We start from the raw sequence: 133753 nt of genomic DNA on the forward strand, positions 1-133753 counted from the left end.
CTCACTGTCTGAGGGCAGACAAGAGGGAGCAACTGGTAGACGGACCTGGACGCAAAAGCGTCTGCCCAGAAGCCGGTTAGGCTATTCAGCCCGTCCATGTGTCAGGACATTTGCCGATGGATAACAAGACCCCTAATAGCGGGGAGTTATTAACCATCGCCCAGGGTGCACCAGCCCAGTGTCTTGTCAGCCCGCCGCTATCACCGGATCAAAGATCAAGCAACAGAAGCAAAGCTTTCAAGGTACTGAGCCAACGTGGAGGTTTCCTGACCGTAGCACCCCAACCTAACCTAACCTAACCTAACCAGTCTGCTTCGAGCGCTCGTCGAGTACAGACGTGCTCCGGTGCGCTCTGCAAAATAAATTTGCAAAAAATAAAAAATTATTGTGAAAATCAAATAAATTTGTGTAGCAAAGTGTTCTGTGTTGTGGCAAGTGTACCAAGATACCGGGAACCCTCAAAATCTGGACAGGATCGAGCGGATTTTCCGGATTTGCGACGAACCAGACCAAAATTCAGGACAGACCCTTGCGCAAGGTGAGCGCGTGGATTTCCTTAACGCCTAAGTCAGGCCCTCGTATCATTATAAGAACCCATCGGTTTAAGGAATTTTAATTATACACTGTTTTAAATTTTTGACTCCTACCTCCATCTTTCTAACTTTATACAATATATTGTATATTCTCAATATCTTTACAACTTTTACAAATTTACGTTTTAAATCATGACAAACCCAAGACCAAAGACCGTCACCTTTAATAAAACCCTCAATTACAATGAGGATGACACCCCCTCACCCACTCAGATTCAGAGTGACTCGTCCTTGTCGGATTCCCCCTCAAGGGAACCTGCCGTGGAATGGGCCACCCCCATAACAAGAAGTAAATATATTCAGCATTATCCCAGAACGCCGCTTTTAAGAGAGGAGAATCGACGGAAGATACTGACTGACGATGATAGGGACAGGTTGGGTCGCAACATCCGAGATCTCCTGGAGGCAGCTATCAACGAGGTGGAAACTGCGCTGAGACTGAAGCGTACGACGAAGGATTCAGTCATACTAAAATTAAGAGAGGCGGATGACCTGGTGTGTGACTTAGCAGTCTATCAGGATTTGCAGAATCTCACGCCGGGCCAAAACCCAAGCGTACGCACACAAACTTCCCCTGCTCCTCAGGAAGAGGAAAAACAAGAAAAACAGGAGGACATGACGAAGTTCCTAAACATGTTGGTCGATCGACTCGACGAAAACTCCAGGAGCATAAAGGAGCTTAAGGAGTCGATCGACAACCGGAACGAAGCAGGAACAGGCGCAGCCACACATGCTCCAACCTACGCACAGATTGCAGCTACAACGAAGGAATTGCCCGTCACCCTACACTCCGTGATTGTCACCGACAAGAAAGGAGTGGAGACGGGTGACGAGGTGTTGGATAGAATACGGGACATAGCGGGAGAAGGCGGGGAATGGATACGAATTGAGAAAGTTAGGAAAACCCGAGACAGAAAATTAATAGTTAGTTGTAAAACAAAAGAGGGTAAGGAAAAATTAAAGGCAAGAATAAAAAACATCGATAAATTAGAAGTCAAGGACGTTGATAACAAGAACCCCCTCCTTATTTTTAAACATATAATAAAGTGCAACACAAATAAAGAGATTATTGAAAAAATAGTAGAACAAAATAGTAAAATTATTCGAGAATTGGAGGTGGACGAGAAAAACATAATAATCAAATTTCGCAAAAAGTCCAGGAACCCGCTGTTGGAGCATGTTGTGGCAAGCGTCCCCCCCAGGATGTGGCGTGCCGTGGTCGATGCCGGCTCAGTGCGCATCGATATGCAGCGGATCCATGTGGAGGACTATTCTCCACTGGTCCAATGCTCGATGTGCCTGGGCTACGGCCACGGCAGGCGCCATTGCAGGGAGACGGTCGAGAGGTGCAGCCACTGCGGTGGGGAGCACCAGAGGGCGGCGTGTCAAAGCTGGATGGCGGGAGCCGTCCCATCGTGCCTGAACTGCCGGGCAGACCGGAGCGCGGTAAGTGATAATCACAACGCCTTCAGCTCTGCGTGTCAGGTCAGGCAAAGGTGGGAGGCTCTCGCCAGGTCCAGAATTGCATACGCGTGAGTCTGGTTTTGTGGTATCTCGGGCGTGCCGCGGCACACCGATTGCAAAGTTGATGAAATATAGGTCATTAAATGATGCAATAATGACAGGCATGCTGCGACACGTGCGAGAAAACCGGAAAACAAGACTCGGCTCACATGATAATGCACAGGTGGCTCCGCATCAGAAAATAATTTATATTTGCTGACGCGTAAACACATAAAGTGCAATAGTATGTTAGAATAGTATAATTATATATAAGGGATTTTAATTGGGTGATTTAGTATCTAAGTAGTTATAAGTATACATATACCTGTTTTAAAAGTTTTTGACTCGATAATTTTTTATCCAAATAATGATAATCAATGACGGTAGAATTTTAATAAAAGACGGCTGTAAGATAAATATTTGACAAGTACCCTGTATATATTAAGCCGATGACTAAGAAATTGCAAATCATGCTCATTAATAATAAAAGAGTATAAACGAAGTTGATTAACGAATATTTAGCAGTAACCACAAAATTAGGTAAAATAAAATAACAAAGACGTGACAGAATGTGAATACATAGAAATAATTGTTATAAATAGATAAAAATGACTCAAGTAAGAAAATAATGTTTGTAAATGTTGCAAATAGGAACTAAGATAATTGATAAAAAATATGTTATGTATAAAGTTATGTTTTATAAGTAAATGACTAATAAATCACTATTGTATTACAAAGAAGCAGACTAAGTGATGTATTAAGTTAAGTTTTAGTTTATCGCATATTCTGTAAATAATAGCGTCTTACAATGTCTCTGTACCCTTATAGAGTGTTACTGCAATAAACTCCCCCTGGGTGTGGTGTAACACCCGGGGGAAAACTAAAAAAAAAAAAAAAAAAAAAAAAAAACCTAACCTAACCTAACCTAACCTAACCTAACCAGCGCTCATACGTTTCACAGCAGGAGTTCTTTAGGCACTTCCACCTAAACTCCTATGACGTTGCTCTTCTCTCTGAACCGTATGTTGGTGCTTCCTTGGAGGTAAAACCCCCTCCGGGCATCACAATCCATCAGTTCCCGAAAGGATCACGTGTCAAAGCGTGTATCGCCACCACATCAAAAGTGGCCGCGCTGGGACTTACGCAGCTATCCACCGCAAACTTGGTCGTCATTAGAGTCAGTCTGGGACTCAACAATTTGGAAATTGCATCTTTCTACGTCGAACCTAACGTGGATAACGATGACACCTTAGGTAAATTGGACCGGTTCCTTAGTACAGCAGGCTCCGCCTGGAGACTGGTCGGCGGCGATGCCAATGGCAGTCACCAGGAGTGGGGCGAAAGATCAGCGAACTCTCGCGGGGAGGATCTCGTTGCGGTAATGGCATCGTACAACATGTCCGTTTGCAACGTGGGTCACGACCCTACTTTTGAGGCCATCCGGCACGGCGCTCACTGCTCCTCGATAGTCGACGTTACCTACGCGTCTCAAAGCCTGGCAGACGCGGTACACAATTGGGGAGTCAATCGAGACGCTTGCCCGTCCTCGGACCACAATGCAGTTGACTATGAACTGTTCACTCTGTCCAGACCTGATAAGCCGAAAAGTAGCACCACCTTCAGATTCTCTACATATCGAGCCGACTGGAGCAGGTTCCACGAAAAACTCAATGAGAGATTGGAGCCGCTGGTCGATTCGACTGATTTCGGCTCCCTCACTGACACCGGCCTGGATCGTGTGGTAGACCGTCTTACCGCAATTGTTCAGGATGTCTGCTACAGCGTGCTTCCCCGCAAACCGGGCCCCAAGTTTTATAACCCGTGGTGGTCCGACGCATTAGAACAGCAAAAGAAAGAGTGCATACGACTCCACCACCGTCTCCATGACCTCAAGAAAGCAAAGAAACCTCTAGATGATGCTATTAAAGTATACCGGGAAGCAAAGCAGGAATATGCACGGACTTTGTCCAAAACATCTACGGAGCATTTCCGAAAGTTTTGTGAGTCTCAGGGCAAGGAAGACGTTTGGGCCGTCACGAACAGAATTATCAAGGAGTCCCCGTTGAGAAGACCTCCACAAACTCTTAAATGCGACGGGAGTTTCACTGATAGCGGCCTTAACACAGCCGCCGCACTCCTACGACACTTCTATCCCGACGACACCTTGGATAGGTCGGATCAACATAAAGAAATGCGCGCTACTATGAACAAACTACCTAGCGCAGAGGACGACTTACCATTCTCTGTAGCGGAAATCAGGGAGTGCTTCTCTCACATCAGTCCGAAAAAGGCTCCTGGAGCCGATCACTTGACGGCGGACATTTGCTGCGCAGCATTTGAAGCACAACCTGAGTTCGTTACAGCTCTCTACAATAGGTGTTTGCAGACTGGTCACTTCCCGAAGTCCTGGAAGAGAGCCGTGGTCAAAATTCTGCCTAAACCCGGTAAAACAGACATGGATTCGCTAAGTTCTTATAGACCCATTGGTTTGATTTGTGTGTTTGGAAAAATATTGGAGAAGCTAATCGTGAAAAGGATAATATATAAGGCTGAATGTGAAAACTCTCTAAGCGACAGACAGTACGGCTTCAGAGAGCAGGTCTCTACGACGGACGCTCTTGATAAGGCCTTAGAAGTCGTAAAGAGAGCAAAATCGAAGGGTCTACAAGTAGTCGCCGTCTCGCTCGACATAAAAGCAGCTTTCGATAACGCTTGGTGGCCGGCTCTATTCGCTCGCCTCAAACATATAAAATGTCCCGACAATATTTACCGCCTCGTGCTGGACTACGTTTCAGACAGGATCGTCACGCTGGACTACGCCAACAGTACAGCATCTAAAAAGATGACTAAAGGTTGCGTCCAAGGCTCTGCTTGCGGCCCGGTGTTCTGGAACCTAATCCTGGACGAGTTGCTCACCATGCCACTGCCACAGGGCACCCACATACAGGCCTTCGCAGATGACGTGTTGCTGATAGTGGAGGGCGCGACGCGGGAATACGTGGAAGCGGCCGCCTCCACCAGCCTCGACCTCATCAGCTCTTGGGGGGAACGGGTCAAACTCAAGTTCGGTCCGGACAAAACCCAATGCATTTCGTTTTCATTAAAAACCAATTCGGCTACCATTAAAATGCGCAATAGTGTAATACCTTTAACTGATCACATAAAAATCCTGGGCGTAATTATAGATTCTAAGCTAAACTTTATCCAACATGTTAACTACGCTATTAATAAAGCCAGTAAAATATTCAAAAACCTATGTAAGTTTGTCCGACCAACTTGGGGCGTTCACCCCGAGAATGTCGAGTGCATATATCGGCAAGTCATCGTCCCTATCATCACATATGCTGCAGGTATCTGGGGTACGGCCACTAGATTTTACTCTGTGCGCCGAGCCCTCAGATCTTTCCAACGGAGCTTTGCCATCAGAGCAATTCGCGGCTTTCATACTATCTCGGCAGTTGCGGCACTTGCGTTAGCTCAATTTGCTCCCCTCCACCTAATAATAAACGAAACATTCCACATCCACAACATCAAACGGACCGGAACATGCAAAGAACTGCCTGACGATATAATACTATATCCAAAATCCAAAGTCAGAGAACTCTTACATCCGGCTAACCGGGTCACCATAAATTACGATGAAGCTACCACGCAGGAAGAAACCACTGCTCTAATAAATCCTGATGCTCCAAATATTTTCACGGACGGTAGCAAGAAAGAAGACGGAAAAGCGGGGGCTTCGTTCGTGGTGATGCGGGAAGGACAGCAACCTGTAATCAAGAAATTCAAATTGTGCCGCACTGCCACAGTTTTTATGTGCGAGCTATTCGCCATTGCCGAAGCTCTCAAGTGGCTCACAAATGTAAACGCTAACTTTACTGAAGCTCTCATCTTCTCGGACTCCCAATCATCCCTCAAGGCCATTCAAGACCGTAGCAACACCGACCCATTAGTGAACCAAATTCACCACCTCATCTCTTTCCTCTCCTCCATCCGTATAATAGTCAAATTCGTCTGGTCTAAGGCTCATGTTGGCATAGTGGGGAACGAGATAGCAGACGCTGCGGCTAAGGAGGCCGCCGAGAAGAAAACCGCAACTCTGCTAAATCATTTCCCACTCTCACACGCCAAGCGTCTTCTGCGCCAGCACACTTTAGACGCCTGGCAGTGCGAATATGAGTCGGCCCCGCAAGGGTCCGTAACAAGGTCCTTCTTTCCATCTATCTTTGCAATAGCCCAATTCCGACAGTACATTAAACCTTCGTTCTCCGTCACTCAAATCTTATCAGGTCATGGATATCATAAGACATACCTACACAAGTATAAAATCACTGAGGACGATCGTTGTCCTTGTGACGACGTGACTCCTCAGGACGTCCACCACCTGCTTAAATCCTGCCCAATATTCCGAAAGCACCGAGAAACATATATAATGACATGCCTCAATAAGAACTTAGAACCATTTAACATGAACACTGTACATAAATCTGAAGACGCCGTAAAATATTTAGTAGAACACATAAACCAAATAGTAAACCATTTAAAACGGATCAACGGCACCTAGAAATACAAACAACATAGCTCAAAATTGTTTATAGCGACGATGTGGCATCTGTATCAAATAGCAGATGCCCATCAACGCTACTCTCTCGATACAAACATATAGTATACCCAATCTTACAAATTTGTTCTTAACAGATAAAATTTTAGTGTATAAAAAAAAAAAAAAAAAAAAAAAAAAAAAAAAAAAAAAAAAAAAAAAAAAAAACCTAACCTAACCTAACCTAACCTAACCTAACCCGCCGGTAACCTAACCCGCCGGTAACCTAACCCGCCGGTAACCTAACCCGCCGGTAACCTAACCCGCCGGTAACCTAACCCGCCGGTAACCTAACCCGCCGGTAACCTAACCCGCCGGTAACCTAACCCGCCGGTAACCTAACCCGCCGGTAACCTAACCCGCCGGTAACCTAACCCGCCGGTAACCTAACCCGCCGGTAACCTAACCCGCCGGTAACCTAACCCGCCGGTAACCTAACCCGCCGGTAACCTAACCCGCCGGTAACCTAACCCGCCGGTAACCTAACCCGCCGGTAACCTAACCCGCCGGTAACCTAACCCGCCGGTAACCTAACCCGCCGGTAACCTAACCCGCCGGTAACCTAACCCGCCGGTAACCTAACCCGCCGGTAACCTAACCCGCCGGTAACCTAACCCGCCGGTAACCTAACCCGCCGGTAACCTAACCCGCCGGTAACCTAACCCGCCGGTAACCTAACCCGCCGGTAACCTAACCCGCCGGTAACCTAACCCGCCGGTAACCTAACCCGCCGGTAACCTAACCCGCCGGTAACCTAACCCGCCGGTAACCTAACCCGCCGGTAACCTAACCCGCCGGTAACCTAACCCGCCGGTAACCTAACCCGCCGGTAACCTAACCCGCCGGTAACCTAACCCGCCGGTAACCTAACCCGCCGGTAACCTAACCCGCCGGTAACCTAACCCGCCGGTAACCTAACCCGCCGGTAACCTAACCCGCCGGTAACCTAACCCGCCGGTAACCTAACCCGCCGGTAACCTAACCCGCCGGTAACCTAACCCGCCGGTAACCTAACCCGCCGGTAACCTAACCCGCCGGTAACCTAACCCGCCGGTAACCTAACCCGCCGGTAACCTAACCCGCCGGTAACCTAACCCGCCCTCCCGGGAAAATTCATTGCTTTAGATCCTTTTCAACGTGAAACCACACCGTGTGCTACTTTGGTTACAATGCCATCTAGCAACTAATTGTCGTAAACTTTTTCACAGAATATTTCAATTCATATGAATCAACAACACAACACTTTGACAAGGCTAGCGATGATATATGTCAACACGTTTAAATCAAATCAAATTAATTTATCAATATCATCATTCAATACATATAATAAAACAGTAAAAATATTTTGAACTACTTACACTTGTAAGTATATTAAAAAAAATATTAGGATTAAGAAATAGTAACAGAGCAGGAATTAGAAAAAAAAACTGTCTGTTTGTACACGCAAGCTCCGAAATACTGAACGGATTTGCCGTTGAATCTGATAATGTGCCTAAAATGCTGGCTACATTGCCATTTTGAATTGCAACACTGTTTTGGGCAAAGTACAGGCCAGCATTTTGGTCACGTGTAGACTCTTTTAGTGTCTGCGAACTGATGATACAAAAAAAGAAAATGACACAGCTCACCAACAAGCAGGAACAAAAGAAACCAAGATGCAGGTGTAAAGCTGAGGTGTAGCTGTGCTTGCAGTGCGTTCTTTGACCTTAAGGCTAATTGACAAAGATCTGTGTCCAGCAGTCCCAAAGCCATAACTTTTCACCAACAACGTTAAGCGTCACGTTGCAACTTGTCCGGTTATGTAGTTAAAAGTATTTTTTTAACAAACAAAAAGTAAAGTTATAAGAAACAACACCAAGACAGTTTTAAAACGATAAATCACACAGAAAGCATCCATACGTGGAGTAACAAGCATAAAATTATGACTTTTCACCTTCGATCAACTATAAGTACGTCAATGCTTTTCACCGAAGAAAGTAGGTACGTAAGCTTCACACTTTTGAGTTATGTTTAAAACACCAAACCACCAAAACATGCGAGTTATCGTCTGTGATCGTGAATTATAATCTCACTTCTGAAATGTGAGTGGAAAATTATTATTTAAAACCATTTTAATCGTCAACAAACAATATAAAGTCCACTCCACTTGAAAAATAGCGCCCAAGCGCGCTCACAATCCAACGTTAAAGTGAAAAATAGTGACGTGACGCTGAGTCGATAAAAGTAGTGGTGTTCTGAACCAGTCGGTTGATTTCTTGTGGATGACTTATCCATGCCCATCGTTTGCCCAACTCGAATCAAAACAAGTCTGACTAATCCTACAAACATCTCGTGTTGTTTACCTGCAAGCAGTAGCAGAAACAAACAAACAACTAGGTACTACTTACTGGACTAATAAAAATTATACCTACCACTATCTATATCTAGCCAAAATTTAGCTTTCAACATAACACGTCGTAATTTTTGCAAAGTACGTAATTTGTTAGTCAATATTTTGTTGTTTAGGTATGTTTGTAATGTACCTATGTTTTTCTACTTCATGCTGTGGTCTACTCAAATCTTAGTATGTACCTACCTATGTTTATCTACTGACCGAGGCCTTTCAGTCTTTTCAAGACTGTTGGCTCTGTCTACCCCGCAAGGGATATAGACGTGATTACATATATGTATGTATTTATGCATGTAATTCATATAGATATAACGGGATAAGTTTTCACCAGCCTTTACATACAACGCGTGCCTAAATGCAGTTTGTCCTTAAAAAGATTCTGGGTACCTATGTATAGTTTAGGTAAGTTGGTAAAAATTTTAAGTGGGTGGAGTGAAAGAAAATGTGATGACCTACATTGAAAAGGATATGTTGAGATGGTATAAGGTCAGATTGAAGAAAAAATGTAAGAAATAAAGCAGCACTGACTGAAGAGTGGGACAGGGCCGGCTTTGTCGAATTTTAAAGAACCAACATTTTTATGATTTTAAAAAAAGGGAGATAGAATGTCTTTAAGAAAAGGGATAAGGGTACCTTTAATCGTCATAAGCTGAATGTCTTCAAAAGACTGATAGGCCACATTCAGTTTTTGACTGGCTGCCACTCACAATCAGCTTTTTGGCTTCATGATAGAAATTGAGATTTAAAGAGTGACAGGTTATTAGCCCATTGCCTAAAAGAAGAATCCCATGTTTTACGACAACCATGGGAATTAAGAAGGAGTGGTCCTATTCTTTTTTGAACCACGCATAAAGTCTGAATCTGTATGTATGTGTTTTTGTGCATGTACGAGGTTAGTCACCTCAACCTCACTACGATCTATTAAAATTGGAAGTGTTTCAAAACAAAATCATACGATGTTTGTTTACAATTGTAACGCGTTCTCATTGAGCGACGCGAAAGGTGTGGCGCCCCGCGGCCACGTCACCTGGCCTCGACTCACGTTCACGTATCGTCAGATTATTTTGTACGCGCCATCGCCATAATGCTTCGACGCAAAAATTATTACCGCAAACATGTTTTGTTAGTCGTATAAAGCTCTTGGAGCGTGAGTTAGGAGTTTAGTCTTCAAGAATCGGTCAACCTAGGACTTACAGCCATTGTAAGTGTTAAACGTGACAAGTTGTAAGTTTGTGAAGGTGAAATTACTTTGAGTTGTGTTTACAAACGGACGACAGTGAGTGAAGTTATCGCTTTTAATTTTTAGTTGGTAGCCCCGCCAATCATCCGATTTGACGTCAGAGTCAGAGAACTGTCATCGATCGATTTATTTTGGTTGGTGCGATTTGCCAAAACAAAGTTGAGGAAACGTAATTTCAAAGTATTATTTTAAGCTGTAGTTGGGTGCGATAGTGAAACATCTTGTTCGTGCCGCCGTTGCTGCGCCGTGATTAGTGGTAGAGTTTTCTCGAAAGATAATTGACTTTCCTGTGCTAATAAAGACAATTTTGACTTGGTGCTTCGTATTATTGAATTACGAAATAGGCCAGAACTTATAGGCCTCATTACGTACCTAGTGTGAGTGAACATAGTGCCCTCGTCAAGATGTCCTCTCTGGGCAGTCAGTGGCGCATTCTCCGGCACTACCTTTCCATGACAAACCTCAATGCTGAAGTGGAGAAAATCATCCAGAAAGTAAAGCCCGCCACCCCGGAGCAATGGGAGAGTATGTGCATTTTTGTGGTCCACTTAAAGTTAATCATAAATATACGCCAGCTAACAGTCTAAACATACCTTATTAAATTAAATTGACCTGGATGCTTGTATCAAATGATAACACAGTTCAGCTATCACCTCGCAACAATTGTTTTATAACTAGTAAGCAGCTGTGTGTTCCTTCGAGGCATCAAAGACATGATTTATTGATGGTGTTGAAGCCATTTACTTACTATCCCTCAACATTCTGACATCAGTGCTAAAATTATTCCTCATTTATTTTTATTACATTTTGGTTACAATGGTAAGCAAGTGGGTAGGTTTTTACCTTGTACATGTGTTCTCCATGTTCCAGATTTTATAAACAAATTGGAAAAGGCTCTTGCTGCCAGACCGGTCAGCAAGGTAGCTGCGATAGAGCAGACAGAAACAGACAAACAACAAAATGTTGTGCATGCATCAACTGTTGAGGAAACAGCAGAGAAGGCAATTACAAAAGAAGAGAGAAAACCAGAAGAAAAGTTAAAACGGGAGGAGAAGATGAGCGATGACGGGCTGGTGGTGGGGTCAGAAGCCAAGGACATCACGCTGGAGTCGCTGTGGCAGGGGCTCAAGCTGAAGAAAGACTTGCACTTTGGCAACATCTCGCAGCCAAGCTGGAAGTCCAGCAGACCTGTCGTCACTAAGGTTTTGACCCCTTATCATTTTAAATTAAATTTCTCATTAACAAAAAATAGAAATTATTTTATTTCATTTGTTTTATTTGAAAAAACAATTTATAAAACATTTTTATTGAAAAAAACATTTAATAACAGGGATACACTTATAAACTTGGGATTCTTCTTTTAGAGGATGGGCTAGTGACCTGAGATTTATTTCTCAATTCTATCATTAACCCAACTGGCTGAACATGGCCAAAGTCTTCAAGACTGTTGGCTCTGTCTACCACGCAAGGGATATAGAGATGATTATATGTATGTATGTTATAATAGTCAAAATAAACTTTGATTAATAATATTTCTAACTTATGGGGAATCATATTGTACTTTTTATTATTTTACTCTTAATCTTCAAGCAAGTTTATTTATTTAATTAGGTACAAGCAAAGACTACAGAATACAGCATTTACTGTTCTTATGAGTGTTGAGGGTGATAGTGTTACTTTAATTTGTTCTTCAAGAAATATTGTAACATTTACACAAAGAGCCAAGAAATTTTTAGATAACATTCTGATATCTTCTTTGAACCCAGAAAAAATGAGGTAGACACAATTTGCATAGTTAGATAAAGATGTTTTTTGTGTTATCTACTGAACTATCAGTTCTGATAGTGCGCCGTGCGTGGAGGGAGAGTGCTATGACAGTTCACGGTCGTGTTATGCAGACTAGTGTTGACATAAGAGTGAATTTTATTTGATGTTATCTCAATAAATTTTTGCAAAGAAAGATAGGGCGTCAGCAGAGCATCTCTCGAGAGAGAGTAGGAGATATTAATTTTGTTATTCTTTTATTTCATTGGAAAAATGAATAAAACCCAACTTATATTATAAATAGGATAGTAAGTTTTTTTGTTTGTTTATGACCTCTTCTAAATTCGTCGCTCTTGGTAGGTGGGGTTTAATTTGTTGCTTTTTCAAGTGCTGATAATGCCGTTTTTTTGTAGATGACGTTAAATTCGTCGCTTCTTGTAGATAGCACTAAATTCACGCGGGCAAAGTTGCGGGTAATGCTAGTTGGGTTATGAAAGAGAGAGTTCGAAAAAATGCAAGGGCATAAATTTGTTTTTTTATATTTTTATTTATTTGTCTTATACAATGATGCATAAATCAATAAAGTTTAACCAATTTTACATTAAAGACATAATAAAAAGATTAGGAACAGTAACACTAAATTAACTGTTGGTTAGGAATTATGATTTTTCACGTTCAATGCATTGTATCACAAAGTATCTGATCTGTTTGTGAAAATGATGTACCAATGTGCACCACATGGCCCCCACTGCGCCTCAGTATGTGGCCATGCCATCTGAGTCGTCCTTCTCGGGCCTTTTCTGCAATTGGTGCGACATTAAAGCTTCCGCGGATTTATTCGTTGCGAATCCTATCTAATCTGAGTTTTCTTCTTCCTCCTGGCTATAGTCCCGGTTACATCTTCACCTCTCTCGAGAGTAGCCCGTGATACGCCTCTGACCATGGATCCTCGATTGGGTGGGTCAGGTTTTTACACGAAGTGAATCCCATCTGACCTCCGGAACCCTTGCAGGTAAATCTAACCCGTATTGGATCAATAGTTACACATCCAGTTGCCTGAATGTGCTGGTTTCCTAAAGATGTTTTTCCTCACCAAGAGCATCGGTTAGTATTCAAACTTATGTACATAACTTTGAAGAGTCATTCGTTCGTGGGCGCGGTGAGGATTGGATTGTGCCTTTCTGCGCATCACGCATTTTAACGGGCACTCTACCGATTCGACCACCGGCGCTCTAAATCCTATATAGCCCTATCTACTGCAGGAAATAAGTTGACTAAATACCTTTGTTATTTACTAGCTATTACTCGTATGTACATAGAAGTTACCGCTTTCAGACGTCGATCCACTCCCGCACGGCGTACGTGATCTCCGCGCTGGTGGCGGCGCGCGACGCCGACGCCGCGCTGCGCCGCGCCGACCACTTCATAGCGCACCTCAAACAGTTCCCCGAGGCCAGGGACCACGCCATCAAGGTAATCTGATGGCTGTATTCAGGTCAGGAGTGATGATAAGGCGATCCCCAATTCTTGGGCTATTCTAATAACGCATTGTCGTCGTCACGTAACGTTAATTGCACGAAACATATGTTCCTTATATCATTGTTTCCATGGAAGTTTGGTACCATGGATAGATAAACCGATAGTAGATGCCGTGTGGTACCCAAGTTTCGAACGTACTTCGAGGCTTCGAACTCAATCTGTGTAATTTGTCCCGTACCTATATATACCTATAGGTAAATATTATTGATTTGTTTTTTTTTCTTTATTTCTTTGTTAATTTATTTATTTTGAAGAGACTGTTGGCTCTGTTTACCCCGCAAAGCATTAAGACGTGATTATGTATGTGTATTTGTATTTAGGAGGGCGCGGTGCGCGCGCTGCTGCGAGTCGAGCACCGGCTGGCGGACGAGTGCGCGGAGCTGGGCGGCGCGGTCAACGAGGTCAGTCTACTGTTATACATACATATAATATTGTTTGTATTTTATTTATTGTAATTAAATTAGTTTTTTAGAAAGCTTTAAAACTGAAGAAGAGTGAAGAACTTTAAAAATTATATGATTTTTCTGTATTTGGTCTGTTGATGGGAAATAGACGCGTAATTTCCATAGGCGCTGTCTCTGCTGGGCCACTGCCCCCCGCCGCCAGCGCCCGGGCCGCGCGTGCTGTCGCTGGACGGCGGCGGCGTCCGCGGGCTGATCGCGCTGGACGTGCTGCGCGCGCTCGAGCTGCTGAGCGGCCGCCGCGTGCACCAGCTGTTCGACTTCATCACCGGCGTCAGCACCGGCGCCATCATCGCCGCCGTCATCGGTCAGTCGCTGCGTTACTGTGTCGCGCCATGGCAGTCACTGCGTTACTGTGTCGCGCCATGGCAGTCACTGCGTTACTGTGTCGCGCCATGGCAGTCACTGTATTACAGTGTCACGCCGCGCTCAAGGCGCTGAGCGCCGCGTGCATCAGCTGTTTAACACACGTATAATATAATAATTTTTTAAATGATAAAATGATCTTTGTCCAAGGACACTTTTCTCTTTATTTTTACTCTGTTCTTGCCAGTTCGGCCACACATCTCATCAATATAGGTTAAAAATAATAATAATGTTCCAGGCAGCGGCATCGGCAACCTGGACACGGCTCGCGAGATGTACCGCACGCTCTCCAAGCAGATGTTCGGCAACACCTCGCTCATCGGAGGTAATGTTGATAAACCTCACATACTAAAAAAAAAAAAAAAAAAAAAAAAAAAAAAAAAAAAAAAAAAAAAAAAAAAATACACAAGATACAGTACAGACAGAAAATTTAGAAAAATCATCAAAAAACATAAATAAAATTTGCATGATTAGTAGTAATAATAGCAATAAGATGTTATCAATTGCAGAGAGCACTTTCGGCAATTGTAAAATTTGTCACTACATAAAACCTAATTGTGGAATTCAAAAGTTATTAGAAAACTTACATTTAAAACTTGAAGAGTACTCTCTAAGGGACTTTTGTATTATTTTTATTGGTCAAGATGATTTCAAGAAAACTGACAATTACTTTGACTTAGTATTAAATATAAGAGAGATACTGCAATCAATTACTCACACAAATATTGTTTTATGCTTGCCGACATTTTTATGTAACAATTTTTCAACAATTTTTAATTGGAGATTAGAATTATTTAATAATTTACTATACTTGGACAATCATACACATAAATATGCTTATTTATTGGATTCAAATTTAAATTTATCCTATGACAATAAAATGTTTTCTTTTCATTTAGGTTCTATTAATAATGTAGGCATGAGACAAATATTTTTGGATTTAGAACAATTATTTATAGATATTTTAAGTTATGACAATAGTGATGTAACAGGCGAGATAAATATTGGTACGCATTCAGATTTTTTTCGACTTTACTAACAATGATGACATCTTAACTATCTTACACCAAAACATTGCAGGGCTTTTAAATAAGTCAAACTTGTTAGCTGTTCATTTAGAAGAATTAATTGATAAAAAAATCGATGTAGATATTGTTTGTGTGACTGAACATTTTATGGAGTCAGGCTTTGAAGATATTTTGAACATCTCAAACTTTCGTCTTGCGGCACACTATTGTAGGAATGGTATAAAACGTGGTGGTTCATGTATTTTGGTAAAAAATTGTATTCATTTTAAAGAGTTAAAATGGGTATCAGAACATTCGGTAATTGGTGTTGTTGAATATTGCGCAATAGAATTAACTCAGTATCGATTAATTCTATTATGTGTTTATAGACCAGCAACTTCAAAAGATTATAATACTTTTTACGCTCAATTAGATCTAATATTAAAGACATTAAGTATGAATTCGAATAAACAAATAGTAATGTGTGGGGATTTTAACATTAACATTTTAATAAAATCCGACTTATCTCAAGATTTTGAAAATTTCCTTAGTTGTTACAATCTTAAGTTACAAATACGTGAAATCACTAGACCAATGACAAAAACCTGTCTGGATAATTATGCACACAATTTAAATTTGTCATGTAGAACTAAAGTAATTGAGCTAGCATTATCTGATCATACAGCTCAAATTATTCATATCCCGGTTAGTAAAATTAATAAATTAAGTTATTGGTACGTTAAAAAACGAGTTTTATCTCTGGAACACTTATGTATTTTTAAAAAATACATTAATGACTTCCCATTTTCAGGCATTTATAACACCGATGATCCAAATATTGCTTTTGATTTTTTTCTAGAAAATTTCCAAATGTTGTATAATCTCTGTTTTCCTTTTAAACGTATTACTTTAGGAAATAAAAAGAAATTAAAGTGGATCTCTAAAGGTATAAAAACTTGTTGTAGGAAAAAAAGACTACTTTTGTGGAAATATAGAAAATCGCCATCAGTAGAAACTAAACAGACACTATCAAATTATTCTAAAAAATTGAATAAAATTATAAATTTAACTCAAAAATCTCAAAATTCACATTATATCACCAAATCACAAAATAAATCAAAAGCAGCTTGGCAAATTATAAACGATAGAAATAAAAATAATGAATATATTACAAAAATTGAAAAAAATGGAGAAGTAATTTCAGACCCAAAAACAATTGCAAATGCTTTTAATACACATTTTATTGATAAAATAGAAAAATCATCAAACATGTTATGTGACAGAGTGGATTTACCGTTACAGCCACAAACTATGTTTCTGATGCCTATACTGACTGAGGATGTTGTTAAAATTATACAATCACTTAAAAATAAAACTAGCACAGGTTATGATAATATTTCTACAAAAGTTATAAAATTTGTTTCTGATGATATATCGGGCCATTTATGTCATTTAATAAATTTGTGCATCACTGCTGGAATCTACCCAAATAGCTTGAAAACTACGGTTATAAAACCACTACATAAAAAAGGAGACAAAAAAGACATGTCTAATTTTAGACCAATAGCTTTGGGTTCAATTTTCACAAAAATTTTTGAAAAGTATTTATTTGAATGTATTTTTAATTACTTGACAAAATATAACATTTTATGTGACGAACAACAGGGATTTAGGAAAAATAGAACAATTAATATGGCAATTTATGATTTATTTGACATTGTTATGAGAAACGTAGATAATAAGACACCCGTGTGTGCACTATATACAGATATGACACAAGCATTTGATTATGTCAATCACAAAAGATTATTGAATAAAATGAGTATTTATGGTATTAGAGGAAATGTTTTAAATTTAATTGAATCATACCTTCTAAATAGGAGTCAATATGTAGAAGTAAAAAGTTTATGTTTAAAATCAAAGAATGAAGAGGTTCACAGATCTGAATCAAGAATAAATAGATTCGGAGTACCTCAAGGAAGCGTACTGGGGCCACTGCTGTTTCTAATTTATATCAATGATCTTCCAAAATATATACGACATAAAATGGTTTTATTTGCTGACGACAGTACGGCCATAATCAAATGTGACGATACGAATGAATACGAATGTGACATAAATACAGTTTTAAATGATATTATAATGTGGTTAGACTCAAACAATCTGAAAATTAATTTGCAAAAAACTAAATTAATGCAGTTTCATCAAAGAAAATTACCACCTAATCTGAATATAAATTATAATGGCTACAGGCTGGAGGAGGTACAATCAACAAAATTTCTAGGACTTTCGATTGACAGCAAATTAACATGGTCCTCTCACACTGAGCAAGTATGCAAAAAACTTTATAAAGCAGTATATGCTTTGTTCAAATTGTCAAAAAAAGTTAACATTGAAGTGGTATTAACTGCTTACCATGGTTTAGTTACACCTCATTTACGATACGGCGTTATTTTTTGGGGTAACTCGAGTGGTAATGACAAAGTTTTTAAGGCACAAAAAAGGTGTTTAAGATCGATGTACAATTTGCAAAGTACAGTCAGTTGTGTACCGATATTTAAATCACTGAAATTATTGACACTTCCATGTATTTTTATATTAGAATTATGTATATTTGTGAAATTGAATTCGAATTTATTCAAAAAACTTTCCGACATTAGGATGAGGGTAGATCACATCAGACCCCAACACAAATATAAGTTGGTAACTGGTGGATTTAAAACTGCCATGATGAATAAAAATGTTATCGGAATGGCTCCCATAATTTTTAATAAAATACCCGACAACATTAAAATTCTCGATTTTGTGACATTTAAAAATAAATTGAAATCATTTTTGACAGACAGATGCTATTATAATATAAATGACTTTCTAAATGACGATTTAAAGGACTGGAATTAGCCACTTTGACGTATTGCTTTGGGATATATTTGTATGTGTTTTTTTTTTCTTTCTTTTTTAATGGTTTGGAAGCAATTGGTATTTTTTTGTTCTTTTTTTAATTTTGCGACTAAGTACCTTAATTATTGTACGTCTATTATAGACAGGCCACAGTGACACCTTACATGTTTATCATTTTTATATCTTTTATACCTGTGTACCACAATAAATATTTTTGAATTTGAATTTGAATACTATGTACATACTTTAATTACACATTTTTCCCCTTTTTTTTCAGATTTTTCTGTTTGCGTATTTCAGTTTACAAAATAAAAACTTGAAATATCGCGTTATTTACGAGTACGAGTTCCGCCGCGGCACATATACTCGTAGCATAGTGAGTGAACTATTTAATAAAAGCAGTGCGGTTGCAGGCACGTCGCGGCTGGTGTGGTCGCAGTCGTACTACGACACGGAGGCGTGGGAGCGGCTGCTGCGAGACAGCCTGCGCGAGCTGCAGCTGTCCGAGTGCGCGCGCCGCAACACGCCCAAGGTTTCTATCTATTTCTTCTCGTATAATAATACGAGTGTTCTAATTCAACATTTTATTCATTATTATGGGACTTTTCAACATCACTTAATAATTTTATTGTAATATCGATTGACTTAGATATACTGCCCCCTCCAAAGTGTCAGTGCAGAAGAAGCGGTAACAAACTGCACTGCAGTATTCTGTACACTGTTTAATTTACCGACCGTGTTTTTTAAATGTATGTTACCGCAGAACTCCGGATGTATATTCCAATTTGAAAAATTGGTATGTTAGGTACCAACTCGCTAATTGCTTGGGAAAAACTAATGTTTATTATATTTTCAATTATTTTTAGCTTTTAAATGTTCATTTTATGTAATTTTTGTATAACTTATATTTATTCAACGTACATTGCATAGAATAAATTAGACAGACAGTGTCTGGCAACAGACGTAATTTGTGAGACATCGTGATGATTCACACTTCATCGGCGTGACAGTCGGCCATGAAGACTGCGTGCCAATTTTATGAAACGTAGAGCTATTGATTAATGTGTAACAAGAATACGGTGGATAGTGGTGTTGCACTGGTGATGTAATGTTAGGCATAACCTGCTATGTGTGAGGTTGAGTTGATGGTGAGGAAAGAATGTGTGTAATTTAGTTTTATTTTATTGGAACCAATTAGTATTGAATATTATAATCATAGATGAAGAAAAGTAAGTAAACGGAGTTTATACCTATACACGAGTATGCGCGTGAGCACACACTCACCAATAGCGTGACAGTCGGCCGTCATGACGTGGCGTGCGTTGCAGATGGCGCTGGTGTCGTGCGTGGTGAACGCGGGCGCGCGCCTGTCGCCGTTCGTGTTCCGCACGTACGAGTGCGGGTTCCGCACGCGCTCCGCCTTCCCCGGCACCAGCCGCGCGCGCGTGTGGCACGCCGTGCGCGCGTCCGCCGCCGCGCCCACCTACTTCAACGAGTTCAGGTTCGTCTATATCTCGCAGGGCACCTCGCTCGGACGAGTGGAGTTAGTTGGTTGTACTGATAGTGTTTGTTTAGTTAGCGCACTGGCAGCTTATAAAAAAAGTTAATTTTTAAGAGATGAGTGTCAATTGTTTTTTTTTTTTTCACATTACCCACACAAAAGTTAGACAAGATAGAAGTCACGTTTTATTTTATGTTTATTTCAATGTTTTAAGTTTTATTTTACAATATATTACCTTTACAAATAATAGTGAGTTTTTAATTAACCATTTGGTCCTTCGAGCCGGATGAACTGTGAGTAAAAGTGCAAAGTGTTAGTTACAGACTTAGCGGAATTCGTGAGTAAAAACACTTATTTTCTAGTTGAAAGACTGCAAATATTGTTTCAATCTTACAATTAACAAGGACCTTTTCAGTAAAATCAATTATAAAAATCAAAGTGAGAAAGAACTTAGTACAATATTGAACTGTTTTAACTTAATTTCTAGAAGTGATATTGGACTTGTATTTTGTTTATTCCCGAACTTTGACGCCGTGTAGTGAACATTTTTGCTGTCTTCTTTTCATACCTGCCTACTTAATTTGTGAAATCTATACAACATGGCTAATAAGAACATTAAACAATATGTTACACAGATTATTCAAAATTCAATTAAGATTGAAAAGTTACTTACGAATTCGAAAAAATGTGCTATAGACAAACGAACGAGAGGGTTTTTAGATTCACGTATGGAGGCGTTACAGGATTATTGGACTAATTATACAAGGATTTATGATACTCTTTCTGGACTTGTAGACGTTGAAATTTTAGAATCGGAACATGGCTTAGACTTGGAGAAAAACTTCGAGCAAACTGAAGAATGTTATTTGGAGTTATTATCTTGGCTTAAGGATAAGTCATATGAATTTAAACTTGATCAATGTGAAACCTCGAATTCTCACACTCACTCTGAAAGTCCTAAGATGAGGCCAAAGCTCCCACCGATTTCAATACCTCTATTTTCAGGCGATTATAACCAGTGGATGAGTTTTAGAGACTTATTTCGCTCACTGATTCATGATAACAATCGTTTGACTAAAATCGAAAAACATCATTATCTTAAGTCTAGTCTATCCGGAGAAGCCGAACAACTGCTGAAAAACTACTCGCTTACTGAAGCTAACTACGATGATGCTTGGAAAAAATTGAATGATCGATATGAAAACAAAAGAATGATTGTCAACAATATCCTCACTCGATTTTTGAGTCAAAGGACATTGACCTCAGAGTCCGCAAAGGGTATAAAAGATCTTTTGGATACCTCAAGTCAATGTCTCACGTCCCTCACAAACTTGAATGTCGATTCCTGGAATGCAATAATCGTGCACATATTAGTCTCAAAGTTAGACCTTGAATCTCACAAGCTTTGGGAACAATCTTTAGAAAATTCCACAAGCATTCCAACATATGAGGATTTAATCAGTTTTCTCGAAAAACGATTCCGAGCTATGGAAATGGTGAATATAGCACAACCTCCACTAAGAAGCACTCCAAAACCCGTTCAACATAAAGTAACTAACGTCAAAAGCTTTGCCACTGAAATTGATACTACTTGTACTTACTGCTCACAGAACCATTATATTTGCCACTGTAAAGATTTTGCCTCTCTTTCTGTTACTGAACGTCAAGATTTTATAAAGAAAAACAACTTATGTTTTAACTGCCTAGTAAAAGGACATTCAGTATTTAACTGCAGACAGAGTACAGTTTGCAAAAGGTGCAGACGACGTCATCATACCTTACTTCATCTCACCGCACCTAAGGATGAGAATTCAGCTGAACCTGATAAAGAGAAAGATACCCCAAGCTGCACCTCAGAAAACAGCACTACGCAGAAAACCTCCTGCAATATAAGTGTGAACCTGAAAGCTGAAGCAAACGATTCCCCGGTTATTCTACCTACAGCTATAATAAATGTTGAGTCACAGAACAGCGGTACTTACCCGTTAAGAGCTATGATTGATCAGGGGTCTCAAGGTTCATTTATCTCCGAAGCAGCTGTGAAGTTGTTGAAACTTAACCGTACTCCAACTACAGGCAAAATCTCAGGAATCTCTAATACATCAGTGGTAACTTCAAAGTCTATGGTCTCACTTACAGTCCATTCAACAAAAGATCACACATCAACCTTTAAGGTTAATGCCTATGTTTTAAAGAAACTCACTTCATTGTTGCCTTCACGGGAATTGCCACAAGATACTTGGCCTTCATCTATGCAGTTGGATCTCGCTGATCCAAACTTTCACAAGCCAGGGTCTATAGATGTTCTTCTCGGTGCCGACGTGCATGCACACATTCTCCTAGAAGGCTTACACAAGTGTAATTCTCTTATTGCACTCAACTCTCGCCTTGGTTGGTTAATATCAGGCAGAGTTTCACAAACTGATTCAACAGCATACGAACATATAGTCGCTATGCATACTAAAGTTGAGAAGGATCAGTTACTCAAAAGATCCTGGGAGATAGAAGAGAAATTACCTCACAAAAACCCGACGACTAAATTAGAAAAACAATGTGAAGAACCCTTCAAATATACTCACACTCGACATGATGTCGAGCGACACGTCGTGCGGTTACCACCAATCCAAATGGAGAATGATCCACCCACAAGCCTTGGTGTTATCAAACCTCTTGCTTTCAGTCGCTTACAACAGAAGTATAAACGTTTTACACATAAACCTGATTTCAAGAAAGAATACAACAAATTCTTCAAACAGTTTGAATCACAAGGTCATATGATGATGGTTCCTGAAAAGGAATTAGATGCACATAAGGTATACAACTTACCTCACCATACTGTCTTTAGGCCGACGAGTCTAAGTACCAAGCTATAGCAAGTCTTAATATCTATTCCAAGTAGTATTAGACGGAAATGCTGTAACTGAAAAAGGAAAATCACTAAACGATGAAGTTACTTTTGGATGTTCTCTTCAAAAAGACACTTTTGGCTCGTGGTGGATTTCCATTAGAAAATGGTCATCGAACACTAAAGTGGTGTTATATCAAATCCCAAAATATCACAAAAGTGACTTCCAAAGTGCCGTTAATATTAAGGTTTAATACACTATCAAAACTCTGGGCATCACCTGGAAATTATCTTCTCGAGCTATTAATTAGAGCGCATTGAAAACATACAGTTCCCACGATGGTTCCAAGTTTCAGATGACACATGTAGACGGGAGCTGCATGGTTTCAGTGATGCATCTTGTGCTGCAGTGTTGTATCTCAGAGTCTTGGCAGATGATTGTCAAGTAAGAGTCCGCCTTGTGACTACAAAATCTTAAGTTTGCCCCGGTAAAACAAATTTCTTTTCCACGCCTAAAACTCTGTGGTGCATTACTCTTAGCTGAACTTGCCAACATGTATAAACCTGTCATACAGACACATACACCATAGGCTGCCACCATAGTTTTGTAATGGTTGCGTAAAACTCTAAACCAGTGGACTATGTTCGTTGTAAACCGCATATCTAAAGTTTTGTCACTCACTCACTATAATATCGCTCATATCACATCACATGGACTATATTCCAGTGAATTTCAACAGTCAAGATTATGGTGGAATGGCCCGCAAATTTAATACGATGAAAATGAAATTAAATATATTTTTGTCGACATTCCTTTATTAGATTTAGAAGTATAACACTAAAATCTTATCCAATGTTAATTGTATAGAAAATAATGTAACTTATTATTTAAATAGATTCTCAACCTACTCTTAACGTTTACAAGTTACTGCATATTGTTGTCGATTTTTTTATATTAATATATAGGATTATATAAATGTATAATTAATAAATTAAACATTTGCTGAACCTGTTTATTTGACTACGAATGAACTTTATGATGGTTTTAATCGTTGTATCAAAATGTCACAATCCATTTTCTTTGGAAATGAGATCTTTAAGTTGTTATCAGCTAACAGGTTGAAAAACTTAGTATTAATATTTACGCTTAATCAATTTATTGTCGAAAGTATTGTTCGTATAGAAGTTCATCTCCTTTATGTATTATATTCTAAAGCATATGAAAATCCGTATACCCTTAAGTAATTATTGCACTTGTTTTTGAACTTATTGTTACAAATGCTTATTTGAAATGTCTGCAAATGGGACATCAACGAACTTTCAATTATACGATAGTACACGACTGCCACTAGGAAAATTGCTTTTGGGACATCTTTCAAAAGCACTCAGGGTTAGATGGCATAACAAATGTTGTAACATTAAAGTACAAAGATAGTTTTCACGAGACCAATCGTAAAATTATGCCCTTTGCCCTAAGATGAGCCTAAAAGTCAGTAGTTTTATATTTTCTTTGTTAATTTCACGTTAGATTTTTATTTTCTTTGTTTACACAATTTTAAGGACTTAAGTCGTCCTTGGCCGCCGGAATGTTTGTTTAGTTAGCGCACTGGCAGCTTATAAAAAAAGTTAATTTTTAAGAGATGAGTGTCAATTGTTTTTTTTTTTTTCACATTACCCACACAAAAGTTAGACAAGATAGAAGTCACGTTTTATTTTATGTTTATTTCAATGTTTTAAGTTTTATTTTACAATATATTACCTTTACAAATAATAGTGAGTTTTTAATTAACCAGATAGTGATCCGCCCGCAGGCTGGACGGGCTGCTGCACCAGGACGGCGGCATCATGGTCAACAACCCGGCCGCCGTGGCGCTGCACGAGGCGCGCCTGCTGTACGGGCCGCGCAGCATGGCGCGGGGCACCATCATCTCCGTCGGTATGGGACAAACAATATATGCTACCTCCGACAAAATAACGCTTGTCGCGCTACAATTATTCTATTTATCCTACTAACTGAATTGAAATAAAAATAGAAAAATATTGTCATTTCTCTTAACATGATTAGTCGGTGACAGGCATGGTGTAATAGGAAAGATGCAAGTATGATATTAACGAAAGTTATATGTTTAAAATGTTAAAAAAATATAAAAGGACTACTTCAACATTTTTATTTTAAATTATGTTGATTTTTAACAATAATAACGAATTAAAATTACGTAAAACGAAACTCATTTCAAAACACCAATCAGCGTTCAGTGGCGTCACTCCCGCCATGTCAACTTTTGAGGTTAACTTTGCGTGTGAAATTTATTATTAGCAGTGTTTGTTATTTACATTTTTAATAAAAATGGAAGTTGGATTTATTAAAGCAAACTCCAGGAATTCACCAAAAGTTAGTGTCGACATGGTAGTAACTTTTTTGTCGTGAGTCCGTTTTCAAGTGTAGAAATTAAAGGGACTAGATTACTACGATAGGCATAAATCATAGTTTTTAAACGTTGTTTGCATTTTATTCAGCAATTTCGTCATATGCTATTGGAAGAAGTCTAAATTATCTACATGTGCTTCTGGAAAATCTTTTATAAAAGCCAAAACAATGGGTCAAGTTTCAGTCATTAACAGTTTCTCTCAAGTAAGCAGTTTTTTAATTTAAAGAGATTGAAAAGAAGTTAAATGTGTGTCACAATAATAACTGCATATTTTTAGGTGGATATTTTAAAAGAATATGTAGATTCTCTGTCAATAAAAAAAACTGTCGGGCAAGTATTCTTCGCTACTTTCAAAATACAACTGCAAATGTTTTTCAGCAAAAGGAAAATAGCACTTTTCTGTATAGCACACTCAAATTTTGAAATATCAGAAGAAGTAGATACCTATGTACCATGTGCCATATGATAACAGCATTGTATCTGTTATGAATATTGCAAAGAAATTCCGGATAGATGCTGTATTTTCGAAATTAAAAGATATACAATAATATTTAAGCACATTTTTTTGTCCAAAACTTGCATAAATTTATTGAATAAAACTATGCTTCGAAAATACTTATACTTCGTATAAGTATTTTCGAAGCAGTAATTAATACTTATACATAAACGAAGGCAAGCACGACCAGCGACTGACTGGAGTGACGTCATCGGAAGTGTAGGTCCGTTTTGGCGCGAAAATTTAAACATTCCGTTTAAAGCCGCATTTTTTTACGATAAATTAGATTGTTTTAATTTTTTTATTATGTTAAGACCTATTTTACATGGAATTCTTTTAAATGAAATCAGAACTAAAATTATTGCATGTTCCCTATTGTTTTTGATGAAATCTATCCAAATTAGCGGGCGCTATAAAATGTCATAAAATTTTGATCATGACTCGCTAACGAGCTAATGCTCTTAATGATGAGTAACAAATAAAAGGGTCAAATTTATTAGGAATTTAAATGCATCGGCCTGATGGTGGTGCACGCAAACGAAGCTCCCATAAAAACCATTGTTTCGGTTTCAAGTGATTTTGATAAAATTTTGTATGATCTAATCAAATATATGTAGGTTGCTTGCCCTTGCAATAGTTACGTAAGTCAGTAATCACTTCGTGGATAAACTAGACACACCAGATCCAGAATAATTGTAAGCGCAGGCGGCCCCCGGGCTCCTCACCACGCCGTGATAATGATCGTAAAGTAATATGCAGTTGTTTAAATATTATACCTGTTGTAGGTACCGGCAAGCCTTTGCAAGCCCAACACGACTACAGCCGCCTCGCCGCCGCCGAGCCAGCCTCCACGTCGTGGAGAGAAAAATTCAACAAAATTCTGGACTCCGCCACAGACACGGAAGGCGTCCACCAAACATTAAACGATCTGCTGCCGGGGGACAGCTACTTCAGATTCAACCCGCCCCTGATGGCGCCGTGCGCCATGGACGAGATCGACGACGCGAAGCTAGCTTCCCTCAGGGCGGACACGGAGGCGTATATCAGGAGAAACCAACACAAGTTCGAACGCGCGGCCGCCAGATTGATGCGGCCGCGCCCGTTGCACATGAAGATCGCGGATTCTATCAAACACAGGGCGGTCCTGCTCGGCATGACTGACTGACGAAGACTTCCCCGCCGGCCGCCGTCTGGTGACTCTGATGTCGAAACGTGTTAAAGACTTTGATAGAAAATTATGTGTTTACGAACCTACTATACCGTAAAGTTAGTGGTAACTTTTAACTATAGAAAATGTTCCTTTGAAGGATAAAAAATACAGTGTTTGAACTCTAGCAATATAATTGCAATAGTGACTAGTGATTAGTGTAGTGACATACAGGTATAGCTAGCTTTTACAAGATTTATACGAAGTTTATGTTATTTCTGTTTATCTCGAATGTAGGTCATATCGTTCTAGTCAGATTTTAGGTCTTACTCAAAATAGTATGTCAAACATATAGCTTCGAGTGACACACATTATATAAAAATCGTTGCTAGTAAATGTTATATTTTTATAGTTTTTTTTTCTTTAAATGTTATAAAATTCACGTTTTATAAAAAGTAAGTTATGCAATTGTGATATGTAAATAAGTTAGATTATAATGACAATAAAAATTTTAAAATCAAAGATTGTTGTATTTTCATACTAGCGAAAATAATCTTTTTTGTGATTGCCACGAATATATTCAAAACCTACTGAACCGATTTCAACGAAATTCAGGACAATTGTTTTACTAGGAGAGAGTAAAACAAAAAGCAAATCACAGATTATGAAAATGCGATTATGAATATAGGTAGGTGTAACCGACGCAGATTCCAATTCAATGGGGCAAGATAAAAAATCGAATATCAAAAACTAATAATAAATAATTTATTGATCATTCTACATAACGAATCTCTTTTTTCGGTTAACCTCAACAGAGAAAGAAATCCAAGAAGGGATCTTCGCCTTGCCATTACCTATTTATGAACAGCGATTTACCTCATTATACTTTGTAGATAGCCCTGCGCTTCGGTCTTTCACTTCGAGGCTAACCGAAGTGATAAATAGTTGTAACATTATTCCTTAGCAACATGTTCGTCAAAATCAAAAATAATAAAATTAACTAAGTATTTAACATTAAATGCATCTTATTGACTAACTTCTTAGTTCACTTATCACCCAGCACCCTCCGACAGTACTCCCCTATATGTAGCAGTCCGAACCGCGAGGCGACCCTAGTGTTGCGCGCACATACATTAGTGTTGATGCTAGCGGAGTGGAGCTCGGCAACTTGCGTGCTGCACGCCGCGGCCGGGTCGCCCGATGTGGCGAGCTTGCCTAACCTTTAAAAAAGCATACATATTTTTAGAGGGTAGACAGCGAACATATTATACAGGTGACTTTTAATTCAACTGCATTAATTTAACCGTTAAGTGTACTCATCTAAAGGATATTTAAAAACATTAAAAGAAAAATACCGGTTCATATTTCAGAAAGTACGAAAAAAAATAAAAGTATCAAAATCCACGATCCTAAATATCTACCTACGTCATCACCCCGGCAGGCGGAAAAGCGACGCGTTAGATTCAGAGGTCAACGACACAATTCATTCAGCTGAGCGATCTCGACAACTCTGTACTTTAGTTAGTAACTTCGTACAATTACCATGTTGGTAGATAGGACACCTTACACTTACATACAATTTGGGATATCGTCAAATAATACTCGCAATACCTTTTAAATTATTGTTTCAAACTTTTCCTTGATACTTCGCCGGCTTAGGTCGGTCAAAACTACTTACGGCTAATGTAAATTGTCATTTCTACAACAAGAAAAGAAAGGTTTTTATTGTTTTATTGAAGTAAACATTTGTTTTTTAACTTCAAGACATTAATGGTTAGTAGTTTTAGCCTATTTAAAAAGTTGGAATCACATTATTTACATTAATTGTTTTAAAATCAAATTATTTACAAATTAATTACTCACGACTTTAGTTCTTGCACATACACTACATATACTTCAACAATTGTTCAAAATTCAGATCTAGGTATTGCCGATTCGTGTATCGGCCTCGTGGGTTACTCGGTCGCGGCATGTTTACTAACACACACTAGACAAGAGTATATCGAGCCAAGGCAGCTTGAATGAAACTCAGACTCCCGGAACGAAGACATATATTCAGATATCACCTTTCTATTTATGTTTGTATCAAAACAAAACCATATCGCGTTTCAAAACGGGATAACGCCATCTATTATTATAAAATTAAACTAAACTTATACATATATTAAAACCAAAATTAGACATATCGCCCACCAAGGACCTTTAGTCCTTCACAAACTGAAAAACATAAATCAAACTTAACTTGCACAACACGTGTTCCCTTTAACAAACTAAAGGTATGTGCATCTATCATCAGATAATATAAAGTATGTTAATAGCAAACAAATAAACCATCAAAAAGTATCATTTAACTAGTGGACTGTAAACACTATGTACCTAGCACTTGGCAAAAAAGTAATAATCATGTTAACGTACTTGAGAAAGGAAACAAAACAATATACTTCATAAAATGTGAAAATACAAATTTCTAAAAACTAGATTTACAAATCATGTTCATCATTAACTGGTAAGGGGCAAAGTTTTGAAATTGGACGTTGAATAAGAGAATTTTTATAACGCCATGTAACTACTCTTGTTAAATTATCTTTACCAGGATGCACATCTTCGATCTTGCCGTATAACCATTTGGTAGGTGGCAATTTATCTTCACACACTAATACTATGTCACCTGACCTCAGTTGTAGAGATCTAGTTTTCCATTTATATATTTGTAGAAATCATACATATACTCTTTAGATCAATACTTAGTACGAATATGGTTACAGATTAACTGTTGTCTTTCATGAAATGGTTTATGATGGGCATCGGCTACTAAGAGTTTAGCCAAATGTGATTCGCCTGATACTATAAACGGGTGTTTGCTACAATCAGGTAAGTCGGATTTTTCTTTTCTTCTTCCAACCCTTATTAATCCATTCTTATCTATATACGGATTAAGTGTAGACAATTTACTTTTCTTACTAACATTTTTATTTTTCAGAAGCATGCTGATTTCATCGGCAAACCAACGACGTTGATGCTGAAGTATGCAACAGGTAAGTGATTCCTGGATCTCCTTGGCGGTAAGATAAAGTAAGTGTTTAGATTCTTCAGAAGTGGTATTTTTTAGATGTAGAAATCTCCTGCAATAAGCTATTACCCTTATTAGTTTCCGTAAGCTTGAAAATCTAGAATAAATATCCTCTATTTCTTCAAAGTTTTTGACACAAGTAGTATGTACTTTAACTTGACGCTTCTCTAACTCTGTCTTAGTGCAAATAGAACGTGGTTTGACATAATCAATTTTGCTATTTTGTAACCAGCTTGGACCATTCTTCCATAACGAGTTCTGTAGAAACTCTGACGGTGACATACCACGTGACGCACAATCGGCAGGATTTTCCTTTGTCGAAACATACGACCACTGCGTAGCATTAATTATTATTAAGGTAAGTATTTCTGAAGTCCTGTTGGCGACAAAAGTCTTCCAACGACTTGGATGGTCGGACAACCAAGCTAACACGATCGTAGAGTCCGTCCAAGCATGTATATCTGACTTATTGATGTTCAGTGTTTCAGATACTTCCAGAAGTAGTTTAGTAACTAGAACAGCAGCGCACAACTCAAGTCGCGGGATGGATATCTGCTTGATGGGTGCTACTTTCGTCTTAGCGGTTACCAGGTGAGTATAAACTTCATTTCCCATAGTAACGCAACAAATATAAACCATAGCAGCATAGCCTGCATTAGAAGCTTCACTAAACCCGTGTAACTCTACTTTGATATCACTTTTTTTCTTGCATCTCGGAATATGAAATAATTCTAGCTTCGGTAATTCATTGCGATATTGTGACCACTCTTGTATCAGCTCCTTTGACAATTTGTCATACCAGCCCAGTCTAGCAATCCAAAGCTTCTGGATGAACATCTTTGCTGTAATAACATATGTACCCTGTATGATACCCTCTTCAGATCGCCAGACAATCCGCTGAAAATCGGTATGCTTTGCAGCTACTTTCACTTGTCGATAAATTTTTATTATATCAGCAGTGAGACATATAGGGTGAGAACGCCAAAGCATTATCAAGTGGCGTAATTCCATTTGTACGGTTGGACCAACCATTAATGTATCATTTAAGGATAATCCATTAGCGCTTCTATCAGCAGCATTAAAAACCACTCTGGTTTTTGTTGTTGTTCTATCCATACGAACAACCGCATGATGTGGTAACCATACCTTACCCTCCATATTTGATGACTCATCATCAAAAATCTCCATATGACCAAGTTTCATATATTCATCTATGACCTCAGAATAATTGTTCTTTAATGTGCTATTCTTATCCAATCTCCTTTCTAGACCAAACAAACGTTTCACAGCGACGGACCTTGTATCACCGTAGTCTCGACGAACATTTGGACGAAACGGTAACTCCACCACACAACGACCAGTCTCATCTCTGCAAGTTGTAGCTTTGAAATGATCTTCACAATCCTGTTCTTCTTGAGTTAATATCTTTTTGTTTGAACTAGGTTCAGATTCGATTTCCCAAAATTTCTTAATTAGTTCATTCTCTTCTAACTGGATATGAAAGCTCATTATAATGTTGTGACATGTAGATTCTTCATTATCATAGCCGTCAACCTGACCCGACAACACCCATCCAAGGTAAGTATCCTGTGCAATAATCAAATCATTAGGACTTTTAATCAATCCCCTTTTCAGGATAGCGCAATACACCTCGGAGCCTAAGAGAACATCAATTCTATTAGGCGAATTATACTGCGGATCAGCCAAACTGATGCGGCCAAGTTCAGTCCATCTGGGTGGAGTGAACTTCCTTTGTGGTAACACTGTAGTCACCGTTTGAAGGACGTGAGCCTTCACTTGCAACTTAAAGGTTGGGTCACAGAGTGACTGAATCTTGACCTTAACCACATATTTTGAGGTTAAGCCACTCTGACCACCACCTAATCCTGAAATACTAGTTTTCTCAGCAACTTTATTCAACCGTAATAACTGTACGGCTGCTTCCGATATAAAAGATGCTTGTGATCCTTGATCCAGCAGAGCTCTTAATATCAGAGGAGAACCATTTCTTGACTCAGCCTTTACCAAGGCTGTGGCTAATAAGGTTTGGCTTGAAACCTTTCCTGTCACAAAATGGCTTGTAATGCTTGTGGTCTGGTTCATGTCAATAGACGGTTCCGGTAGACTTTGTTCAGTCTCTGCCTGCTCGGTAGCTACCGCTACTGTTGGTGAGTTGTTTCCATGAAGAAGTGTGTGGTGCTTTCTCTTGCAGATCCGACATCTCGTAGAACCACGACAGGTTTTCGCTGAGTGGCCACTGCCGAGACAATTGAAACAAAGTTGAAGATTTTTAACAATATTCTGACGGCTAGGGATTTCTTCGCTAATAAACTTACTACATGAATAAATCTTATGATTATCATTACAATGAGGGCAGGTAGACATTGAAGTAGTGTGCAAGACTTTCGGTTGTGTATGATTGGGACATGACTTAGACTTACTTTTAGTGGGCTCAACAAACTCTAACGCGCGGTAACGTGATTCTATGAAATCTTTGAATAAACAATAGGATGGCAAATCTATACTACAATTATTAATATGAATTTCCCATTGTTTTCTAGTATCAGCGTCCAATTTCTGACTTACAATATAAATTATAATTACATCCCATGTATCGACTTTAATATCTAAGTTAGTCAGCTCATGAATACAATCGGAAGTTGTATCTAACAAATCTTTCAACCCTTGAGCCGACTCGCAACTCATGGACTTTTGGTTAAACAAACGCTTTAGAATACAATTAGATAAATACCTCTTATTATCATATCTACTTTGTAACAAATCCCAACACTTTTTGTAGTTATCATGCGTAATTGGAATGTGTTTAATTAACTGTTCAGCTTCACCTCTTACTTGCGTCTTCAGATAATGTAGTCGCTGAACGTCGTCGAGTGCAGAGTTGTTATGGATGAGTGACGTAAACAAATCCTTGAAAGACGACCATTCGGTATACTTGCCACTGAAAATTGGTATAGTTATCTTCGGTAATCTTACAAGTGATTCTTTATTTTTGTCTGAATTCTCTTTCAAACTCGATGACGCAGTAGACACATTCGGTGATATGGCTTTCAGTGCAGATTTCAACTCGGTTTTATAACTCAAATACATTTCATAGCCTATATTGTATATGTCACTTTCTATATAACCTTCAGTATCTTCATATGTAGCTATAATGTATTCATGCTTGTCAGAGAATTTATCTATAATTGTTTCCAAACTTTCTAATCGCGTCAAAACATAAGATTCAGTAATTCTTTCTTTCGGAGCCTTCTTAAAATTACTTCTTCCCTTTTCTATTTGACTGAATAATTGTTTCATTACTCTTATACAGCCCTCCATGATTGACAGATGTAATTATAAATGTCACCAATTATTTTTTCAAAATTTGTCTATGTGTTGTTTTTTATTGATCAAAATTTTCTAAGTGTTTGGACTTATTTGTCACCGCTATGAAATCGGGCATAGATTCCTCGTCTCGTCACTTTTTACCGAATTATTCTAAGTCCCAGAATCTACACAATGAAATTTTACAAGTCCCACTACTTCTATCTTGAAATTTTTCTAAGTCTTTACACAGTTAAAAGTACTTACAGTTTTTCTTGCTCACTTACTGCACTTCACTGTACTAGCCGACAGATGGCGCTTCATGCACCTGATCTTCTTTGGATTGGTTCCACACCACTAGCTTTACTCTATACTTAGGAAACTGCCAAATGCTTCACATTCTTCAAAATGTATCCGACTCGTTAGGACCCTTAGACAAGAGTATATCGAGCCAAGGCAGCTTGAATGAAACTCAGACTCCCGGAACGAAGACATATATTCAGATATCACCTTTCTATTTATGTTTGTATCAAAACAAAACCATATCGCGTTTCAAAACGGGATAACGCCATCTATTATTATAAAATTAAACTAAACTTATACATATATTAAAACCAAAATTAGACACACACACTGCAATCCAAAACTTCGCGGATTCGGAAACAAAAGCAAGTGATTTTTTCGGGAGCGACAAACGCGTGTACGCATCTCGATTGTTATCGGGTCACTAGGCCAACGCGTGTCAGGTGCCGGCGGGATCGGGGTTGCGGTTGGGGGTCGGGGGTGAGACTTTACGTGCAATTCGATAGGATTTTAATCTCAATGTAATGGTATTTAGGTTGAATATCGCAATGCGCTATGGCCATGCGGAGTTCAGGAGTTCAGGTAGATAGCGTAAACGGTTAGTAACCATTTCGCACTGTGAATCTTGACTTGATCTTGATACTAGAAAAATAATTTATTTTTCAGACATTTATTTACATGTTTAGTTTTAATTTCTTTTTGTAGTATTGGTCTTTAATAAAGCGTGTAACGTAGTTTTTGAGGGTTTTTTAAATGTGAAAATGATGACTGCTGCTGCTGTTTAATTTAAATAAAAATAGGCTTGAACGGCTCAGAAGCATGGGTATAGTCTATGTTTAAAAGGATGTAGTTGTTTTAAATGTCACCCTGTGTGGCGACATCTCTACGCCACTCGTAACAACATCCAATCAAACAACTACTGTCAATCATCGCGAAGAAATTGACGCGCTCAGCCAATAGCAGCGAAGAATCCAAATCGCGATTTCAGAGATTTCATGGATTGGAGCTATATATACAACCTCCGACACAACATCGTCGGAGCCACGGTTCCCCAGGCATAACACCTAGCCTGGCGGAAGATCTTCCCTTTGGTGGCGGTCGAGCCGAATCATCGCTCCTGCTACACCCTGTATTTTTAGAGGGTAGACAGAGAATATATTATACAGGGTGACTTTTAATTCAACTGCATAAATTTAACTGTTAAGTGTACTCATCTAAAGGATATTTAAAAACGTTAAAATAAAAATATCGGTTCATATTTCGGAAATTAAAAGTATCAAAATCTACGATCCTAAATACGTCATATCACCCCGCCGGCGGAAAAGCGACGCGTAAGATTCATAGGTCAACGACACAATTCATTCAGCTGAGTGATCTCGACAACTCTGTACTTTACTTGATCTTGATACTAGAAAAATAATTTATTTTTCAGACATTTATTTACATGTTTAGTTTTAATTTCTTTTTGTAGTATTGGTCTTTAATAAAGCGTGTGACGTAGTTTTTGAGGGTTTTTTAATGTGAAAATGATGACGTTTGTTGTGATGATGATGTTTTTTTTTTTTATAATACAGAAACCTCCAACATAATTGGAGCCTATAGCTACTAGCCTGATTCATACAATTTCTCGCGTTTATGCCTCTCGTACTTTCATTCCTCATACTACTCATTCATTCATCTTCTTTTATCGCTTATACGGGTGGGATTCCCGTCTTATGTCTGTTAGTCTATCTTACTTTAATATTTTTATTCCTCTTTTGCGCTGTATAGTCTATGTTTAAAAGGATGCAGTTGTTTTAAATGTCACCCTGTAGTTATTATGTTGACGTAATTAAGTGATACCTACCTTATATCCTATTTCGAAGTCAATATATTCATACATGAAATTTAGATTCTTCTAGGACATAACAACGACAAACACTGTTTTACTTAGCTTTCAGAGCAGCATGCAAGTTATAACGAATCGACCTTTGAATCTTTTAACTATTGGTTCTGCCTACCCCACAACGAATAAAGACTCGAGAAGTATATTCTAACTTTATTTTATTCTGTTCTTCGTTATTCTATTCTACTCTATTGTTTCCTATTCTACTCTTTACTTCTCTATTACTATTCTGCATTCTACCCCATTCTGCTCTACTCTGTATGTATTTGTACGTATGAAGTAATCTCGTTACCAGAACTCGTTCCCGGGATGCGCGTTGCCGTCCCACGCGTACGTGAGCGCGGCGAGCGCGCCCCGCCGGCGCCCGCGCAGCGCCGCGGCCGGCTCGCGGGACCACAGCCATATAGATATACCCCCTGTGAATAATTTGCAGTATAATCATTTTGGTCGAACCGTTAAGAATTTTACAAATGGATATCCGTAAGTTTATAAATTAACCACGAGAGGTATTAAATTGATTAATTTGCGAAAACGTGGATGTAAAATATTACAATTTGTTAAGTATAATTTAAAATGAATATTGGTTAAAACTCTTTTACTTCGTTACAATAGTTGCCACTGGCCACTTACAAAAAATAAAAATAAAATTTTTGAGTTCTCTTGGAATTCTATTAAGTTATAAAATTAGATCATTCTGTTGTCTTTAGTACAAATATTATCCGTAATTGAAGTTCAAGTTTTCTAAGTGTAAAGTGCAGTTTCAATTCATCAAGAGTTAAATTTAACTATTTTTCAACAAGTGCTTGAACACACTTCATCTCTTGTTTAAAATCCAACGAAAGTTTATAAACGCTTGTATGTAGGTATTATACAATAAATACAAGAATACTATCTCACCGTTGGGATGCGACTCTTGTTTGAAAAATAACTTGTACTTCTCCAAATTGTCTTCAGAGTCTTCATATTTCTGGAACAATTCTGAAACATTTCAATGTTTTATGAATATTTTTAACAGTTATTTAATTATTAATTTCTATTTACACCAGCAAGAAAGAACGTGGTAAATCAAGTATGCATGCATCTAAGAACCATTAACAACAAGTTATAAAATAAACAATACCTAATAATTAAATATAGGAATCGGTAGATTGAATTGGGGTCAATGAACTGAAACGTATATATTAATATGGCCATGCCTCCGTCCGGGATTGCGGGATTTGTAAATTATTAAGATTTTTTCCGGAATTTTTACAAGTGGGATGAAGAATATATTAGTGGTAGCTGTTTTCCCCCGACTTCGCTCACGTAAATTGTAGTCCTATGTTACCCGTGGCCAATGTAGTTTACTGTAAGTGTAAGTACTGAAATGGAATCCCGGAAAAGAGGCTTATCTATGTTATGCTTTCTATGGTAATTCATGATGCAAGTACATAAAATCAATCCACCTATTCCGATCTCTGCTAATAATATAGAAAAACATCAACAAAAATCCGCGAGTTGACTGTAGACAATAAGAAATAATTTTGTTATTTATTAACATAGATTTAGTCATTAAGGATCTGAAAAATAATAAAGATTTTTATTAAAATTATTACATTAATTAAAAGATTTTTATTTATGCGTCACGTGACTACAAACACGAATCAAAGAACATGACGTCATTGTTCAAATGACAGCGAGCGCAGTGACATTTAGTGACAACTGACAAATCATGTTTGAGGTTATGCAGTGGTGAATCTTACACGCGCTTACACAAATTTACGGTTATTTCTATTTAAAACAGCTAAGAATGGAGAAAGATTATGTTAAAGCAGATAACACAAATATGCCGAGAGTGGATTCACTTAGGTTAGAAACGTGTTTGTCATTTGAAAAGTTTTTGTGCAAAATTTAAATTACAATTTTGAAGTTGTTATTTTGGATTATACAGTCGAAATTAAAAAGAAATATGAGGAGCAGAAGTTTATTTAAACCCTGCTGATTAATTTAAGACAAGACTAGTCAACTCCCCGATTGTTTTGAACAATATCGATCATAACTCGTTTGCGGTCTAGAATAAATTACGAAGGCCTCCGTGACAAACTACTATAAATGATGCAATACTGCTGCAGTGTAGTTTGTTCCGCCGCTGCTGCTACACATGCGCTTTCGAAGCGGTAGTAGATATAATTAGACGTCAATGAGTGATACCTTGTTTCCAATTTTGAAAATAAATGAGGAACTCACTGAGCACCGCGGGCGCGGGCTTGATGTAAGCGAAGTTGACGTCGGCCACGTGGCGCAGCCGGCCGCCGCGCAGCAGCCGCTCCGCCGATATCAGCATCGACAGCACGAACAACTCCTGCTGGTGAGGCGAGATCTTCCACACGCCCAGGCCTGGAATAATGACAATACATATTAAAGAAGACTATTACTAGTTTAATTTAATCTATATGTTACAGCCATAGTGATTAAATAGCTATTACACTATACATAATGACTGGTCATTATATATAAAAGCCAAATTCACTAGACAATGTAATAAATTAATCACTTTATCTGGACATTATTTATAATAGTACAGTATAGTAGTACAGTGAACCGTCGATGAAAAGCAGCAGCTTCCAGTTCAATAATATGGCCAAGGCCAAACCAAATCTTCTTGCCTGAAGAAAAGTTGAGCGAATTTTTCTACCGCGATGTGTAAATTACTAGATAAAAGTTGAGCGAATTTTTCTACCGCGATGTGTAAATTACTAGATTAGATGCACGCCATCTGTTGGCTGAAATTCGCAACATACCTGCTCCGATGATATTGACGAACGCCATCCTCCCGTCCTCTTGCGCCCGGCTGTCGGCCTCCAGCAGAATGACGTCGGCGAGTACAGTGAGCCGCCGATGAACCGCGGCGGCGTCGAGAATGATGGTCGCGGCGCCCGGACGCCGACTGTACCGCGCCGAGAACACGCGCCCGTCGCGCGGAGACACCGGCGGTTTCAGGGAACTCACTGAGGTGAATGTGGCGCTGGGGAGCTGGAGAATCACAAAATATACAAGCCAAATAAATCTCTTTCCCGTAGATGTCGTAAAAGGCGACTAAGGGATATGCTAATAAACTTGGGATTCTTCTTGTAGGCGATGGGCTAGCAACCAATAGTGAACTATTTGAATCTCAATTCCATCATCAAGCTATACAGCAAAACGTGGCCGTTTGGTCTTTACGAGACTGTTGGCTCTGTCTACTCTGTAAAGACGTGATTTTAAAAAAATCCACACGAAAAAATACGCATTCTAGTAAAAATTTCAAAATAACATTTGGAATTCCCGCTTATTAAAAAAGTTAAAATTAAGTAGTGATGCATGCAACCAAATGCATAAACAACTTTTCTGAAAAAAAATTACGCATTCATTCATTATCAAACGAATCATGTTGCAGATAAGATTTATATTTCGATAAAGCTACCTCAAGATAAATAAAAATAAAACATTGACCAACATCACATTACCTGATAGAACCTCTCCCACACTGGTCTCATAGTACCCTCCTTTTTCCCGTCGGCTCCGTATCCGTTTTGCTCTGTGTTGTGCTGCTCTGTGATCAGCAGGTCCTCGCACTCCATGCGGCCCGGACGTTGAAATCGAGGGCCTATGATACCTGTACCAATAAACCAGCCTATCAGCACTGAAACACCTACAGCTACATACATACATCCATATAATATCGTCAATATCTCTTGCAGGGTGCGCCTTTGGCCTTCATTCCGATTGGGTAAGATATGTTTTTAGATGAAACGACCACAGAACACAGGCAGCGATCGTCCATCCCGTCTGACTTCCGCAACTTTTGAAAGGAAACCTTTTGTTATTTAACCCATTTTGGCGAAGCTTGACAAGGCAATATGTTCTAATGTCTACTCTCATTTTTATATCTTTGGTTATCTGAAGTGATAGAAAACTGGAGAAAAAAAGACAGCAATGTGTTGTCAATCAATGTTATCGACAATGTAAGTGGATAAAGGCAGGGTAATTTTACTTACCCATTATAACGGCGTCAGTCTCAATCCCCTCGGTCATGACAATGCCCTTATTCTTCCTGTGACCGTCGTTGATGCAGACGGTGCGGCCGCTGACGGCCAGCAAGGCGGACAGCTTGAGCTCGTCGTAACTCAGGCACTGCGACAGAACTAACGGCGGCGTCTCGCGGTCTGTACCGATGTCCTCCCAGCCGCCCGTGCTGGGGAAAACAAATATTGTTATTTGGCTGGAAGAGATTGCTTAGCGATAAGTCCAGCTTTGCTCAATATATTTTTTATGTATGTTTCGACTAGGTTTATATTGTATTTTTTACATATTATAACGACATTTTTCCATGAATAATAAATTTTCGGAACCGTAAATTGAAAAAGAATGAAAGAGATAGATAGAAATTTGAGTGAGAGAAGGACAGCCATATACTAGATGCGCACCCCACCACCACCCACGGCTCTACCGACCTTCCGGTGATCGTCGCCGAGTCATGTCGGAGTGCGCTGCTAGAGCGTTTGCCTAACAGCGCACCCTTTCTTGACTCCCTACAAAATCTTATTAGTGCCATTTAGTTGTGTGTTAGTCACCGCCTATTCTAAGAGCGGCTGACGTGACGATACACGTTCCGCCTTGCGTAGCCGAGAATCGTGGGCATCAGCTGACAGACATCATGTTTCTGCATTATGGCTGATAATTTGAAATCGCCAGATGAAATTAAATTTTTGTCTCACCTTTATCACACCGTGAGGAAACCTGCACATTCAGGATGATGACTGATTGATCCAATATGGGTTAGGCAAAGGTTGCGGAGGTCAGACGGTAGTCGCTTCGTGTAAAAACCTGACTCACCCAATCCAGGATCCATGGTTAAAGGCATACCCTGGTCTCCTCTCCCGAGTGGTGAGGCTGCAACCGGTACAAGGCAGGAGGAAGAAGAAAAAAGTCACCCTCTCTCCCCGGAGAGCAGCACCCACACGTCCTGCTTCTTCATGAAGACGAGTGCGCGCCGCGCCAGCAGCCGGTCGAGCAGGCCCGCCAGCGACAGGGCGCCGTACAGGGCGCGCTCCACCGATGACCCGTGCTTCCTACAGAGTCATACACAAAAACATATATATAGTCAGGGCAATATCCCTTGCGGGGTAGACAGAGCCAACAGTCTTGATAAAACTGAAATGCAACGTTCAGCTGTATTGAATTGAGTTTCAAATTGTGACAGGTCACTAGCCCATCTTCTACTCGGAAGTGTCAAATTTAAGGGTTCAACTTATATCCCGGGTACCTTATTACCCTTTACCCGAGGGTTTTCTTTCGTGGGAATCCAGAAAAAAAAGTAACCTGTGTTTCACAGACAAGATTTCGTATTTATAATGTGCCTAGGATGACTTCCATACTTCAAAAGTTTATTCAAAGATTATTTTCTATCCTCCACTTGAACTCAAATGTGTTAATTATTACGGATAACACACACATTAAAGTTTTCGGAGAGGAAATCCTTTCTACGGTCTGCCTGCCGGATCTTCGGGAGAGTGTGGGGCTCCTGCATCTGGTGTGCCAGCCTACCCACTGAGACCCCGGTGCGCCCTTCTTGCCATTTTGAAGACATTGAGGGAGCGCGAGGTCTTACCGCTTGTGCAAGAGAAATTCCGCCATTAAGAACAGGGTCCGCTCGTGCAGCACGGGGTAGGTGGAGCGGATGTTGCAAGTCAGATGCTCCTCGGGCACGCGGGTGCGAAGTTGACAGCATCTGAAAGCAAAATTATATCAATAAATAAAATGAGTGTTCGATAAATATAAGATAGGCTCGTCAGCGCCAAATATTCACAATGTAAAGGTGACGTTTATCCAAAATGCTTCTTTTTTACCTGACGGAGTCAATCGGGAAGCGCGCCGGGAAATCCTTGCTCCTGGCGATGACGTCATTCACGTCGCCTTGAGGCTGCGGCGGGGACAGCGCTGCGCACTCCCGCAGGAGCGCCTCCACGCCGTCCTCGGCGTCGGTAACGGAGGGCAGCTCCCATCGCAAGCCCTTGTGCCTGAAAGCACGCAGTTGTTTGCATTAAATAACTCCTTCGGCGTTGGGTATGGGGTCGATAAAAAACTATAGGTTTTTAGAAACTTATTTATTTAAACTTGTAAAATTTCGCGAATAATATTATTATGAGTCTGGAGAAGAACATAACATAAGGTACCGTTCAGCCCGGTAAAAAAATATAGTTCCCGTGGGATTTGCGAAAAACCTATATTCTGTAGTAAAAGGTAAAAGCAAATTATGTTTATAAAAAACGCAAGATTTTAATTTCATCTGATTGTATTTATAGGTACTTACTTATGTTATCAAAATGAAAAATCTAACTTACCAAGTGCCGTGAGGTGAGCGTTACCGATATAAGAATAGGACCACTCCATCTCTTCCCACAGATGTCGTAAAGGCGACTACGGGATAGGATTATAAACTTGGGATTCTTCTTTCAGGTGCTGAGCTAGCAAACAGTCACTATTTGAATCTCAATTCTATCATTAAGTCTATCAGCTGAACGTGGCCTATCAGTTTTTCAAGACTGCTGGCTCTGTCTACACCGCAAGAAATATAGACGTGATCATATGAATGAATGAATGAACTTACCAAGCAATATTTTTGAGCTTGGAGATAACATCATCGCTTCTGTCTGCCATATTTATAATTTAGTAGATGTTTGTTTTTATTATTTCTCAGTCGTATGCGTGTCCAGACACCTTACACAAATTTTGTCCTTTTGTGCGCGTTCTCGGCCGGGCAGTTCCCTAGAACTGGAGATACATATTCTAAGAAACCTTATACATTATAATAGATTTGAGTAAGCAAGATGAGGCCTATGGTGGTGAACGCAAGCTCAAATAATGCCTCCTCACTCTTGCCTTGGAAATCCCCAAGTTGTATGTATCGCGGAAGAGATGCAGCGAGGGAATTCTAAATGTGCAGAAACAGGCCTATGGCCCAACTTATTTACTCGATGCCTGTTAGCATGCCTCCGTTGTCTGTCCTTATCAGCAGAGATCGGAATAGGTAGATTGATTTTATGTACTTGCATCATGAATTACCATAGAAAGCATAACATGGATAAGCCTCTTTTCCGGGATTCCATTTCAGTACTTACACTTACAGTAAACTACATTGTCCGCGGGTAACATAGGACTACAATTTACGTGAACGAAGTCGGGGGAAAACAGCTACCACTAATATATTCTTCATCCCGCTTGTAAAAATTCCGGAAAAAATCTTATTAATTTACAAATCCCGCAATCCCGGAGGCATGTCCAAGTCCATATTAATATATACGTTTCAGTTCATTGACCCCAATTCAATCATTCAATCTACCTATTCCGATCTCTGCTTATCAGTGTTTGCCTATAAAAGGTCACTATGTCAAAAGCTCTGTTCCTTATTTTAAAGCCAAAATACCTACCTAAGTACTTAGACCGCAAATAAATGAATAAGCAAGTTCTCACTCGAGTTATTCTTAGAAGAAATGTTATTTATGTAATTTTCATGTTACTATTGTGTAATTACTTGTACACGATAGTAATTTGTATTCCATATGAAATTGTAAATCGTGTGTAGCAACTCAAATAAATGAATTAACTATCTATCTATCTAATTACAAATGTATTTTATGAATCAAATTAATTTGTGGTTTAACTTGCCGTTATTTATATTTTACTTTGTTACATACATATAATCACGTCTATATATATACGTCATATTGTTGCGAGGTAGACAGAGCCAAAAGTCTTGAAAAGACTGATAGGCCACGTTCAGCTAATTTAATCTTGAAGCCGGATCGGCTTTAACTTGGGAATTCCAAGACTCTTTCCCTTTATTTACGTCATTGTACTCGAAGCAATCGGTAGATACACCGAAATGTGGAGTCGGTCGCCCGATGACTACGTAGGTACCTACCTATAACATTACACGTTATTATTTTTACGTATTATAACAAAATGTAAGTATGTCAATAAAAAAAATAATAAATATTATTTATTGACATAGGTACTTACATTTTATCATTTTATAAAGCACTAGCGACCCGCCCCGGCTTCGCACGGATGCACAGCCGATACCAAATATATCTCTATTAGAACTAATTAAAGGACTGCCCGCAAAGCGGCTAACTAAGTCTTGCTCCCGGCAAAAGTGTCACTTCTGCCTGCAGTCCCGGGCCCTGCAGCAGAAATCGTAATATTTTAATTTCACCACAACTTCAAAACCAAACGTCCAATTTTAATCATTCAAAGACCAAATATTATCTACATAAACTGTACTTATTGATGAAATTATTTATTTTGATAAGGATTAATAGCATGAGTAAAAAAAACGCGTTTAAATGTACTTAGACCAAAAAAAGTTCAAGATTTTTAAATAAAAATGTGGTTGTTGTGCCTCACTCGACATAGATAGGTATAGTGTGTCGCGGACTTTTTTGTAGATATTTCTCTATCTACAATAATTAATTAAAACATTTTATGATTCTATCTATAAGTAACGTTTTGGTTGATTTTTTTCAGTTTGTGTCCGAAAAATCCAAATATATTACGGAACCCTATTTTTTTCCAAAATAAAATATAGTCTATGTTACTCGTGGATAATGTAGCTTTCGAATGGTGAAAGAATTTTTAAAATCGTTCCCGTAGTTTTTGAGCCTATTCATTACAACCAAACAAACAAAGTTTTCCTCTTTATAATATTAGTGTAGATTAAATATATTTTAACATATCTTACGACCACTCCATCTGTACCATGGATGTCAAAAAGGGCGACTAAGGGATAGGCTAATAAACTGGGGATTCTTGTAGGCGATGGGCTGGCAAACTATCACTATTTGATTTTAAACAGCTAAACGTGGCCTTTCAGTCTTTTCAAGACTGTTGGCTCTGTCTACCCCGCAAGGGATATATGTAGAAATCATAATATCTAATCTTCCGAATTATTAGTATAAATTAAATGCAGCACTGCGTGATCAAAATCCCGTATTCTCAATACCTATTTGATGAAAAAATTTGACATCCTCTCTGCACCTGCCTACGTACCTATCTTACGTCATACATTGGCAGTTGAATTGGAACTGGATAAAACAGAAATATGAACACAGAGTTACCCATTCATTCGCAACTAAACGATAAGATAATTTGAGATACCTTATAGTAAATAACACACGCGAATCCGATAAAACCTGCTTGACGTCCGCACTGTAGCGGTTATAGAAACTAACTGACTCATCGTTTTCGCAAAGCAAAACCTATCAGTTTTGCATTTACACGGAATTGACGATAATACGTCAACAACATAAGTAGCATGGCGCTATCTCTCGGTCTTGTTTCGACTTGTTAGGTTTTAAACAATGGTTTATGTAAATAGAATAAATGTTCAGCCGAGTCGAGAGCAATAGCCTAATGTTTTTGATACTAACGCAGAAACAGTATATTACAGCCGTCCAGTTGGTAGCGGTCTTTTAGTCCGGCCGAAGCTGCTGGCTCTGTCTTTCCCATAAAAGACAAAGACATGATATACATATATGTATTATTAATTGCCGTGTGGTTAACGGCACTTTAGATAACGACCACTATATATTTCCAATGGATGTCGTAAAAAGGGACTAAGAAAAGACCCATTAGCTTGGGATTCATCTTGTAGGCGATGGGCTAGCAACCTGTCACTATTTGAATCTCAATTCCATCAGTTAGCCATACAGCTAAACGTGGCCTTTCAGTCTTTTCAAGATTGTTGGCTCTGTCTACTCTGCATAGGGTACACACATGATTATATCTATGTATGAATCTATATATCTAGTAGGTATGCAGACGTCGCTTACGGATTGACTGATCTGATTTCACTAGAGCCTGAAAAAGAAACTGAAATTTCAGTACCTAATAATTTTTGGCATCCCGTCCAATTAAAAGGTCTACCTAGTGATGTGTCAATGTGCGAACTAGTGCGGAGTCACACTTTAATCTTTTTATCGCTTGCGTATTTCAACAGCGGACGATAAGCAAACTTTTCGTTAATCAAATCGGGATAATTATCTTCATGGTTACAGTAAAGGTTTACATACACACCTGTTCCCCACAGAGTGAGGTAGGCTATGAAGTACCACTTGCTATGATACTAAGAGATGTTTATTGTGTCCTGTTCCTAGGCAGGTACACACCGAAGAACACATATTTTTCTTTCATAGGTACATTTCAGAACAAGCTCATAGCTACAAATTATTTAAAAAAATCGCATTAAGATTGATTACCTTTTTTAAAATATCTAATCATATAGACAGACAGATCATCTGTTTATCCGTTTTCCGGAGAGTAAGAACGAGCTGGTGTCGCAACAATTAAGTTGGTAAGTTACAATACTATTCAAGTATCGCTAAGTTAGTATTTCATAAACTAACACAAGTTTATGTTACTCAATCTGTGTATTTAGTCTGGGATAAATTTATTCAACGATATTTTATTAGTTACTGTGTCGCAACTCTCAGGATACATCTATATTTAGAGGATCTGTTGAAGCAACACAGATATATCCTACGAGTTGCGACAAGGTAACTAACAAATGATACAGCATGTTAATGAGGTTTTGACGTAACAGCAGACAACAGGTCCGGGCCTCCCCACGCGCACTAACTCGCTTTCACCGCAGTCGTTCGGAACCCTCAGCGGAGCCCTACCGTTTGCTAAACCGCTCAATATGAAGAGCTTCATAATTTTGCTCGTTGCGGTAAGATTTTTTAACTAATCGTAATTCTAATGAATTAAAAATTTAGATAAAATGTTTTAGTGAACGTTATTGTAAAGCAGTGTGTGTTAGGGTCTAGTTTCTGGTTGAGTTATGAAGTGTGTTATTTGTGTTGTTTTAAAATAAGTGGATTTAAGTTTGTGGAATTAATTATGCGTCAAGATTGTTGTACTTATTTGATTTTATTATAAGTTCTCGCACAAAAGTAGAAAGATAATTTCATTACTTAATTCATGATGGAGATCACGTATAAATCTGTGACGACATCTTTAGGCCACAAGTGACAACAATGAATCATGTAATAGTATCAGTCAAAAACAGCGAATAGTCTAAATCCCGCAAGCAACGATTACTCGGATTGGAGTATACCTATACAACCTCCGACACATCATCGTCGGAGCATCCCAGGCATAACATCTAGCCTGGCGGAAGATATTCCCTTTCGAGCGGTCGAGCCCGAACTATCGCTCCTGCTACAAATCATTAATATTAGAATTGTTAGGCCACTCATCGCAAGATGGCGCTACTGATTAAAATGTCCAGTCTGTTGAACTAGAAATCCTTTATTAATCGGAGTGGAAGATTGACAAGAGTCTTAAAAATACTAGGCAAAGCTAAGTTATCAAGCTACCCGATGGTCCTTACTCGAATGTTGTTTCTTCTTTTATTTCGATTCTTTAAGATCTTGTGGAAATCTGATTGTGATCAATTTGCTTTCCGATGCATCAGAATTTTATCGATAATACTAAATATGATTTTGTACTGTCAAAGTTAACTGTTGAAGGCATTATCTATTTATTTGGTGGTCTTTGGACCAACATTATGTCGTGAAGCAGTAAAGTTATACACCAGAGGATGAGTGACCTGAAAAAATGTTTGTGGTTCAAGGAAAATGGATGATGATGCCAATTACATTTTATCGCTATTTCATAAAGAAGATGCTGAACTAAACTTTATCTCGTTTTCAGATGCTGGTTTTCCTGGCGACTGTCGGCGTGACACAGAGCACAGTAGCCCAGCCCAGAGCACCCAACTTTCAGTATTTCGAGAGGCATGTGTACATACTTATTCCACCGCAACCTTAGAAATTGGAATAATTGGACTAAAAGTATTTCTATGATAGAAAGAAACCTATGCATATTCCCAAAAAAAAATCTTGCTCTTATCAATCTTTGCTTGTTTAACAAGTGTCAGATCACCTGATGCTGCACACGTTGGGAGCCAGATTCTTGTCTAAATCGCTTACCTGTCGTCAGACCTTCAAACTTTGATTTTTTAATGTCATAAAATACTTATCAAATACTATTTTAAAGCCTATTCACGGCTTTAGGCTATATAACATCACACTGCAACTATAAGGAGCAAAGAAATAATGGAATATGTGAAAAAACCGGGGTAAATTATTCATCCTTGAGGGATTCAATGATGCCCAAAATAACTATTCCACCCGGACGAAGTTGCGGGAAGAGCTATTTGTAATAATTTGTCTTGACTTTTACGATTTCTAACTTGAGTCATTAGGTTGAACGCATTTAAAATATATTTTGATAATGTTCTTAGCACATAGCATTTCGATGATTTTTTGGATGAATGTAGTTAATTAAAAAAACTATGTGCCGCATGGTTCCCGACCAATAGAAAAAGAAGAGGTTCATTTCATCTCTTTCCCATGGATGTCGTAAAAGGCGACTAGAAGGGATAGGCTTATAAATTTGCCAATATTCTCTTTGAAGATGGGCTAGCAACCTGTGTATATGTATGTATGTAGTTAATAATCCGAGCTCAAACATAGTTTTGTCTCTAAAAATTCCGACGGGAATTAGGAAATCTAGAATTTTAATTATTAAACGCGGGCAGAGCTGCAGTCAAATCTTGTATAAGTACAAACATTGTTGATGGTTGATGTTGCTTGTTCCACCTTCCTCGTCTTACAAACTAATAACAATTTATATTTACAGGCCAAACTACCGCTACCCGTACTACGACGAGAACGGCCGCGGGAAGCTGCTGTACGGCTACGGGGGAGCCGAGCTGTATCAATACAAGTCCTACTCGCCGCTCGAGGGCATACATTGACACGAACTCTCGACGCGAACCAATGTATAACATGGATGCTACTCGTCGCTAGAGGGCGCTACTTTAAAATTTGTTTCTACTACTCGTTGCTAGAGGTCTCTGTTTAATAGTTCTGAAAAAAATATTTTAAATACTTGGTAATTATTGATTGCAAGCAAAAATAGATATTTTTATTGTCATTAACAATGTGGAACTGTTTTCGGTACTTATTTCTTGAATAAACAGTGATGGATCTTGAAGATTTTTTATCACAGGTTTTTTAAAATAATTAGCATACTTTAGTTTTGTTGTGCAAAAAGCTAATTTGTAAGTAGGTAGTATAATTATTTGTTTCGAATTATTATGTGTTACGTTTCATTATAATTTGGCAGAGAGTGTATCTATCGTGGCATCTCTCTAGTTTGAATATTTTAGTTTGCGGCAACCAAATAGGTATTTTAGGGGAAAATTGTGGGTGTTGTGATATATAAACATAATACTAAGTTATATTTTTTTAATACATTTTATTATTTAATAATTAACACCTTTATTTTTATTTTCTAATAATCATCACACCTCCGTAACCATACCAAGCAAAGGGGTAGGCAGTTAAGTCCAGTAACTGCCTGCCTACATCTTTCCACGATCCCTGCAACGGCACCTAATCCATATTCAGCTTGTCGGTTTAGGGTACTCTTGACCTGACCAGAATATTTCTGATTTGATCCAGCAAGTTCTTGTAGGCTTTCCACTTTCAACGGTCGCATTTACAATCACTTTTGTAGAATCATATAACTTAAAAAAATATGACTGATGATAATTTATATTTATATGTGAAATAAATGACATTATCATTACAGCATACAAACGCGTCTAACATCGAGACGCGAAAACCTTGAGAGGATACGTACATTATTTGCTTGTTGTTACTTCGCCTCTTCATTATACAACATCGGCGCGCACGCCGGTTAGTTTCCCGCGGATATTAAGGATCTTAGCATCATTACCGATTTTGTGGCACCTTAAGTCTTATTCGCGAGTCGATTCTAATTTGATATATGAGATAAAATTTTATTAGATCCGTAGTTTAGTGAGCTACTGCTTTATCAGAGGCCACCAATAAGTGACATTTGCTGGTACTGGACACAGCGGACAGAAAAAGAGGAACTTTGTGGAGGCGACACTCAGTATAACTTCAAGATACCCCCATTTAGTCAGCCTGTAATATATCTCAAGCATGTTATTATGGAGATTGGTTTCATTGCTTGCTGCAATGATAGCTGTGGATTCATTGAGGGTGTATTCAAGTTTCTGGGCGCCCCTGTTTGACCCGCGAATACTGAACTACAGAGTGGACGCCCCGTTTTCGCCAGACGCGGGGAAAAATGCAAGAATGGCTTATGAACAAAAATATGGTGCTAGAGGAGTGAATTTGATTGCTGATTTAGGGAATGGAAAAGGCCCTGGTGGATATAAAGAGAACAAGGTAAAGTATTTTGTAGTAGTTTGTGTATGTGTGATAATGTGTGGTACCGACAAGATATGAAAAAAAACAAATAAGTAATATTTTAAATTGTAGTTGGTATGTAGTTATTTGAGCTGAATAGCCATTAAATTGGATTAAGCGGTAGTAAATACATTTGTTTATAGTAAAGCTTAAATTCCATCATAACATCCCTATTATGCCAGTGCAACAGAAGTCGTACAGATAGTTTTGACTGTAACATAAAATAGTTTATACATAATTGCTCAGAGAAAATGCCAAAGGTCTATTCTTTTGGTAAACATGTTGAAGTTACTAGAAGTGTGTGTATGAGCACAACAACTATCCTATATTAGCAGGGCCCTAGCTTAGGTAGTAGTTAGTTAGGGATGTATTCCCACAGAACAAAAATATGCAGAGATTAAATGTAATATTTAGACTTTGGAATGACAAGTACAAGTCAATGATACTTTTGCAATAAACAGAGAATTAAATATGAAATTGATTTATCTTTTTATTACAGAATCATGAAGCAGTCCATTTTTATTACACATACCCTGGAGCAAGGGAAGAGTAATGTTCTATCAATGATTTAACAATATGAATAAAAAACTTATGTAAGAAATTAAATTTTATTTTCCCTTACCACCTAAGCTTAACAAATTATCCCGCCTATCATATCCTGCGTTTCTGTGTGCTGATGTAAAGCACATTGTTTCCTCGGATGAATGCATCTCCGTACTTGTTCTTCAACTGACCGTTCACATACTCCTCCGTTTGCTCGAGGGCTATGTTCATGTAGCCATCTAAGCAGGCTAGCACACCTGGAATTTTGTACATAATTTAATTGTCAGGCAAAGTTTTCTTGGAAAACATTGCAAGTAAGCCTGCACATTCATGCCCTATCTAGAATTCTAGACTTCTGCAGTGTAGGAAACCTTTTTTAAGTACGCCATAGCAACAGCTGCCATGACTTGTTTAGTAGAGAAAATTATCAATACATATTTATTGTTAAATATTTTTATTTTATTTCCAGATATATAGTGCTTTTAATTCGATTATTTCTCTCCGCTGTTTTCCTTCTGACTTCTGTATTGTATAACTTCCTTTCCACTATACTTCCTACATATACACTATATTGCTAGTGGAAAGACGTATCTGCCTATCCCTTCGTTGAAGAGGCGTGATTATATGTATGCGTCTAGAAGTGAAGATGCAAGTTCCGAGATAATCAACAATACAATGATAAATCTTTTACTACTTGTCATAAGCAGTAAATTATTAAGGAAACAGTACACACTGTACTCACACGGTCACTTTATGACCAAAACAAATATGAACGACAATCCATTGAAAACTAGGTATTTACACTCGAGACAAGGCTAACGACTGCCTATAGATACGTTTAGCAAAGTATTTGCTCAAATTAGAGTTCAAGGTTTGAGTACATTGTATTGTAAACAAATAGTTAATTGATCACATACCTCTGTAATCGACGCCGCTGTTCAGTTTTACGACAACGGGGCGCCCGTGGATTTGCTGGATGAACGAGGATAGTGCTTCCTTGCGGCTCATAGTATATTTAATTACGAATATTAATTTCCGAAAATCTTTAAAACTGCTTCAATTGGGAATTTGTAAAGCCGCCGACAAGACAACACTCAATATTTTTAGGTTAGCGAAACTAAACGTCAAAGTCACTTCCTATAAATTATATAAAAATGAAAGCTGGGGCATGTAAACTACACACATACAGCCATAAAATATATTTTAATAAAATACATTTTTTTAAGAAAGATCAAATTATAATTTTAAGACCTGAACCAACGCTATTAGAATAAAAAGTTTTTATGGTACATAGTAAGTATATGAGGTAGCTGCTTAAATAATTTATTTATGATTTCTCAAACACCAAACTGCCAGGAATCAGGATAAGTTGCAGTAGTTCACAGCAACTGATAACATTTTCTTCTTTCTAGCTTATTTCCAGTAACATCTCTTATTCTCACTTGTGAAGAGCCCAAGGTGCACTTGAACAATGTGCTTCACTTAGTTGCATTTTAACATCTATGAGAAAGAGTGGTCCAATTCTATCAAAGTGCAAGTGACCACATAGCACAACACAACTGATAACACTATGACATCATTTATAATGACCACTCAATTGCAAATATTCCTGATCGAGCTGCTGCTGTTACTGCTTATATTAATAGACTTGCACCCAATAATTATCAAAATTAAAACAAACAGAAATACTTGAAAATTTTATTCCCCAACCACTGCTAGTCATCATAAAGAGACGTCCAGATGTACCCGCTGTAGCTGTTAACCTCGGTGTCGATGAGGGGGTACGGGCAGTTGCTGGCTTTGTAGTAGTCTGACGGCGCGTGCATCACAAACTCCATCACTTCCAGCTTGCGGGCGAGTTCTTCTTCTGGTCCTATAATTCAAGTTTATAAGTAATGAATCTTATGCAATGAGTTTTTTATCTGATAGGGGAAGACAAGCCAATAGTCTTAAAAATTATGCCATGTTTAACAAATTTAAACTTTCGTGTTGCTCATTTTATTCATATACTACTTATAGATATATATATACATAGATTGATACATGGACATTTAATACCTGTATTATTTATAAATAATGCCATGTTTATCAGAATGGCTTAGTTTTAGAATTAAGATATAGTGACAGGTTGCCGGTCTATCACCTAAAAGTATTACTAGTTTATAAATTCGTCCCTTTATTGACTTTTACAATAAAAGAGTTAACTTACCAATAATATATGTAGCAGGATCAAATCCTTTGTCAGGCGGGGGGCTGGCCTTGGTAGGGAGCAGCCATGTGACGACAGCACTCTTCTCGCAGTACTGGTCCGTCATAAAGCCACGGATCTGAGCATAGTACAGCCCGCCATCTACATCCACCATTGAAACTATGTCGCCTACTTGTAAGTAGTTGCCCTGTATGGAAAAGGGGGTTTTATTAACTTTTTGTGGTTACAATTAGTAATATTGTTTCTCTTCTAAGATATGAGTAATGCATAGATTGTCTTCTTAAATTTAAGAGCTAACTCTTGTCAGTGGAGTTAAATGGAGCTTTCTCCACTCATCTCTTCTCTCTGTTTTTTTTTTTTATTGTTGGTCTGTTAATGTTAATACAAGGGGCCAAAAAAAGTTGAAGGAGGATGCCTTTGGGCTCAACTCTTAAAACGGGCCACCGCCAGAGAGGTTGGGGAGGGGGTGGGGAGGGTGGGGGAGGGTTTGTATGACCCCCCCAAGTATTTTTTTTTGCCGGAAGCCCCCCCTTTTTTTTATACGAATTTTTGAAAATCTTAAAAATTGCACTAAACAAGGCAATATTTTCGGTTTGTCATTGTAAACTGTGTTAATTTAGTATTAAATAATTAGTTTGTCCATTAAACATGTACAACACATTAATTAATATATTTTAGCACAAAAAATATAGTCAAAAACTTTGCTTAAAAGTAAAAACAAAAAAGACACTAACTATGAACAGAACGCAATCCGCCGTTTTGGTTATGTGCTACTGTCATCTTATCTACTGACTTCGAAAGTAGCTGTCGGTAAACGGACAGCAGGGGGTGCAGGGGGGCGCAGCCCCCCCGCACGGGGGTGTCGGGGGGCGGTAGCCCCCCGCAATGAAAAGAAACAAATTAGTCACATATCAAACTCGGTTTGGTTAGGTTAGGTTAGGTTGGTGTAAACCACCAAAGCGGAGCGAGCGATGCGAGCGGAGCGTTCAAACTGAGTAAAAAAGTATAATAGACAGTACGTATAGGTTAGGTTAGGTTTAACTCACCTTCACCCCTTTCATCCCTTCTGACTTTCCCCCCCCTTGCCCATCTGGCGGTTAATGACCTTTAGCACACTTTTTATATGAAAACTTTAAAAATTCGTAAAAAAAAAACTATAGGCTTCCGGCAAGGGGGGGTCACGGGAGGGGGTGTTAACCCCTTCCCCATCCCCCTGCCCCCTCCCCACCCCTCTCCGGCGGTGGCCCGTTTCAAGAGTTTAACCGTCAGCAATAAAGGCTTTAGAAATTTGAAATGTTAATATTAGTAAAAAATAAACCTAAGTAGTTTAATAATTCATTGGAAGATATTATATTATGAGCGGTTCTTTTTTATAAAACAGAATAACTAAAACATGTCACATTATTTGTTCTCTGTAATAAAGTCTGCACAGTAATATGAGCATCTAACGAGACATACCTTATAGAACACTGAATCACTTGTAACCACTGTTGGTGTGGATATGGGCGCCTTGACAGGAGGTCTTTTGAACAGGCTGCGTCTACCTCGTCCTCGCAGCGCGGGCGGCTTGGGAGGCGCTGGGGCCGGCGTCTTCGGCTTGTACCTCGTCGAACGAGTACTTTTTCGCGTCCCCTTTCCAGTAGCTTTCGCAGGGGTAGAGTCATCTTTACCATTTTTAGAATCTGTTTCTTTTATTTCCTCGCTTTCTACTTTGATTTCTATCTCGAATCTGTTGTCTTTAGCAGCGTTGGCGAGGTGGCAGTCGTTGCAGATCTGCCCATTTTCGGCGCTCCGCCAGAGGAGAGAATCGTTGGTGCTGCATTTCACACATACAGGCTTTGGCATTTTATTTAAGTAACTTTAAACTTTTATAGTAAGATAAATATTTATTAAAAGTCATCAAGTATTCGTTTTCAAATCACAATTTATGTGTTTCATTTAAAATTTAAAAACAAATCAAACACAAACTTCACAACAAACGCAAAATTCATTTCTTTTTAAATAAATGTCATTGTCAATGTCAAATATTTTGATGGATACATTTTTTTTAAGTGTTGCCCTTTATAAAAATGATATACAGACAACGAATACATAGTTATGCTATTCGACAACAGATGGCGTTAAGAGCTTGCTGGTACCAAACTGGTATTGGTATCTAAATTCTGAGAGGGTTCCAGAGGCTCTTCAACGCCATCTATTAGATAGAGATTATGGATTTGGTAAGAACTATGAACCACACCAACTAACTCAAATTTGGGATATCTAGCTCAATCTATGTGACTTGTCTCGTATACTTAACTTACTTAGTTACTTATTGTTATCTATCTAAATGTTTAAATTTATTACTTTTTACACCTGGATCGTGAATTTGGTCATTATATAAAACGGAATAGTCGCATAACACAGATCTATCTATTTTCAAGGTTTTTGGCATTGTTGTTTTTCCCAGAATATCCTAAAGGAATAATAAAGGAAGAATAGGACCACTCCATCTCTTTCCCATGGATGTCGTAAAAGGCGACTAAGGGATAGGCTTACAAACTTGAGATTCTTTTATTAGGCGACAGGCTAGCAACCTGTCACTATTCGAATCTCAATTCTATCTTAAAGCCAAATAGCTGAACGTGGCCTATCAGTCCGCTCAGGACTGTTGGCTCTGTCTACCCCGCAAGGGATATAGACGTGATTATATGTATGTATGTATGTATGTATATCCTAAAGGGTAGGTAGAGCTAATTTCTACTCGATCAGCTGCGTGGCTTTATGATGGAATTGAGATTCAGATAGTGGCCGATTGCTAGCACATTGTCTGAAAAGAATCACAAGTTTCCTTGATTGACTTTTACAGTCGGCGAGGGAACAGAAGCAGCCGGCACACAATTCGTTTGTCGCTACCAGACCAGCACGGAGCTTAATGTAGATAATTGTGCTTATTCTCCCACACCTCTACTTTTTATGACATCCATATAAAATAGACGGAGTGGTTATAATTCTTAATGCCGGGAACCACACGGCATTTCTGCAAAATTTCAAGAAGATACGTTGAGTAATAAGTGGTAGTGTTTTTTCAAGTATTCGAATCGAAATCGAATCGCCAAGAGGTAAAATAATGATAACTCGGTTATAAAACAAATTTTATTAATACTCGCATAATACAATAAGTTAATTATATCTTACGGAATGTCATTACAAGGTACAAAACTTGATCAACACATGCTCTAGTACACTCAACCACACATTTGATAGAATTTGGCTTAATATGAAACTATAGAAGTGGTACGTACGAGGGAATGTGATGTCGCGACTCATTGTTTTCAGATACGCTACAGCTTTACAACAGTGTCACAATCTGCGTGCGGTGCATGATGACGACACATCATTTCCATAGTTTTAAGCCCAACATGGCATTTCTGCTGTCTTGAATTATTCCAATTTCTATTACACGTTTCACTAAGTTAATAGGTGGACATTTTCTTACAAACATTTTTACAATTATTTTTAAAACAGACAATAAGTACAATTATAAAATGTATAGGTAAATTAAGTATCTATTGATTTTATGTTTGTGAATAAGTATGTCGCAAAAAAGGATTAAGTATACCTAATTTGAATTTAGTAGTCACAATTTTAAACATTTTCAATCTTAGTACCTCTAAGCCTTGCGAAATAATTTAATAACCAAAATAATGTTAAGTGTCGAACAAAGTCACACCTATAGAATTAAAAAATTCATTGGAGAGGTTTTAGAAAGCTATTTTGTACCTATTTAGTAGGTATCTACCTATGTCAGATATACAAAGGATAATGCTAATTATATAATACCAAGTATATGGTACGGATATAAAATATTACAGATTAATGTTAAACAATCATAACATTTATTTACAAAGAATTAGTTAAGTGGGATCATTATGAAAAGAAAATCTAAATATGACAAGTAAGTACCATTTGAAACATATGGAAATGTTATTAATTCAGTATACATGTTGGCAAAGGATTTATTTCTGTAAAGATAGATTAGATAGATTGGCATTGCTTTTCTGAAACAAAATTATCTACCTGATTAAAACAAGAGCTAGAAATTTTATTCTTTATTACTAATCACAAAATTGTGTGGTCTTACTAGAAAGAATATAAATAATGCATTAAGTACGTTTGCGGGAATGTGAGGTTCCTACCGACCATCTCGTCTCAAGCGAACCGAATCGTGTTTCCTTACGACGAGAGAAAACTTAGGAGCTTCCATTATTGAGAGTGAGTGCGGGTGGAGACAGGACCAGGAAGCTCGTTGCGTTGGCTGCGATGGACCTGCTCCGATACCCAGTTGCTGGCTTGCTGTGAGACTGCTTGCAGAGTGAGGAGTGATACTGAGGATTGGAGTTGATGATGATGGAGAAGGTTGCTTCCAATCACGTCGGGGTATAAAGTCACATCACAACACGTTTTGCGAAAACACACAGTTCACTTGTCTAAAAAGTACGTTTCGGAGAGTCGTTCGAGGCAAGTTTAACAGACGAAACGAGCCATGTTGCGGACATCTGTTTCGTTAGGACACTGGTCGAGTCACTTGTTGCCAGGTCACTTTCAGATATCACTGTATCCTTACGAGACAAGTGTAGGCACTGACGTGGCACACATTATGTGAGGGCACTTGTTGCTAAGTCAATAGGTTGCTCACTCTGTCTCACGCTGACACGACACATGTTGACACGACACACGTTGACACGACACATGTTGACACGACACATGTTGACACGACACATGTTGACACGACAAATGTTGACACGACACATGTTGACACGACAAATGTTGACACGACACATGTTGACACGATACATGTTGACACGACACATGTCGACATGACCCACGTTAACACGACACATGTTGCGTGGTCACTTGCAGATGTGTGTGTCGGTCCGCACGAGACAGGTGTCGCAGCTGACGCGGCAGCACCAGTGGAAGCGGCAGCGGCACTGCTGCCGCGCCACCGCGCGCGCCGTGCTGTAGCCGCGCCCGCAGCACAGGCTCTCGCAGCCGTCTTCTCCTGTAACAGGATTATGTGTATGTGTGTATATAAATACACGTGACATCAGCATTATGTCAGTGTAGTCAAGGTGAATTCACAAAGGTTGCTCTTAAAGTAATATGTTATGTAAATAGTTAGTTGGCTAATTGAAGCTTTTCTATTGTATTGAGTTTAACAGTCGTAAAAATAGAATAGGTAAGTTGGATTCAATAGATAAATGCCCTGCTGCAATCTGGAAAGGAAGATCCTCTCCAGCGCCTCCGAGATAAAAGCCAAAAGGATTACGGTAAAACATGAAGTGAGATTGGATCCCCAAGGTACCTAATTATAAATCAATACGTTCTCGATGCGACATAACATCACCAAAGTATGAACACAGACACTTAACATGTGTAAGCGCCTCTAAATCTCACGCCAATTGGGCTATCGAGCTATTGGGTGAAGTAAGGTATCCGGTTACCTCTAGAGGTGCGGTTGCAGTGTCTCCCGTGGGTGCCGGGCGCGCCGCTGGCCGCGTCGGGCTCGCAGTACGACGGCGAGGGCTCCAAGTACACCAGCTCGGAGCGGCGCGGCTGGCGCTCTGACTTCTCGGGATGTCTTCTGGTGAAATATTTTATTTTAATAGGATGACCAATAGCAACTTACATATAGTACTTACATATACAGTTAACCAGCAAAAGAGCCAGTTAAATGTCTTCAGTTTCATGATCAATGTTTTCAGTTTCATGATCATATTACTAAAACTTTACAATCTCTTTCAACGCACTTCTCACCATCCTGCCCCACCCGTTATCAACACTACTTACCTTTTAATAAAGAACTGCGTCTTCCCCAACCCCAGCGCCAGCCCGTCCGTCCTGGGCACCACCAGCTTGGCTTTCCTGTACTTCTCCTTGAGGGCAGCCGCGACCGCCCTGAAGGGGGGCAGCGCGCGCCAGCACGTCTGCACGGTGCACGAACCCGACACGCCGTGGCATTTGCACTCTTGCCGGATCAGGTCTTTCACCAACTAAAGAAGAAAGAATAAAAAGGATAAAACTTAAGAAACTGTCGATTTGCTAATAAATACTTAAGAGGCAAAGGTCGGAGTAGGAAGGCGAACGTAACTTGATCAAATTAAAGACGTCCTGGCAAAGGGTCAGGTTAAGAGTACCCGAAATGAGCGAGCTTGTTTGAAGAGAGTTATGGATGTGGATGAAGCGAAAGAAGTATACAGGGATCGTGGCAAGTGGGAAGATGTAGTCCCTGTCGCCTGCGCTGAAGACGTATGTATGTATTAGACACCTAATTGGGAGATGTCGGTTAACCTTTTGAACAAGAAAATGATGGCAAAGGAACATAATAAATAGAATAAAGGATCGAAAAAAACGTCCAGAATAAGAGCTTGAAAAGTTAAAATATTTTAATCTTTACATTACACACAACATTCCAAGGTTAAAAATAAAATTAAAAATGGACTCGTTAACGCCTCCGTGCGGTCTCGACAGCATAATTAAAACAACAATCATCATAAAGCAGCCAGCACCGTTTGCGTCAGACGAGGATGTAATGACTTGGACAGCGCGCGGAGAATAAGAATAAAGGTGGTGGTGGATGGAGTATTCTACAACTAGTGAAATATTTGGTCAAATTGTAGCATTTAATTTATAAGAAACGTAGGCGCGGTTCCTTTATATCAAGCACCAATTACTCCATATATTTTCGAGGTATCTTAAATTTTTGATGTAAGAACTAAGGTGTAACATACAAGTTAGTTCGATAATGGTAACATGTAGATCCGATCCGGGACTAAACTTATAATAAAAAAGAACTAAAATACATTTGAAATAACTCAGTCAAATAATAGACCACACGATAATCATAATTTCGCGAACACACTAGTTACAGCCCCGCCCCGCCCCGGGCGGAGCCCCATCCGCGCCCGGGGCTTTCCGCACCCGGTCATTTCAACATAATTGTAGTGAAGCCCCGGTCTCTATATTGGTAGTCGTGATAAATATTAAGACGGCTTAAAAAACAATGACCACCCACCTAAAACAAAGCATGGAAGAAAATTAAGAGAATACGTCGTCCTTACACGTGTAGTAGAACAAGAGAATACAATACGCGGTTTATACATAATTTGTATTTGTATGGACTCAATTGTCTGAAATAAATGATTTTTATTTTTTTTTATTTATTATTACTTGAACCAAAATGAAGCTATAGTCGTCAGCCCTTGATTTGTGCAGGCATTCATCATTCAAGAGATTTAAACTTCGTGGCGCACTGTTTGAACATTTTTTCTGATATGGGATTGCGAGGCCTAGGTTAGGGAATAGCCTCGCAGTCGGAGGCTCGGGAATACAGCTCAGGGTTGAAAAGAAGGCGATATTTCTCAATGCAAGGAGTGCACGACGCGTTGTTATGAAACTTTGTCAAGGAGGTAAGGTTTTGTATATTAAGGATTGATATAGATAAATTCTTTATTAATACATACATATGGTCACGTCTATATCCCTTACGGGGTAGACAGAGCCAACAGTCTTGAAAAGACTGAAAGGTCACGTTCAGCTATTTGGCCTAATGATAGAATTGAGATTCAAATAGTGACAGGTTGCTAGCCTGTCGCCTAAAAAAGAATTCCAAGTTTGTAAGCCTATCCCTTAGTCGCCTTTAACGACATCCATGGGAAAGAGATGGAGTGGTCCTATTCTTTTTGTATTGGTGCCGGGAACCACACGGCACTCTTTATTAATACTATTTGTAGATTCAAAATCTTGCTAAAAAGAATCTGTAATCTAAATTAAATCGAATAATTATGATTAATTTTTGAATGTCATATATATTTGTGGAAGACGTTTAAAGTGAAGCCTTCTTTGTTTAATTTCTTTCTCACCAGTGTGTGTATGTATGTACATGTATCAAGAATATTCATTTACATATAATTCTCAATGACACAAAACCACAACCTTTACTTACCATCTGCGATTTCTAAGACTTTTGTGGTAATTTCTAGGTATCGAGGAAACAGTGGCACTTAGAAATGATCGTACCTTCATTATTGATTCTCTGATTGCAGCCCAGCGCCATGTAATGAGGTACGCTGGTCTCAAAGCCGCAGGCCAATGCGTCTGATTGCGAGAAATTACCGGGTTTTCATGCCAATTTCAGCAAAGCAATTGCAATGAAATGATATCTGCGGATAAATGGTGCTGTTTTGCGTCTGTTTCACATACTAGGCGGTTAATTTTACTGCAAACCTTGAGCACCGTCGATTGGTAGCAAGTCTGTGTGTCTTCTGCAGGCCTCACTTCGGAGAGTGTGCACTGGAATTGCATAATATAATTCCTCATGCACCATTCAAGTGTCGGACGACGCGTAGTCCTATTCTTTTTATACTGGTGCCAGGAACCGCACGGCTCATGACATTTTAAGCCGTCAAATATCCGGTATGTTTAATTCAAAAGCTTTAATGACTTACTATAATTAGTGTTCTACAATAAGTTACAGTGTAATGCTCTTGCAATTAAGGACGTCCTGGTAAAGGGTCAGGTCAAAAGTACCCGAAACCGCCGAGCTTGTATGAAGAGAGTTATGAATGTGGATGAAGCGAAGAAAGTATGCAGAGATTATGGCAAGTGGAAAGAGGTAGTCTCTGCCTACCCCTCCGGGAAAGAGGCGTGATTTTATGTATGTATGTAATGCTCATGCAGGAGAGTGCGTTAGTACCTCGCTCACCTTCCGGCCCACGCGGTTGTTGTGCAAGTTCATCAGGCTCCTGGCGTCCGCCTCCAGCTCGCGCGCGTCCAGGAACTTCCTGGCGAACCGCGCGCCGAGCGCCACCTCCCCGCAGCCGCCCCACTGGAACTGCTCGGCGCCGGGGGAGGTGGTCACGGCGGTCAGCGAGGCCGCGCCGCGACGACGACTCGGGGATAGCCTAATCAGAAAATTGACAATCAAAATTGAGGTCAGAGATAAATATATCAAATGCCGCACCCCGCATCTATTGCGGATGCAAATGGAACTCTTACAAAACTTTGATATCCTGGAAGTTGTCATGCCAAGTGCACACACACTTTTTACCTACTCCTAAATGTTTAGTCTATGTCTGTGCTAAACTTTTTCAGTCCAGTACCTAAGTTTTATAACTTGTTAGCTTAAGCTTATGAGGTAACAAGTGAAGATGGACGAATTAATTGGTGACATATAGATACTTTTGGAGGAATTGTCTTGCATTTTGCGTAAATCTCTCGCTATTATTCAAAGCCACACCGAAGGGGCGTTGCAAGCTTTTGGCTTATCAAGTCCGTAGTAATCACTGTCTCTTATAAAGCAGTACCTATTGGAAGAGCAGCCACAGCCGGGCAGGTCGCCGCGCGCGCACGCCGCGCTCAGCGCATGCGTCGCGCCCGCCGCCGTGATCGCGTATGTGAACGCCGCTTCGCGTGTCGCTGTAATACAAACCATCATACTACAGTAGAACTCCAATTATCCGAATTAATCGGATAATCAAATATTCGGATAATCGGATTTAAAAAAATTGCCATTGGAGAGAATAATTTTTTTTATTGAATTAAATGAAAGAAACATGAAATTTTCACATGTTTTAAATATAAATAAAATGTACTTATGTACAAGTTTAGAAATAAAAATCCTTGTTTTTTAAACATCTCCGTCAATGTAAGCTGTTTTGCGGTCTTCAACCGTTTTCGGATTGATTGATTTGATTCGGATAATCGGCGATGCGGATAGTCGGAGTTCGGATAATTGGAGTTTTACTGTATAATGATTACTCTACAAAATGTGTGTACTTTTATAAATTATGACGTGTTATATTGCAATACTATTGTTTTCTCCTTTAAAGTGCAGAACGGAACGCTATTCAAAATCGACGCCATCCCCACGTTAGTCTACTTAGCGAATGCATTTCCTGATGTTATCGCCAATGTATCCGGTCGTAAACTGGTAAAGACATTAGCCGGTAATGTGATGTATCGATGTATCGATACTCCAGTACTACCAATTAGCGAATCGCTGCGAGCTTCGATTCGATATCGATGCTAATTTCGATGCATCGGTAGACGACGATTACGCGAGATGATATGTTATCGATTTCGTTGTAACTCCAAGTTAGAACTTAGTTGCTGGAGGCGAAACGTGATCAAGATATGGGTTTTAATGGTCACTATTTTAAAATACTGGTTTTTATTGTGTCTGCAGTTTTATCAATAATGAGGTGTGTTTAGACGTACAGTGGAAAGCATCAAGGAATATTTATACCATACATACATATAATCACGTCTATATCACGTGTAGACAGAGCCAACAGACTTGAATAGACTGACAGGCCACGATTAGCTGTGAATTGAGATTCTAATAGTGACAGGATGATGGCCCATCGTCTAAAAGAAATTTCAAGTTTATAAGCCTATCCCTTAGTCGCCTTTTACGATATCCATGGGAAAGAAATGGAGAGGTCCTATATTTTTTTTAAGGTATCGGGAACCACACGGCATACCAAATGTTGTACCAGTGTTTATAAATTAAGTATTTAAGTATGTATATAGTCACATGAACGCTACAAAAGAAGCTGGCGCAGTGACAGGCACTTTTTACCTTTTTAAGAAACCTCTACTCGTTTTATATCATTAAATTTTATACCAGCAAATGTTTAAGATAATGTTCAGTCAACACTTACTCAATAAGGCATTGTGCAATTAAAAATAATCGTTTATCCATTCACAAACCCGTTCTTAAAGGATAAAGATATTCCGGTCTTCCTCATAAATCTGAAGAGCTATCACGATAAATATCAGAAGCGTATAAACATCAACACTAAACATAAACACAAACACATAAACTCTCACGCAGCTTTCTCGATTGATTTCTCGCTATTGATGGTTTACAGCCATCGAATTTGTTTACGATTCACGTCGTCGGTAGCGACATACAGACAAACAAACAAAATGGCTGTCACTCAATTAGCGTTGAAGAAAAAGTTAATTGTATGACACGCGGCCAAGCAGACGTGAGAGGTAAATGTGGCTTTATATGGGACGATACGACGGCGATGAAAATTGACATAAAGTTCACTTAATAACATCCCGAAATTATAAAAATGCGACATTCTATTAAAAACAGGTTTTTGGGTTTATAAATGGAAGATGATCGTAAGAGTTTTTAATTTGAACCTCCCCACAATTTGGGATGTCATTTTCATTAGATACCATCAACAGGCTAAATAAATGCGGTTAACTTTATAGTTCAAATCGATACCACACAGTATACGAGTATTATGGGTAGGTACGTTTAGTCAAAGATTGTGATAATGCTGACTAAAAATTTATTTTAATAGAGATGATCCGCGTTTCATAAAACCTTGAAAGAAAATAAGAGAACCTTTTTTACGAAAACCTTAACTATCTGAATTGTGTAAACTTATAAAATATCGCACCATAATATTTAAAACTTGAATAGTCGTGGCGTATAAACGCACCTCGCGAGTCAATTAGCCTTTGCGTATAAATCACGTTCCGTAGGCGGAGAGTGCGACCCGACATTGGTCCACTGAGGGTACAACACTGAAGGCGCCTTGTTTATTATAAAATAAATAAATAAAAATATTGCTGTTTCTATTGAAGAATAAAATTTAGAATAGTTGGGTAATCCGGACCCATCATTTCACAGAGTTATGAATCACTACAACATAACAATCACGTCTATATCACTACAACGTTAGCTTTATTTATTAGTGTCAGTGTCATAAAATTATCACGTGGTTGCGCAGTACCTACAAACTATCAGTTTTTTTTTACAAAGAATCCATGTTTTTATATTAAGGTACCTACTACATATTAATCTTTCAAGCAAGACGGGTTTCCGACTACCTAGCGTGTTGCTCTAAGCCTTTAGCTGACCTCTTTCCGGTAATGAAGTGCGTACTATAGCTATACGAAACGATATTGTAGCATTAGCAGGTCTTCCCGTGCAGATTGTAAAGGTCAATCAAGGAAAACGCTAATAAACTTGGGTTTCTTCTTTAATTCATTTTGTTAGCAACCTGTCACTATTTGAATTTCAATTGCTGAACTTGGCCTTTCAATCCCGTCGAGTCTGTTGGCTCTGTTTACCTCGTAGGGGATAAAACGTGATCGTTTATATATGACTATAATAATCCTAAGCTTGGTTCTGGTGTAGCCTTAAGGTTGTTGAGGTCAGTAAATGACAATCGGTTTTGCATCTCGCATGGAGACGAGCGGAACTTCAGTCGAACTTAGCAATAAAATGCAATGGGATCGGAGGCGACTCTCGTGTGGTCGTGGAGTCACGCGGCGCCGGCGCCGACCACGACCGCCTATTGATAACCACAGACAAATACAACCTCGCATTCGACCCGCCGCCAACTTGGAGAAAGTACCCATTAAATTATTCATATTAATTTATTTGGTAGCTAAGTAAATGCGTAATAAATATATACGGGACAAATTAACAGATTGAGTGAGTTTGAAATTTTATAATAAATACTTATGCATGTCACTATTTGAATCTCAATTCTATCAATACGCCAAATAGCTGAACGTGGCCATTCAGTCTTTTCAAGCCTGTTGGCTCTGTCTACTCCGCAAGGGATATAGACGTGACCATATGTATGTATATATGTATATACAAACATCCAAGACCCAGGCCAATTGGAGAAATTTCGTTTCTCATCATGCCCTGGCCGGAATTCGAACCCGGGACCTTCGGTGTCACGGACAAGTGCACTATCGCTGCGTCACAGATAGACAGCGTAGGTATATTGGTTTAAAAATTAGGAACAGAGCTTTTGAACTAAGCGACCTTTAAGGTATATGGTAATCATTTCGTTTTTCTACTACTGATATTATTGCTTTTGTCTGCCTGTAACAGGTATGTAGTAAATTAACAAATAAGTCTGGTCGTTCAGTTATTTCGTTTATTTTTACGACTGCCTTACAGCGTCCGTGGCCGAATTGATAAGGTGCCCGAATAAAATTCGTGGCGGGTTTGGAGGCACAGCTTGGATTCCTGACCAAAGATAATGTAATTGGGAACACGCCGAGAGCAATAAGTAGTCCAGGGCTCACCTTTGGGCATGACGTGCCCGAAGTAGTTGTGGTCCCCCACGCCCGAGCAGTTCCAGCGGCGGCCGCTCAGCTGAGACCGGCACTCGGCGTACGCCATGCTGTGAAGAGAAAATGGGTAGCTGGCATGAAAATAAATAGTAGAAAGAATAAAAATCATAGCGAAAGGGTTAACCTTAGTATATATATTTTCGAGGAAAGGTTTTAGGATTGGAATAAGAAGGCCTGTCGGTTGTAAAAATTTTTAGGTGTTTTATAATGACGAAAGTAGTATAAACGTGGTGGAAATTTGATCGAGCGTTGAGAAGTATGGTGTAAGATTGAGTGATTGATACTATGAAAGACATTACATACAATATGTATAAACACTGACTCTGGCTACCTGTGCTTAATGTGCTTGGCTTAATGACAGAACTGAGATTCAAATAGTGACAGGTTGCTAGCCCGTTGCCTAAAAGAGTAATCCAAAGTTTAAAAGCCTATCCCTTAGTCGCCTTTAACGACATCCATGAGAGAGAGAGGGTGGTCCTACTGGGCACCTACTTTTGGTGCCAAGAAACACACGGCACGTCGTAAAAAACTAGTGACAATAATAGAAAAGAGAATGCTTAGATCATGAATGAAGTGTAAATGAGAACCGTGGAGTGAAAAGGCACAGACGAACGTACCTCAATCAAACAATTATGTAGTGTCTGCTTAGCTCTTTAGGAAAGAGATGTATATCTGTGGTTACGAGGGCGACACTGAACGTTTTTAGAACTGGCCATTTGTTATTTGGGATGGCGACGCACTGTGGATGCCCTCTGCCCCAGCTAGGGGACATAGGACCTTAAGTCATTTGTTATTTACTCGTACTCGTACCTGAGTCCGATGCCGAGCTGCGCGACGTGCGCGGGCGCGGCGTGGCACAGCGCGCGCTGGCGCTCCGTGAGCCCGCGCGCGCACAGCAGCCGCGCGCCCAGCCCGCCGGCCGGCACCGCGCGGGCGGCGGCGCCGCTTCTGGAAAACGATGTGCTTTATAATAATGACCAGCGACCCGCCTCGGCTTCGCACGGGTGCAAAATTCGGAAAAATTATACATAAAAACCTTCCTCTTGAATCACTCTACCTGTTACAAAAAACCGCATCAAAATCCGTTGCGTAATTTTAAAGATTTAAGCATACAGACAAACTGACTAAAATAGCGACTTTTTTATACTATGTAGTGATGATAAGCATTTATTTCAGGCACTTATAAGCTACATTGATACAATGGCACATAGAAATATATACGTAAAAATTATATTCGTAAAAATAGGTGATGGTTATTATTAGGTACACATAAAATGTGCTCGGGCCCATGGGCACCCGGTCATTTGGGAGGCGTTCATGGGGCCGAAGCCAACATGAAGAGGCCCTTTGGTACCTTTTGTTCTAGAGTGAGATGGGCGCAGCTATGGAGATCTGTCCCTTGATGAACCATTGGGATTTACCAACGGACAGCCCTCCACAGCTGCCATATTGCCAGGGAGGGATTTACTTGGTCTGGGTCATGCGAATGGGATGCTAGTGGATTGGATTACTGGGCTATGGAGTGAGATACGGACATCTGCCTCGAAAATCTCTCACGTAATTTTGATTAGGCAGATGGTGACTCGCTGCTCATTGGCTATATAGCAGAATTTATTATTATTACTGTTGTTATTGTGCCTGGTACTGTTACCAGGCTGGTCTTAAGAAAAATAGCGCTGGTTTTCAGTCGCTCGGATCAATATCACATGATTCGAAACGTCCGAGATAAAATAAAGGTACGTTACGTGCGCGTTTAATACCTGTAGTATTTATAAAAAGTATAGGAAAGTAAAAACAGAGATTTTATCAAATTCCAGTAGGAAGCTGCGGGCTTAAACTACTAAATAATAAACACTACTGTTTGCTGTAATTCTAGCGCTACACTAAAGCGCTTTATGAATGAGTGTACTTGAACAATGCGGTTGACGGCACAGACTAGCGATAGCATCTGGTTCCGCTCGGTGAAGGCGGAACAATTGCGGCGCGGCGGTAGACCTTGACTCGTGCGAATGATGATCCCTCATTGCCATATGGCCATTGCTTTTATAGGCTTCGTATGGGCAAAAGTCTCATTTATCCTTGTTCCGTGGAAATCTCGGAAAATTCTATATAAATTAACTAATAACAACAGAATATAATAAAAAACTAGAGCTAAAGAAAATCTTGCACAAAGGCGCTACTTTTTCAAAAGAAATTTCTGGGTCCACTATAGGTAGATATTCTTAGTGGTTTTATTTTTATTTTAATGAAAATTATTAAGCGATATGATATATCCTATAATAATAAATAAAAAAAATTTAATTTGAACTTTCCAATATGGCCCACTATATTTAAAATCACTCCTATTTATCGAAGGGGTAGGAGGCTTGGTTTTTTCACCCACCATCCCTGCATACTTCTTCCTTTTCATCCACATTCTATTCATGTAAGCTTTTTGGGCTCTTTTAAAATTTCATCTCAGTTTGTTCAGATGCAGGCATCCAACCGCACCTGTCTATAAAGAGAGTGCATGTACACAAAAATGTAAAGAGAAATCTATAAATGCGAATAGAATAGAATATATTTATTTTTAAAATTGGATACAATATATCACTTATTGACGTCACATCACTTAAATCTAATTACAACTACTACCGCTTCCAAAGCGCATGTGTAGAAGAAGCGGCGGAACAAACTACACTGCAGCATTTTCATCGGACGTCAATTTACAAATATAGATCTCTTAAAACTACATCGTGGACGAATGCACATTGTCTACATTAAAAAACATGAATGAATGTAGAAAAACATGAATGAATGTAGAATGTGAATCCTCGATTGTCAATATGCCAGCCAATTAGTCCGGGAGTAAGGGCGCATCCACACGCACCGGCGGGTAGCACGCGTGGCTGGATATAAATTGCGATTGTCAATGTTTGCACTTCCGGCTATTACCTTCATTTAACAAACCGCTTTCAATTCGCATAAAGTGCATATAATTTGGCATGTTATATTTGATTTTTTCTATCTCTGAAAAAAATATGTACTTATCTAATTAAACTGATAAATAAATATGTATGGGACTGAAAACACAGATTGACTTAGCCTCGAAGTAAGTTCGAAGCTTATGTTACGAGATACTTACACTAACTACGATATTTTGTAATAAATGATCAGAGAAAGTTCATTTTTTATCATTGCAAGGAAACCTAACCCATTTGGAACATGGTGAACGCTGCCCTAGGTTAATGTGCCTATTACCTTAGTCTCCTTTTACGGCATCCATGGAAAAAAGATTGAGTGGTACTGTTCTAAAGTGCATCCCCTTATAAAAATTAAAATCTATGGACTGGACATATATGTATAACAGAGCAAAGAACACACTTTGTGACCAAGTGTTCCGTGCTCTGTGCCTCATTTGGCACCAGGTGGGCGGCCGCGAGGCGGTGTGAATCAGTCGCGGGAGTGTTAACAGATGCACTCATTATAGGAGCGGTGTTAATAAGCTGAGTCTACGAAGACAATCTTGTATGTTGACTAGTATGTTGTTCCAGCTTTTGCTACGAAGCAATCCAGCGAACAATCAGAGAAGGGCTTCGGCATAAAAGGCACAGGTTCAAATTCCACCTCGGCCATACACCAGTGACTACTTTGTAATGAATGATTATATTCGAAGTTATGTACAGTTTGAATACTCATATAATACGATGTGACTCTGTTACCATACGATGTTTTCCCTAACCGTAAATGCACCTGCACATTCAGGCAACTGGATGTGTAACCTAACCATTATCAAACCGATAACCGGTTACTGTGTCAGGCGGGAGTCGCTTCATCTCAAGAACTACTTAACCGATTTTGATGTTATGATATGAACTTAGAAAATCTATTGACAGATCCTGCATATGTTTTAAATTTCATCAAAATCAGAGCACCAACGGTTCGATAGTTGTTGCGTTACAAACATACATACAAAAAATGTATTTCCACCCCAAGTTGATTGGTATACCTCACTCGCTTCTCTCGCATTATAACATCTTTAAAATAACAGAAAAGAATAATTTAAAGGAGGCTTGAACCAAATGTTTATTAGGTTACCAAAGACCTGCTAATTGTCCTAAAGAGGCCGAGTGACACCAGACCACGAGACTCATCGCAATGTTTGTCTAAACTAGTCAGTGTGGGCGTCAGTCTCGCCAAAACTATCAGATTTTATGTAAAAGGAACAATCGTTACTAATGAAAACATTGAGGTTACTTTAACGAAAATTGATAAAAAACTTACATACCTACATAAAATCACGTCTTTATTTCTTACAGAGCCAATAGTCTCGAAAAGACTGAAAGGCCACGTTTAGCTTAATAATGGAATTGAGATTCAAACAGTGACGGGTTAACATAACATTAACCCTACATCCTTGACCCAGAGAAAGTCAAAGCCTCCGTGTATGAAGCACATTGAGTGTGCTCAATTAATTTCTAGTTATAAATCCATTTGTCATCGATTGAGAGGATAATTACGATGGCCCCGCGGGTATGAAGCTGGAATGTTGACATTTAACGGGGATATATAGACATGTTGGAAATACAATTTGTTCATAATTAAACACTATAAGAGGTAATTTGTTGTATCAGCGATGACTGCATATAGAGTTCTGATGGCAGAAGAAATACAGTAATTTCGTAAAATAAAAAGTTAACAAAATTAATGCTATAAAAGAAGTGATAAAGGGCATTAAAATAAATTGTGTTGAAGTAACAATTACCAAGATGTAAATGTATAAAAATAATAATATTTTGTTATGGGTATAACTTTGAAAATAGCTCTACATATGTAAACGTTTACATGAAATGAAATGGATAAGGTAAAACCCATGTTTCACGGGAAACTGCAACTTACTTGAAACAAATTGTGTTATTACCAGAACAATACAACTTTTGCTTTACTCGACGTTAGAACTTTTTGAAAATACGCGCTTTACACACTCGGCTTTTATACCAAGATATCGAGATGAATTAGGTAATTTTATTGTTAAAATGCGTTATGAGTAAAAGTCTTGTAGTATACAAATGATTTGCGAATAAAGATTTTATAAAAAAATATAATTTTTTAAGGACGTCCTGGCAAAAGGTCAATAGTATTGGAAACCACCGATCTTGCTTGAAGAGAGTTATGAATGTGGATCAAGCGAAAGAAGTATGCAGGGATCAAGGCAGGTAAGTGGAGAGATGTAGTATCTGTCTGTCCGTTTATCAGTGGAGAGATGTAGTATCCCTCTGGGAAAAAGCGTTATTTTATGTATGTATGTATGTAATTCTAACGTCAAATATCATAAATAATTTTATTATTATGAATTTCTCTCAACCATTGTCATTCACGAACATGATACACTTCAAATATTCCCTCTCTAACTCTAAGTTACTCTCTTTAAAATGAAACTAAAGAAAGAGATTTAAGATAAGTTTGGTTGGTTGAAGTTCAGTTGACTGGAAGAAATTGGCATAAGTCCGCCATTGTATATATATTCAATGACTGATTTGTAATTTGTTATTTTTTTATGTTCAAAAAAGAGTTCACAAACAAACAAACCTATACGTTCATGAAAACATTTACATAATATTGAAATATCGACGAGATAAAGTCCTTCCCATTAGGTACATTCATTCACGATACCGATTACATTCAATTACGAGATGTATTACAAGATATTGTTTTATCAGGAGCGGTAAATTTTGAGATAGTCGCGATGTGAACGGGCGTGAATGAACATTTTATTTTGTTGTTAAATTATTAATATCAATAATCTAAGCGTATTTGACTGGAAGGATATCAAAAGCAACTTGAAAAATGAGACTACATATCCTCCAAATTAAGTCCCCCTGACCTGTATTCAAATCAACAATTTTTCAAGTGACGAACGTTATCTCGAAAACACGACGTAAACAAAGTCATATTTTAAGGACAAGAATATAGTTTCAATGCCAGTCTGGAAGCAAAGTCAATCAAGGGAAAAATGAAAAAGGCGTACAGGCTTGGGATTCTTCTTGTAGACGATGATCTAGCAACCTGCCACTAACTAACTCAATAGATGACCGCAGTTGTCGAGTTGTTTCTATCCCGTGAGGAATAAATGTGATGTATGCATGTAACATACATACATACATGTATCAGTCTTCAAGACTGAAAGGCTACGTTCAGCTGATTTAAATAGTGACAGGTTGCTAGCCCAGCTCTTAGTCGCCTAATACAGCATCCCTGGTTGGCCGTCTTATTCTAAAGAATCAGGGACCATACGGCACTTTAAATAAACAAAGTACTTATGATAGTAACTGTCACTTATAAAATCATTTGAAATTCACACGTTGACCAATGAAAATGAGGACTATGGACAAATAACGAGAAAACAGGAAAGGATGCAGCGTCGGGGCTCCAATAAATCACGCTAATTGGCGCAGCCCACGTGGCCGCCCGCGCCGCTAATTGTACGGGGATCTCAATGTCTGTCAGTTTGTGTTCACATTGACGTTTCCCGGTTGTGAAGGATCATTGGGAATATAGATTTTCCATGAGGATAACTATTTATATGGAAATGTTACTTTTGTTTAGATCAATTGAATAGAAGCTGGCATTTTAATTGGTGGTTCCCAGCATCAATAGAAAATAGAATAGGATCACTCTCGTCCCATGGATGGCGTAAAAGGCGACTAAGGTATAGGCTTATATACTTGGGATTCTTCTTTTAGACGATGGGCTAGCAACCTGTCACTATTTGAATCTTAATTCTATCATTAAGCCAAACAGCTGAACGTGGCCTATCAGTCTTTTCAAGATTGTTAGCTCTGTCTACCCCGAAAAGGGTCATCGGTAAAAGGCCTAGGTAGGATTTGAACCCTTACACATTACTTGCGCATTTGAACGGGGCACTTTAATCTATTCTATCGATCGTTTAAGAAACCAGTGCTATTATCTTAAATGGTATCTTTAAAATACACATTGATTAAATTTTCATGATAAAGTATTTGTACCGGTTCTTTATCACCACGGACTAAACTATTTCATATTCAAGCTATACAGACAAACGAACTGATGTATGACTCAAACTCGGACCGTCAATCAGATCGCAATGTGACGGAAATTAATGGAAGCTGCAAATGAGTGATGGGACTAGGGTCGAGTCGACTATCGATAGTAACAATCAAGTCATCGATACACACATACATATGTTCACTCATGTTGCGGAGTAGACAGAGCCAACAGTCTTGAAAGGACTGAATGGCCACGTTCAGCTATTTGGCTTAATGATAAATTTGAGATTCAAATAGTGACAGGTTGCTAGCCCATCGCCTAAAAAAGAATCCCAAGTTTTTAAGCCTATCCCTTAGTCGCCTTTTACGACATCCATGGGAAAGAGATGGAGTGGTCCTATTCTTTTTTGTATTGGTGCCGGGAACCACACGGCACACAAGTCATCGATATGACATAATATATTGTTTATTTATTTAAAACTTCATTGCATGAAATAAAATTTATAACTGGCGGACTTAATAATTGCACAGCTAGAAATAGTTACTATAAAATTTTACAGCACCATATTAGTAATGGTTGCCATTGACCCCAATCTGTACTGCACATAATGTGTTTAGAATTTATTTTTCAGGTATGAACTAACTAAAATAAATCTACTTTATATTTTATAATTTCTAAAGTATAATTGGTACGATGACGTTATAATTTTTCTCTCTACATGGTACTACGGATGTGCACCGCAGTCTAAACTGCAAGAGAGTCAAGAGATTACTACGGATGTGCATCGCAAAGTCTAAAATGCAAGAGAGTCAAGAGATTACTACGGATGTGCATCGCAAAGTCTAAAATGCAAGAGAGTCAAGAGATTACTACGGATGTGCAGCGCAAAGTCTAAAATGCAAGAGAGTCAAGAGATTACTACGGATGTGCATCGCAAAGTCTAAAATGCAAGAGAGTCAAGAGATTACTACGGATGTGCATCGCAAAGTCTAAACTGCAAGAGAGTCAAGAGATTACTACGGATGTGCATCGCAAAGTCTAAAATGCAAGAGAGTCAAGAGATTACTACGGATGTGCATCGCAAAGTCTAAACTGCAAGAGAGTCAAGAGATTACTACGGATGTGCGTCGCAAAGTCTAAACTGCAAGAGAGTCAAGAGATTACTACGGATGTGCATCGCAAAGTCTAAACTGCAAGAGAGTCAAGAGATTACTACGGATGTGCATCGCAAAGTCTAAACTGCAAGAGAGTCAAGAGATTACTACGGATGTGCATCGTAAAGTCTAAAATGCGTCAAGAGTCTGAGTCAAGAGTCTGAGTCAAGAGTCTGAGTCAAGAGTCTGAGTCAAGAGTCTGAGTCAAGAGTCTGAGTCAAGAGTCTGAGTCAAGAGTCTGAGTCAAGAGTCTGAGTCAAGAGTCTGAGTCAAGAGATTAGAAAAGTATGCTGAATTTTTTTGGGTTCCTTATTAAGTCTATACGTTTCGATTTTCTAAAATTATCGTGTAAACGGAAATTATTACACGTTTAACGCGGTCGTAACTGCAAGCATACTCTAGGAGTTCATAAACTGACACGATTGGACTTGACAAATTATCGATAAGTCTTTCGATAGTAGACATCACTAGTGCAGCGGCAGGTTTTCAATTAATTGTGCGCAAACGGCGGCGCAGGAGTCGGCATTAGCCCAGATATTAATTACAGGTGGATCGTAAATCTTTATGTGTTAAATAAGTTTTCATGAGCCGAGGGCAGGAAAGCCTGCAATGGAGTTTTGTTTATTGATCACGTAGGTATTGACTGACTGACTGAAGTGCCAACGCACAGTCTGCTTAGTTCGGAAACCAGTCTCTCACAATGTAACAATTGTTTCACATAAACATGTACTTACCTAGCGTTAAGTTTTAATGTCGGATTGTGGAGAAATTGAAGATTTATTGAATTTTAATTTGAACAGTCAAAACAGTTGGGATTTGATATTTGGCGTAGGTAAGGGATGCTTTTGTGGTCTGAGGGTGCACTCAGAGGAGATGTTCCGAACTTCCAGTGGAAACGAATTCGGGCGGAGTCGCGGTCGTACCCTAGTGTGATTTTAAAGGCTGAAGCGAGAGCAATGTTTCGGGCTCGATGGCCTTCAAAGGGAACATTTTTCGTCGATACTGCATCAACTTTTTTTTATTCATGATTATAGGACAACATCACATCATAATTGTCATATCTTTTGGTTTCACAACATTGGTTAACGTCTAATTAATTACTTAAATCTAAGTTTACTGCCGCTTCCAAATTGTCAGTGCTGAAGAAGCGGCAACAAACTGCACTACAGCATTTTATTGTCCTTGTTGTTCTTGTCAACAACGTCCACTTGGATAAGGGAATATACATTGTTATGATTAATTGATCTGATTAATAAAAATTTAAATATATAAATATGTATTCATTATAAGTATAATAGCGTTTATCTGAGTCATATTATTAGTTTAATTAAATCCACAAATATCAAATAATATTATTGTTTCTCGCAAAACTAGCAGCCAATTTGTTTTTTCTTTTTCAATTTCATTGTGGTACATTCTGTTCTAAGCCTATTCCTAACAGCCGGTTGCTATCATCCATCATATAATTGCGAGTGGGGGCCGATTCCGATCAGATTGCGCTGAGTTATGCTTCCGCCCTTATCAGCGGTGATAAGCGCCGCCCGCTCCGATACCGCACCGGTTTTCACTGATCTGGGCGCCCACGTCACTTGTTGCGATTGGGACATGACACCTTAAATAATAACCTTTAAAAATTATTATAATCACGTCTATATCCCTTGTGGGGTAGATAGAGCCAACTTTGTTGAAAACACTGAAATGCCACATTCAACTGTATGGCTTAATGTTGGAATTGAGATTCAAATAGTGACAGGTTGCAAGCACATAGCCTACAAAAAGAATCCCATATTTATTAGCCTTTTCCTCAGTCGCCTTTTACTACATGCATGGGAAACATATGGAGTGGTCCTATTGTAAAGTGGGGAATCGGCATGGCATCAAGTTATAACGACACGAACATTCTCGCTTATTTTCTTTTACACGGTGATTTCAGAAACTTCAGGATTCGGGAAAAATCCTGTTAATTCCTATTGACTGATTAGACTACATATATATATATAAAAAACCTACATACTATCCAAATTATCTAGATCCCCAACGGTTTAGTCTGGGCGTTGCCTGTCAGTTAGTCAACCAATAACGGAAGAGCTTTATATATACATACATATTTTCCGTTGGGATAGGCAGATACTATGGATTTTCTTTTATCTATGGTGTTGGATCTTTTCATGCGGTTATAGGATTACTCCTCTCCTTATTAATATAAATTCTTATGAAGATACCTACTTATCCTATTAATACTGGGAACATAATATCATGGTCACATTTACAATTTATATAAAACACTTAACAATGCATTCTGTACTTGCACAATAAAATACTCATTTAATTGTTATTGACTTCTGGCATTTTAATAATTCCAAGACAAATAACGTTTGTTAAGTAAATAATAAGTATTAAAAGCTTTACAACACTATGCATTACAAAGTCATTCAAGGTTTAGGAAAAACAGTCGTAACATTACGCACTTCCAATTTGTTTATTTAATATTTTATATATTAAACCTCTTAAACATTACCAATCAAACAAATACAATATTAATTAAAAGTAAGTTAACAGCGGGGGCTCCGCAATCAATTTAAATGAATATTTAGAAAGCGGCGATCAGCGGGAATTACCAAACAGGCGGAACCGCGGGGCAGGGATAGTGAGTTATGAATAATGCAAGTGGTTAATTTGAACAAATATGTATAGTCTGTAATTCCTCCCACGCGTCCAAATGATTTGTATACCGATGTCAGGTTGATTTCATTAATTTGTTTGTTGTCACCGTTGTGTGAATGGGGTTTTATGCGTGATAGATTTTAATTAGTTCTTAAAAAATATTCTATAACCCTTACGGGGTAGACAGAGTCCAACAGTCCTGTAGAGACTGAAAGGCCACGTTCAGCTGTTCGGCTTAAGATTGAATTGAGATATAAATAATGACAGGTTGCTAGCTCATCGCCGATAAGAAGAATGCCAAGTTTATAAGCCTTTCCCTTAGTCGCCTTTTACGATAAAGTATCACAAACAATATTTTTGCTTTACAATAAACGAGTACGTATTATACTTGTCATGGCAAGCGACGAATCTTCGAAACTAAGTGTTGATATCATCAACTACTCGTAAAGCTGATAATAAGGCTCAACAAAGGACGCCCGCGTGATTTTATATGTTTTATAGTCCGAGGCGTGTGATCATAGAGTTCGGAATGATATAAGATAGTAGAAATGCCACATTGTACTTACCTACCTGCTTCGCATGCTTCGTAGCGTCTCATCGTATTGCACGAAGTTTTCTGCGTAGTTGTAAAGCTTTAAATTAATTGTAGAATAGAAATGAAAATGTTATGGTGTTACAATCATCAGTTGCGACGTCACATTCACCAGTTCTAATGTGACAATTCTATACAAATATAAAATAAAGTTCGTTGACTGAGACAACATTTTACCAATTACTTTGATTCGTGCTTCTTCGTGATTTCGCTTCATCCATATTCATTACTCTCTTCACGCAAGTTTTGTGTATTATTCCCGCCACTTTAGAATAGAATTACTCCACATCCTCTAAATGTCGTAAAAGGCGACTAAAGGAAAGGGTAATTAATTTGGGATTCTTCTTATAGGTGATGGTATAGCAACCTGTCACTATTTGAATTTCTATTGCACCATACAGTTGGACGTGGCCTTTCAGTCTTTTCAAGACTGTTGGCTCTGTTTCCCCGCAAGGGATATGGACGTAACTATACCTATGTATGTATGCAAGTTTAGCGTACTACATTTGATCAAGGTACGCTTGTACAAGCCTCCCCTTACAACGCTCCCACTTCTAGAGTCTTTTATTATTGCGAGTTCTGTGCGCGTGAGCCGTCAATCCATTGCATTGACAATATAAAGCGTGTTTTATAGTAAACTAATTTTATGACTCGTGTAAACGACTTTTTCATTTGAATTTTAAAGCTTAAGTGTTTTTGGAATTAATGCTGGTGCTTTTATTGTCTTGCTCTCTTCTACCGATGGGGATAAAAATTGTAATAAAAATAAGTTTAAGATATTGAAGTCGGTAGATGAAATACGATTTGAACCCAAAGCCTGTGTTATAGGACACAGCGGCGGGTAACTGCACGTAGTACAAGATACAATTTATTTCATTGGAATGAGACAAAAAGTACAAAGATTTTGAAGGCATTAAAAATGTACATACAAAATTTATTTGTAAAAAAAGTATAAATTAGATCACATTCGGACACCCAACACCACCACAAAAACACCACACACATATCCCCCCGTACGGGATAGACAGGGCTAAATTTCACATCTTTAAAAGGGTTTAATTTTAGCACAAAGTGGGTAGTAATAGGTCAAGGGTTTTTAAATTTGGCTTGGAAACGTAGATTTCTAGAGATATCCCTTCTAGATATAAGGGAAATAATAGGATTTTTCGTTTTATGTAGCCGTGATCTAATGACATTTTTTGCCTGTTGCCATCTCTCTCTCCCTCTCTCATCTTGGCGTGTTCCCAGTTGCACCCTCCACATCTTCTGACCCAGAATGCTGCTTTTCTATTGTACTACTGCGTTCTGTCAAGCCTCTACACATTTTTGTCAATAGACAATATAAAATAGCAAACAAAATTGTATCTCCAACACAAAAAAAAGACTTTAGTGATACGCAGGTGGTCCTAGACGACCACGAATTCCTATTAAAACATTACGTAAGACTCCAGACTCGCCGCGGAAGGCCATATATTATGAGGACGATATATTCCGAATAATCGGATCTTATTAACATACAGACAGATTTATAGACCAAAGGGACTGAGCCGGGAGCTAGGAAGCGATTGGAGTTGTAGTGAATTTTGTTACCCAAATTTTAGTTGCTTATTTTATGAATTAATCGAACCGTATCTAGAAGGTCGTATTGTTGGCGAGAGTTTGAAGAGCGAAGTGTCAGCCAAATTTTAGTCTTATAAAAGAAAAAGGTTATAATGTTTATTGAGCCGATGAGGTACGGACCTGTCATTATCTATGTATATCAAATATATCACTGAGCTATTGCTAACACTATAACATTATAAAGAGAAATTATAGGCGTTTTTAGGAAATTATAAAAGGAGCGTAGCTGTAAAATCTGGTACTTTATGAAAAGGAAATAAGGTTTATTAGTTTCATACAGTTGTGATTTTCTGTCGTAAGAAATTAATCAAGTATTATTAATGTAGTAAATAAAAAACAAAGTATATAACTAACTTTTTATTTATTCTTAAAAACATAAATATCTATTTGGTTGTCATCGCCTGGGCTTAAGGTCACCTTCGGAGTAGGGAAGCTAATTAGAATGTGAAATAGTTCTAACACTTGATTTACGAAGTCTTTTAAACAAACTAGATCACCGAAACGGTTTAGAACGATTTTGTCAAAAATTTTAAAAAGTATTTTCAGCTTTTAGTGACCTATATGTTATTGTTGTTTATGTTTCATCAGGAGATCATTGTGTAATTGTCCTTTGTTTACATTGTAACATGTATGTGTGTCACTTTTCTATTATACTATATTTTAACCGCAGCTTCACTCGCGTAAATATATCATAATAAACAAAAAGCGACAAATTTAAATTGAACACCATCTAACAAATAAGCGACAAAATTAGCACCACCTACAAAAGAATACGAGTTTTTCGAAAATCCAACGGGAATTAAAGTTTTTAACGGGGTGAAAGGTATTTAAATTATATAATTTTTTATGTACGTAATATTTCAAGAAGATCAATTCAGTAGATAGTCCATGAAGAGGTCACAAACAAACAAATAAACTCACTTGCGCATTTTTAATATTAGTTGAGACTAGAGACTATTAGCCACGACTTGGACGAATACATACGTAACCTATAACACCCGCAGATAATTAAACTTTTTAATCATATATTTCCATGATCGGTTTAGTATTTCCGAAAATACTACCTTAAAATCAAACAATTAAAATTACAAACTTGATTGTTGGTATATTTGAAACTAGCTTTTGGGTGGGTTTCGCTCCCGTGGGAATTTCAAGAAAAAAGTAGCCTATGTCTGTTCTATCTGTGTACCAAATTTCATCAAAATCGGTTAAGTAGTTTTTAAGTTTATTCGTTACCAATACAGAACAAAAACACAAATCTTATCTTTTTATTATTAAAGTGGATTATAGGGGACATATTATTAACAAAACATTTGTTAATAATATGTCCCTAGCTCCCCGACTACATAGAGACCGTGTCCGCGGCATCTCCGGAACGACGTGATAATTTAGAAACGTGTATAATAAATTGTATAATCCGTGTAATAATGTGTAATACATTGTATAATCTGTGTAATACCGTGTAATAGCGCGCCATTGCCGAGATTATTAGGTAAATTCATGGTGATTTGTAGTCGATAAGCATGTCTATTATTTTTCATTAATTAATTTTAATAATTGGGTGGTATTCGTAAAGTGATCGTATTAAAGCCCAAAACTAAAAACCTTTTATTGAATAAACATAAAATCACGCTTCTTTCCCGGAGGGGTAGGCAGACACTAGGTACATCTTTCCAATTGCCACGACCCCTCCATACTTCATTCGCTTCATTCACATTCAAAGCTCCTTTTAGTTTATTCGTTTGCAAATCTTTACATTAAAATGTGAACAATATTGAAAGAGATAAAAATTATAAAGTCTGTAAGGGCTAATCTTCGAAAGTACTAACGGTACCGTACATGTAAAACTCTACAAAAAAACTGTACGAGTAGGTATCTTTTAAAAAAGTACACTAATTGCAGGCTATGTATGTCCACGGGTTCAGCTGAGCGGGCCCCTAGCATTTGTATAAAAGGAAAGTACTGATTCAGAATACACAAAACAACTGCATGACGAATTAAGCACCAAATTAATGTCGTCACTGACCACATCCTTTTCAACAATCGGACGATTTGTAAAACCAACACACGTGGTCCGCGGACCGTATCGCTTTGTCCGACAGGTCAGGGAGCAGGCCACAGACATAGATCTCGCTAGATACTACAAGAATACATGTGAATATAAACTGGGAAAAACACTCACCTAAATAAGCGTCAGCATTCCGAAATTTATGTAAAGTTTCCGTACGTCATCTGATTTTATTTCTTGTGATTAGAAGGAGACGCAAAGAAATAAAAAGAATATATACATATATTTCTTCTTTTTTCCCCTGATTTGAAAGACATGGAAAGAGAAACATTTTGGCCATTTGATAATTTGCTTGGAATTGCATGGTTTTCTAGATTAAGTAGGTAGTTTTATATTTTCATGTTAGTGTATATCGCGAGCCAAAACAGTGACCTTTCGAAACTGTTTTATTGACATGCGGTGTACTAGTGTAGCATAAAAACATTTTAACTAGAGGTGGTATCTAGCTAACTCCTATGTCTATGTGCTAGACCGTCCAAACGGTAATACGGTAATCGTATACAATTAGCGCGGTCTCGGTTACCAGTTTTTGTGTTACATGTTAGTAGTGATGGCAAAAGCGGGTTATATTTTTAATTTGAATTTCATGATCCTTAAGCATCTGATAATTTTGTCATTAGTCTCTTCTGAATCAATTTACGAAAATTGATGAACCTCATCATTTTAAATATCATATTTAAGGCCTAACCATGGTGGGATTAAAAAAATAAGAACATACTATATAAAGTTACGTTTATCTCCCTTGATAGGTAGATAGAGTCAATAGTCTTGAAAATCTGAAAGGTCACGATCAGCTGTATCGCTTAATGATAGAATTGAGACTAGAATTGAACTCTTGGGCGCCTTTTACGACATCCATGGGAATAAGACGGAGTGGCCCTATTATTTTTTCTATTGGTGCCGGGAACCATACGGTACTTAAGTAAAGTATTAAGTACAAAATTAGGATATCGCGATTTATTTTCACTGTGACCTCTCCCTTAGCAAGCCTAGTGTGTGAACAAGTATGTCCAAGTTGTTTTGTTCCGTCGCAATTAGCTTAATGCATTGTAAGTAGCCGTTTTGTGTCGCGTATTACAGGTTTCGTTATCCGCCGTCACATATTTTTATTACCCTGGATACTTAGCAATTATCATTAAATTACTAGTTATATCTCTTGGTTCTGCTTCTGTGGGAAATAAGTTCATAAAATATCCGTTTTCGGATCACTGTTTAAAACTTTCGAAGTTTAACAAATGTCTATAAATCAGCTCTTAACTAATATCATTTATGATCTAAGGTTCCTAAAAAATTGTTAGAGCGTTATTAACACTTGCAAACCTCTGTCTGATTGACTGTAAGAAGCTCAAAGACAAACATTTTGTTGGCTAACCATGCTTAAATTTTGTAATATCTGAACTCTTCAAATCTGAACTGTTATTTTTGAGTATGTTCATACCTATACAAAAATCTGTAAAGTAGTTTAGAAACGGGTATACTGACAGGGAAAATATACAATATAATACTATATTAGTATTATTTAAATAAAATTTAAAATAATTGTATTTCCACATCAGTACAAAGTAGTCAAGGTACCGTACCTACAGTATATCAACCTACTCGGATTCACTGCAAATTCGTCTCTATTGCGGAAACGTCATGGCGAAAGGTCAGGGTCAGGAGTATCCAAAACAGACTAGCTTGCATGAAAAGGATTATGAATATGGATGAAGCGAAAGAAGTATGCAGAGTTGAGCTTTTTCTGGGCTCTGAAGGGTTCCGCCCATGCATATGTTATATGGTGCCTTTGATTGACTCCCTAGAAACTTATCTTACCCGGCAGACTTATCCCCTACCAGATTAACATACCTTTAGAAAATAGTTATTAGTACATGACGGAGGTGGGATTCGAATCTGTGCCTTTCTGCGCATCACGCATTTGAACGGGCACCTTACCGATTCGACCACCAACGCTTGTGATTTTATATATGTATGTATGTTGCATGCGTGCGTAACTTGACATGCGGTTGACTGTACCAGGCTTTAAAACCTATGATCTCGTGAGCGTGCAAAAAGGCAGTGCTCGACTTAACTGCTTCATAAGTGACTTTGCTGATAACGCCCAAGGCGGCCTGGGTCGCAACTATATAATTTTAATAATAAAATTGGCAATTTATTTACTATTCGTTATCCAGACTTCCATATTTAAACTATACTATTTGGTATAGAGGAAATATTGAATTTTTGTCTATAATGAATAAAACTCAAAAAGTACTAAGGCCACAGATTAAGAAATAGTGACTGTGGCGGTGTAAAGAAAATTTACAAAATGTCGAGATTATATATAATGTATGCGACATAAAGACAAAGCTTTTTTCAACTACTTGTTACGGGGACAGTATAGTTTCCGTGATGTAAGGTACCCTATGTCCTTGTCAGTACTTATAAGCGGGTTTCCAGTAACTATTTTGGGAAATCCTCTAAGTACCCTCTACACTGTCCAAGGGAAAAAAATATAAGCTTAATTAACGATAATAACTTTTCATGCGGTTTTAAACAAAATTGTAATCTAACTGGTAGATTTTGCGTGATGCTTGTATTTACAGACAGATAAAAAAATTACACGTCTTGGATCCGGGATCGATCTAGTACATCCCCCGCTATTACTTTTTTGCAATTTTCAATGTACAAAATTAATTTTTGTACAGATTAATCATAATTGAATTGAGTACCTATGTAGCAAAAAACAACGAAATTTTCGAATTTAATTTTATATTGATAAAAAAAAATTAAACGTATTGACTTATGTTTAGTTTATATTAGGCTTATTTTAATCTTTTTTTTTATTTAATTTTAATTTATCTCAATGTGGAAGCTCCCTATGAGTAGCGGTGCGCATGCGACTCCATTCGGACGCTACTCCGTGCGAATAAATGCGCTTCATAATGCTAAGTGATTTCGCGGCATTAGTGGCCACTGACCGCTTTACTTGTAGATAACATAGACTACTTAGCAAGACAACTCTAGACGAACGAAACGGAAATTATATAAGAAAATAGTTGCAATTCAGAGCTACGTTCACCTAAGAATTTCAGGATAAAAAGTACTTATTGATAATATTCCAGGTTGATATCTTTTTTATTCATAAATTTGTGTACAACGAGGAAAAAGAGCTGGAACTAAGACTAAAAAGAACTTTGTACAAGAGCACTACTTATTCCTAAATCCTACTTGTATACCAAATTTCATCAAAATCTGATCAGTGGATTTGGCATGAGAGAGTAACAAACATACATTCACACATTTTAACAAACAAAATCCATACGCCGGTTACAATCTCCACACGCGTAAAGCGAAAAAAAACTCTAAATCACATTTAAAACGCACACAGAAATTTAACCATACAAAATGTATAGATTTGTAAAATTAATAGTCTATTGCACTAGCCGGTGTATGGTAATCATACATAAGTGCTTGCTATTTGACTATCTGCCTGATATGATCAACAGATAGATTGTGATCTATGCGCAGCCGGCGCTCCTGATGCCAGCGATTGCTACACACTGGTCGAGTAAAACAGCCGAGTGACGTTATGACGTGTATATAGCAAATACACTTATAAGGTAAAAATAAAATCTTTTCTGATTGGCTAATGATTGACAAAGTTTCCGTACTTGTTTGTTATTATAACAAAGCTATAAAATAATCATGCGAGTCTGGCGGAGACGAAAAAATATAGTGTGTGCGACATTTGCTTTTCTTCTCGGGCACAAAATGCTTTTTAACTTTAGTTTCTTCTCTCAGGTAATGTGCCAGTCACCTATCACTATCTGAATTACACTTCCATCACAAAGCCAACTCGCTGAATGCAGCCTTTAAATTTTTTTGAGACTATAAGCTTTGTCATACATAAAAATCTTTGACTCTGCCTGTAATTATAATTCAGTAAATGCCATTTTAGTGTCTCTACAATTGTTATTAAAATGTATAGTATATATCTGAGTGAATTGTGTCTCATGGAAATGACATTCCACTCGCCCATTGCCAGCCAAATGCAAGTGCACTACCAATGTAAAAATCTAGCGCTGTGATAGCACCGCAAATTAATCGGCCGATTAGTCGGGTTTATGTTGTGATTTATGAATGAACGGTATGAGAGATGCGTGTGCGTTTCCGATGTCTGGTTTTGCGGAGATCGTTAGATCGTGACCTGATAGTAGCTTCTCTTAATCATACTCATAACATAACGTTTAATCACGTTTATATCTCCTGCGGGACAGAGTAAACAGTTTTCAAAAGCCTGATAGGCCACGCTCAGCTGCTTGGCTCAATGATAGAATTGATATTCAAATAGTGACAGGTTACTAGCCCATCGCCTTAAAAAAACTCCCAAGTATATAAGACTATCCCTAAGTCGCCTTTTACGATGTCCATACTCGTACTCATATTTGAGAAAGGAGATATGTTTGTACAGCTTTCACGCAATTCATCCTAATCTTCTAAACGGTTTTCGATGCAATTTTACAGCTTCTTTATAAGTACCTTACGGGATAGACCGAGCCTTCTAGTCTCCAAACAGCCCGAAAGGCGCGTCCAACTGGATGCACTTATGACGGAATTGAGATTCAGATGATGACAGTTGCTAGACAATTGTGTCAATAAGAATAGGTACCGAGTTTACAAGTCATTCCCTTGGTTCAGTACGTGAATACAATTTTGGAAAAGTGAAATGGAAGTTTAAACGCTATGTTATAACTTAACTATGTAATATTAAATTTATCAACAGGAAAATATCACAGGTAATCTTTATTCTAGGAATTACCTCAGACCTCAAGAAGGTTCTCATAATAGCGTCAATACCTACTAAATAAACGTTTAGTTCCCAAGGCCAATAATCGTTGACATGCAAACTTGGAAGTTAACAAAACGCACGTTTATGGTATCGTGGGCGAAGGGGCGGTGCTGTATTCCAAATTCAAAATGATCAGCTGTCATAACTATCGAAGATTTCAAACTATTTTGAAATGTATTGTTTAGATTTTAGAGTAGAATTTGGTGAGTCGCGTGAAATAAAGGTGATTTTACATCGGATGGCTGAAAGGATTGACAGTAATGATGGGTTTGGTCGCTCGGCGTCGTATTCCGTTTGGAAATCGTGTGAAAACGTCTCGTTGTTAACGGTTGTAAATGACCGTACGTAGGTACTTGCAAAGAGAATTGCGGAAAGGGATAATTATTTCGTATGTTTAGAATCAATCTAAGGTCTAATTCTAATTCTAAAGTCTAATTTATGCCAATCTAAGGTCTGCCGCGCCGATGGATGCATGGCTAGGGGCGAGCCTAGTCTCGAGCGTGCCACTTCCGCCATGGGGTTGGGCGACCCCCAGGTAATGGCTAGCCTTACCCTGGCATTTGGGGCTTCTGCTGGGGCGGACAAAATTTTTCCCTAGCGTCTCGTGGGAATCGCATTATGAACCTTAAAAAGCATATAAATGGCGGCGATGGTGTCCGCACCCCATCACGTCTCGTTCCCGGCGGGAGCGGTATGCGGTCTGCTGAAAGCCGCTTTGCGACGATGAATGTAAGAGGAGGAATGAAGGATAAGATTGAGGAAGTATGCCAGATGATGGATGAAAGACGTTTGGATGTGTTGTGCGTGAATGAAACGAAGCGGAAAGGATGCGACGCGACGCAGCACGGCCCTTACACGGCGTATTGGTCTGGAATTTCCAGTACCAGCCGAGGCTGTCAAGGGGTCGGTCTAATTCTTTCTGCACGAATGGCTGAGTGCGTGAATGAGTATGAGTGTGTCAGCCCTCGTCTTCTATGGATTAGGCTGAAAGTTGGAATCACTCGGATCTTCGTTCTAGGTGTTTATGCACCTTGGGATGTGGGTTCGAGGGGTACAACATCAGCAAAAAGCGAAAACGAGGAGTTCTGGAATAGTGTAAGAGAAGTATTGAAAGTTACCAAGCCAAATGAGAAGATTATTATGTTAGGTGATTTTAATGGATGGGTGGGTGTAAAGCGTGATGGATATGAAAAGGTGCTTGGTGCGTTTGGTGACGAAAAGGTGAATGATAATGGAAGAAGTGTATTAGAAATTTGTCTAGAGTGGGATCTTTTTGTGTCGAACTCAATGTTTCAACATAAAGAGATCCACACCTACACAAGAGTGGAAGGTATTTTAAAAAGTATGATAGACTTTGTGATTGTAGATGAAAGATTGAAGAACAAAGTGCTGGATACCCGTGCATATCGCGGTGCTGGCATTGACTCGGACCATTTACTGGTGATATCCCGGATAAGGGGTATCTTCAATCGCTGGCGGCACAGGGTAAGGGAGCAAACCAGCGCTTTGGAAAGAGTAAAAGTAGAAAATTTGCAAGATATGGATGTAGGTAAGAAGTATATTAATAGACTGAAGGATGAATTTGAAGATTTAGATGAAATGAGCGATATTGAAGATGGATGGAAGGAATTTAAAGAAAGAATTGTGAAAGTAGCTGTTGAAGTGTGTGGTGTAAGTAGAAGAAGGAAAGGAAAAAATCACAAAAATGCGTGGATGAGTAAAGATGTGCAAGAACTTGTGCGATTAAAGAAGAAAGCATGGCTGGATTTGTTAGCAGCAAAAGCTAACTTAAGAATGCAAGAGGTTATAGATGAAGATGTGAATGAAGCACGTAAGGAATATAAGAAAATGAAAGATTTGGTTAAGAAAGCTGTGATTAGAAAGAAAGAAGAGTATAAAGAGGATTTTGATAAAAGGCTATCAGAAGACTTTCAGTCAAATCTGAAAGTATTCTGGAAATCCGTAAGGTCAGCCCGAGGAAATACTATAACCAGAGAGCTGACTAGGATCAGATGCCAGGATGGTAGCGTTGTGAAAGGAGAAGAATGTGTACTAAAGATATGGAAGGACTATTTTGAAAGTTTATTTGAAAAAAAGGAAGGAAATAAGAAAGATTTCTGCTATAGCGAAGAAAAAGAGAATGAGATGGAAGGCGAAATTGAAATGTTCGAAATTGTGGAAGCACTTAAGAGTATGAAAGCGGGAAAGGCTGCTGGGTGTGATAGAGTGTCGGTCGAGATGCTTAAAGCAGGAAAAGGCGTAGTAGCTAGTCAGTTGTACTGCCTTTTCAATTTGTGTTGGAGAAGCGGCCGAGTACCAAAAGATTGGTGTAAGGCTGTTATCGTGCCACTTTACAAAGGAAAAGGGTCACAGCTGGACTGCAAAAATTATCGTGGTATAAGCCTGCTTAGCGTCGTCGGCAAATTGTATGCTAAGGTATTGATTAATAGAGTCAGGAATGAAACTGATGACAAAATATGGGATGCTCAAGCGGGATTTCGAAAGGGAATGGGATGTACTGATCAGGTCTTTTCCTTGCGGTGCATAGCCGAAAAGTTTTTGGCCAAGAGTCAAAAAGTCTATTGCACATTCGTAGATCTGGAAAAGGCCTATGACAGAGTTGAGAGGAATGAATTGTGGTCAGCACTTTCTATGCATGGGGTGAGCAGTCTCTTAATACGAGCACTGAAATCCTTATATGAGGATTCGAGTGCTTGTGTCAGGATAAACGGAGCGCACACGGAGTGGTTTAAGATTGAGAAAGGCGTTAGGCAAGGATGTGTTGCGTCACCGTGGCTGTTCAACCTATTTATGGATAGCTGTTTGACAGATTTGAAAGAGTCTAAAAGTGGATTAAGGATGAATGAGTTACTCGTCAAATGTCTGCTCTATGCCGACGATCAGGTTATACTGGCGTCATCAGCGGAGGAGTTACAGGAGATGGTAAACTGTATGCATGAAGCTTTAAAAGAGAAAGGAATGAAAGTGAACGTAAGTAAAACTAAAACACTGGTTTTTGAAATGGAGAAAGAAATGACAGCATGTAATATTTTGATTGGAGGAGAAAAAGTGGAGCAAGTGAAAGAGTTTGTATATCTAGGATCAAAGTTTACATCAGATGGCAAGTATGATAGTGATATTGAAAGGAGAGTGAACGCGGGGAACATGGTGAATGGAGCTTTGCATGCCTTTATGAGCAGTCAGAAACTATCCAAAAAGGCTCGACTGGCTGTGCACAGGGGCGTGTTGGTCCCGACATTAATGTATGGGAGTGAAAGTTGGGTATGGCAAAAGAAGCATGAAAGCAGAATAAATGCAGTGGAAATGAGAGCGTTAAGGAGTATGATGGGTGTGAAATTGAGTGACAGGATAAGGAACAGCGTGATAAGGGAATGTTGTGATGTGAAAGAAGATGTAGTTACAGGAATAGAAAAGGGTATGTTAAGATGGTTCGGTCATGTGGAGAGGATGAATGAAAGCAGGTTGACTAAGCAGATATACAAGGAGAGTGTGGAGGGAAAGGTCGGAGTGGGAAGACCTAGACGAACGTATCTTGATCAAATTAAGGACGTCCTGGTAAAGGGTCAGGTCAAAAGTACCCGAAACCGCCGAGCTTGTATGAAGAGAGTTATGAATGTGGACGAAGCGAAAGAAGTATGCAGAGATCGTGGCAAGTGGAAAGAGGTAGTCTCTGATACCCCTCCGGGAAAGAGGCGTGATTTTATGTATGTATGTATGTATGTATGTTTAGAATCAAATTCATTTATAAAATTATTTTGCAGAAATTTGCCAGCGTACAGAAGTTCCAAAAATAAAATTGATTATATTATCTAGATCGTCAGAAAATAGTTACCTATCCTTCTTCCTCTTTGCTAATCCTACTAACATAATGAATGCGAAAGTTTGTCGCCTAGAACTATATAAAAATAATGTGTGTCTTTATTTTGAGAAAGAAACCAAGTGCTATAGATTTTTATTGAAAGAGTGTTTAATAAGATTTAGCAAGTCCACTCTGATAATCCTTGAGTTTTTATTACTGATAAACAATAAGTGCCGTGTGGTTCCCGGAACCAATATAAAAAGAATAGGACCATTCCATCTCTTTCCCATAGATGTAGGAAAAAACAACTTAGGGATAGGCTAATTAAATTGGGATTCTTCTTTTAGGCGATAGGCTAGTAACCTGTCACTGTTTGAATCTCAATTCTATCATTAAGCCTAACAGCTGAACGTGGCCTATCAGTCTTTTAAGACTGCTGGCTCTGTCTACCCCGCAAGGGCTATAGGCGTGATTATCTTAATGAATGAAGAAATGATAAACAAATAGTTGGATCTAATTTGTCGCCTTAGACTTCATATTTTACCTTAATCGTTTTCGGTCTGAATCTGATTAATCTTATAAATGTTTTAAAGTGGAATATCAAATTTTTAACTAATTTGCATAATTTCTAAGAAACTATTCATACATTTACTTCGATATTATAATTTTTTGTGTTTATTTTACTTATTGAAAATTGGTTTAGTTACCCTGCGATTTATAGTACGTAATTACAGGGTATCGCGTTTACCATTGTGAATTTGCGTTTTTGCCGCCATAATAAGATGTTGATGTACGGCCGCCATTTTGTTTTTTGTCGTGTTGGTAGCGGAGCCAATTTGGAGATTGCCCTTATGACAGGGAGTTTCGAATAAAATGGAGACGCTTCAAAATTATTATGTTTGTCGGCGATAAAGAAACACGGTTGTATCGTCACTGGGAAGAAACTGAGGTTCTGCCGGTGATGTCTTTTCATTTGCCACAATCCATGCATACCCTTCCCTTCCCTGTGTTTATATCTATGCATATTTAAATGGTAAAGTTTATCCTTTGTGTCTGTCATGCTTTCACAGTTATCCTACTAAAACGATTTAAATTAAATTGGAATAGGACAATGTTGAAAACTCAAGGTCCAACATAGACTATATTTATGCAGGTGATGTCGCAGGTATAAGGTAAATTCACATGTCACGTATTCATCTCTTATGGGGAAGAGAGCGAGCCAGCCATAAGATTCAAAGGCCACGTTTAGTTGCATGACTTAACGGTGAAATTGAGATGTAATAATAATAATTTGTTTATTTATCCTTCACAAAGGTTACATACAGAGATCATATAAAAAAGATTAGAAATTAGAAGAACAAATTTGGGTTTTCAAGTTACAGATTCTTCCAAAACGTGTGTTTTAGAAGAATCTGTAAACCTATATCAGGCGGTAGTCCTTCACGAGAGTGTTCTCGTGAAGGACTGATATAGGTTTCGTAAGAAACCTGTAACACAGGTCGCCAGGTATGACAGATTTTAATATTATAGTATGACAGATTGTAGTAATGTAGTACTACATTACTCATAATAAGAATCTAAAGTAAATAAATTATGTACACATTATTTTGCCACTATTGCACTGTTATTATGTTATTATTATTTCTTTTTGTTTGTTTTATTTTCTTTCACTGGTGCAATAAATAAATAAACATATTAGTATTATATTGCTACCTCCATTGCTTCTCAGCTCTGGTTATTGGCAGATCGCCGGTTGCACGATAAGTTCAGTGTAAAGACTTCAAATTGAACAAGTTTATTTTGGGGAATTTTGGTAGAGAAATTACAATTTCCATTTTTGTACATGTTTTTGTAGCCCAAAGGCTGATGCAATATGCAATCGACTTTTTTAGGATCGCATGAGAAAATTTGGTAAATTATAGTAGCTCATAAGCAAATTACAGAAGAAATTTAACGGGTAGGTTTCTACTCGTGTTATGATATTATTATAAAAAAAATAATTAAAAAATGGTTTTTCTTGTGTTTGTTTTTTTTTTATTATTCATTAGTTCATGTTTACTATAATCCCTTACTAATAGTATAAATGCTAAAGTCTCTCTGTCTGTATGTTCCGCTTTCACAGCTTAACCGCTGGACAGATTCGAATTAAATTTGCTATACCTACATAACGCGAACGCGTGTTTTAACTATATATAACGGTATATATATAGTTAAAACACGCGTTCAAACTTTTGCGCACATTTTTTTTTCAATTAACTCCTGAAATACTAAAATAGGGGAAGTAACATTACACGCTAACGAAGTCGCGGATACACAGCTAGTAAAGTATATTGTTTTCACTTCATTTAATATAAATTAAATCAAACAAGGAAAAGGTTTCTTTAAGCCGATGGGTAAGTCTGTAATGCCTCTTTTTGAATTTCAACTAAATATCAATAAGTTTTAGAACTAACGTGCCTTCCATGAATAGATTGATAAATGTGAATGAAACAAAAGATGTGTGATCTGATCGTGTCAATAGAAAGATTTCTCAATCTTGGAAAATGGAAAGATGGAGTCTAACGATTCAGTATATTATCTACATGAATTTTCTGCGGTCACCCAAGAAGGTTCGATTGCGCACTCCAAGTAATTAAATACATTTTGCGACACTACCACTGTATCCGATTACATTCGTAAACTCACACGCATTACTTATTGAAACTATTTTGTAATTCCTAATGGTTAGCGTTGCTTTACAGGTCGTAACTTATGTGACCACTTAATATAAAGACGCAACTTCAGGAAAAAAACGTATATAAATGAGTTAATAATGGATAGAAAGATAAAGTATAGAATCACTAATGGTACGTGTGTTTTTAAATTAAATTTAAGTAAAATTTTTACTTTTACCGTTTAATTCTTTTTTATATAGATATGGACCTCTATCTGCCTGGTACCAACAGCAAGATAGGGCTTAAGGTGGTGCCCGCAAGCCCAAATACTCGTAGTATATATTCACTCTTGCCTTGAGTTACTCGTATTGGGGGAAGAGGCTTGATTCAAAAGTATGTTCAAAGTATACATTAAATAACTGTAAAGCTGTGAATTTTATTCAAAAATTAAAAAAAAAATATAATAAAATAACGTAGATACCTGACACAAAGCACCAGCAACAGGAGTCGTGTGATCGCGTGGTTGGTCCGCACGCGACGCACCCATCCCGACATGTTTCACATCCTAAGCGTTTGTTCCGACACACACACACCGACACACATTATTTTACACATACATTATACAGTTTATATTATTATAGTTTCACTGTCGGTGCGTTAAGACGCACAATTGCACACATGTCGAGATGTTTCGACGGACGCACAGATGAGACACACTACACACTGTATGTTGGGAAGAGTGATTTATTTTTAAGTTGAACTTGCAATTGCACCTTGTCGCTTTTCCCGAGTTATCTGAAACAATGGATGACTACAATTAGTTGTCTGTGTATTTAGATTTTATTGGACATAAATTAGACGTAGGATTTCTAGTTAGAGAAGAACTGTTGGTGTAGGATAGTCTTTGGTGATGTCTACTGATAGATTTGAAAATAAACGTTTAATTTTTTAAATAACTAGTCTCATTTCCGTGGAAATGCCTAAAAAAAGTGTGATTTATATCGGAAAATTAACTATATACACACGATGGCGAAACTAAGGTAAAATTAAACATTTAGGTTCTGTATGGACCAAGAGAGGATTGTTAAAAATGATCTTACCCAAAATATGCGTATGAACAAATTTTCTAATGTATATGATAAGTTACAGTGATGATTAAATAAATAAAGATTATAATAGTAACTCTATCAACACTTTAGTATTTATCTAAATAATATCAACAATTAAGAATTTTGCAATCTGACAGGCAGACGCCAGCGTGAAATCACAGCTGCGCACGCGCAACGAAATCGCAATTAAGTATTATATTCTATTCAATAAGAGTCACAGATGCGACACGGCTTGATATCTCATCTTAATATCATTGACCCTAACAGTTTATGTAAGGCTGGGAATCCACCATTGGCAAAGATTTTTGTTTAACTTGCGTAAATTGGGTTACAATAAATATTATTGAGTCCTACATGATGTTTACCAATGACAGGTCTGCAAAAAAAAAAAAAAAAATGGAAAGGAGATATGGCCAATAGTGAATGAGTGACTGTTATATCAACTAACAGCCCAAATCATTAGGTCGAAGAGATTTTTGACACGTACTTAGATCTTTATTTTCTAGTCTAAAGGTGCATTAAGAGAGAATTTTCTGACGCGGACGTACATATTTCTGACGTCTGACGGACGTTTTTATTTACTTTACCTTCATCCAGAATTTTAAAAGATACGTGCGTAACATATTTTTGCTCAGTTATGGATTCGACACCTTATCAGTTGGCTTACACATTGAATATGAAACGCCTTTTTACTTTCTAGTATCTCGGCATAAACCACAGAATTATTATACTGTAAACATTATGCGTTGAGTAGGACCGCTGTTCTCTTTTCCATAGATGTCATAAAAGGCACCTAAGGGATAGTCCTGTAAACTTGGGATTCTTCTTTTAGACGCTGGGCTAGCAACCTGAAACTAATTGAATCTCAATTCTATCATTAAGCCAAACAGCTGAACAATAACAAATATAAATAGTTTAACAGTTGACATAATCCTTTTAACGGCCCGTCCGTCACATACCACATGTTCAGATTTACAGTTTCACCCAGTGACTGGAATAGTTGACATGCACCGGTTTCCTATACATTTGCTTGTCTATTTTAGCGATCGAAACTCAGTATGTATCATAACATCAGACTGTATCAGCCTCAGTAGCACGGCACGCGGGATACACCCGTTTCGAAAAACTATCGCTGTCCCGTTACGTCGTACTAAAAAGCGAAACAGCGATAATTATTGCGCGATATAAACGGCGTCGCGCGTGTTATCCTTCTGGGCAGGGTGTAGAAGTACGCCAAAACGAATGTCTTCAAGACTGTTGGTTCTAAGAGATGAACATGTGTGTTTTTAAATTATCTCTGTAATCTGTATCAAATAGCAGATACCCATCAACGCTACTCTTTCAACATAAATATCCAGTATACCCAATGGAAATGGAAATTTTTGCCAACTTAACAAATCAGCGTATAAAAAAAAACTATCTCTATTCCGAAAGTAACATCAAATATTACGACCATATGTTATTGGCATACCCGTTATTCATAACATTAGTTGCGCTACAAACAAACAGACAAATAAACCCGAACAATACAAATTGGAGCGGATACATGCGTTTTAGTGGCGCGTACAACGACCGTCGTAAACTATGGAAATAGACTATGGTTATTGGGACAGAGAGTCATGAAGTTTATGGTAATGTGTCTAGGTTTACCGTGCAATTATTAAAATTAATCATCAAGGTCGGTTGATATTACAGCTCTTAAATTATGAAATTAAAAAAACAGAAAATTACGAAATTTTATTGAAGGATACGTTAAATCTCCCTCTTCTTGAAGGCTTCACGACTGGACTTGGAGGTCGGGAAAATAAAACAAATACCTACCCTACATATATAATTAAAGAAAATAAAAGCGCCTTAAAAATCACTTTGTTTAACTACTGCGTTTAGTTAATTTTGACTTTTTAAATATTTTCCCTCGAATTCCTTAGTAAAAAAAAAACGTAACTTTTTACAATTGGCCAGTAACGCGTGATAAAGAGGTCGATACTATTTAATGTATGGCCCCAATCGGATGGCAAATAGTATGAAATTGATGAATGCGATTGTTTACATTAATTTCAACAAAGACGTTCAGTCTTTGGAAAGTAACCTTATCCTTACGTTACCTCGCGAACTCTGAGTCATAACAAAATGTATTAAGATTATCAACTTGATATAAAATTCACTCGACAACAGCGAGATTAAAGCAAAATGCAGATACATAATAGTGTTATCACAAAGTCTCGATTCATGTAGTACAATTGAGATAAGAAGAATACTTGAGGTATAACATAAGTAAACCAGAAAGACCTTTCAGAATAGACCCGTGACACATTATTTGATTTTGATGAGATTTGAATACATAGTACCTTCATGTTTAGATTGAACTAATGTTTTATAAATAATACAGGTATTAAACGCGCACGTAACGCACCTTTACTTTATCTCGGACGTTACGAATCATGTTACAATGATCCGTGGTCACGGAGCGAATGACCACGTCGCGTTTAATACCTGTGTAATGGATTCGTTTGCCCGGTAGACCCTGCAGCTCTCCCTGTTCCCAAAGATGCCCCTAATTAGCGGCAGGAATAAATAAAATACGGAAGATTGCAAAATACGGTCTTTATTTCCACTGACCAACAAGAACACACAAAAAAACACTATTCAAAAAATTACATAAAAAATAAAGAAATATTTCAAAAAACCTTCTTGGACATCCCCAACAACCTGTATTATTTATAAATAGTATAAAGCAACGCAAAATCAGTTGTGAACTTGTGTTTTTTAATTGACTTTAAAAAAGAGGAGATTCCCACCCTACCCCTCCAGAAAAAAGGCGTGATTTTATGTATGTATGTATGCTAGAGACATAAAAGGCATTAAAGACCCCTGGTCAGCCAAAATAATTTTCTTTTGGCAATTAATATACTCGTATGACTTAAGTTTACATTCTGATGTTACAACTGCTATAAAATCATGTATTGCGATAGCAAATCTGTGTCCGCTAACATGTATCTCTGTCTTTATTTCCGAACTTATTTTAAAAGCTTTCTGTAAGGTCGAGATTTCACATAAGTTATGTTATAAATTATTTAAATAGACAACTATGTAGATAATAATCTTTTTAAAGATTTGTAATACTGTTTTCCCTTTACGTTGTCTTAAACTATGCTGGGGTACTTTGCCAGTAAAAATATTATCTAACGGTTTAAAAGCGAATTATATACATTCTCTTATTGTCTATTCCATACTTATATTTTCTTATAGTTATATTATATAAGTTTTTCTTCTTTAACTTTTTAATATTTATCATATTATTCTGTTCTTAGTATGTATGCACCTTGACATTTGTTTTAATGTACTTTTTTTTAAACTGAATGTGTAGTTGGCGTTCTCGAAACTTCTTTTTTAATTCTGTTTTTATCATGGAAGACCTGTCATTGGCTCCAAAATATTTATTCTATAAGCCAATGATTGCAACATTTGCTGTTGGTCACCCAAATATATAAAATAAAATAAAAATAAAATATAATACAAGCTGCTCGTGTAGCCGCAGACGTGCACTGGTATTGCATTTATGTGACCTTTGATTTTATTGATAAATTAATGTCTCTTTAACCGCGATCATAAATGATGGGTAATGTGTGCAAAGTGATAATTATCAAGGTGTTTTGTAACATTAACTTTGTATTTGTTTAATTGCTTTTAATATTACATAAAATGTGCTCGTTTTTGTAATTAAAAACTACTTTTCAATGACTTTTTATAATAACAAGGTTGAATTGATTGAACGCGACCTATCATTCTTTCAAGACTGCTGGCTCTGTCTACCCCACTAGGGATATAATATTATTTATTATCCATTTTAAAGATAATGTTAAAATGGATATTAACAAACAAAAAAAATCGTTAAACGTGGATGGAGCCGCAGGAATACTATTGTTCATTATAAACTAGCTGCCGCCCGTAACTTCGTACGCGCGATTTTATGGGAGTCTATCGATTTTGATTGATTGATTGCTATCGCTGATTTTTATTTTTATACGCAAAAAGAAAATGCTTATCGGACTCAATTATTTTAAAGTATTCTTATATAAACTAGAACATCTGTTATGGGACTCCTAGAATTTATTCTACCCTAAGTTGCCCAAGAATAGCTCGTAGCTGTTCGCAAAAAAGTTTCATCACAATTCATTCACAAATCCTTCACTACTCTTTCACAATGTATTGATATTGATTTAAAAGTTACGCGTTGAATTATACTATTATAAATACTACGGGTATTCAAATTCAAATTCCTTATTGCATACCTATCATAAAGTACATCAGTTGAATTACAGTTACTTCTTATAAATAGGTACAATATGAACCCTGTTGGGCATCACAAATTTAAAATAATATGGAACGGTATAAAACGCACACGTAACATACCTTAGTTTTGACGACGATTCGAAACGTCCGATTTATAATAAACGTGCGAGTTTAATACCTGTATTATTTACAAATAGTATTGATATTGATTGGTGATATTGATATTCTGTTGATAATAATTTTCTCCTCAGCCCACTGATGGAGACGCTAACAAGCCGACAGCTGCTGTTTCCTCATTGTCTTGTTTGTTTTGATGTATTTACTGCTTTATCACCGCTGGCGGATAGCTGCTGTAAATGTGAACATTTGCCATAGCAGAAAGTGCAGTAGGACAACTGTACTTGTCATGACTGTATCCCGATTAGGGATAATTACGCCATTGTACATATTCTTCTTAAACTAATTGTTTTGGTATTTGTTATAATTTTTATTTATTTAATTTGACGACCTCTGTTAGCGCAGCGGTAGTATGCTTGTCTGTGACATAGTTGGTCCTGAGTTCAAAACATGATAAGAAAGAAAATTATGAAAATGTATTTATGTAACGTCATTAAAATTTAACGGAAATATTATTCAATATTACTACTAAGGGTTTCTTTTGGAATAATGATCTGATGATGAAAAACTTCCCATCTGTTTCAGCTAAACCGTTGGACTTCAGAAACAGATTTTATCACCCACCCGACCGACCGACGCCCCACGCCCACGCCCCAGTAAGTGGTCAATTGTATGCTGCCATGATATATAAGAAAGACTTTCTAAACCTACATTGCTGTTACTTTCTTAGCTTACAAGCGTACGGGGTCCGAATTCCGGCAGCACGTTGTACCTTTGAATTGTATTGTATTTAAACTTTCTGTTACTTTACTGTGGCGTCTTAATCTACTAGAAAATATTTCACTACCTGCGCGACGCGACTGCGCCCGCGGCTGATTTGCGGTCGCCGTTATGGTTTACTGTTTATGGTTTGATGGTGTTATAACTACAGTTGTTAGTCTATGGCAGAATTCACAGATTACAAACCAGTTCTGTAATTTAGTTTAAAAAATATTAATAATTTAATTTAACTTATTTCGTCGTCGTTAACATAAGGATAAAAAAATATTTTGAGATGCTAAAAAAGCGGACTTATCGCTTATGCAATTTCTTCCAGTCAACTTTTGTGGAAGGTAAATAAACAAGAGATTTGGCGTTGGTGCAGAGCAAAATGAATAAATGCTTAAACATAGTACAGTATAAACAGAGTATAAACTTATGAATAACGCATAATAATTTTACATTTTTAGGATAGAGTTTTATAAATGAGATTTCCTTCTGTAATTACAATAATTTGCTATAATATCAATTATATTTAAGTCAACACGATCATCCAAACACACGTTCGCTGGTGGATTTGAAATTACTGTTTGCGAAGAATGAGTTATGGGATCGTTAAATATTATCATAAATTATGCGCCTGATTACATGTTTTGAATTTAATTGGTACCCGGAGATTAGAGTCAAACATTGACCAATTTGTAAATAGACGTTAACTATCTTATACTAAATTTCGGGTATCGCTAAGTGAATAAAAAATAAAGTCTTTACGAACTTTGACAAATATTCAAAAATAGTGTGAATGGAACTGGTGGAGTGGGAAGCCTAGACAAACATACCTTGATCAAATCGGAGACGTTCTGGTAAAAGATTAGGCCGAGAGCACCCAAAACCGACGAGTTGGAAAGGAAGCGAATAAAGTATGCAGGGATCGTGGCAACTGGAATGATGTTGTCTCTGCCTACCCCTCGGGAAAGAGGCGTGTTTATAAATGTGATTTATGTACGAAGCATTGATAACTTATTTAAATAGATACACATATTAAAACTAATATGGACACCATTGTATTACAATTTCTCTATCAATGCTCCTGTATGTTTTTGTGTACAAAAATAAATCCATGTTTGTTTTAATGTGTGTGTCTATTTGTAATAAGCTATCAATGCTTCCTAAACTATGATTATTAATGTTTCAATAGAAAGGTAAATTTGATGGAAGCCATTAGTCTAAGCTCCAAACAGGTTGGTTACACGCGTTTGGATACAAATTCCGTAAAAAAAACACTTTTGGTATTTTGTTGATGCTCTATAGCTAATATGCAATGTGTAGAAAAATCTTATAAACTTGAGATTCTCCTTTTAGGCGATGGGCTAGCAACCTGTCGCTATTTGAATCTTAATTCTATCTTTAAGCCAAACAGCTGAACGTGGCCAATCAGTCTGTTCAAGACGATTGATTCTATCTACCCTGCAAGGGATATAGACGTGCTTATATGTATGTATAAGTAATAAGTAGCAATTATTTTTTACCATTCAAATACTATTCAAGTTTCGTAACTCGTAACTGTATTGTAGTACAGATTTCCCATAATTTATAACTTAAAGAAATCTGAACAACGATTATATACAGAATCAAATTTCCACAGCTTTTTCTAAATTTTTTTAACTATCGAAACCCGAGAATGTGTGTATATCTTTCTGCGAGTCTCGTAAACTAGCTTCGCTGTCGATCAGATTGGAGGCGCGTCCAAATTGTGCGCTCATTAGACTAACAAACACGAGATCTTATCTTTATGTCTGTTGTTTTAGCTTTTTGTTTGTGTCATAGTTGAGTGATTTATATATACTTATATTTCGCCTGCGTTAAGCTTAAAATACCGTAAATTTCCATCCCGTGATAAGTTTGGGAAATCCTCTCTAATATTGGTACTAGTTGATACTATTAAGACCTAATTAGACTGACAAACAGGAGATTTTATAATTATGGGTATTGTTTTAAAGTTTTTTTTGTGTCATAGATAAAGAATTTATATTTTTAGTTTGGCTTTTCCTATAAAGGTCATAGAGATCAATCAAGGGACAGGATCCTTAAGTTTAAAATAATTGACCTAGCAAGCTGTCACCGCCTGATTGCTATGTTTTTAATACATGATTGTGAATTTGCTGTAATTTAGAGATTGTATTGTATTGTATCGTATCTGAGCCTCAATTCCGCCAATTCCAGATCTCCGCAATCTTTTTAGGTAAACTTAATTCGTATTGGATCACGGTAGATGAATGTATCTTGCTCGTCTTTAACGACATCCATGGAATATATTTGGAGTGGTCTCATTCTAAAGTTATGGAAACCACACGGCTCCATTGAGATAGTAGGCTGAAACATCATCATTACATCAATTGAGACATCGAGCTGAACCGTAAACAATAATTAAGTTCCGCGCTACCCATCACACGCAATTAGCGTAGGAGTTAGGTAGGAATATATTATAGTACTACCGTAGATTACATACAGCGGTAAGAGATAAAGTTTAAGAATTCAGCAATTGATTTATGTGCAAAACATTAGGTCTTAGAAACAAAGTCATAAGTTTTTTAAGTTTAGATGTTTGTGTACCTCCAAAAGCGGACCACCTCTCCAAAACACGTAACTTCTTCCTTCATTTGATCTCAGTTATTTGATTAACATAAACTACATATTTTGATTTGTATGCAAAGGTTTAATTCACGGCTTGACATTGCAAAAGATGATTATTGGTTCCGTTCGTTTGAAAACTGAAAAGCCTAGACAAAATGGATCGATAAAAGTTAACTGGGAATACGCAAAGATGACAACTTGTACAGACTGAACCCAAAACCAGTTCAATAATTTGCAACCCCCTGTAGACGTAGTAAGACTACGCTGCCAACAGTTAGCTATCAACACCTACGCGATATAGATTTACACGTTAAACCTGATTCTAAAGATATGGCGGATAATTTAATTATTTGCAAAGCTGTGTCGTTATAAAGCCAGGAAATGACGCCATTGTTTTAGCATCTGCTTTGCAGTGTAAAAGTCAAAATTGTGTACATATAACTGTAACTAGCTGGTACTTGCGACTTCATCCGCGTCGACAAAGAAACAGCGCAGCCGAGATAGCTGTAAATTTTTTATCGAATTACTTGACAGTAATATCATTCAGGAAAAAAAAATTCTATAAATTTGTACTAAGTATGTAAAACTAAGGTGTGTTTGTTCTTTAACAAACACACCTCATTACAAACCTTAAAAACCACTTCATCTGTAATCAATGTTGACCAGTGATCAATGTTTATTGTTGTATATTTTGTTGTATGTAAAAATTCGCATTTTTTTTATGATATTAAAAAAATATTTTTTTTTTTATAAAAGTTACTTCACCTTTATTTTTTTGGTAAACACCTTTATTTCAGACTGCAGTCCATGGTGTTAGTATACAAAATATCTCACAAACCCGTGCTAGTGACACATGTATTTAAAAAAAATAAAAGTTAAATAAACTTCACAGTGTTTGCACGATCATTCTCATTATTTATACATTCATGCGAATTATAATTTAATTTTAAATTATTAAAATTTCATTTGATTTAATATTGCACATCTTTTGAAGACAAGTCGCAGTGACACTGAACTGACTGTAACATCTTTTAACCTGTATTTCCGTTATATAGAAATTTGTATTTGTATTTTTTTTGGTCCGGGTAGAGAATTCAATTTTAAATGCAGAAAAAAATTACTTATACTTAACCGTATTCGGAATTTAATTATGTCCAGTAAGAATTCTGTGAAACATTCTTTCTCAACTGTGAAAATATCGCGCCACATTAAGATAGCTACATACTACTACGTTACATTATCAGATATTCCTACAATTGATTGATGAGGGATCGGCTTATAAACTTGGAATTCTTCTTTTAGGCGATGAGGTAGCAACCTGTCACTATTTGAATCTCAATCCTATCTTAAAGCCAAAATTGCTGAACGTGGCCTATCAGTCTTTTCAAGACTGTTGGCTCTGTCTACCCCGCAAGGGATATAGACGTGATTGTGTGTGTGTGTGTATTCCTACAATAGATGAGACACACTGATCCTCAGCAGTCAAAATCTAAACATCTCAAAGTCAATACGGTCACATGTCAAGCGTCGCGGGTGTGGGAAGCGGGCTGCCGAGTGCAACATACAGACAGACAGACTGACAGGCACGACAGCTGAAGGTGTTTACGTAGTATCCAATCGTCCTATTGATAGGACCACTCGTTCTGAAGTGGTATTTCGACCAATAAATGATATTGACATAGTCCGCCTGCATGAAACATATAATCCCGCACATTCCCGAGGGAATTTCGGGAAATCCTATCTTAGTGTCCTCTTTTATAAATTTTCAATTTTCAAGCATTTGATATAACTCTTTCCCACAGAAGATATAGCCAGTTTGTCTAAAACAGCTCGCCGACCAGAAGGTCATCTATATCTGTTTTAGAGTAAACCAATTGCCGTAGTTAACCAATTTACTTGGTTCAATTGTTTCAATGGTTGATTACGCGAAAAAAATATGATTCACAGAGTCTGGGAATCGAAAGATGTCTACCGAAGATAAAGAAACTTTTCTGAATGTTGTTTCTTATTGTAGGCGATGAGCTAGCAACCTGTCACTATTTGAATCTCAATTTCATCATTAAGCCATACAGCTCAACCGAACCTTTCAGTCTTTACAAGACTGTTGGCTCTGTCAACCTCGCAAGTGATTATATGTATATACGTATCTATGTACATTTGACAAGGGATTCACTCCCGTGGGAAACATGTGTACTTTGCTCATTAAGTATATATAAATTCCTAGTGAATATTAGAATTAACCTTTAGTATCTGATCGACATAACTGCTTTAAGTAATGATTGGTCCAAGTCTTAAGCTTCGGCGTATGGTAGTTAAATTGAGTGTTTTTTTTGTACTATTCTAATTATTTTTACACAATTTAAAAATAATGTGGACCTTTTGGAATTCAGTAGTTGTTTTATTGCGAAAGGAATAACAATACAAACAAGAGGTAATATTATAAATGCGATGGAATTTGTTTGTCTGTTACCTCTTCACAGACTGATCTTTATGAAATTTTGCATACGTACAAAGACATACTTAAGAATACTTTTCGCACTAGCAGGGCTCATTTATTTATTTATTCATAATTCTAGTAGTCTGTCAATATGAAGATATACACTGTATTATTAAAAAAATAAATAAAAAAGATGCAGTGTAGTTTGTTACAAATTATAACATAAGTACCTAAACAAGGTTATAACATAAGTACCTTATTTATTCGACGTCAACCAATGTTGTGAAACCAAAAAAAATTCCAGTTTTAAGTGATGTAAGAAATGTCGCGTAATAATGAATTAAAATTTGGAATTGAATTTATTTTAATACTCCTAACTTACACCAACCAACTAACGCCCAAATAAACGAACTATTGCAAAAAGCCGGCAGTGTTTTGTTAATCCGAGTGTCAGACACCTGTTGCTCCGTGTCGGACACTGACAGGGGATTGACAGGGTTATAGATGTACTTATAAGGAAGGTTGTATGCCACAGATGTTTATTATAATATTATTGTAATGATACATACATTACATATAGTCATATCGTTATACCTTACGAGGTAGCAGAGAAAATAGTTTTAAATTAAGTTTCCCGTTTAACCGTTTTTCGTAGAATACATACATATAATCACGTCTATATTCCTTGCGAAGTATACAGAGCCAATAGTCTAGAAAAGATTTCGAGGCCACGCTCATCTGTTTGGCTTATGAAGATGAATGAAGTGGTATTATTACTACTGATGCCAAGAACCACACGGTACGTTCCCGTAGAATTTACTTAAAATATCTTTTTAACCAAGTTTCATCAAAAATGGTTCATGTGGTTAATTAGTGAAGAATTAACAAATAAACAAAATTATCACATTAAATATATCAGATATAACTTCTTGTATTCTGTTTACTTCTAAATTGAACAACAAAGCAAGCAGTCCCGGATAAGATCTAGTTGTAATAGATTGCGCGGGCGCTCTGTAAATCTTGCGAGACAAAGTGCGCGCGCGCAGCGTATCGCGTAAATCTGTACAAGTTCAGATCAGATGCCGGGCGGAGCCGCGGGCAAAACGATATGTTTTCTTCCGCTAAATCCCGCTTAAGCTAAAGAGAGTGTGTTTTTGTATGTATGTTACATCTATATGCTTTTTAAGATTCTTTATCTAAATGGCAAAAACGGAAAACATAGTTTTGTGAATACAGTACATACATACATATAGTCATGCCTATAACCCTTGCGAGGAAGACAGAGTCAAGTCTTGAAAACACTGATAGGCCACGCTCAGCTGTTTGGCTAAATGATAGCATTGATATTCTAATAGTGACAGGTTGCTAGCCCATCGCCTAAAAGAAAAATCCTAAGTTTAAAAGCCTATTCCTTAGTCGCCGGAAAGAGATGATGTGGTCCTATTTTTATTTCCTAGTTCTATATTCATTGTTATCAAAAAGAAAATAGCTGTTTGATCTACAAGAGTAAGTTCCGTTAATATTGAAATTATTTCAAACCCCGACTTATCACAACCTGTAGAGGTACAACCTTGTAGCAGCACACTTTACAAGGTTGAATATCTGAGAGAGAGCAGGAATCCTGTGGAGGGGATATTTTTATTAAATAGGAAGTTTCACTTTTGGTACCTATCACTTGTTGATCAATAATAGTAATATATATTAACTAGCTGTGCCCGCGACTTCGTCCGCGTGGTATATTTTGGCCATCATTGAAGCTCTGAAGGATGAATAATTTTCCCCGTTTTTTTCACATATGCCATTATTGCTTTGCTCCTTATAGATGCAGCGTGATGTAATATAGCCTAAAGCCTTCCTCGATAAATGGTCTATTCAACGTAAAAAGAATTTTTCAATTCGAACCAGTAGCTCCTGAGATTAGCGCGTTCAAACAAGCAAACAAACGAACAAACAAACAAACTCTTCAGCTTTATAATATCAGTATAGATAATAATAGTTGAGATCGTGACAAGTGGAAAGATGTAGTCTCTGCCTACCCCTCCGGGAAAGAGGCGTGATTTTATGTATGTATGTTGATAAATAATTAAACCTTGAATTTAAACAGATGAAACATTAAGATGATGTACAAATAAAAAATATATGAAAAAGCTAAGGAATTGATTGCTGATCACAAATACAGGACTTTGCTGAAAATCTCTACTCACAGAAAAACCCGAAGTCTGCCTTTGGGTAGAGGTAAAGTTGACCCGCTTTACCTCGCAGGAGAACCTAACCCAGTCTTCGTATCATGGCACGTGCGACGCCGTTTTTATCGCGTTTAAAACTATCGCTGTTTCTCTTTTTATTATTACGTGAAACGTGGGACAGCGATAGTCATCGCGCGATAAACGCTTGCTAGCAGCTTGGATCAAAAAAACACATACAGTCGCCTGAATGTGCAGGTTTCCTTACATTATTTTAGCTCACCATGAACAATAAGTTTATACATATATATATTTAGTGGATAGGTATATGTCTATTATCTGTATTTCTGTTAGTATATTATTATATTGTTGCTAAAAACAGTGACTTGCCGCTTTTTACTGAATCATCTAGTTCCTTTATTGTTTGCCGGTTGACTGGAAGAGATATCTTCATGGGATAAGTCCGCCATTGCAAGTGATTTGTTCCTTTTATAACTATAAACTACTATTTTCTTGTTACTGTGTAAATTTCTATGCAATAAAGATATTACAAACAAACAAACAAACAATTATATGTTCTCTTGAATGTGGTAAAAATTAACTCTAAATTAACAGTAAAAACTAACAAAGTTAGTTAAATGTAAGTTTGGCTTCTCCATAGTTTTCTGTGTTCAATCCAAGGACGTTATAAATCTGTTAGCTTTAGACAAAGTACTTGGGCTGTGTTGTACCAGTAAATCTAGCCGGGTGCATAAAACTTGACGTAGGCAGATCCACGTCTCTATTTCCAACGGGGTCGATAGATGCAGGCTTTAGGATGTGAATTACACTGACGAAGGAATGGTCCTTTCGTCAAATTGTACACAAAAATATTCTGTAGAAAAATAGTCATGTCTTATCAGATTGTTTAAATCTATGAATAATGAAATTTCTAGACAAATTTGAGTCGATTCCAACAGTTCCTCGCTGATATTTCTTTATTTAATGTTATGTATATGGCTGTTAAACATTTTACACATTAGTACCGAAGTTTCTGCCTAAAGTCCGTACATACATGCATATAGTCACGTCTTTGTCTCTTGCGGGGTAGACAGAATCAGCAGTCTTGAGTCAGCTGAATGGCTTTATAATGGAATTGAGTTTTAAATAATGACACATTGCTAACCTATCGCCCTCAAGAAGAATCCCATGTTTTTAAGCCTTTCCCTTAATCGCTTTTGACGACATCCGTGGGAAATATATGGAGTGCTACAATTCTAAAATGCCGGGAACCACACGGCACACTTGTACTTGATAAACTTGTTTATTCCCTTATTCTCGAGTGTTCGGAACCATATTGCATTAATTTGTAATCTTATTTTTAATTAGATGAATCATCCTAATTCCCACTATCCACTGACAAATACATTCGTGTAACGGTACTCTAAAGGTTGTATCACTACGTTAGAGCTGTGAGCGGCGCTATCGCTGTGAAATGTGTCTCCGATAACGTCGGCTGGACAAATTACAAATATTATAGTATCAGAGCTCGATGGATATTGAGATTTATGAGACAAACAAGAATAACACTTTCTCATCATGGCGTATTCTTGATTAAATTCTCACCTGAATTGCCAAGTTATCGTTTGTAACGTTATTTGTGTTGTAGCTGTTTCCACGGGAGTGAAGGCCCGGGTAAAATGTTTTAGCTCGGATAATTAACAAATTTTCATAAAAATCGTTCAAACGGTTTAGCCGTGAAAGCGTTACAGACAGATAGACATTCGCATTTATAATATAAAGTTTGGATTCCTAATGATAGATTCTCAATTCTATCATTAAGTTAGACAGCTGAACGTGGCCTATCATATTATCAAGACTGTAGACTCTGTCTGCCCCGCAAGGGATATAGACGTGATGATATGTATGTTTGGATTCAAACTAATTAGACTTAAGAACAGTCATTGGTACTTGGCCGCTGATTGAAAACTAGCTTCTTGTAACTTTAAGATATAACAGCTGGTCGTAAATTAATGAGAAATCGAGCTCAAAAAGACAGGTGTCTGTATAAATATACCACTCTAATGGTGACCGGAAATTAGGTTAATTTATTCCAAACTGTTAACTCTTCATCGTATTTTTTATAGTAACGGCTCACTGGTTTTTCTGATAGTTTTTGCTGACAGGTCACGGTTTGTGTAATCGTGGTCATGGATTGCTAGGGAGTATACTATCTTAGTGGAGATGCCAATGAACGGCTTTATTGAAAACAAAAAATGCCGTGTGGTTCCCGGCACCAATAAAATAAAGAATAGGACCACTCCATCTCGTTCCCATGCATGTCGTAAAAGGCGACTAAGGGATAGGCTTCCAAACTTGGGATTCCCTTTTAGGCGATGGGCTAGCAACCTGTTACTATTTGAATCTCAATTCTATAATTAAGCCAAATAGCTGAACGTGGCCATTCAGTCTTTTCGGGACAGTTGGCTCTGTCTACCCCGCAAGGGATATAGGCGTGACCATATGTATGCATCCTCACCGCTCTGGAGAGGAGCCCGGGGTATGCCTTTGACCATGGACCCTGCTTGGTGTGAGTATTGAGGTACTCTCCCGCGGGTTATATTCTCTGCGTGTCAGTTCAATTCCGTATTCTCACGGCGTGTTCAAGTTCATCAGCTCACGGTTCCTCGAGGTGAATCACATTTTTTGATAACAAGCGAAAAAAATGTTTCTTGTATTTATGCGAGTCATACTATTTACTAGTAAATTTCGTGACTCATTATTAAAAAATCAGGTAGTATAGAATAAGGAGTAGGAGCCTACCAAGTGTATATACACTATTTATTATTTTTCTTTATACGATTTGTCCTTATTTTATTATTTTAAATTTCCTTGTGAAGGAGTCCTGGGTCTGCCTTTGATTAAGATCTTTAAATGGGTAAGTGTAGAACTGATTTCTGTCATTTGATTAACAACAGGAAAAGTTAGCCCAGTTTTGATCACAGTTCTTGATGTAGGTGAAAGTGCTTGTTCCCTTAGTCACCTTTAACGACATTACGGAAAAAAGGCGCGATAATATCCTAACATGTCGACTTTTTTACATTGTCTTTTGTGCGATAAAGTGCGTGTGTTTCCCTGCACCAATAGAAAAAAGAATAGAACCACTGCATCTTTTTACCCATGGATGTCGTAAAAGGCGACTAATAGATAGGCTTATAAACCTGCTTTTGAATCACAATTCTATCATTGAGCCATACAGCTGAACGTGGCATTTTAGTCTTTTCAACTCTGTTGGCTCTGTCTACCTTGCAAGGGATATAGACGTGATTATGTATATGTGTGTGTGTATGTATGCATGTGTGTTAAAGTTTTCAATTAATAAAGAACATGACCATTTTACCAGTCAAAAAGCTATTAAACAAAAAAAGAACATGTTAAAAACCTTCAAATTCAATTAAAATAAGAAACCAATATCAACCCGAGCACGTGGGCTCGCGTATAAATATGGCAATATAATAAATCTGTTGTAAATTAACAATCAATAAAATTATCAATATTTTATCGAGAACATAAAACTTGTTAGAATATAACAAGGCGCGGGCGGAGTTTTCGAAAACATGGCATTAGTAGTTATAGATGAGACATCGTCTTACTTGACACATTTGCGATTACTCGGGAGCCCCTTTCATACATATAAATATGACTATATCCCTTGCGGGGTAGACAGAGCCAACAGTCTTGAAAAGACTGAAAGTCCACGTTCAGCTGTTTGGCTTTATGATGGATTTTAGATCCAAATAGTGACACATTGTTATCCCATCGCCTACAAGAGGAATCCCAAGTTTCTAAACTCATCCCATAGTCACCTTTTACGACATCCATGGTAAAAAAGATATGGAGTGGTAGGTATGCATACGTATGGTCACGTCTATATCCCTTGCGGGGCAGACAGAGCCAACAGTATTGAAAAGACTGAATGGCCACGACCGAATGGAGTGGTTCTATTCTAAATTGCCAGAAACCATAAAATAAAAATATTTCTACATGAGTGTAGATTGTGGAATAAACCAACGTCTTAGCCTTAACTTTAATTGCTTAAAACCCGTCCATCCTAACCAGGCGTCGTGATGTCAGCGGGTATGTGACCGCATTGCTGAAGTTTCCAACATTGCTGTTACTATATGTTCAATGGTGGGGGAGTTATCATAAGAATTTTATAAATTACTCAATTATCTCGCGTTTTAAATATGGTTATATGAAAAATGGAAACGTTAGGAGTATCCGTAATCGTCGAATATGCATGAGAAGAGTGTAGAAGAAGCAGGAGAGGTGTGTAAGGATCGTAGCAAGTGGAAATTCATAGTCTCTGCCTATCCCAATGGGAAAGAGGAGTATGTTATATATGGTATGGATTACCGATATTAATAAATCAATTCCGTTTTTAAGACGTGTGCTCCCAGGCACCAATAGAATAGGACCACTTTATCTATTTTCCATGGATGCCGTGAAAGGCGACTAAGGGATAGGCTCATAAACTTGGGATTCTTTTTTTAGGCGGCGGGCTAACAACCTGTCACTATTTGAATCTCAATTCTATCACTTATCAGAACATCTGAACGTGGTCTATTTATAGAATTTTTGCGAGAACAGAAACTCGCGGAATTTTTAGCGGGCGTAGTTTCATATATAATATGCAAAAACAGTAAAAAAGCTTAGTCTAGCCTTAAAGGAGCAACATAAAAATATTTTTTAAATAGAACATATTGTGTACTTATACTGAAAATTATCATTAATTTATTGATGCCCGTTCTAGTATTCTTTAAATCAATGTTGAACTTGCCGAATTTGAAGAATTATTATACTTTATGGCCAATTAGACTATTAGGGACATGCTACCGTCCGGCAAAGAATATAACGTATTACTTAATGTTGTTTTTAATATATTTTGATAATAATAAAAGAGTTTTTGATCCTTCTTAATTTATGTACGTATAATACAGACATCACATATTGATTACACTTTACGGGGTAGACTAGAGTAAGACAGTTGAGTTTTGAAAAGCTTGGCTTTCTATCCCTGATAATATTCGCATCTGTCAGCTAAAACCTCAAAGCCCCCTTCAACGGTATTATAAATTAAACCTTACACTATTCCTTCGTCTACTTACATGTACTCATGGTACAGTCGAGCAGAACACCGCGTCCCGCTATGTTATATAGGAAAACACGACCGCGCCCTGTCTTGTCCAATCGCTCTGCATTTACTTGTACACTTTCTACTGCGATTGTACTCCGTTTTTAACACCATTTCACTAATATGGTTCCCGGCACCAATAGAAAAAAAATAGGTCCACTCCATCCCTCTTCCATGGATATCGTAAAAGGCGACTAAGGGGTAGGCTTATAAACTTGGGATTCTTCTTTTAGGCGATGGGCTAGCAACCCGTCACTATTTGAATCTCAATTCTATCTTAAATCCAAATATCTGAACGTGGCCTATCAGTCTTTACAAGACTGTCAGCTCTGTCTACCCCGCAAGGGATATTAACGTGATTATATGTATGTATGTTTTTAATATCATTCGGAAGGCTATTAAACTTGGAGTTCTTCTTTGGTCTAGCAACTGTCACTATCTGAAACTCAATTACGTCATTAAGCCACCCAGGTTTTTGTGGCGTATCAGTCTTTTCGAGACGATTGTGCTCTGTCTAACCCGTAAAGGATAGTGATGTGATATATATTTGTATGTTTGTATTATTAAGGAATGCTAATAAACCAGGGATTCTTCTCTTTGGCGATGGGCTTGCAACCTGTCACTATTTAAATCTTAATTCCATCATGAAGCCATACAGCAGAACGTGGCCTTTCAGTCTTTCTGAGACTGTTGGCTCTGTGTACAAGGGATATAGACATGATTATATGTATATATGTTTCACCTCACTGTAAAGGAATCGGTTAGCGCTCAAACTAGCAGCCCTTCTTTAAGTTTATTCTATGCGCGACTCCTACAGTTGCCGTGGGAGGCACGGACAGACAAACAGTTGTTGTGACAACATAATTATACCCTTTTTTAACCGACCGCGGCTATTAGCAGCATACATCACCGTTCTGAGAAACTGAGGAAATTATTTGGTAATTCATTTTGAATTACATAATCACAATTTTATTTTGAAATCCTCACTTAATTTATCACGATTGAGCGTCGGTGTCCGAAAAAGCGAGATCAAATTCAAATTATACCATGTATATACTTACATACATATGATTACGTCTTCATCTTTTACGGAGTAACAGAGTCAACAGTCTCGCAAAGAGTTAATGGCCACGTTAAACTGTGAAATTGCATAATGATAGAATTGAGATTCAAATAGTGGCAGGTTATCAGCCTTAAGTTTATAAGCATATGCCTTAGTCACATTTTACGACATCCTTGGGAAAAGGATAGATTGATCCTATTCTGAAGTGCCATGAAAACTATATACACACATAATAATCATTCGTATAAGTGATATAGCCAAAGCTCTTACGGTAAGAGTAAACATCGCGAGACAACCTGAACATTCATAGGCAATAAATCCATACTTATAACATTTATAATGTTATTATTCGTGGATAGTACAAACGCACTTATTTCCTGAAACTATTGCACTTTATAATTTCTATACAAAAACATGAATTCACATTTTATTACAATATTTGATTTAATGATACCAGAAATAACATTATTATGGTAATGTTACTTCATAAGCGCATTATGCTATAATCGTGATCTTTTGTTGAAATTAATGATAATAAATGTATGTAACACAGAAATCTGAATAACTATTACTTAGATTTCTGTATGAATTGAACAATTATACTGGTTCTTAAACGCTTGTTTGAAGTCAGCAAAGTTATTGATAATACATACATACATACATATAATCACGTCTATATCCCTTGCGGGGTAGACAGAGCCAACAGTCTTATAAAGACTGATATGCCACGTTCAGCTATTTGGCTTTAAGATAGAATTGAGATTCAAATAGTGACAGGTTGCTAGCCCATCGCCGAAAAAAGAATCTCAAGTATGTAATCGCCTATCCCTTAGTCGCCTTTTACGACATCCATGGGAAAGAGATGGAGTGGTCCCATTCTTTTTTGTATTGGTGCCGGGAACCACACGGCACTGATATACGACTTATTGATAATATCTAATGAATGAGAATACTTTTTAATTTATACCAAACACGTAACATTTGTTCAATAGGTCATGTCTTTGGTGTGATTTTATGTATGTATGTATGGCATGTCTTTAGCCTTCGAATCTTGGGACTCTTGTGTCTGTCTACCCCGAGCGTTACAATTTGATTTTCCGTCTCACCTGATGGTAAGTGACGATGAAGACGAAGATGTTATATGCCTATCTAAGAGATTATCCATTTTTCCATATATCCATTTATTCTACTTTTGAATGATCGCCGACAGTATAAAAATTAATATTTTAAATTAAATTTAGCACTTGTTATATAAATTATACTAAAAAATTATTCTCTATTTAATCTAATAAAAATTCATTTTTTCATTAGTCTTAGTTATCTCGGTTTCATAATGTTAATACGAATTCTAAGTGGCTAACTGTACTTTTTTTTCGCACACATAACTAATCTCCTATCAGCTTGTAAATAAAATACCATTTTTAAAATACCAAAACCACCAATAAATGTGTGAACACTAAATTAAATGGGCTAATTCTAATTTATCGCGACTCTCAAGATGTGGCGTCAATAAAATGAAATCAGACGATCAACATTTTATTTTTTTACGTGAGCAATAAAATGGCAAATCGATTTATTGAGTTTTTATTGCTTAAAAGTGTACTCCTGCGCAGATGTTGCGCGGTATAGTCGAAAACATAGATATAATCTAATGTCTGTCCCAGAGGGGTCGGCTGACACTTTATCTTTTTCATTCTCTCGAAATTCATCTTTATAGGATTCCGTACCTAACACTGTCTGTTTGTCTGTCTGTCCGTCCGTCTCTCACCAGGCTGTATCTCGTAAACCGTGATAGCTAGAAAGCTGAAATTTTTGAAGTAGCCGCTATGACACATATTAATAAATAAAATAATCAAAGTATGAGGGGCGTCTCATACAATAAATGTATTGTTTTTTCGAACTATTTTTGCTCAATATTAATAACGGTAACTGGTAGACGTTTAAAATTTTCACAGTATATTTAGTTGCATATTATCTTTCCTAATTAATAATTACATTAAATTAAAGTTATTAATACCCATTAAGTGCCTCCATTTTAAGAGCTGCCTTACAATAAACGCGACGATGGTACGGAACCCTTCTGTTTTCAGTATTATACGAAAGATAGTGAACATCACTAAGACTTAGTGGAAAAAAATACTACGTTTTGCGCAGTCTGGGCATTCAGCCAATAATATGTGTATGAATGATTTATCAGAAATATATGGAGCAATAGCTAAATGGATACATACATACATATAATCACGTCTGTATCCTTTGCGGCGTAGACAGAGCCAACAGTTTTGAAAAGACTGATAGGCCACGTTCAGCTATTTGGCTTAATGATAGAATTGAGATTCAAATAGTGACAGTTTGCCATTAAAGCGCCTAACAGAAGAATCCCAAGTATAAAAACATAGCTTTAGTCTCCTTTTACGACATTAATTGGAAAGAGATGGAGTGGTCCTATTCTTTTTTCATTGGTGCCGGGAACCACACGGCTCTGAATGGATGAATGTTATATTTTTGTTTAATGCTGGACTTTTACAAAGATAATAGAGGAGACGAGAAATTCTTATAAAACACACAAATCCGTCAAGAGTACATATCAATTATCACTTACGGGGTAGACAGAGCCAGCAAACTCGAAATCCTGAAATGCCACATTCAGCTGAACGGTTTAGTGATGGAATTGAGATTCAGATAGTGATAGGTAGCTAGGTCATAGCAACAATTATCGAGAGTAATCAAACTTTGATTTGCCACTCAAATTTTCGATATAAAAAAATCTTTAAAACATAACACTTATTTTTGTGCAGCCGTGTTCAAATTACCAGAGTTTAATTCACATCTACAGTTAATCTTAGCAATTAAACAATAAAATTATTGCTAAATTTATGTTCTTAATAAAATAACTCTAATATTATTACATGCTAGTTGAAATAATGTATGGTTTATTTTTATTATTACGGCCCTGTGGCGCTAAGATACACTTGCATAATATTTTGTATTTACGAGTGTAAGAGTTATTTGCTTGCAAAATGTGCATTTAATTTTATATTTAATTTTCATAAACATTGCAATATTGAATGGCTAAATGTGAGTTTATTATAATAGCATTATTAATACAAGTGGTTAAAAATGGTTTTTTTCTTAAAATAATAATTTTATTTAAAAGAAATTTGATATTTTTTCCTTTTAAAAAATAACATTTTTAATTTATATGTTAACTGACGAAATGTATCCTAAATGATTTTAAAATTCGCGTTGCATTATATTATACATAGGTAAATAATAGTGTATTACACGCGCTCGTAACATACTTTTACTTTATCTACATGATTCAAAACGTCCGAGATAAAATTAAGGAACGTTACGTGCGTGTTTAATAATGTATTATTTATAAAGAGCTTATAGATTTACGAGGTTCTTTATAATTATTATAACTTCACAAATTAGCATCTAATATAGTTACTGTCAAAGCCGAATCGAATGAGGAATTAATTAATTAATAAGATTAAAGTTTGAGTTGTAATGCTACTCAAATTATGAGCATTATGTTTCCAGCAGCTGCCCTGAGCTTTCTTACAATATCCATGAATTTTTAATCAATCTATACCTATTTAAAGTACCGATTACATTCTCCGATGTTTTTTTAAGCTAACAGGTAATGGCATGCTGTGTAAAGATTTAAATAATAAATGTTGGTCACTAGTATGTATTACACTCTTGTAGACTTTTAATGTAAAGCATTTTTTGTGCATATTTAATAATAAAATTGTATATTTAAGTAGGATTAAAAAACGTTTATAACAGCATTATAAAACAGTATCATTATTTTATTACGAGCAATATATTTTTGCATAACCATTGTAAAAATATGAATTCTAAAATTTAATCTGAATATTTAAATATGTAACCAAATTTGAAATTAAAAAAATAACAAAGACCGAAGAATTAAATTATTATTTCGAACTCAGAAGTGCATTTTCTCGTTTCAACAATTTATTTGACACCTAAAATATTTGTGAAACAATAAAACACACCTAAATTATTGCTTTTTAATGGCACAGTTTAAGTGTAACATATCTCAAATTAATTAATTTATTCAAATCAACAGTTATCTCGGTCCATCTATCTTTAACGCTTGCCTTTAATTGACTAATAAAATTCGCATTTTTATTCCGATACGTGGGAATTGTCAACAAACAATTTTTATAAAACTAGTATCGGTTGATAATTTATTCGGTATGTGTGCACGGCAGTGCGAGAACCAAGTGCAATGTAAACTGAATGAAATTACGTATTATGACTACAATAGTCTTTCTAGTTATAGTTCCAGTTGTAATTATTATTACGAGATTTATGTAGATTCTGAAAAATGTGATGATTATTTTCATATAAACATTAAGAATTATAGGGAAACTAGAAGGATAATATAGTTAACGAAAATAAAAACTGACTTCAATACCGATGATATATACATAATTTTATTTAATTACTTACATTAATGTTTAAATAAATTAAATAATATTTACATAATAAAATAACAGTTTTTTATAATTTCTTTGAATAAGTAGAAATACCTTGTTATATCTTTTATTTTAACCTTTACCTGAGGGATTTTTAAGATGTTATTTTCATATGCGACTTTAGATTTCATCTTGGATTTGAGTCAAACATTCTCAATTTTTTTTAATGAAAAAACTACATTCGTTTGTAATGAAAAAATTAAGATTCGAAAAGTAACAGGTGGCTAGCCCATTGCCTGAAAAGAGATAATAGTTATCATCTGAACTTACATACATACATATAAATACATACTTTGTGGGGTAAACAGAGCCAACAGTTTTGAAAACTAATTAACCACATTCAGCTGTTTGGCTAAATGATAGAATTGCGATTCATATACTGACAGGTTGCTAGCCCATCGCCTGCAAGAAGAATCCCTGGCTTATCAGCCCATCCCATAGTCGCCATTTTACGACATCCATGGGAAAGAGATGGAGTGGTAATTGGACCACACGATAATCGTCTGAACTTGGCTGTATATCAACTTGTGTAAATGTTTCATTAGGATTTATTTCACCGTATGAATATTTATGAAACAGCAGGCGCCGGGGGAAAGAGAGAGGTGGCATTACTTCTGGTATTCTGTTATTATGCAGAAATGTGCTCTAGTGAGGCTGACTGTGTATGCAGTTTACATTTCTGTGATTTTAACAAATATTCATACTTTTGGCGGCGTGACTCTCGGCACTTTGGAATAAGTCCACTCCATATCTTTCCCATGGATGTCGTAAAGGCGACTAAGGGAAAGGCTAATCAACTTGGGGTTCTTCTTGTGGTGGTGGGCTGGCATCCTGTCACTATTTGAATCTCAATTCTATCAATAAGCCATACAGCTGAATGTGGGGGCTATAAGTATTTTGAGACTGTCGGCTTTGTTTATCCCGCAAGGGATATAGACGTGGTTAGAGATAAATTATATATATGTATGTAATTATTAACAGGAATTAATGCCAGGAGTGAATTTTTGGAAAAAACTCAAATCGATAAATCAAATGTATGCTATAAACCTTTACAAAAGAAATTTAATACTATTTTATGTTTCAGCTTCTATTAAAATAATGTAATACATAGTGGTTATGTTTTAAATGTGGATATTATAAAATTACCGATTATTCACTTTACTTTTTATTATTACTTAAAATATGTTATTTAAAGTTGTAAAATAGTTTAGTGTTAATACCATTTTTTAATTTTTATTTTCATAGTAAATTCAAATGAAAATATTCTAAATTTGCAGTATTTTTTCTTTTACATTCTATTATGAGTTAATTTTTTTTTAAGAATTTATTTAGATTCTTTTTGTTTATTCAAGTAAATTTTAGTTACTTTTGGTGTCGATTTATTTTGCCGAATAATTAAAAAGGCATTAAAAATATATTTTTTTCCTTTTAAAAACTAAACTGATTCTGGAAAAAAAAAAACAAAGCAATATCATACCCCAAATACATATTTACCTGTAATCACCAATCACAATTCACTGAACACAACATTTGAAAACACAAACACTCCCGCGTTTCCGCAACCCGCGCCCGCCGCCTGTCATCCGTCCGCTCGCCGCGAGCTCACAGCATCCACTGACGCTGGACCCACTGGCCCGAGATAGCACATCTCTAGTCTGCGAGTGTTAAAAGTAAGTTACTTTCATCGCTTGCAAGATGAATCGTAAAACATTTGGAATAAATAGAGGTTCGGATGTTTTTTTTTAAATATTGGATAAGGCACTTGTCTTCCATCTCACCTGATGGTAAGTGACGATGAAGACGAAGATGTTAGTAACATGCCTATTCAAGAGATAGCTGTTTTTTCTGTTTTTAAATTATTATTACTATGTATATAAGTTCAAGAAATGGATGGATTTTCATCAAGTTTTGATATAATTCTATTAAATCAATTCAACGTTTGACATTGACAACTTTTAAAAGTGATTTTTTTCTTATGTGTATACCAAGATGATCCTAAAGTAAAGCAAACACCTTCCGGTCGGAAAGCTATACTGATAGATCACGTCGGGGTCACCAGTTGTAGGAAGTATAGTTATTAAGTTATTTATTCCTACAGAAGATAGAAGGAGAAAAGAGGAGAGGATAATAAGTTTAAAATGTCTATATTATTCAACGTAAAAATTAAGAATATCTAACAAAAAAAAATATTTTTGACTTATCTCTCACAAACAACATCATGGCAACCGTTGCTACGGTGTATACCAAGAAGGCTGCCTACATCATGCACGTATAATGCAGCCTGAATTGCCACGTAAATATAAAAAAAGAAGGAAAAATATTTTTTATAATAGCGTACGGCTGTTAAACATGATTTACTATGAACAAAATTACTAGTAACTATTAAGAAACTGACGGCGTAAGCCCAGGCCAAAAGTTTCCTTAGCCGACGAGTTTACATAAAGAGAGTTACATTTTCTTATAATAGATTTGAGTGCGTTTGACCTCAGTCCGCCTGATGGTAAGCAAGATCAGGCCTAAGGTGGTGCATGCAAGCTCAAATAGTGCCTACTCTTGCCTTGAAAATCGCTAACTTACAAACGATGAATCGAAAGAAGTATGCAAGAATTACAAGTGGAAAAAGCTAGTCTCTGCCTACTCCTCCGGTAACGTGGTTTGATTTTATACATAAACAAAGCCGGCAATGGTCACCATCCAATTGGAAATGCTCGCCAATTTTTCACCGATCGTTTTAATGACGCGTTATCGAAGTTGCAACACAATATTTTTTCGCCGCCATTTCTGGATCGAAAGCACTGTCCGGTCGAGCTTTTTGTGAAAAGTCAACCAATTAAATAAGTCTTGTTACAAAGTATAAATTAATGAGATTATAGAAGTGACGCTCTATGCGACATTATAGGTAAGTTTTAAATGTATTCTATTGTTTTTTTTTATTGCAGATGTTATTTTTATAAGAACATAAATTTTGACTATATTCATTAATTACTTAAAATTTATAATAAATATAATCCGCAACCCCGGGTCACATTACACTCACTACACTGACTGAGAGACAATGAACAGCCCTAACGGCTGGGTATAGAAATTTGAAATATGTATATCATTTTAGTTAGTTATGTAGTTTAGAGGTGTACTGAGAGAGGATTTACCAAAATTCCCGCGGGAACCGAAATTATCGGAATTGCAGTGGCGTGGTGGTTTCTCGCACTTTAAAATAGAACCAATCCATATCTTATTCATGGATATCGTAAATTGCGACTAAGGTATAGCTTATAAACTTAGGATTCCTCTTGTAGGCGATGGGCTAGTAACCTGAATGTATGAATAGTCACTATTAGAACCTCAATTTCATCTTTGAGCCATACAACTGAACGTGGCCTGTCAGTCTTTCAAGACTGCTGGCTCTGTCTTCCCCGCAAGGGATATCAGACGTGACTATATGTATGTATGTATCTAAAAGCGAAACCTTTACGGCCAGATAGACAAAGCCAGGTCTTAAAAAGACTCAAAGGTCTCGCAGTAATATAAATAATAAATGAATATTTATACGGGACATATTACACAGATCGAGTTAGCTCCGAAGTAAATTGTGTTACGAGATACTAACTCAACGATACTTTATTTTATAATAAATACTTATATAGATGAACATCCAAGACCCGGGCCAATAAGAAAAAGTTCTTTTCACATCATACCCTGACCGGGATTCGAACCCGGGACCACCGGTGTCACAGACAAGCGTACTACCGCTGCGCCACAGAGGCCGTCAAAAGTTATATATTTGTGTGTACCTTAGATATTTTGTACTTACAAGTTGTACCGCAGTAATTATATTATATTTTGAGTTCACTTTGAAATGCGGTCTGTCATTGAATTGTCAATTGAATTCATTAAGGACTAATTTTATGTCGTTTATATATTTGTGTAAGTTTTTTTACCAAGTTTTAAAAATAAATAAATATATATATTGCTTATATAATCTCAATTATAATTAATTGAACATGATTGAACGTTGATGATCAATGAAATTGACATTGTTGAAGAAAATGCTGCATTGCAGTTAATTACAGCTTCTTCTGCACTGACGCTTTGGAAGCGGCAGTAAACTTAGTTTTAAGTAATTTATTCGAAGTCAAAAAATATTGTGAAACCAAAATTATAAAGTTATGTTTCAAATGTCCCATAATAATGTTAAAAAATATTGAAATTTTTGAATTAAATTGAATTGTCTGTGTTTTTCTATGTCTTTAAGTTTAGATCATGAGTTTACGATGGGCTATTATATTGTTTTATTAGCTACGATTTAGGGCTTCAATTTTTTGGGTATATTGGTAGATAAAAAAAGTACAAACATACGTACATATAATCACGTCCATATCCTTTGCGGGGTAGACAGAGTCTTAAAAAGACTGAAAGGCCACGTTCAGCTGCTTTGCTTAATGATGAATAATTTTGTACGAGTAGAAATTTATCGCTTTTAAAGAAAATTGTCTCGACTGCTCGTTGATGTCTTTTGTATGTAAGTTATGAAGCGAGTTAGTATCTCAACTTTGATAATGAAAGTTCGAAGATTGACTTTAAAAACAAGCCTGCCCTAGCGGGATAGACAGATCTTAATACGGCAACAATTATAAATCTAAAAAAAGAGTAATATATGAGATACGAGATCTGCATATGACCTAAGTTCTTTTAAAACACTAATCAAAAGACTGTATTCTTATGCATCTAACAATTGTGTGTACTTAAATTATACATACATACATATAATCACGTCTATATCCCTTGCTGGGTAGACAGAGTCAACAGTCTTGTAAACACTGATAGGCCACGTTCAGCTATTTGGCTTTAAGATAGAATTGAGATTCAAATAGTGACAGGTTGCTAGCCCATCGCCTAAAAGAAGTATCCCAAGTTTATAAACCTACCCCTTAGTCGCCTTTTACGATATCCATGGGAAAGAGATGGAGTGGTCTAACTCTTTTTTCTATTGGTGCCGGGAACCACACGGCACAATCTATATACATACATACATACATATCGTCACGTCTATTTCCCTTGCGGGGTAGACAGAGCCAACAATCTTGAAAAGACTGAATGGCCACGTTCAGCTGTTTGGCTTAATGATAGAATTGAGATGCAAATAGTGACAGATTGCTAGCCCATCGCCTAAAAGAAGAATCCCAAGTTTATAAGCCTAGCCCTACGTCGCCTTTTACGACATCCATAGGAAAGAGATGAAGTGGTCCTATTCTTTTTTCTATTGGTGCCGGGAACCACACGGCACAATCTTTATACATACATACATACATAAAATCACGCCTCTTTCCCGGAGGGGTAGGCAGAGACTACCTCTTTCCACTTGCCACGATCTCTGCATCGCATGCACAATCATTATAATTAGAGATATACCAATTCCCACTAAGATCGCTGACCCTTGCTCTAATTCTCGGGCAAAACAATTTCTTCCCACCGCGATAGGCTCTGTCGCGACCGCAAACCGCAGATTCACTAAGTACCGACGACAGAACAAACAATTTTATCTACGTAAATAAATAAGAAAGTGACGGACTAACAGGTATAACATACATGTAGTCACGTCTATGTCCCTTGCGGGGTAGACAGAGCCGACAGTCTTAAAAAGACTGATGGGCCACGTTCAAGTTATTTGACAGATATTATGTGTAAATTAACGGGATTTTTCATTTTTGAGAAAAAAGTTTCTTCGTTATGTATTTTTCAAAACCATGCTGCGAGTCCGTGTGGTTTGCGGCACTTTAGGATAGGACGATCTTTCCCATGGATGTCGTCATAGGCGACTAAGGGACTAAATATGCTTGCGATTCTTCTTGTAAGCGATGGGCTAGCATCCTGTCACTATTTAAATCTCGATTCTGTCATTAAGCCATACTGCCGAACATAACCTTTCAGTCTTTTCGAGACTGTTGGCTCTGTCTACCCCGCAAGACGTGATTATATGTATGTATGTTAGATATGTAGTGATCCTAATCTTAATTGTCGAGAACCACACGGCATTATAATTATGTTTTGAAAATAAATTGATAAATTAATCCTTATTTTCAGTGAAATTTTTATTTTAACAGTTTTTTTTTTGCTGACGCTTCTAAGTATGGTGTGCATGTAAGGAAAGTCGACCGCACGCCGCACTAATACGGAAACTTAAAACGCTCAGTTAGGTAATTATAGAGCGGTCACGTCCTACTGCGCTACGGGACTGACAGAGACTTTGTGCACCCTAGCGCATCACTACGGAAGTTATTATAGAGCGGTCACGTCCGCCGTGCTACGGGAATGATAGAGACTTTGTGCATCTTTTTAATTCTTATATATAAACAAACGATTCTTTGCTGGAGAGCTAGGTTACATCTTTCCATTTGGGTGGGTATTGTAGAAGGCGACTAAGGGAATGGCTCATAAACTTGAGGTTCTTCTTGTAGGCGATGTGCTAGCAACCTATCAATATTTGAGTCAATAATCAATCAAAAATCAATTCCATAATTGGGCCATACAGCTGAACGTGGCCTCTCATTCATTTTAAGACTGTTGGCTCTGTCTGCCTCGCAAGGGATGTAGGCGTGATTATATAAATAAATATATACGGGACAAATTACACTGATTGAGTTAGCCTCGAAGTAAGTTCTAGACTTGTGTTACGAGATACTAACTCAACGATACTATATTTTATAATAAATACTTATATAGATAAACATCCAAGACCCAGGCCAATCAGAAAAAGTTCTTTTCTCATCATGCCCTGGCCGGGATTCGAACCCGGGACCTCTGATGCCACAGACAAGCGTACTACCGCTGCGCCACAGAGGCCGTCAAAATATTTATCTATAGCCGAACGTTGCCTTAATTTATTCGGTACTGTTGGCTCTGTCTACCTCATGAGGGATAAATAAGTTATTATATGAATGCATGTAAACTTCTTTTAAACCTGCATCCTTTGACGACCTCTGTGGCGCAGCGGTAATGCGCTTGTCTGTGATGCCGGAGGTCCTGGGTTCGAATCCCGGCCAGGGCATGTTGAGATACAAACTTTTACTGATATGACCTGGGTCTAGGATGTTTATCTATATAAGTATTTATTATGAAATATGGTATCGTTGGGTTAGTATCTCGTAACACAAGTCTGGAACTTACTTTGAAGCTTACTCAATCCGTATAATTTATCCTGTATTTATTTATTCATTTATCCAAAATTCCATGTATTCAATCATTGAAAATGAGGAAATAAATCGTCATCGGAAAATTTATCCTCAGGAAAATATAGTCATCGGGAAATCACGCATAATTGTACATAATGACGGACAACTGCACTGATCATGATTCTCAGTAGTTTGTGATTTATTACCTGTTACAATTGAAGAGTTTGTTTGTTACTGATAAGGTCCAAAAAAGTCTTATTCATTATTATGGGATATCTTGACGGCCTCTGTGGCGCAGCGGTAGTACGCTTGTCTGTGACACCGGAGGTCCCGGGTTCGAATCCCGGCCAGGACATGATGAGAAAAGAACTTTTTCTGATTGGCCTGGGTCTTGGATGTTTATCTAGGTATATAAGTATTTATTATAAAATATAGTATCGTTGAGTTAGTATCTCGTAACACAAGTCTCGAACTTACTTCGAGGCTAACTCAATCTGTGTGATTTGTCCTGTATATATTTATTTATTTATCTTGAATATTAGTTTATATTGGCATATCTTTTGGTTTCACAACATTTAGTGCCGCTTCCAAAGCGTCAATGTAGAAGGAGCGGTAAATAACTGCACTACAGCTTTGTCGTCCTGGGTTCGAATTCAGACTAGGGCATTACAAAACGAACTTGAATGTTATCTATATAAATATTAATAAAAATTAGAATAAAAATAACTATATGAAATATACCACTTCATCCATTTCCTATGGATGTCGTAGAACGCGACTAAGGGATAGGCTTATATATAACTTGGAATTCTATTTTTATGCTATGGGCTAGCAACCTGTCCCTATTTGAATCATTGAGCCAAACCCAACCCAAGGTGGCACCCCGCAAGGGACATAGACGTGTTTATAGGTATGTATGTATAAAAAATATAGAAATTACGCCTTAACAAACATTGTTAAGCCTGATGAATGTTTTCTGAAGGCATAAGAATCGAAGATCTGGAAACCTGAGGCAGCTCATCGATATATTCATACTTCTAATAGTTTATATTAGAAGTATGGATATATCGCCTTAACAAAAAATCGCTTAGCCACGCGAACGAAGTCGAAGACATCGGATTGCATCCTCAGAATCATTAATTCCATATAAATATATAATGTTTGTAATCAATACTAGTTTTAATAAAGTAGATTCTTATTTATTGACCATTACTGTCAATTTTACACAGTAACGTAGGCTGTGAGCCCGAGGCGATCCGGGCGACGAAGCTAGCTCATTTCGTGGTCATTATCCGACCTGTATGTCTGTTTGTCTGTCATTACTTTAATGGTAAATAAGTGATTTATTAGTACGATATATTTTAATGGACTTTAACTTTGTAACTTATATTTATCCTAATTATGTCTTTAATAATAAATAAATATACGGGACAAATTACACTGTTTATTAATGTTAGTATTTTTCGTTTTCATACAATATATACATATAATTTCGTCCACATCCCTTGCGGAGTAGGCAGAGCCAACAGACTTAAAAACGATCGAAAGACTACGTTAACTGTATGGATTAAAGATGTAATTGGAATCAAATGGTGACAGGTTGCCAGCCCATCGCGTATATGAAGAATCCCAAGTTTATTAGCCTACCCCTTAGTAGCCTTTTAAGATATCCGTTGTAAAGACACGGAGTGCTTCTATTTTAAAGTGCCGGGAACCACACGGCACCATATATAGGTATAATAAATCTTCCACGCTGGTCAGGTCAGTAGCTAAGAAAAATACATAGCTGATCATATCAGCTACTTTTATCCTTATGCAGATTGCAAAATTCGAACAAGGTAGAGATTACTAATTTGAGATTGACTAGCAACTTGTCAAAATATCTAATCCTGTAGAAAGTTTAGTCTTGTGATTATTGACTCTGTCTACCACGTAAGGGATAAACACGTGACATATGTAGTATCTATGCTAATATTATAAAGCTGAAGAGTTTGTTTGTTTATTTGTTTAAACGCGCTAATCTCAGGAATTATTTTAGGTTCGAATTGAATAATTCTTTTTGTCTTTTGTTCTTTTTTCCAATCTCCTGTTTGATTTCCTTCCACCCAAAGGTTGACTGGAAGAGATTGCTTTAGCGATAAGTCCGCCTTTGTACCATCTATATCTGCTTTGTGTTGTTTTGTATGTTTTACTCTTATGGTGCAATAAAGAGTTTTATCTATCTATCTTTAATAGACCATTTATCTAGGAAGGCTTTAGGCTATTTATCATCATGCTGCAACTATTAAGAGCGAATAAATAATGGAAAATGTGAAAAAAAGGGGAAAATTATTTCTTCTTCCGGCTTCAATGATGGCCAAAATAACTATTCCACGCGGACGAAGTCGCGGGCACAGCTAGTGTGTAATAAAAGTATTGATTATGATTCTAAGAACAATAAAATGATAACATGTGCTATTGAATAACTATCATTATATGTTCTGGAAATGACTAAATCATTTATAATAGTTATGAACCAAGATATAGGTAATTTGTTTCTTATAGTAATTGCTTCAAAATGCCAGTAAATTATTAGGTTGGGATTTGATTTGTCTGTTGTTATCATAAAAAAGGACATAATACATATTATTTAGATTTCTTTGATCTGGAATAAGGTAGGTAATTTTAAACTGAAAAGATAAATAAAGATAAAAATAAACATCACAAATTACTTAGATTGAGTTAACCTCGAAGTAAGTCCGAAACTTGTGTTACGAAATACGAAAAAGAAATTAAAGTATCCGTGACGTGTTAATTCATAAATTAAAAAATATCAAATCTAAAAATAAAATAAAATCAAAAGTTATACGTGACAACAAAGAAAGCCGCATTCGAAAACAAGTCGACTGGCACGCATTATGAATTAGACGCATTTGGAAACCATTCGTCTAAAACCTCTTTATAGATCACTCGGCTGTAAGGAATAGTGTGCGAAACAGGTCCCATGTTGTAAATCTATTCGGCACTTGTTCCGCCGAGGTTTGCGGGGTTATTCCGTATTTCCAATGTAAGCAGTCGATTTAGTAAGACTCTCGTTAATTGCTCTTCCCGCGGGCATTTCGAGAAATGACCTCTCAGCAACCCCTAAACCACTTATGAATCAAATTTAAAAATCACAAGGTAACTGTTCGGATACAAAGAGGTAGGTAGCTCCTGGCGAAAGGTCAGGTCAAGATTACTTTAGTAATTACGAGAGTAATGTGCATGAAGGATGAGGACTCGTGGCTAGTGGAAAGATGTCTCTGCCTACCCCTCCAGGAAAGAGGTGTGATTTTATGAATGTATGTTTTTAGTAAAAATTCACTTTTAAAATTGTGTTCTAACTTTGATAAAAATATATTTTTTTATAAAGATGATGGAGTTAAATAGGTCCATCGTTTCATCATTTTTCAATAGAACAATTATAACGACTAATACTTGCACTGTTTTAGTTATTTAAAGCAATGTTACAGAATAGTCCCGCTGTTTGCAATGCGTCTGTTTTATTGTGCTGTCAGCTTTTAACTCTCGAAGTCTAGCAATATTGGCTCTGACTGAAATATGTGAACAAGATGTGTATTTTGGTCGAATTATCATTTTCATAGCACAATATTAGAGCGACTGCGGTCGACCTGGTGAGATGCCGGTAAAATGCGTGATGAACATAAAGGCACTGGTTCGAATTCCACCTTGGCCATGTATCTAGGACTATTTAAGAATGATAAAGATGCTCTTACGGCGAGATCTCTTATAGACGCGGGCAAATGAACCTGACCTCGTTCATTTGTATAGAAAAAGGGTCAAGATTTAACTGCTCAGACAATACAAAGGTTCTAGGATAAAATCCAGAGGTCTTCAGGATAACAGGTTCAGGTGACTATTTGGCGATGGCATGTCAGCCCCCTAGAATAGGGGGTGAGTAATACAGAGTTCAATTAGACGGGGTAGACAGGGCCAGTCTGGAAATGACTGGATGACTGAATTTTTAAATCTATACATACATATATTCACTTCTACATCCCTTGCGGGGCAGACAGAGCCAACACCTTGAAAAGAGACGTTCAGCCGTTTGGTTTAATGATAAAATTGAGATTCATAGTGCCAGGTTGGCAGCTCATTGCCGAAAAAAAGAATCCCAAGCTAAAGCCAATCCCTTAGTCGCATTTTACGACACCCATGGGAAAATTGGAGTAATCGTATACTATTTTCTATTGGTGTCAGAAACCACACGGCGCAAGAACTATACGTTTAACAAATCCTTGTTCCACAAATAACGTGCAACATTATATTGATTTACTGTCAACTAGCGGTCATTACAAGCAGTAGATCACTGTAATGATGCACAGACAGACAGACGGTGATGTATGACAGTGCAACTAGCAATATACTTATATGATTGTTGAGTACGGTTTTGATAAATTGCGTGGCTGATTGGCAGAGCTATATAGAATAACATAGGGACATATAACGTAGGCCTAGACGAACGAATCTTGATCAAATTAAGGACGTCCTGGCAAAGGGTCAGGTCAAGAGTACCCGAAACCGCCGAGCTTGCATGGAGCTATGAATGTGGACGAAACGAAGGAAGTATGCAGAGATCGTGGCAAGTGGAAAGATGTAGTCTCTGCCTACCCCTCCGGGAGAGAAGCGTGATTTTATATATGTACTAGCTGTGCCCGCGACGTCGTGCGCGTGGAATAGTTATTTTGGGCATCATTAAAGCCCTCAAGGATGAATAATTTCCCCCGATTTTTTCACATTTTCCATTAGTTCTTCGCTCCTAATAGTTGCAGCGTGAATATATATCCTAAAGCCTTCCTCAATAAATGGTCTATTAAACACAATAAGAATTTTTCAATTAGAACCAGTAGTTTCTGAGATTAGCGCGTTCAAACAAACAAACAAACAAACTGTGGCGACATCTCTACGCCACTCGCCACAACATCAAATCACACAACAACTGTCAATCATCGCGAAGAAATTGACGCGCTCAACCAATAGCAGCGAAGAATCTAAGACGCGATTTCAAAGATTTCACGGATTGGTGCTATATATACAACCTCCGACACATCGTCTGTCGCGCGGTTCCCCAGGCATAACACCTAGCCTGGCGGAAGATCTTCCCTTTGGTGGCGGTCGAGCCGAATCATCGCTCCCGCTACAAAACAAACAAATTCTCAGCTTGATAATATTAGTATAGATGTATAACGTAAGAGAGAATAACATAAGAGAGTCCGTGGTCAAATCGGTAAGAGGTCCGGTTAAAATTTGTGTGGCGCAGAAAGGCACAGGTTCGAATCCCACCCCGGCCATGTACCAATGACTATTTTAAAAATTATGTACATTAGTTTGGAAAGTAACTGATGCTCCTACGTGGAAGGAAAATGTAGTGAGGAAACCTGCACATTCAGGCAACTGGATGTGTAACCATGATCTATCTAATACGGGTTAGGTTCTCTTGCAAAGGTTGCGAGGTCAGATGGGAGTCGCTTCGTGTAAACACCTAACTCACCCAATCCAGGATCCTTGGTCAAAGGCATACCCCGGGCTCCTCTCCAGAGTGGAGAGGATGCAACCGGGACTTAAGCCAGGAGGAAATATAACAACATAGGGCGGTTATTCTGCATTGTTTTAAGAAGAAGTGATTTAGGATATAATGACAAACGAACTATTTCTGATTGGTCTGGGTCTTGGATATTTATCTATATATGTATTTTTTTTTATAAAATATAGTATCATTGAGTTAGTATCTCGTAACACTAGTCTCGAACTTGCTTCGAGTCTAACTCAATCTGTGCAATTTGTCCCGTATATATTTATTGCTTTGTTTGAAGTATATATTTTATGTTATAATACATAGGTACTATATGTATGTATTATAAAATAAAATAACGTTTGTATCCCATGCGGGGTAGACAGAGTTGACAGACTCGAAAAGACTGAAAGGTATAGCTTCATGATGGAACAGAGATTCATATAGTGACAGGTTGGTTACCCCGCAAGGGATATAGATGTGATTGTATGTATGTAACTAAATTCTTACTCTTAACCAAATTCTATGTCCTTAAAAACCTACCTACATAAAATAGAATACAAAAGTGATTCCGGTCTGACCTCCGTGACTTCCTGGGAGAGATTCCTAGTACATACTCTTAATACCGATCATAAAGCACCATTACTCATAGTTATTTGCGTCATTAGTGGTAGTTACTCATAGCAATAGTTAGAGTAATGATAGTGTAGACGTGTGTATGAGCAAAATGGTCGACTGCAGGTAAAGGGGAGGCTTAGCTAATAAAATAGAATGACATATTCGATTTAGGAATTCCAAGGCATGTTATAGATTGCGTGCAACATATTAGATCTTTTTTATCGTCAGGCATACTGAGGTCAAACCATTATTTCTAATAAAAAATACAAATGTCAGAGATTTAGAAGCATCGAATGGTCGAATGGTTACTTGATTGCCAGATTAATATGAGAAAATTTATATTTTTTATTTGTCTTTTTTTGATTTATGACTGACGCTTTGGAAGCGGAAGTTAACTTAGTTTTAAGTAATTTATTTGACGTCAACCAATGTGAAATTAAAAGATATGTCAATTATTAAGTGATATGAAGTATCCCAAAAAATGAAAAAAAAAATTAATTTGATTTAGAGTAAAAGACAGAGTCAGAGTCGGAAAATATTTATCACGCAATATTTGAAAGAATCTTAAAACAGGACAACCACATCACTTTCCTCAGATGTAAAAAGCAAGTTAGCAAATATATATTCTAAACTACTGGACCAATATCAGGGGAACAGTGATAGAAAAGAAGTAAAATAGGCTTCTTTTATATCTGCAAATACCTTCGTGAGCAAAAACCCATGTGATGTTTAGGTAGAGCGTCGCAAGTGAGAGATAGTTTAAAAATCCATGGACTGAAACTACAACCTTTATTAGGATTAGGTTTACGACGACATCAAACTCCGGACAAAAGTCTAGGAAGAAATTTAAAATAATTTTATCGCCAAAGTCTAAAGCATAACACTTATTCTTTGAATATTTCCATCAAAATCTCCCCGATTTCGTCAGAACCAAACCCACTTAAAATTTAATTGAATTAAGCTTATGTTGGCAACGCTATGTTTGTTGTGTTGGTAAGCCTGACAAAATGGTACAGGTGGTAGTAAACAACCTTCTTAGCCGAGTCCGCCCGAACTTCAGAACCACACGGCATTATGGACACTAGAAGAGAAATTTAATACGAATTTTTTTTAGCGAAGTCTGAGCGCTTATCTCAAAAACGACTTAACCAATTTTGTTGCCTAACAGATTTCAAAAATTCTTTTGAAAAATCCAATACAGATTTTAAATTTCATCAAAATAAGTTCAACAATTTGTTACGACTTCTCCTGCACTGACGCTTTGGGAGCGGCAGTAAACTTAGTTTTAAGTTATTTATTTGACGTTAACCAATGTTGGGAAACCAAAAGATATGACAATTATTAAGTGATATAAAGTGTCTCATAATAATAAATGTTTTTTTTTATTAGAATTTGAAAAGTTGTCGCGTTACTAACATACACATGTACAAAAAAAAAATTATTGTTGTTCAAAAAGAAAATTGACCACGCTCGCGGCTCACCCGGGCAATTAACATCGAATATTTACAAAGATGGACGCTTATCCTACTACGCACATTGCTCACAGATCACATTTATTTTGGAGCTTTGCAAATTTTTAAAGTTCCTTCCATGTATTCAAACTCTGTGCCCAAATACATCAAGTGCAACCTTCGAAACTCTATAAAGCGAGCATTGGTGCCATTACCGCCGCCATTTCTCACTGCTTATCGGCCATTTCTATGAGCGGCGTACCTATGTAGGACAGAACCCGGGGGTAATCTGTAAAAGGAGCCCTTCAAGGCACTTTATTATATTTACACACGTATGATCACGTCAATATCCCTTGCGGGGTAGACAGATCCAATGGTCTCGAAAAGACTGATAGGCCACGTTCAGCTGTTTGGCTTTATAATAAAATCGAGATTCAAGTAGTGATAGGTCGCTAGCTTAACGCTTAACGCCTTAAAGAAGAATCCCAAATTCATAAGCGTATCCTTAAGTCGCCTTTTACGACGTCCATGGGAAAGAGACGGATTGCTCCTATTTTTTTTTGGTGGGTGCCGGGAACCACACGGATTTGTTACCTGTAAGGACTACCATAGCTTTTTGGTACGTTGTGTGTTTTGCCGGCCGGGCTACAGGTTCATATATTGAATTTTACTGCGTTGTATGTTTTTAGGATCCTGTTATCATATTGGAAGAACGGAACCCATGAAGTATCGAAAAGCTAGGTCAAAAGTACCTACAACTGACGAGCTTCTATGAAGACGGTTATGAATGTGGATGGAGCGAAAGTGTCTAAAAGAAAAAGTGAGTCTCGTGATCGCCGGGAAGGAATTGCATACCACCAAAATTGGCCACCTTTTGTACATAACCTTAGCATTAGTTTTAAGTTATTTTTGTTACAATTTATATGCAATAAAGGTATTCTCTATCTATCTAAAAAGTATGTAGTGATTTGAAAATATGCAGTCCCTGTCTATGTCCAACCATCGGCAAAGTGGCGTGATGTATGTAAAGAAAAATTAAGACATGTTTTGATACCACTTAATTCTTATTTTTTCCATCAGGGCCCCCAAGTCTTTTGCCCGGGGGCTCTTAACAGCGATAGCCATTTTATTGTTACATTACCGATTTCCATAACGCACTAGTTAACCAATGAGTGGGATTTGCAACTTTCGATAGGAAATTGTGTAAATCGACAATTGTTTTGACGTGTTTTCGAATATGCATGAAAAGATATTCATAATTCATTTATATGTATAAACAGGTCAATTTCTAAATGTGGAGGAAGCGGGAGAGGTCTGTTAGGATAGTAGCAAGTGGAAATCCATAGTCTCTGACCACCTAAATGGGAAACAGGCGTGTTGGTATGTATGTGTGATTCCGCGCACTTTAGAACTCTTGTTCTAGACCAAGACCACTCCATTATTACTCAATGGACGTCGAATTGATCGATATTTTTATTCAATACCCATTGACCATTCTATAGCAGATTATTTCTAAGTTTACTTAGATATATAATCTCGTCTATACCTCTTGCGGGGTAGACAGAGTCAACAATCACGCAGACTGAAAGTTTAGCTATATGGCTCAATAATGGAATTGAGATCCAGTTGCTCGAATGTGCAGGTTTCCTCACGATTATTTTCTTCACCGTAAGAGCATCGGTTACCACTGAAACTAATGTACGGACAAGATTAATTGAAAGATTTGAACCTGTGCACTACACGCATTTAAGCTGGGCACCTTAACCGTTCGACCAACAACGCTCTTACAATATTACGCAACAGCACATAATAAGAAGGATTTACACAAATCAGTATCACATAAACTTAGAATTACTGTAACAGCAAACACAATGTAATGGTTTTATATAATTTATTCACGATTCTAAAGACAATTTGCGTCGATTTGTATTCAAACAGACGTAATCGCTCTGTGGATTACGAGATTACAATAAGGTTTTGTCACGATTTCGTAAACACTAGGTTTCGCCCGGAAATTTTTCTTGTAAAAAAGTCCAGAACCTATATATTGTAGAAGAAGGTTTAGTAAATCTAGTTGATAAATTTTAACAAAAATTTTGTATCGGAAGAGCTAGTTTTGGCTTGACCGTCTCAAAGGGAAGATCTTCCGACAAGCTAGGTGTTATGCCTGGGGAACCGCGCGACAGACCATGATGAGTCGGAGGTTGTATTTATGTTCCACTCCGTGAAATCTTTGCTTGCGCGATTTAGACTCTTCACTGCTATTGGCTCAGCGAGTCGCTGTCTTCACTATGATCTACATGAGTGGTGTGATATGTTAGTGAGGTCACCACTGCCTGTTCAGCAGTTTATAGATAAATAAATAATATTAAATAAATATATACGGGAGAAATTACACAGATTGAGTTAGCCTCGAAGTAAGTTCGAGACTTGTGTTACGAGAAACTAACACTACGATACTATATTTTATTATAAATACTTATATAGATAAACATCCAAACCCAGGCCAATCAGAAAAAGTTATTTTCTCATCATGCCCTGGCCGGGATTCGAACCCGGGACCTCCGGTGTCACAGACAAGCGTACTACCGCTGCGCCACATAGGCCGTCAATAGAAAACGTACAATGAAAGATTTGTTACAATATTACTCAACTAATGTTAACACTGTAA

At 37.5% G+C, this 133753-nt stretch overlaps 7 protein-coding genes across 9 annotated transcripts; 3 read left to right on the forward strand and 4 right to left on the reverse strand.

Annotated features, from left to right (window-relative positions):
* Window positions 1-10148: 10148 nt before the first annotated feature.
* On the forward strand, window positions 10149-26952 carry LOC106131735 (calcium-independent phospholipase A2-gamma). Its single transcript, XM_060951685.1, has 10 exons — window positions 10149-10850; window positions 11196-11527; window positions 13425-13562; window positions 13949-14029; window positions 14198-14396; window positions 14694-14780; window positions 18777-18895; window positions 19692-19864; window positions 24521-24645; window positions 26420-26952. Exons 1-10 carry the CDS (start codon window positions 10730-10732, stop codon window positions 26797-26799), a joined length of 1755 nt encoding a protein of 584 aa, XP_060807668.1. The 5' UTR covers window positions 10149-10729; the 3' UTR covers window positions 26800-26952.
* Window positions 26953-27524: 572 nt separating this feature from the next.
* Window positions 27525-44618, reverse strand: LOC106131736 (uncharacterized). 2 transcript variants are annotated; one of them, XM_060951686.1, is made up of 12 exons: window positions 44541-44618; window positions 41992-42155; window positions 41231-41401; window positions 40993-41112; window positions 40316-40453; window positions 39380-39576; window positions 38849-38997; window positions 38144-38375; window positions 37590-37739; window positions 36261-36341; window positions 35656-35779; window positions 27525-28001 (listed from the first exon to the last, which is right to left on the reverse strand). In XM_060951686.1, exons 2-12 carry the CDS (start codon window positions 42039-42041, stop codon window positions 27827-27829), a joined length of 1587 nt encoding a protein of 528 aa, XP_060807669.1. In that variant the 5' UTR covers window positions 42042-42155; window positions 44541-44618; the 3' UTR covers window positions 27525-27826. The 2 variants fall into 2 exon arrangements, with proteins under 2 accessions (XP_060807669.1, XP_013186380.2); XM_013330926.2 differs by having other exon boundaries at window positions 41992-42149; window positions 44541-44607.
* A 779-nt stretch (window positions 44619-45397) lies between these two features.
* LOC106131737 (uncharacterized) lies at window positions 45398-48728 on the forward strand. Of its 2 annotated transcripts, none has more exons than XM_060951866.1 (4): window positions 45398-45477; window positions 45985-46113; window positions 47100-47182; window positions 48090-48728. In XM_060951866.1, exons 1-4 carry the CDS (start codon window positions 45430-45432, stop codon window positions 48205-48207), a joined length of 378 nt encoding a protein of 125 aa, XP_060807849.1. In that variant the 5' UTR covers window positions 45398-45429; the 3' UTR covers window positions 48208-48728. The 2 variants fall into 2 exon arrangements, with proteins under 2 accessions (XP_060807849.1, XP_060807850.1); XM_060951867.1 differs by lacking the exon at window positions 45398-45477 and adding an exon at window positions 45481-45735.
* Window positions 48729-48740: 12 nt separating this feature from the next.
* Window positions 48741-50275, forward strand: LOC132903457 (uncharacterized). Its single transcript, XM_060951868.1, has 2 exons — window positions 48741-49672; window positions 50193-50275. The coding sequence occupies exons 1-2, from the start codon at window positions 49424-49426 to the stop codon at window positions 50244-50246; spliced, it is 303 nt and encodes a 100-aa protein (XP_060807851.1). The 5' UTR covers window positions 48741-49423; the 3' UTR covers window positions 50247-50275.
* A 7-nt stretch (window positions 50276-50282) lies between these two features.
* Window positions 50283-51361, reverse strand: LOC106131725 (U6 snRNA-associated Sm-like protein LSm6). Its single transcript, XM_013330900.2, has 2 exons — window positions 51154-51361; window positions 50283-50493 (listed from the first exon to the last, which is right to left on the reverse strand). Exons 1-2 carry the CDS (start codon window positions 51242-51244, stop codon window positions 50345-50347), a joined length of 240 nt encoding a protein of 79 aa, XP_013186354.1. The 5' UTR covers window positions 51245-51361; the 3' UTR covers window positions 50283-50344.
* Window positions 51362-51920: 559 nt separating this feature from the next.
* On the reverse strand, window positions 51921-54436 carry LOC106131726 (GATA zinc finger domain-containing protein 1). The gene is made up of 3 exons (XM_013330901.2): window positions 53904-54436; window positions 52446-52632; window positions 51921-52109 (listed from the first exon to the last, which is right to left on the reverse strand). The coding sequence occupies exons 1-3, from the start codon at window positions 54288-54290 to the stop codon at window positions 51952-51954; spliced, it is 732 nt and encodes a 243-aa protein (XP_013186355.1). The 5' UTR covers window positions 54291-54436; the 3' UTR covers window positions 51921-51951.
* A 2901-nt stretch (window positions 54437-57337) lies between these two features.
* Window positions 57338-92681, reverse strand: LOC106131715 (protein Wnt-7b). Its single transcript, XM_060951763.1, has 8 exons — window positions 92496-92681; window positions 66417-66554; window positions 65559-65656; window positions 61793-61904; window positions 61192-61390; window positions 58278-58480; window positions 57932-58071; window positions 57338-57489 (listed from the first exon to the last, which is right to left on the reverse strand). The coding sequence occupies exons 1-8, from the start codon at window positions 92567-92569 to the stop codon at window positions 57338-57340; spliced, it is 1116 nt and encodes a 371-aa protein (XP_060807746.1). The 5' UTR covers window positions 92570-92681.
* Between the last annotated feature and the right edge of the window lie 41072 nt (window positions 92682-133753).

Source organism: Amyelois transitella, chromosome 26 (assembly GCF_032362555.1).
Source record: "Amyelois transitella isolate CPQ chromosome 26, ilAmyTran1.1, whole genome shotgun sequence".
In the NCBI taxonomy this organism is placed as follows: Eukaryota; Metazoa; Arthropoda; class Insecta; order Lepidoptera; family Pyralidae; genus Amyelois; species Amyelois transitella.

Coding starts and splice junctions, on each gene's coding strand:
- LOC106131725 (XM_013330900.2), bottom strand. CDS start 51,244: ATGAGCCGCAAGGAAGCACTATCCTCGTTCATCCAGCAAATCCACGGG. Junction 50,494..51,153: donor CAGCGGCGTCGATTACAGAG/GTATGTGATCAA, acceptor ACAAAATTCCAG/GTGTGCTAGCCTGCTTAGAT.
- LOC106131735 (XM_060951685.1), top strand. CDS start 10,730: ATGTCCTCTCTGGGCAGTCAGTGGCGCATTCTCCGGCACTACCTTTCC. Junction 14,030..14,197: donor TGGGCGGCGCGGTCAACGAG/GTCAGTCTACTG, acceptor TAATTTCCATAG/GCGCTGTCTCTGCTGGGCCA. Junction 14,397..14,693: donor CATCATCGCCGCCGTCATCG/GTCAGTCGCTGC, acceptor ATAATGTTCCAG/GCAGCGGCATCGGCAACCTG.
- LOC132903457 (XM_060951868.1), top strand. CDS start 49,424: ATGTTATTATGGAGATTGGTTTCATTGCTTGCTGCAATGATAGCTGTG. Junction 49,673..50,192: donor GTGGATATAAAGAGAACAAG/GTAAAGTATTTT, acceptor TTTTTATTACAG/AATCATGAAGCAGTCCATTT.
- LOC106131715 (XM_060951763.1), bottom strand. CDS start 92,569: ATGTCGGGATGGGTGCGTCGCGTGCGGACCAACCACGCGATCACACGA. Junction 66,555..92,495: donor TTGCTGGTGCTTTGTGTCAG/GTATCTACGTTA, acceptor ATCGTTTTCCAG/AAGCGGCGCCGCCGCCCGCG. Junction 65,657..66,416: donor CAGCTCGGCATCGGACTCAG/GTACGAGTACGA, acceptor TTCTCTTCACAG/CATGGCGTACGCCGAGTGCC.
- LOC106131726 (XM_013330901.2), bottom strand. CDS start 54,290: ATGCCAAAGCCTGTATGTGTGAAATGCAGCACCAACGATTCTCTCCTC. Junction 52,633..53,903: donor GTGATTCAGTGTTCTATAAG/GTATGTCTCGTT, acceptor TTTTCCATACAG/GGCAACTACTTACAAGTAGG. Junction 52,110..52,445: donor TCCTGCTACATATATTATTG/GTAAGTTAACTC, acceptor CTTGAATTATAG/GACCAGAAGAAGAACTCGCC.
- LOC106131736 (XM_060951686.1), bottom strand. CDS start 42,041: ATGGCAGACAGAAGCGATGATGTTATCTCCAAGCTCAAAAATATTGCT. Junction 38,376..38,848: donor TGTGGGAGAGGTTCTATCAG/GTAATGTGATGT, acceptor GTGATTCTCCAG/CTCCCCAGCGCCACATTCAC. Junction 36,342..37,589: donor GCCCGCGCCCGCGGTGCTCA/GTGAGTTCCTCA, acceptor GAAATGTTTCAG/AATTGTTCCAGAAATATGAA.
- LOC106131737 (XM_060951866.1), top strand. CDS start 45,430: ATGGTTACAGTAAAGGTTTACATACACACCTGTTCCCCACAGAGTGAG. Junction 46,114..47,099: donor TCATAATTTTGCTCGTTGCG/GTAAGATTTTTT, acceptor TCTCGTTTTCAG/ATGCTGGTTTTCCTGGCGAC. Junction 47,183..48,089: donor AACTTTCAGTATTTCGAGAG/GCATGTGTACAT, acceptor TTATATTTACAG/GCCAAACTACCGCTACCCGT.